This window comes from Triplophysa rosa, linkage group LG18 (genome assembly GCF_024868665.1).
Source record: "Triplophysa rosa linkage group LG18, Trosa_1v2, whole genome shotgun sequence".
Taxonomy (NCBI): domain Eukaryota; kingdom Metazoa; phylum Chordata; class Actinopteri; order Cypriniformes; family Nemacheilidae; genus Triplophysa; species Triplophysa rosa.
In genome coordinates, this window is record NC_079907.1 from 2,555,335 (window position 1) to 2,699,513 (window position 144,179).

The 144,179-nt window shown below is 37.1% G+C and overlaps 1 protein-coding gene across 2 annotated transcripts; it reads right to left on the minus strand.

Annotated features, from left to right (window-relative positions):
• Window positions 1-26,131: 26,131 nt before the first annotated feature.
• tcerg1l (transcription elongation regulator 1 like) lies at window positions 26,132-98,572 on the minus strand. Of its 2 annotated transcripts, none has more exons than XM_057359433.1 (15): window positions 98,298-98,572; window positions 98,112-98,166; window positions 97,109-97,384; window positions 94,669-94,815; window positions 93,558-93,738; window positions 78,959-79,132; window positions 41,530-41,655; window positions 38,540-38,622; window positions 37,054-37,142; window positions 34,312-34,463; window positions 33,208-33,277; window positions 30,275-30,413; window positions 29,651-29,740; window positions 29,002-29,120; window positions 26,132-27,131 (listed from the first exon to the last, which is right to left on the minus strand). In XM_057359433.1, exons 3-15 carry the CDS (start codon window positions 97,370-97,372, stop codon window positions 26,975-26,977), a joined length of 1,791 nt encoding a protein of 596 aa, XP_057215416.1. In that variant the 5' UTR covers window positions 97,373-97,384; window positions 98,112-98,166; window positions 98,298-98,572; the 3' UTR covers window positions 26,132-26,974. The 2 variants fall into 2 exon arrangements, with proteins under 2 accessions (XP_057215416.1, XP_057215417.1); XM_057359434.1 differs by having other exon boundaries at window positions 97,109-97,431.
• Window positions 98,573-144,179: the final 45,607 nt, after the last annotated feature.

The following is a 144,179-nucleotide window of genomic DNA, read 5'->3' on the forward strand; positions in this document are numbered from 1 at the left end:
ATTTCAATTAAAGTTTTGATTCAAACCGCTGCCACACACAAAACGTAAACGTAATCCGTCGACCAATCAACTTTCACGAAAGGTGTCTTTCATATCCACTAGACGTTTAGACCTCTTGGGATCTACTTTAAGATCTAGCCTTGTGCAATGCAAGTCCACTTAAGATGTGATGATAAACACAATGTACAATGATGAAAAAAGATCTGTGTGTGTTCAAGGACAATGGAAGACATTTTTACGACTGCTGAGCTGAATTTAGACAGGTCAGTGCGCAGATGGGTAAGAGTTCAATCAGAAATGTACCTCCAATCCATACAAAACAAAGCAAATGTATATATGTGTATATAAATGTATATATTACATGGAGCACAAAACTACTGTGCTGTTTCAAAGCGTTTTGGCTGGCTTGACCTTTTGAAAGTGGACACAGGAGGCTGGTGCACATGGTGTTTATGTGCTGAAGGTTTGTAATGAGCGCACACATTTCCAGCTGATGCTTCTCAAAGCCTCGCTAAAATTGAATGACTCTTAGAAGCACATCTGTTCAGTTTGAAAGTTAAATCATTTTCATTTCTAATTGGATGAGACGCGTTTGTTCAGGTCATAAGTAATAAATGAAACAGATTATTAAACGTTCATGTCTTTTATCGTAGTCTGATTTGCACCATGCACCTTATATGTGGTAAAATCATTGTAGAGGCTCTAATGGATTGTGTTTTTTGTTTTGACTATATGGTTGACTTTGAATATGTATTTATGATGAGGGAAAGAACCTAAAGGCATTTGCATCTAAGATGCAACACATTTAACAAACTATCTCTGCAACAAAGCTGAGGAGATCGAGCAGGGAATCACAGCTTTCACAGCTCATGGGACTTTATGTTTAAGATTTGTTAAAGCAGTTCAGGTCCAGTGTGAGTGTTTACACCAAACATCAGGTCCAGATGATAAAGTTAACATCTAAAAAACAGTGTTTGTAAAAAAAATATGATTACATCATGGGTACATAAATGACTAAGAAACATATTTAATCACTTTTGTCGAGTTTCTCTCTCTCTCTCTTTACGGTGACAAAATGCATCTGAGCGACTCAGCATATTTCTGGAGAAGTTTCTGGGTAGTCTTTACTAATGTAACTGCATGCCTGTAGCAATCAAATACTAAATTATTATTTTTTTTAGTATTGAAGGTTTATGCTACAGGCAATTTTCAATTAAAGCTAAAATTTTAAATGACTCTTCCTGATTCAAAAGCTAAGACTGAGAATTAACATAAAGCATGCAATGTTCCATCTTATCAGTATGTTTAACATATGTTGCGCACCAAATCTCTTACTTACACTATGCTCTAAAAGTATTTACTCCTTTTGTCATGGGAAAGTTAAAGGTAAAGTAAGGGATTACTCTTGTTTTTACTGTAATTTAATTACAGTTACTTCTGATGTAATTAAACTAAATACTATTATTTATTAAATATATTCAATAGTGGAAATGACATCAAAATTATAAATTTAACTTTAAAATGTATGCTGTAATGTATCCTTCTCACATTTGAATACTTTGGTTGGTTAATAAGAATAATATATGTCGTTATTTATTATTTAATTGAATGAATTAAATAAGCCGTTTCACATCTATCCTTGAATCAATTCTAATCAAGGTTGATGTAGGATATAGAAAGTAATTAGTAATAAGTAACTAAATACTTTTTAGAGAGAGTAATTTGTACAGTAATCTAATTACACTATTGAATATGTAATTAGTAACTAGTAATTAATTCCTTTTTCAGAGTAACTTACCCAACACTGCGCATAACAGAAGTGTCAATATTTGCCTAGATAAATTCAAGTCCTTTTTGCATTTCTGCTCTTCCTTATACATACTTTTAATATAATGTTTACTAGCTAGTATACTGTAGACTCTTAAAAATAAAGGTTGTTTGCTTTTTTTCTAAATGGTCCCATAAAGAACCTTTTTCTGTTTTACGAAAGGTTCTTTGTGGCGAGAAAAGGTTCTTTAGATTACAAAAAGGAAAGAAATAGAGGGTTCTTTAAAGAATCTTTGACTGAATGGTTCTTTGTGGAACCAAAAATGGTTCTTCTGTGACATCGCTGTGAAGAACCTTTTAAGCACCTTTATTTTTAAGAGTGTAAAATCACTAAACTCCTCCCTCTTGTAATGAATCGTAAGAGGATACTCATTTCAACTTTTCAAAATTATGGGACGTAGTAATTCTAATTTCAAATACTATTCATGACAGATATGCAAATGGTGATGCAAGGATGGTATGAGGCCATGTGTGTATTATCATATTGGCTTTTGTGTGCGCAGTAATTATGTTCCGCTGGACAGAATGGAGCTTTTCGCTGCAGATGCTGTAGATTTGGCAGCTGTTTTTTGAAAGCCTGCTGTCAGACACAACTGTGTTTCTGTGTTGTTTTTTCTTGGTGTAAGGAGTCAACAATGTTTCCCTCACAGTGTTGTTTAACACGGAACACATTAAGCCACTTAAATGTTCAAACATCCGATTTTAAAAGCACTCAATGTGAGACAAATCTAAATTCACAGAACATTGTGACAATGAAGCTAACAGCTTCATCTTTGATTCCATTTCAAGTTGAGGTCAACTCCTGAAAAACAAGCTTTTCTGTTTTTCTATTTTGGTCTTCTCTGTTTGAATGATTTCCAGATTAAAGTGTCCCATGCACAGCCGAAAACATTGCTAAGTATTGTGAGTACTTGAGTAAGAATCTGTATTGAACATTTCACACTAAGTACCACATAAAAACAACCAAAATGTTGGTCAGACAGACCAGATTATTACTTACTCACTATACCGAGTAGGACTTAATATAACTTTAGTATTTAAAATGAAATACATTAAGATCAGACCTAACATCAGCATCCTCGAAACGTATTCAATGAGTCTGTCCCTGCAGGTCACGCCATGTTTGTAATCTGTCATCCCGTCCTGTTCAAAACGCAGAGAGCGATGCGGGAGAGCCGCTTTGACACCCATGCCAGCGGTCTGCCATTTCTGCTGCAGGTAATTACCAGATAGTATTTAGTTCTCTTCTCCTAGTAATCAGTCTGGCCGGGACGACTGCCATTGATCCTGCTTTAGAGTTAAAGATGAGAGGACAGCAGCATTTATCATCTAGACTCAAGCATCGTATACGGGACATGACTGAGGAGCGCAGCTGAAAAATGATCTCAGTTTCACGGTTAGAGCTTTTCGCTGTAAACCCTTAGTAGGATTTTCAGTATTCAGCATTAAGGGTTAAAAATAAATGCAAATTGTGTCATCATTTATTCCTTATATCTTTCCAAACAAATGTCTTTCTGTGAAACACTCTAATGATGACGATCTTTGATTTAATTATTCCTTTAAAATCATTTCCTTGTATGCTTAACACCTTTAAATCACGAGTGTTTTAAAATCATTTGCCCGTGGTCTTTGATTTTTTCTTCATAACACACTTCACACCCCTTTGAACTTTTCAGCTTCGTCCTAATAACCACACGTCCCCGAAGTACCTGCTCCATTCTCACCGTGACCTTTTGCTCTGAGACAGAGATCAAGCGCTGGAACATTTCCCATAATGCCTCCATATCTGCTGGACTAAACTTGGCAAGATCTGTTGCAAATGAAAGTGTTCGGTGGACCCAGCAGCTCAGAGCACATCAAGGTCATCGTCACTGAGGAAACAAAAAGGACAAACGGTCAGAGTTTATTATGTGTTGTCAACCTCAAAAGGTGGTATTTTATGATACGAACTGTCCCAAACCTGAAAAATGCTGCCTTTGTAGGAAGCATTAGGAGTGGGAGGGCATCAAAGCACTTTCATATTCAATATGGGTAATGTCATCTTGGTGGTTTTTAATGGCAAAATGCTGATATATGCCTATAAAATCTGTGCATTTATGTCTATTGTTACTTTTTCAACTTACGATTCCAATTTAAGCAAAAAGCAAAAGTGTTGCAGTCATGTCATTCACACTGTTATCTCAGATTTGTTCTGGATCATTAGAAAACACTTTAAACTGAAAGTGCCTTTTTACAGAAACACCTTGATTCGTTAAATGATAAGTGTGATTTGATAAGAAGTGTCTCTCCCTACCTCGATATTGAATTGATCTTTAAGTAAAATAGAGTCACATAGACAAACGGAGTCAATACTATTATTGATTCTATACAATAACATTTAAAGATACAGATGTCTCATGATGTTAACAAAACTTTCACCAAAGTTTTCATAGAGCTTCACTCTGAATTTGTGTTTGTATATTAATGACTTACAGAGGGAAATTGCTTGGATGTTGCTCTTTCATAGCTGCGGAGATTTAAGATAGTTCTCCATTGTGTTTCATTTAAATATAAGCTGAGTCTCAAATGTTTCTCCCAAAATTACTTAGAAGGACAAATAATAGAAACAGATGTGACAGTTGTTAAGAAACATGAAGAGTATCGAGGTCAAATGAATTGTAGAAATATAACCTGGATTTGTAAAATTTAATGAGAAATATTTGAGTTCATATTGAGATCTTCAATAATGTTGACTTTAAATTTGCAGACTTGACAAATCGGATCTCATTTTGTGAAACTGTTGAGATCTATTCTGAAACTCTAATGATAGAGACATTGATGAGATTTCTGACTCTGAGATGTTTCCATTTTCTCTCCATTTAATCTCTACGATATCTAGGAGAAAGCATTGCGATAATAAAGAGAGTGATTTTGCTTTATTTTCCTTTACATTGCTAGATCTGGTGTAGGAGAGTGGAAGATTTTCTCTTTTTTTTTCAAGTGACAGAATATTAAGTAGAGAGGACAGATCGCCCTCCAGGCATCATGCTGATATCTCAATCTACTCGGCGTCTAATAAGCGCTTCTGTCAAGTTTCTTCTCTTTTTTCTCAAGAGGAGTGAACCGAAATTCAGATTAATGCTACTACAGAAGCACATCACTGTACATTCAAGTGTCACCTGACCTAACAGTATACTGTGCTTAAAAGAGGTAGAAATCAACATCTTATACTTAAAAGAACAGAGCTCAGATAAAGATCTGTATTCTGTATACTTTTTGTCTAATTTTGCCACTTTGCAAACTACTTTTATTTCTGCATGCATGACCTTCTGGTGCCTTACATCAGCAAACAAAGGAACGTTTTATCTTCCAGACTGTCTAGCCTTTGCACTACAGATCTTTTATGAATCAATACTAATGATGAAATCCCATCGTGTTGCCAATAATTTTCTACAATTGTGAATAATCACTTGTCGCCTAGTCTGTGCTTTGAAAAAAAAGGGAGCATAATGATCCAGAGGATAACAGGTTATAAGGTTGCATTTATTTCATGCATGTAAAGCAAGTATTAGATGTTAGGCATTGATTTCATTTGTTATACATGCAAAACATCTATAAAACATCTATTTATACTGATAGAACATGCTGCAAGAACACAAGACATGCAACTGAAGAGCAATAAGGAGAAATGCATATATGCATAATTTGTGGAAATTCTATCCGTTGGTCATGAATATGTAAACATGCTGTAAGCTATTAGTCATCCTTTCTGAATATTCTTAAAGGAAACAGTTCACCCGAACACGCAAATTCTTTCTATTTACTCATCCTAAATATTTTGAAGAACGCTGGTAGCCAAACAACACTAGTTCCCAGTGACTTCTATTGTATGGACACAAAACCACTTAGACATTTCTAAAAATATCTTCTTTTGTGTTCCACTGAAGAAAAAAAACAGCTTTTGAAAAACATGAGGGTGAATGATGCCAGAATTTTTTATTTTGGGGTGCCTGTCCCTTTAAAACCAGTGGCTGTCATGAAAAACGAGATTGGTCTATTGAAACAGAATTTTTTACTAATAAAAAGGTAAAATATGACCCATTTAAAGTTTTTCTGATGATGTTACTATTCAGTTTTGTCTAAATATTTATCAATCCTATCATTCTCTTCGATCAGCTCTCTCTTTAGTCTCCACGCAGCTTTCGGCTCAGCTGCCTGTGAGTCCGATGGAAGGAAAGCGTGTCTGTCTGTCAGAAGTGCCTCAGTGTGGAGAAATGACACAAACTCATTGAAGAATGAAATGAGGAGATCTGTCAAGTGTCAAACCCCTTTGATATTGTACATTTCCCAACCAGAGGAGGAGAAGCACAACACGGGGTGCAAGAAACATCAAGGGCAGAAGAGGAGAAAAGGAGAAGGGTCGAGGAAACGTGGAGGAGCAGAAGTGGTGGTGAGGTCAGATGTCATGAAGTGCAATATCCTGTCATCTATAAAAACACTTGTGATTATCAGTTCACTGAGGTTTGACAAGCGGTATTATAGGCCCTGTCTTGATGCTAACATGTTTTTTTCCCGCAGTGATGTATGTATCCTGGATCATTGCAGCCTTATTTAAATTCCCTGCTTCCTCCGACACGATTTCTCTTTGGATTCATTTCCATATTTCTCCTGAAGGGCCCATATTGAAATCTGCCAAGCATTCTCCGAAGCAGTCTAGCTGAAAAAGACTTAATTATTTTCTGCACCATTCTGTCCAAAGCCTTGCAGCCGGCAGTCACATTTTCAACCATCTTCTGCTTTGTCATAAGCCGCATGTGTTCAAAAACAGACGGGTATGAATTTGAAGCTGATTAGAAATGGATCCGCAGAAAGTGAAACATATTCTTGTTCATTCTTGGTAGCACAGTTTGCTTTTATAATTTGGTTGTATTGATGCATGATTATGGTTTGTGGTTATGCTGATAAAAGGTACATGTAAACATGGCTTTGTGAACTGGACTTATTGCTAACTCATCGACAAAATGTAGAATGCTCTGTTATTTCTAAGTCGCTTTGGATAAAAGCGAAAATGCTAAATGAATAAATGTAAATGTACGGGAAGATAACTGGTTTTATTTTAATATTGCTTTTTATGTTCCTTTATTGAGTCATCTGTTCTGCCTTCAAAGTACGAAAAGCACAATTTTCTCTAATAAAGAGAAACACTTTGAAAAGCACTACTAGAGTTCTCTGCTGTGATAATGAAAGCAAACATTTACATTAATCGACACTCAATTTATTCATTTACAAAAGCAAGCACTGTTTTAATGTTGCCCTGTTGTGATTTAAAAGGTTACATTACATTAAATTTACATTTATGCACTTGGCAGACGCTTTTATCTAAAGTGACAAACAGTGCATTTACCCTTTTTACTTTTTTCATTATTATGTGCTGGGAGTAGAAACTTACTATGTATTTACATACATCATACATACATATTCCTGCATCGTTTATTCCCCTTAGATCATTCCAAACCTGTATGACTTTCTTTTTTTCTATGGAGCACAAATATGTTGCGAAATGCCCAATGAAACTCATCAGGGCCAGTGTTTTTGGTTACCAACATTCTTCAAAATATATTTTGTGATATGCAGAAGAAAGTCAAAGTCATGCAGGTTTGTATGACAACTGAACCGGGAATTTACATTTTGGGGTGAGATATAGTGTGTAGTGGCAACCGCATTTACTAAATTATTTGCAGTGATCAGAGCCAATTTATTAATGACAGAAGACTGGGGATGAACTAACACATTTTGTTTATATATAAAGGTTTGCCAGCAGTAAGTAAATCAACAATGTATTCTAGGACACAATGATATCTTTTAATGTAAATATACTAATTTAATCTACCAAAGTGAAAATAAATTCAGCCAATTCCAACCAAAATCTTTGGAGAATCTTACAATAAAAAGGGGTCAACATCTCTCTCTCACTTTTACAAAAAGAGCAAAGATCTCCAATAGTTAACGGAGCCGAATTAAAAGCAACTATAGTTGTTGGCGATGACGTCACGGCAAGCGCTTCAATGGCCGTGTGTTGTCAGGCGGCTAGTTTTTACCTCAGAGTTGACAGGAATGTTAAAATGAACAATGGTCTGGTATATCACTTGAGTACTACAACGCAAAAAACACTTCTGGACCCTGACAGTTCTTCTTAGATGGGTGTCTCACTTCTTCAGGTGCGAAGCGAGTAAATGACAGATGGAGGTAAGTGTGTTTTTGCTCATTCACGGGTTTTGAGTCGCTCTGTCTGCGTTTACCAGACCTCTGATGTAGTCCAACAAAACAAACGTCACGGTCGCGAGTGAGTGCAGTTTGTTTAGTACAACCGTTTAAAAAGCAAAAAATAATTATTTTCAGACATAAGTGTTACGTTTTTCGGACGTTAACACGTCTCTGCTGCATAATGTTTGTTTTATCATTAGCGGTAACGTTATATAAAGAACTGGCCTCGGTTGGATTTTTCTAACAAGCGCGAGACAACATAAACGTTACCACTGTGTCAATCATCACAAATGCAGGAGTGATTCCTGAAACTTTGTACGTGGCCTGCAGTTCAAGGATAAATACAGGAGTAATTCAGTTTCAAAACTACAATTTTATAGTAAAGATAAACTCTATTAAATATTTTATTCTTTCAGCAGATGATACCTCAGACCCCCTGTGTCGATTGTGTCTCTGCTAAACCCACTCCTGATATACATCCCAGACAGAACATTTCATGGAAATTACGATTTTTTTCTAGGTTTTGGTGACAAGTGTTTGTTGTTTGATATAATTTCCCTGTCCTCTGTCATTTCTCATTGACTTATTATAGTCTGAGTGTATTTACAAAGCATAAAAACATTTACACACAGTTCAATCATTTCAAGGTCAGTTGGATGGCTTTTTATGTAACACTGCGCTTTTATGAAAGACGTTTTTTCATCTGGTGTGTGTAGTGATGACTGCTATGTGAAAGCATTTGACTGAGAGCTTCTAAAGTTTTTCTTATTGACCAGGCTTTCCTTACAATGAGGAATTCCCTTTATACCATTTTATTTCTGACTCAGTAATTGCCATTGAACAATCTCTGTGCCGTGGAGGAAAAGCATTTTGTTTTATGACTTGGACATGAATTGCTACAACATGGCAATTTTTACTGAAATGAAAAACATTCAGTTGGTTCCTCCAACTATCAACTTTAAGAATTTTAAATCAAACAGAAACTAATGCGGCTTCAAACTCAGAGTTTCTTTGTTGTACAATTCTCTTAATATTAACTTTATAAATTCATAATTTTTCCTAAATCTGAGGTTTTTCACATTTCGTTCTACTTTTCTAATTCGTACTTTTATTATGTGTATAATGTTTTGCATTTCATACCGTGGGAAGACTATATATGAAGAGTTCATTTACAAAAACAGAAACATTTAAAAAAGAATAAAAATCATGTTTTTTTTATTTGTGCATTTAAAATTATATCAATCAAACTGCAGTTCAGATGTTTTGATTAAAGGCGCAGTTTTTGATTTACAGCGGCCACTAGCGTTGTATTATAGATTTGCAACAAATCGCTCAGTCCAAACACGACGGTGGCCACCACAGTACAAAAAGATGTCGTTCTCATGTTGACGCAGGGAAGAGATAATGCGGGCATTAGAAAGACTGTAGAAAGAGAGATGTCTTATTTATTACATAAAATGAAAGGTCTGTGGATTTTAAGTATAAAAAGAAGGACAAAAGTCAGGCAGGAGCTAGGACCTGAGTTAATATTATAAAGTCTTTCCAGCAGAGATGCATTAGGACCCGCGGTAATAAGGCTTTTAGCAGAGATACTCACAGATATCTATGGAGATACTTTCCAGAGAGAGACGTTGGAGAGAAAGATCGTCTAAAAATCACCCCAGAGGAGGTTGCTTTGATTCGGATAAGTATGTGGTTTTTCTGTTTGTTAGAACCAAGATATGTTGTTGTTTTTGTTCTAATATTAGCTGTGTGACAGAGCAGTTTTGAGCGTCATTGTTTATTATCTGGAACCGCTACGATACTGGAGAGAGAGAGAGAGGGAGAGCGCGTTGGCACTAAAACTGTAGAGAGAGCGAGTTTTACTCTCTTACTCAATGATGAATAAACTTACATTTAATCCGCGGGTCACGTGCGTTCTGAACCGTAGAGTACTATCCGTAAGGATCACGGATCATCCGCGATCCGTTTCACCACGATACCGCAGCGGAGAGGAAGAGAAAAAGCACGTTGTAGAGTTGTTTGTCCGTTTAGGGCTGTTGTACAAGACATGGCTGCGAATTCAATGTATGTAGGGCTGCTCTGTAAATAGATATAAATAGCTTATTCTAAGGTATTACAAACTTAATGGTTCATTACATAAGGTCTTTATACACCTCTGAAGAAATAGTTTTGTATATTATATTGCATTTCTGTCCTAAAAACCCAGTATTGTTCCTTTAAGTCATCAAAATAAAAAAATACAGCTAACTAACAATTAAAACATGATTTTTGAAAAAAAATGAAAACTCTTGATACACCCACTTTTTAGGCCAATCAGAGTGATCCAGGAATCATTGTGCACACCTCATCTGCGGAGATTTAAAGCATGTGTTGTGAGTTAAAGCAGAGTGCCAGCTTGTTGCACATTTTGCTCTCATTATTTGCTCCTTGCTCTTTTTCTTTAATGTAACCCTTTTGTTTATCATTTTATGGGTTGTAACAATGAGGGAAGGAGGGATTAAAAGATTCATGGTTGAAGGAAGGAAATGGGAGATTAAAGAAGGAAGGCAGAAAGAAAAAGAATATATCAAAATGTATGACAACCATGTAAAACATTTACACGGGCTGAGAACTAAAATAAGAAATGGCTTCCAGCTGGATGTATTTTAAAGTAAAAAAACGCATGCATATTTTTACATACCTATCTACTTCTTTATGATTGCTGGCTTCAGATTGACTTGTTGTTTAAGAGTGGTGACCAGATTTAAAATGCACGGAAGTACCTGTATTTAGATGCAATGATGATACGAGTACAGATGTCCCAGCTGCCTCGTTGAATATTCACAATCCCACAACCCTGTGCTCTGATCAAAGAGCTGTTTAAATAAGGAAAACCTGAAGCAATGAGAGATGTTTTACCAATTTGTGCAATTTATAAGCTAGGTTGAACTCGCACAAGTGAATGTAGGACGTGTCACGGTTGAGGAGGTGAATATTGGAGGAGACTCGTGAGATGAGCTTCACAGAGGGAGGCTTCCATGCAAATCCAGACTGCTTGTGAAGTTGTGAACTTGTGAACTAAACCTGTTCGCATGAGGAACACTAAAAATACCTCTGCAGGCACTGTAGAAATACGAGAGCTCTACATAGTGACATGTGTTACACATTTGGTATCAGTGACTTCATTTTATGGTGGAGTCTCTGGAACCTGGACTTGGAAAGTTGAAAGATGTTGAGGTTGTTTTTTGTATATGTACAGTATATAGCTTTAACATTTATGCAATTGGCAGTCACTTATCCAAAGCAAAGTGCATTAATGCCCTCTAGGGATCGAACCATGACCTTGGTGTTGCTAGAACCATGCTTTACCAATTGAAATTTACCAACCTATTTCCCTCAAGCAATGATTGCTGATGTAAGCAAGGAACTGTCCAACATTCTGACACAACATAAGTCTGTAAATCGGATTGTCATACATGTGGGGGAAAATGATATTCGAAAAGAGCAGTCAGAGCTCCTTAAAAGGGATTTTGATGAACTCTTTGAAACGCTTGGAAAGCTGAAAGTTCAGTCATTCATCAGTGGACCTCTCCCAGCTCGGGGAACAAATGTGTTCTCTCGGCTACTCAGTCTGAATACTTGGCTGCAAAAAACCTGCAGCATGGGAGGACTGAACTTCATTGACAACTTTAATCTCTTTTGGAGTCAAAGACAACTTTTTACAACAGATGGCCTCCACCCAAACAAACTTGGTTCAAGAGTGCTGAAGGACAATATCATCTTCTCCCTCCATCATCCATTAGCAGAGTGTGCCAGTCCACTCCTGAATGGCACACATACACCTGGCCTCAGTGACCCACCTCAGCAGTCGGATGCACATTTGGGTAACACCACTCAGGCTGCACCCTGCCCAGTGACATCACATCACATCACATTGGACGATGAAGAAGACTCAACACCCAAGGACGTTTCTGTGGATAACAACCGGGAGAGCCAAAACAACATACTTCAGCCTCCAGAAACACCAGACTCATAGTCCCTCTCACAGTCCCTCTCACAGTCCCTCTCACTACACACTCTCTCCCTCTCTCCAACATCATGTCTTCTGAGCTTCTCAGAGAAAATGGAGGAAATAGTGTTTGCTGGAACAAAACTCTCCCACTCTATTGTCGCGATTCCACAAGTTTCAACTAAAAATTGACAGACCCCACAACCACCAAAGCCTCTGGGTCAACCTCGCCAACCCGTTCCCTCTGAAAGAGCTCTCTGGCCTCTGCCGCAATTCCAGGGATCACACCAACCCCCATCTGCTGGAGGTGGAATAAACAAGACTGCAAAGAGCACTGGTAACTGATATGAATTGGGTCCCCGCTATGATAACAGCAACAATCTCAAATATTTACAGAAGAAGTGGGAACCCAGTGTTCCTTTAGTTTTCCCTAAATCTGTACTGATAAGTAAGCAAAAAACTAAGGCCCTTTCCAGTTGTATGGCAAACCTATCTAATCTACTACCTATTAGACGTCACTCTGAGAATGACAGGGATAAAAAACTAAAAACAGTTACTATGAAATTAGCACTTTTGAACATATGTTCACTAAAAAACGATGAGCTCATCACCAGTTACAACCTGGACTTCATGTTTCTAAATGAAACTTTGTTAGATGATAGTTGTAGTGCTACAATCCTCAATGAATCTGCCCCCCCAAACTTTACTTTTATAAATGTTTGCAGAGCTATTAGGAGAGGTGGAGGAATAGCTGCTCTATTTAAAGATCTCTTTCAATGCAAGCAAGTGTTACTTGGTGACAACCTGTCCTTTGAATACTTGCGTATTGCTTTAAAAGGTGCACCACGCATTCTGTTTACAATTATTTACAGATCTCCCAAATACTCCCCAGTCTTTGTTGATGACTTTTCAGAACTGCTATCAGCTATTTCCTCAGAATTTGACTGCTTTGTTATTGCTGGAGATTTTAATATTCATGTAGAGAAGACAGAAAACAACACTGCAAATGAACTCTTAAATGTTTTAAACACTTTTGATCTGATCCAGCATGTGCACGGTCCCACACACAATCGTGGACACACTCTGGATCTGCTCATTAGCAAAGGTCTAAACATTTTATCCACTATTATTAGAGATGTGGCGCTGTCTGATCATTTCTGTATTTTCTTTGATATATCAATCAGTCCTGACACTGAAGATAGACCCGTCTCTGTAAAAAAGAGATTCATAAATGAGAACACCAGTGAGCTATTTATGAATGCTATGTTTCTGTCACCAAATATATCTGCGGACTCTATTGATGTTCTCCTTGATAGCTTTAATGCAAAAGTTAAAAATGCTATCGATGCCATTGCTCCAGTAAAGGTCAAGACGATAACTGGCAGGAGTAAAGCACCCTGGAGAAACACACCAGCAGTACAATGCATGAAAAGAACATGCAGAAAAGCTGAGCGTATGTGTCGAAAAACAAAACTTGAAGTTCACTATGACATCTATGAAGACAGTCTGCATGCCTTCAATGTTGACTTAGGCAAAGCTAGACAGAACTTTTTCTCTAACATTATAAACTGCAACATAAATAACACTCGCACTCTTTTTGCAACTGTAGAGAGACTAACAAATCCTTGAGAAGATCAATAATATCAGAATGGAAATCAGCAAAGCTCCATGCGGCAGTCAGGTCAGTCTGACTTCAGTACAACAACATCAGAAATTAGTAACTCTGTCTGAATTTCAGACAATTGATCACAAAACCTTAGAGGAAACGGTACAGCATCTTAAAGCGTCAACTTGCAGCCTTGACACACTTCCCACATCCTTTCTCAAAAGAGTGTTTAACTGTTTGGAAGCAGATCTCCTACAAATAGTAAACACCTCACTGCTTTCAGGAACTTTCCCAGAGTCCCTAAAAACTGCAGTTGTCAAACCTCTACTAAAAAAGAGCAATCTAGACAAAACCTTACTGTCTAACTACAGACCAATATAAAATCTTCCTTTTATAGGCAAGATCATTGAAAAGGTTGTCTTCAATCAGCTGAACAAATTCTTGAACTCAAATGGGTACCTGGACAATTATCAGTCTGGTTTCCGTCAGCATCACAGCACAGAGACAGTGCTCATAAAGATAATAAATGATATTCGATTGAATTCTGATTCAGGCAAAATATCAGTTCTGATATTACTAGATCTCAGTGCTGCCTTTGACACGGTAGATCACACCATACTCCTACATAGGCTGGAAAACTGGGTAGGGCTTTCTGGGTTGGTACTTAAATGGTTCGGGTCATACCTTAAAGGGAGAGGTTGAATGTGAACATAGGCAACCATAAATCTGACTGGACACCAATGATTTGTGGTGTTCCACAGGGCTCGATTCTCGCTCCGCTCCTCGTCAATTTGTATATGCTGCCACTTGGCCAAATAATGAAAACGTACCAAATTGCGTACCACAGCTATGCAGATGACACTCAGATCTACCTAGCCCTCTCACCCAATGACTACAGGCCTATTGGCTCTCTTTGCCAGTGCATTGATGAAATTAACAGCTGGATGTGTCAAAACTTCCTTCAGTTAAATAAAGACAAAACTGAAGTCATTGTATTTGGTAAAAATTATGAAACTAACAAGGTAAACACATACCTTGACTTAAGAGGTCTAAAGACACAAAGTAAGGTAAACAATCTTGGTGTCATTTTAGAGTCTGACCTTAGTTTCAGCAGCCATGTCAAAGCAATAAGCAAATCAGCGTACTACCATCTCAGAAACATAGCCAGAATCAGATGTTTTGTCTCAAAGCAAGATTTAGAGAAACTAGTGGATTACTGTAATGGGTGGCATTTTAAAGATACGTCTTATTTCTCTTTGTCAATCATTTTATGTAAAGCACTTTGAATTGCCCTTGTGTATGAAATGTGCTATATAAATAAACTTGCCTTGCCTTGCCTTGCCTAAATGGAAAGATTTTTTGTTATATTCTCTTGTGTCTCAGATGTTTCTCTTGAAAACAACTTTGAAATCTCACATACTGTATGTCTCCATTGGAGTTTCAGATCATCTCAATGTTATTGATATCTCAAATGTCTTAAACTGAGCTCATATTTGTCAAGTCTGCAATCAAAAGTTAATATTGTTGAAGATCTCAAATTGAACTCAAACATTTCTAATCAAATTTACCCAAATTCAGATTAAATTACCTCTACAATTTACATTCATTTTACACCTCCATACTATTTATTTTAACAATTGCTCTTTTGTTTTTATTTCTCCTGTGCAATTCTTTGAGAAACATTTGAGACTAAGTTGATACTTTGAAAAAAGGCAACTGAGAACTCCATCAAATCTCCTGAGCTATGAAAAACCACAAACATTTTACCTAGTAAGGACAGAATGTACTGTACTGATAAAGATAACCATTTTCAAAACTCATGGACACACTTCAGTTTTACTGTGTTGTGTGTATTAAAATGATTGAGAGAATAGAATAAAAATATTCAGCGTGCACTCTTTAATATTGCTAATGAATATTTAAATAAATAAAGCGAGATCTTTGTTTTGATCTGTAATGAGCCCCTTGAGAGAGCGGCGTATGGTCGTGCCCCTACCTTGTGTGAATCACCTGTAAATGATAGATTAAACCAGCGCATGGAATAAGCATTTCGTACACATTCCCTATAGACTGAAGATTACTTTTCCTCTCTGCCTGTAAAAAAGCCAAGATTTGATTAATTAGTCATGGAAAGTGGCACATCTCGAGCTGGAGAGAGAGAGAAACTCAGGCCAAATGAGGCACTGACAAATGGGAGAAGTGCACCAAGCTCTAATTGGGGAATTGGTGAATATTTCAGAAGTCGGGAAGCCATTTGCCACCCTGGCAGATTGGCGGTTACACACCCCGGCTAAACTATCCGGAGAAGCCGGAGACCTTGTAACCTCACACGAGTATGTAGATAAGGACAGTGAGGATTATTAATTTACCGTGAAAGCAAGCAGATTTTTGTTTTTAAATCAAAACTCGTATTTCTTCGAGCGAGACTGGAGCGCAGGTGTTCGGACAGCTTATCGGAGGGGAACCTTCCTTTACTAGTCGTTCCTCAAAACCAATATGTGATTTGCTGCCGTATCAACACAAATGGCTCCAGGCACAAACGTTTTAGTGAGCGGGGGCCTCGTGGGAAAATAATAGCACTGTTTTTTGTGCAAAATTTCTAAAGAGAAATGAATTCGGTAAAGCAATTTCAGTGAAAATCCATAAAGCAGCCACGCAAAGCGATCTTCAGTCTTTAACGAAAGAGCTGTTGCCTGCATGTCTAAAATGCTCAAAATCCCTCAAGCTTTTACTTGTAGCAATTAAAATATGTTTTCAATGAATCTCATGAATGAATCTTTCAGCGACTTATGAGAATTGAGACTTCTCTTTATTAGTTTTAAAGCAAAATAGGCCTTTTAATATTAAAATAGTAGCTTCGAGTTATCCAGCATGGGTACTAAATGTAATTCTGCGTTGCTGTGTTTCATGTTTTATAATGTTCATAATTAACCCTGGGTTAAAAATTAATTCTCGGTATTCAGGCTTTGTGTTTTCACCCTGGCTTAACCTTACATGTATCTACATTTTAATGGGATCAAGAATATATTCAAAATGCCATTGTCCCAATTATTTTACTTATTTGTGAATAACATTTCTGATAATTAGTATGCACCACATATACTTTTTGTAAATGTTGAGAAATATTTAAATGCATTAGTCATACATTTTAACACTTTCTGAAAGAATGAAGTCCATTTCCAAGCATGAGTAAATTTACTTGAAAATTAATCTCAAATGCTGCATATTAAATGTATTTTTATATTATATACAGTATGTTCATTAATAATAAATATATTTTTAGAAAATCTACCAAGTAATGTTTATTTAGGAAGAATGTTATAAGTTTAATTGTGAAAATAAGTTATAATATATAATATAATATGTTGATCATATATTTTAATATATTTAAAGATTGTAATGTTTGACTTGAACTGTTTAAAAATTAAATATATTTAATGGTCTATCTATAGAAGACCATCTATACAGTTTCTTGTACTAAAATCTCATGAAAAATTTATATGCTTTCAATGTAAAAAAAACTGTAATTTTACAGAATTTTTCTTGTTATTATTTTTCAGATTTTCCACGTAAAATGTTAGCATTTCATTTTACAGGGAAAACCCGTTATTTTACAGTTTATTTCTGGCGCACCAGCCTTTTTTTTTAAACAAGATTTCTTTCTTTTTACAGTTTATTTTTGAAACACGGTCAAAATCGATAAAATTACAGAACAAGACACCACATTTACAAGAAAAACGGGGAAAACAATTTAATATATATCCTTATATCCTATAATTTTACAGAAAAAAATGGATTTTATTTACAGTGCTCATTTATTATTGGCTGCCTGTTGTTAAACGTTTGACATCAGTTACATTCTAACGCTGCATTTTTTTATAAGCTGTGGGTTATAAAAATATATATACAGTATATTGCTTTACCCAGGGTTTAAAGTGAGGCTCAAAAAAAGAGTCAGTGTGAAAACCCTTAAAAGAACCACAGACTTTTGCACATCTAAGTTGTTTTCCTCTGCCATGTACTGTTTGTAACGGCACTTATGAAACACCATTAAATGACAGATGGTTTGAGAGGACTATTTCCAGTTATTTGCAGCTCTCTAACAGCCTCCTGAACATCCATTGTTCAGCTGAGAGGGTCTGTGGTCCAATGATCCATTCCTGCATCTTCTCCTCCATGGTGTGTCATTTATGTACATATCAAGGGTGATTTTTTTTCTTGGAAGTGTTTTCCGGTGAATTGGGAAGCTATACGTAGACCATTTATAGACTTGTAGACGAACGCCACACACGGTAGACTGCAAAGGTGACGGTTGATTCATACAGATTTAATAGGGATAATGATAGGGAGTTGCTCTGATCTGCTAACAGCTTTCACTTTCTTCTGAAGGTTTCCGTAAGATTTTGAATCATGGATGTGGAATTTTCCTCCACAAAAGTATTACTGCCGTCAGGCACCAATGGTGGGTGGTGAAGTTCTTTTGTGTTATTTATGCAAGTTTTACTGTTACATGTATGCATTTGGCTAATGCGTTTATCCAAAGCAACTTGCAGTGTATTCAAGCATGCATTTTCATGATGATTGAGCTTTACCAATTGAGCTACACATCTTTAGTTTCCTGCTTCTTCCCTTTAGCTCTTTTGCTCATTCTTTTATCTTAAGCACAGTCTCATCTGCACCTTCATCTCTAACTGTGAAAATGAGATCAAATGGAGGTTTCATTAATGGCTTTTTTTCACTATTAAAGTTACAGCTATATAACTGTCTGGGACAGATTGCTTTGCTTGCTCGGCATATGCAAATAGTAGCTGATTAATTGGCGAAGAGCCGCACGGAGACGAGAAACGCAAAAGCACAGTCTGTTAAATGACCAATGCATTGTCAGCTAGAATTATAGCAGCAGTCAGCCACGTGAAGTGCTTTCATTTTAAGGGACATTAAGTTGCGAGTCTTTAATTTATCTCTGTGTAACAAGGCTCGTGAGGGCTGTTGCGTTCTCTCATTTTCTAGAAAATTTGAAATATATAGAGAGATATGAACATGACATAATAATCATTGATAAATGATATAAAATGTTGTTTTGGATTAGCGTGAGGATGTTTATACTGGGTGAAATAAATTTTTTTCCTCCTCACTTGCTTCTGTGAATCTGTGATATGAATTCATAAATGGATCGAACGCCCATACGAACATTGTAGAAGGTGATGTCTGTCTGTGTCCGGCTGGATTCAGAGAACATGTACTGCCTCAGTTATTTCTACTTTACTCATGTATTCATGGTATACTGGAAACCTGTGAAGCATGGAAAAAAACATGCTGCGACTGTCACTGATTTATTAAATCTATATGAAGGAAAAAGCCTTTAAAGCCAACATAGTAGATTTTTTTTGGTAACTTTGTTATGGTTTATTTTGTCTGAGTTTGTTTGGTGTTACAAAAGCTATTGGTTCTCTTGTGTCGTGATTGAATGTTGTGTAGCATTTGCTTTCAATATTTTATTATTTTTTAGTATTTGCTTTTAATGTTCCCACAACTTAAATCAACAAAGTTTGAGTATATATACAATACAACAAATAGAACTTGGTTAAAGCATTTACTGGAAAAATGGGAAAAAACTGTTTTCATATCAGGGAATGTTTTTTTAATAATATATAGAATATATAGCTTGTATAACTTTTTTATCGCTTTATTTAAAAGGCTAAGTAATTGCATGGGAGATGCCACCTACTTTGATTTCAAATCTATTGAAGTCTATTGGCATTGCAGTCACTGGTGTTCATCTTAAAGCTTCAGTGTTCAATCTAATATTGATTAAAGTGCTGAATGTCTTCTAATGAGCATTGAACAAAGTGAAATTAGTCTATAACAGAGTCTGTTCTCACAAACAGTGGCTATAGTAAAAGATTTATTGGGATGGTGAGTAACAGAATGAACACTGAAGCATTTGATAGGGTTCTGAAATATTTATAGGACATAATAAAAGCGTGTAATTGTCTTGTGTGAGGTCCAGTTATTCATCCGTAAGGCGTCTCGGAGCAGCTGAGGAGAGCAGAGATGTGTTTCAGGAGGGATTCTTGGTGTGGCTGCGGCATCAGTGTAAATTTAGCACTCACAAACCTTTCCTAAAAATGTTCACAGGTGGTGATATTTGCCTACCGTCAAGCTGATACTTCTAGGTGTCAGAACAAATGTTTGGGTTGGGAGAGCTTCTTTTTTGCCAAGAGCTTTCAATATACAGTACAATATATATTTGTGTGATTTCATTAAATGTTTTTGTCTGTTTCTGTATAATTTAAAATGAAATACACAAAGTCCATTCATTGGGTGAATGGCAGAATGAACATTGAAGCTAAAATATAAATGATTTCATAATAAAAGATTATATATAATGTGTATGTAATGTGTGTGTGATATACATATACGTAATTAATAATATAATTTATATATCGACACTGTCCTTCTGAAACCTCAGATGTCCAAATTCGCTGTTGTTCTTAAATGATTAAAGGGGTCCTATTTTGCCTTTATTTTTCAAAGTCTTTATTATATTTATGTGCTAAACAATAGGTGTTCATTTTTTTGCGACTTGGCAGATGTTGTGCTCAAACAGCTACTCACTAACTAAATTTAAAGAAGTGAATTTCCTCAGACCTCCCCTTTAAAAAGTGTGTTGTCAACGTTGACAAACACTTTTAATTATTTTATTTTTTTGGTTAGATATTCGATAAACCCAGCGACAAACATAAAAGGTGATTATTAATTAATAATCATTTATTGAACAAAAATATGGAGATATGAGGTTTCAGTTGGAAAGCAGCGATATGTGTTTGTTAAAATGTTACCCTTCATGAGGCCATTATAGAAATCATCTTATCTTAAACCCAAAGCTATGATCTGACAAGTTCAGATGAGATTATACTGTACCTAAAATCACTATGCTTACAGATTCTGAGTTGGGATGATTATTGTAATATGGCTCCTGGTGAAAAAAGATAAGCCGAATGACTTACTGTTTGCATGAATTGGACGTTTTAACATGCACATTCTGTTAAACATTCTGTCTGGCTGTGTTTTAAAACCTAGTGACCCAATGCCAACAGGCAGATGATGGCAAGTATATGCACACAGATGCTATAAAATGCTGTTTTGGCTCTAAGCATATATTTATTTTTCTGATAACTAACGTTAAAGGGATGACAGGGTTAAAAAGCGTTAACCATTGAGCAGAAATGGGACTCGTAGCTCTTGACATGAATTACAAGATTAGACAACATTACGCAAGACAGCACATTGTGTTGAAATAGAAACCCCCTCAGCAACATCAGTCAGCCCGAGAGTATTCTCATTATGTTGTGTGGATTTTTATAACAAACAGAACTTGTATCTCATAAGTGCTGGAACAAACTGTGCTTGTAGGAAATGACTGCAGTGTTTGTGTAGTAGATCCGGGGTTGGGGTGGTACCTGGGGGCTCAGAGCTTAAACGCGCCTCCTGGCGAACCGAGATGACTCTCCAGCAGTTGCTAACAACCCTGTCTCATGAATATTACATGAGTAATGCTTTTCTCAAATGCCACATGTAAACACAAGCAATTTGATTTAATTTTTCAGAATGTGCGGTTTTTGGAGTATACAGTGGAACGATTTTTACTAATGAGTGCTTTTTATTATGAAGTTTGTATCTTGGGTTTGAAAACTGGGTTAGCTTTAGAGTTTTAGTTTTTCGTTTATTTACAGTTTTACCAACAACGATGCACGAATGACGTTTATTTTTAGTGGAGCTTACTATAGGAAGCATAACATTGATTTGACTGTATTTATGCATTTTACATTTTTCCAAAGCAATTTTTAGTGCATATATGCATTATCAGTATTTGTGTTCCCATGGGAAATTGAACCCACAACCTTTGTTGTGACACAAACTTGTTGTGATCATGTGGCTTGTGAAATTTGATGTCTCAAGTAATCGAATGTATGCGTTTTTCTAACCTGGTGGACAAGACCATGTATGAAAAAGTTGTTATTTAGATGTATGGAAGAACAGAAAAAACATGTAATATTTCCCATCATATCCTTTTTTCCAATGAGGCTGTTATTGAGTGTTCTTCGATTTTCTGCTTGTGTCATTTCCATTGTTACATCAATGGAAAATGTGGCAATTAAAGAACGCTGTTTACATTTCACGAATTCCCATCCTTCATTAGTTCTGCCGTCTTACGTCTGCATCTGGATCAATATTGATTCTGATGCCTTATCACAACAGCTGTGATCTCTCTCTCTCTCTCTCTCTCTCTCTCTCTCTCTCTCTCTCTCTCTCTCTCTCTCTCTCCCTTTCTCTCATCCTGAAGCTCAGTTTGATCCTGAAGCCTTTATTCTGTGTGTTTGGAGGTGTGATATACCTCAGCGCTCCAGACCTCTCTGTCACAGACACAAACACTTCTAATTTCCCTTCAGGACTTCAGAATCTCACCACAAAACCTCACGTGTCAGTTATTCTCAGCTGTGAGTTGCACCATTTACTGTATATATATATATATATATATATATATATATATATACATACCACAGATGACAAGCAAAACTGAGTTTAGTTATTTTTAATATAATACAAATATATATTTCTATTATGTGCCATAACAGATTATTACTATTAGTTGTCATAAAGAAACATGCAAAGTTTGTAAAGCTGCTTTAAAAAATATGTAGTGTAAGTGCTATAAACATAAACGAGAACTGTAAATTAAATATCATTTTATTTGTTTTTTTTGGAGTTTTTGACCATATCCAACCTCTCTCTAAACCTTGCATTTAAATGGACTTGTGCAGATATAGCTGTCACTGAAACACGTCTCCTTTGAGGTCACTACGGATACATTTTGTTACTGAATATTCACCCATGATAATGACATTTGGAATGCGAGCTTCCTTATATGAATTAATTAAAGGTGCTGAATTATTTTAGCATTCATAAACGTTCCCGCCACCTGCCAGACGTGACCGAAAAAAGTGTCCTGAGAAATCACACCTTACCCTAGGGCTGCATGATAATTTATCGCGATACCACTAAATGCTATTGAAATCAAGCTGGCTGCGATATGCAATGTGTCGATATTTTTGTAATGCGTAGCTTGTCCGTGAAGCACGTCTCTGGGATCAGTAGAAATGCTGCTCGATCTAAAAGCAGTGCGAGTTTATAACTTAGTACTAATGCAGAGGTATACTCCCACAGTGACTTAAAACTGGTCGTATTGCAAATACGGACACCCATCATCTGCATTAGAGTCGCTTATAACGTGCATTTGAAAAAGCAACACCCGTCAAACATGATCATTATAAATATACTTTATTATCATGAAAATGAGGCTTGAGTAACAGTGATAAAAAGATCCATAGGCATTTCCTAGATTCTCGAACGTGTTATGGTCTTCTTCTGCAGTGCGTATTTGGAGTTTCCGCACGAGAGCGCCCTCTGGCTTTCGGATGCAGCAGCATTTTCCCGTACTTCACTCAAAAGTTGTGCATAAATCACAAGATATTTATCGTCGGTTTATCGCGACAGCCCTACCCTGTCACAGCCATAGTCCTTCAGCAGTCCGTACCTTTGAAGATCGTCAAAAAACAGCCAATCAGAAATGCTGTATATATCCGATGGACTTTATGCAAACATTGTAATGAACTTAACATCTGAACTTTGCCAGGAGAGTTACTGCACATGTTGGAAGAGTATGAATGCTAACTTCATTGCTAAGGGCAAGCGGAAAGACTTCAGCTTTCGCAATACACATGATGAAATGTAGTCTTGAGAAGAAACTGTAAACAATGTTTTTGTGTGCTTCTTTACTGTGATGCCATTATTTATAAAACAAGAAAATGACAAATAATGGAGGACTGACATCATTTTGGGTTTGCTGACATTCGGTTGGTTGATGTGTCTTTGGAGGGCATGTTAAAAAGCTCTTACAATAGATGGGATTTGAAAAGCCTTTTTATTACCTGTGATTATGACAGATGCTGTCAGATTGTTTCTGCACATCCCAACAATGATGCTCTTACAGTCAATGTAGGGTTAGTGATCTCCTCTCTCCCCATCAGCCGGCGTTGGCCTTTTCTCTCCCTGTAGTGCGAGTCACCTGCAGTTTCAATAATGGATGGGAGTAGACACATGCTTGGAATGACGCCAGAGAGTGTGGATGTCCCGTAGAGCCATAATGGAGTTTACTCCTCCATAAAACAGTTTGCCAGAACACTGTCTGCTGTCCCGTGTTTATTTATAGCTGTGTTTCTCAGAAGTGACACTGATGGAGAAGGGCTGTTGACTTTTCCTCATGAGTGAGTCGGTTCAATCACTCTGTGTGACGCTGAAAGAACGCTGTACCACCGACAGCATGAACCCGCTCCGGTAAACCAGCTCCGGGTCTCAGTACCCACAGTACCCACAACCTCCAACGTTCACAGTGGACGTGTGGCTAAAAACGCTAAAAACAATCATATATCTGCTTGCATATCTGCTTATTACAGTTGTACGTTTACACATGGGTTTTATGGAGCAAAACCTTCGATTACAAAAATTGTTATCAATAATCAATACACGACATCTCTCTCTCAGTAAGGTTTGAATAAGGAATATGTGATAAAGTCTCAAGCTCTCACAGCAGTAGTGGGTGTTATCTGTTTAAGTGTAGTCTTCAAAGTTCTTTAATGGAAAGATAATTGAATCTATTTATTTTAATCTACACCAGTGATGTCAATGGAAATGTGATCGTCTCCTAAACTCTAAAAAGTCTCATTTGCTCATTTTTCATCACAATCAGTCATGTGACGTGAAAACCAATCGGGTTCATTGTATATGTCAAGTCAGAGATGGGAACTTGAGTCTAAAATGTTGACTTAAAGAATCGACTTAAGAATCACAAGCAACTGATTTGACTTGTTTACAGTTTAAGACATTGATCTTTATCCAAAATTAAGAGACCATTTCAAAGTTATTTCAGTTTTTCTGAATTTACTATTTACATGTATGTGTGTAAAATCATTTTGTTTCATTCTGTGAACTACTAACAATATTTATTCCAAATTTCGTATAAAATATTGTTTATTATATTTGCATGTATTTGCAGAAAATGAAAACTGGAGGAACAGGTGAAAATGACAGAGAAGATACTCTGTATTTTTTCAGACCTCAAATACTGCAAAGAAAACAAGTTCATATTTACTTTTAAGCAGTATAACAGGAATATTTGAACATGTATTTTGGACAATAAAAATAAATTAATAAAAAAATATTTTTTATGTGATAACCTGGATTTTTATTACAGTTTGTATGTGTCTTGTCATGCTGTCAGTCTTTCCCATTGCTGTTGGATGACTTTGTCACTCCTGAGGTTTGATTTTGTTGAAATTCAACAGACACTGGACTGGAATGGCCACAAATACATCTAGAAATGCTGAATAAATGTGGAATTCCACGGCTGTGTGTTTTAACACATGATAATATAAGTACAACGAGCTCTACTGTTTTTTAGATAATTGTGGCTTAACAAACCGTTCCTAATAAATATTGCATTCATAAAGATTTGGAATTAATTCCTAAAACCTGTTTTTTTTCATAAATTCCTGAAAGTGATTATAAATTCATCTGGATCTTAGAGAGAATTATTATCAAAAGGTATTTAAGACTTAAAACCTGCGACAAAAGACTAAGAGTTAAGATTTGAGACCTGACAAACTTGTGACAAGAACACTGCATTTATTTTATTTAACAACCGGTTTTACAGTATGTGACGTATGGAGAGTTTGGGAGCTCCAGTGGAGGATTATCAGTAAACAAGAGTCTCTTCTGGCCTTAGTGTCACCTTCATGAAATATTCAATCTGTATTCAGTAGAGAGATGTTTTATTTTCTCTTGAAATAATGAGGTTACTTCACACTGGTGACCAAAGATGGCACCTCTGCTTGGTTATTTGCAGGCAATGCAGCACCAGTGAACAACTTTATTAACCAGTAAAGATTCAGTGATGCCCTGGGAAGATGACCTCACCCCTCCATACTCATCCATAGCTGAGAAGTTTATGCAGAAAATAAAGATTTCATTGGATGACTAATGTTGATGCGTGAGAAACGTTTGGCATTGACAAAATGCAAAACTTCGCATCAACATATGGAATCACATTGAATTGTGTCAAACATCTAGAAGACAAATTAAAGTGATTATGTGTATGAACACTTGCCCTGTGGCATGTCACAGATAATGAGAAAACCTGATAAGAATAGCTTGGTTATTCTCAGCCTGGAAGAGAGTTTGTACCCATCAATATCTTGGCATTTCATGAGCGGTCATGTTTCCTTCAGCATTGTTAGGCTGTTGTTGATCGGTCCAGTGATGGAAAGTTTCATAATCATCCAGAGCTTCCATAATGTATGACTTTTATTATGAATAAAAATCAACGCTGACATTTTAGAGTTGACTGGTATGGTAAAAATAGATTTATTGTAAATGAACAAGACAAATCAAAAGGTGAAATGACCAAATATTCGTAATTGTTACATGGTAACAATATGACACATTGTGTATTGAATGAATAGACTGACAACTTAATGGCCTCGTGAATAAAGAATTTGATTATTAAATTAAGATCATCATTTTAAATCATCCAAATCCTCCTGTTTCACATTTATCTCATTACGACGAACGGCATTCACAAGCTCTTATTTTTCTTACAGAAAATTCACTTTTTTCAGCATTGTCAAACTTTAATTTTACAATATCATGACAAATTGAATTACAACAAACCGTTAGACAAGAGACCCATCAATGCACAACATCACTAATTGATTCACTGGAGAATCGTATCCATTAAACGAAATCTTTCACTTTTACAGTCACTTTTATAGCACAGCGCCAGTTAATCGACATCTATTTACAATTATTAAAAATCATTCTCTCCCTGTGTGCACAGGTCAATGGCTTTATGTAGTGTTGTGTACATCTGTCGAGTCAAACGGCGTATTCGTGTTCAGACGCCTTGTTAAACTCACACTGGAGATTAAGAGCTTCAATATGAAACACATTCAGATGTATGGAGTTCATTCGCAAGCCGCGACTCCTAAAGCCGCTTCCATCCAACTAGGTTGTGCTGGTTCAGCATTTGTTTTGTTTTGTTTGAAAATCAGTCATTGGAATGCAAATAACAACGCCACCGTAGGTTTCTCCCCATCATCTGGTCAGACATACGGAGGAATATTGTCCCCAAAACACTGCTCCCGACCGTGCGATGAATCTGAAGAGTTCATTTCAATGCCCACGAATCCTCATCTCATCTTTCTCAGCCGCAGTCGGTTTTCTTTATCCCGCTTCTTCAACGTGCTGATGAACTGGGTAAAAAACAGTTCCTGGTCTTTCCTCTTCACAACTTGTTTGAAGCGCGGATCTTTCCCGTACTTTTCCAAAAACTCTTTGAATGTTGATCTACGAGAGAAAACAGAAATGAGATTTCTGATACGGTTTTATTTCAGCAGCGTGATGGTTTGAAATCGTCGCTCATGATGGTTCTGCGTTTTTCTCGTGAAAATGTGCGGTCTAATAGAGGTTTGACTGAGGATGTGTTCCGTGGTTTGACAGTAAAACCTTTTCGGTAAGAGAAATCGGGGGATGCAGGACAATTTCGCGTCGTCTGAGCAGCGGGGCGAAATGTTTGCTGCAAGCATCGGGCGAAACTCGTGTACCTGCTTCAGGAGCAATACATTATCTGCTGTCTTGTACTGCCTCACAGCATTATAGGCGGCTAAACACAAACCTGGCTACCCAAGGTGCTGAAACACCAGGTTTACCTCCCACAGATCAGTCTAGCAAGAAAACATCGACCCTTTCAAAGGATTCTGTAAAATCCTCAGATGTCTTGTTGCGGTTTTGCATTGGTGCAAATGAGAAATCTTGCTTGTGCAAAAGTCATTATAGTACTGCGTGTTTGCCTGGATTTTGCTATATGGTTGCTAAAGTGTCTTGAGAGGCTTTTAAAGTGTTGCTATGTGGTTGCTACATAAGATATTCTGATCTCTAGATATGTCTTGCGCCTGTACGCCAATGTCGATTTAAGTGTAAATTAATGTAAATTTATATATGACTTTAGGGTTGTTGTGTGTATTGTGTGCCGTGCGTGTATACAACAAACACACGGGTACCATAAATACTGTAGGACAGAGATGTGTCGTTGTTTGTCTTTTCATTGGGAGCTTTGAAAATATATACCCACATGAAAAATACTTTAGTATACTATAATATTTACCACAGTAAACTTCAGTTAAAGTAGATACTGTAGTGTTTTAAAACTTACTATAAAGAACAGAAAAGTATACTACAGTATATACTGTTTATCAACATACTATGGATAATACTACAGTATTCTATAGAAATTACAATTTACTATAGTAAACACTACAGTATACTACAACTACAGATTATAGTTGTAATATTTGATATAGTTATAATTTAACAGTTAATACAGCACAATACTAAAGTAGCATATTTACTGTAGCTTACTACAGTATACAACAACGTATTGTAATTCATTAAAGTAAATACTACAGTATACTACAATATTAACTACATGTTAAAGTTATAATATTTGATATAGTTATCATTTAATATAGTTAGTACTACACACTACTATAGTAGTTTACTTACTATAATTAACTTCAGAATACAACATGTTAAAGTTTATTATAGTAAATACTACAGTATGCTACTACAGTAAGTTTAATATTTATTGTTTAATAGCCATAATTTCATATAGTTAATACTACACAATACTACAGTAGCGCATTTACTATAGTAAGCTACAGTAAATATACTATAGTTTACTATATAATTTTCGTATTACAACTTTCTAGTAAATACTATAGTATGCTACTGTAGTTTTATTGGAAAACATATATAAAAAATTAAATATAGCAATCAATATAATATTAAATGACTTTATCTACCCAATAATGATTTATTTAAGATGATCTCTTCCTTAAAATATGCATTGTTTGGCAAGAATTGTGCATGTGATAATATTTGTGCCTGGATTTACATTTCTTCTGCTATGTTCACTATAAATCAATCAGGAAAAAGAACACAGTAAGAGCACACAAAAGACAGACTTCAATCTGAATCTCATCCTCGCTGTGACTCTTTCATGTTCTGTGTATGAGACCTCAGGGAGTAAACAAGGTTAATATAAACACACAAACCCCAACACAAACTTTATTAAGTTCAGTTATGAAGAGCTCTGCTTCATTCTAGAGATGCTTTTATTAATGCATCAGCAGAAGACATCAGGCTGTTTTAAACTCACCTGGACGTGACTTTCGACTCCTCCAGCAGTTTTCTGTATTCCTCCTTGGCTTGCTGAAGTTTGCACTTTTTCTCTTTGTACTCCTCGTTCATTCTTGCTTTGACGAACTGATCGAAAATCTGAGGACGAAGAGACGGAACGCTCTGATTTACATTTTCGGTTATACCTGTACGTTCAGTATATATAGCAGATTCATATGCAGTCAGAATCTACATTTACATTTTTTTACATTTAGTAATTTAGAATCTAGATTTAGGAAGTATAAAGTATACAAAATATAAGGTACAGAGGCACATTCGTTTTACAGCTTTGGGTCTTTTGTTTCGTGATGCTGTTTTTGTATTGATGCCAAACTCATTTGTTTGTTATGAATAAATTATGTTCTGGTTTGTCTACGTGAGGTTTTAAATAAAAAGAAACTCAACAAATGAGAAAATTTGACTAGATGATCTACAAAAAAATACACATTACCACATGAATGTTTCCTATATAAGCTATTTTAGTTACATTTCCAGTAAAACAACAAAACTTCTAAGAACAGAATAGTGGTAAACTCGTGGAGGTGTGGAGTGAATTGAGTTTGAAGTTTGGTTAATGTTTGACGTTTATCGAGGCTGATGTGAGCAGAAGCGAGACCGTCGTGAGATACCTGTTTACGTTCCTCTGGACTCAGCAGCAGGTAACGCGGATCAAAGACAATTTTGTGTAATTCCTTCTCCCAGGTGGAGAACGCAGACACCTGTTCAAGACAAGCGGGATGAAATACTGCTCAGGCACAACAAACTCACGTCAATTACTGCCTGCTGCGTTACTTCATTTCAGCAGACACACTGTGTGCACACACACTGCCAGTAAAGCGTTCCCTCAGTGAGATTTTGAGGATCATTGTTGGGTTTGTGGAGCAGTGTTCAGTGATGGAGCGGAGATACACTAAAGAAAAACTCTGGTTCACCTCATCAGATGAACTGAAGATAAACTGAGCAGATTTCTTAAAGGAACAGAGCGTCTCACCGTGATGTTGTTCTAAACCTGTGTGCATTATTTTTCAGTTAAACATGAAAAGGGAAAAGTGGGAATTAATGAAAGGGAGATTATCTACTCTGATATTCTAGAGCACTTTTTCATTGTCAAAATAAACTATCATCATATAAAAATGTGCATGAACATTCTCCCAAAATTCCTCATCAATGCAGATGAGTAAATAAGGAATGACATAACTTTCTTTAAACCCTGAAAATATGACAGATACATGTGCTGTAAATGAGGTACTTACCCATCGTTCCAGAAGCATGTCTCTAAAGTGGGCGATTCGGAGCTCCAGCGGTAGACTCATCTGATCAGATGATGAGGAAAAACCCTTCTGTTCGCTTTTGTCTCCACTCAGTTCATCACATTCAACAGTGTGCTCCAGTCTTTAAAAAAATATACAAATATTAATAATTTATTCATTCATATATAGCTGTGGAAAAAAACAAGAAACCATTTCAAATGTCCATTTAATTGACATTTCTAGGTATATTGTGTCCATTCCAGTCCAGTGTCTGTTCAATTTTAACAAAATCAAACCTCATTCAACAGCAATGACTGACAGCATGACAAGACACATGAAAGCTTTGATAAAAATCCAGGTTATTACACACATTTTTTTTTAACCTTTCCTGAATAGAAAAGTAGAAATATTAGGCCCGATTCACATGTCGCGTCTAAATCTGCGAGCCGCTTTCTCTCTTCAAAAGTTGAACTATTTCCATCTCGATGCGGCACCGACGCGGCTAGAAAAATGTCCGTCTTTTCTGTTATTTTCACCTGTTTCTGCAAATAAATGCAAATAGAAAATTTTATTTGAAATTTGGTAGAAATATCATTAGGATATGGTATCCTGGATGGGCATATACCCCAACCAGAAAAAATTAAGAAACCATTAAAAAAAAAACATTTTTTCTGATAAGATAAGAATGTGTTTTGGTGAAATGATCGTTTTTGTTTATTTCTGTGAACGTCTGACAACATTTCCCTCAAATTTCATATAAAAATGTTTTTATTTGCATTTATTTGCTGAAAAAGAACTGGAGAAAACGGGTCAAAGCAACAGAAAAGATGATCTGCGTTTTTAAAACTGAAACATCGCAAAAAACAAAAGTTCATGTTTAGTTTTAAACAACACAAAACTAATGTTTGTACATGTCTTAGAATGAGTAAAAAAATATGTTTTATGAAATAACCCTGCTTTTTTAAATGAGTTTATTATCATGCTCTCAGTCTTTCATATTGCTGTTGGGTGACATTAATAAAGAGGTTGTGTAAACTGGACATAAATAGAAGCCTATAAAGAAAGCAGGCTAAGAACATTCCTCATGCTGTTTATAATAAACTCAAAGCAAGCGTGCAGTGTGCCCAGAGGTGGACAGTAATGAAGTAAATTTACATGAGTACTGTACTTAAGTACACTTTTTGAGTATCTGTACTTTACTTGAGTATTATTTTTTCTGAGTACTTGTACTTTAACTTGACTACATTTGAAAGACAAATATCATACTTTTTACTCCACTACATTTATAAAAATGTCCAAAAGTAGAAAGTGGTTTCTATGCAGCGGGGTTTCCTGTGTGCGCAATTTATCTGGCTTGCGATCTGCCAGGACCTTTTACTGTTGCCAAGTATTTCAGTTTTTCTAAGCTCGCGGTTTTCCGGCAAGCTTTGAATGGCCATTTGGCAGATTTTTTTAACGCAAATCTGGCAACTCTGGGATCTTCCCCGCTAAACTAATGTAAATGTAGGCGCTGCTACATCGTTGATAGCGCTCTAAAAAGGCAAATAGAACATTAAAAGAGGAAAAAGGCACATGTTAAAGTGTGGTGTAATCATCTGTGGGTTACGATCAGTCAAAGATCGTAGAAACATTGTCATGAAAATGATCGACACAACGGCTAAACGGTAAATAAGCATCACATACACCTTGAGCTACACGTGCGTGTTAAATTCTGATCTGCTGCTGTATCATTTAAAGCGATTTGGAAAATGAATGATGTTTTTACTGAAGTAACTATAGTTGAAGTATTCATGTATATCTGTATAAAAACAATAGAACCCTGCCCAAAATACAACATAAAATGTAATGGATTTAATGGTTATAATGGGAATTGTACTATGGTTACATGTTGTCTACTTGCATGTGATGGATTCTATTGGTGGGATGGTAAATTAGAGTAAAACCCAAAACACACTACAAAGAGGAATTTAGTTTAAAAATCTCATTCTAATTAAAAAATGCATTGTTTTTTTCAGCAGGGATGGTATTTGCAGTAAAACCACAGTATCCACAAATTTACCATTTTCTATATATAGGAACCATACTCCAATTAATAATCTTTAGTAAAACCAAAGCAACTAAACATATGATAGTTTCATTATACTAGCTATAGTTTATGTTTGTAGTTAAATTATGGTAATACAAATCGTAATAAATCCAACAAACACTTACTATTTACAAGAACCTTACTACTTACTGGTAAATTGCTGCTAAAACTGGTAAAGGGAATATACAAAATAAAAGAACACTGCTCATAAATACATATAGGCCTAGGGGGCTAATGAGGATAATTAGGCTAAATGATCATACAGGATTATATCTAAACTAAACATATATGTGCTAAACATATAAAGCTCTTAAAGGAGTTGCTCACTGGTAAATTTACCCCCACCGACTTTCCAAGAAGTTGTGTACTTCGTCCACCTCTGAGTGTGCCTAAAATTCCTTTGCACATTATTTTGCTTCCACCAGCATCTCTGTTACAAACTAAAGCCGCTCTGTGAGTGAAGACGTTGCTTTCAACCAATAGAAAATACTGCAGTTTTTGGTGTTGTTTTTATATTCTCATTGGGTGGGCAAGACAGACGTTTAGGTGGGCTCAGCCCACCCCTGCCCATGCCTGGAGCCGGCCCTGGGTTGTAGGATCTTGTCTCCAAGCAGACGTTTGGTAGCACTTCAAAAACCCAATTGTTACATTTAAGTAATCTCCACGAGAGACCATTTGAGAAAATGAACGGCAAGCTGTGAGTGCAGATGTTGTCATCCCAAACCCAGAGCTTTCCCGTGGAGTCGTGATTATCAGGATGAGTGACACGCGACGCGTCTGTCAAAATCTCCTGTGTGAATTAAAGCATCAGAATAGATCTGTTACTGTAGCATGTTTTCACATCACTCACTTGTTGCGTTTGCTCTTTGATCCACAGTCTTCATCTGTATCATCATCATCAGCAAAAGGAGAGTCATCATCTGTTGAACAAACGTGCAAGTTTTTCATTTACTACACTTACGTTTAATTAGGGACGCTAATAAAAATAATTAAATAGCAACAGCACAGACTTTAAGTTCATTAAAGAAATGTTCAATGTCAAGTCAAATATAAGTTAATGTTGTTAATAAAAGAAATACTGGATTGCAAAAATCACCTTTGAAGATTGTCATGTTGTCTTATAGTATTTTTATCTTACCTTGTGCCTCTCTTAAAATGTAAAAAAAAAATGTTTTCAGTAAAATTAATTTAATGCAGAAAAAACTAGCTAGTATTGTAAAGAACTATGCAATTGACCAATATTGGTATCGGAATCAGAAAATCCGTATCGTATCGTATCGGCCCAAAAAATCTAATTGTGCATCCCTACTTTTAATAGCATTGCGTTCAGAAGAATAAACGTCTCAATCTGTCTACAATAAAATCATTTTAATTATGAAAATGTGTGTGAATTACTTGTTTAAAAAGTTGATTCATTATTTATACCACTTGTAGGTATTCAACAAAGGCTGTAACTCATATTATTCATGTCAGGTTGTTCATGAGGAAAGTAAACCCGAGAACGAATTCACTCGAACGGTCATATTTAAATTGCAGAAGTCAAATAGATTAAGGTCATCGATAGATAATATCTGTGAAACGGAAATAAAACTAAATCAATACAGATGAGAAGCCAACTGGGAAATCAAGCCAAGCGTATAATAACTTCCAGACAAGATCCAGACTAATTCAATATTTGTTGAGCTATTTCATTGGATTAGTGCTTTTACGTAATCCACGAGTACAGCCGGCGGTTTGTGGGTGTATTAATGTCACTCGAGCGTCATTATCTCACAGTGAGGATTAAACTTTTGTGCGGAGTTCATCCCCTTCGCTCTGAATGTGACCCTGAATTTCAAAGCAGGATTCATGAGTCATGATCACCAAATTCCAGCCGTGAAAGTGTCAGCTAGGGGCTGGAAAACGACATTCGACTGAGACGAAGAGTTTAGAAAATCATACCATCAGCTCTCACCTAAAGAGTCTTTTTTGCGTTTATGTGGCGGATCCTCTATGATGCGGTTGAGGTCTCCACGGTCTTTCAGATCCACTGGTTTTTCCCATACTGACAGGTGCATTGTGGGATTGAAGAAAAAGACCCTGTCGTCTCCCGTCCACACCACACACCTAGACAGAGGGGAACAGATGTCACGCACAGCAACAATCTGACGGTGTTTTGCTCACAGATGGCTTTGAAATCCCAACGGAGGCTCGAATGACAAAAATCAGCCAGAGAGAGACAGAAGCGACCCAGACGGGACTGTGGGTCACACAGAAGAGCTGAGGACGACTGAGATCGGTTTGTTTGGTTGGGACTATGACGTGTTTTCACCTCACCAGACATTTCTCTTTTTCAGACTCATCTCGCATGATGACAGATCAGGAGATTTTAAACAGATTAAATTCACCATAACTCCAACCTCAAGTATCAACTATTACGCATTTTAGGTACTTGTCATAAATCAAAAAGTGACACAAAATGTCCGTCCTGGATATTTTGCCATCGCGATTATAATTTCGGACCCATTTCGTGTCGGATGAAGTATTCATAGATTCTGCGGTAGTCTGTGAGGTAATTTGATACAACCTCATGCCAACCGTGACAAACCAATTCTGACATTTCATTTTGCTTCCCCATCACATCAGTGCTGTAGAACTGACCCCATGATATTAAAAAATCTCTGAAACGGCACATCCGTTCGGCTCATATGCAGTTATTCATAGTGCAGACAGATGGCTGGCCCTGCTCACATGCTTTATTTATATTTCCTATAATATCGCAGGGATTCTGTGTTTGTGGATCACATCCGTAAAACCTCTGTATATTTATAAAACAATAAGCATAAAATCAGCTTTAAAGGCCAGGAACTCTTACCGAAGACAAATTTATCGCTTAGAATTTGTTTTTTTTATAGACTTACAGACTCAAAGGTTATGATTTCTTTTCAATGTTACAATACTCTACTAAAGCAACCAGTCCACTGTGTGACACTTAGCGGCATCTAGTGATGAGGTTGCGAACTGCAACCAACGGCTCACTCCACCCTCCCTTTCGAAGCACTATGATGGCTGACACGGGACTATGATGTCATCATGTTTTCGCTTCTTTGCTGAAGGAGATAAGGTATGTACGAAATGCGCTTGGCCTGCGGTGTATGTAGATGGAAAAGCGAATTTTAAGGTAATAAAAACACAACGCTTCATTATGTAAGCTCTTTATACACCTCTGAAGACATAGTTATGTATATTATTTTGCATTTCTGTCAATAGATCCTCCTAAAATTGCACACTGAACCTTTAATATGCAGAGACTATATAATATATAATAACTATAAAAAACAAATGGAAGAAAAGTTATCAGTTGTTTCATTTACTCTATGTATAAAAATATAAATAACGATAAGTAAAAATTGACAAATTGTTTGCATAAAGTAAAAATACAGAGCAATAAAAGGAATTGTACACCTCTGAGAATTTGATAACATTTCAAAAGAAATGTTTATGTTAATAAAGACGTTTTGAGACATTGAGATCTCAGACCCGGAGGAAAATGTTATTGCTCAGATGTTGCTCTTTCATAGCTCAGCAGATTTTATTTTATTTTGTTTCATTTAAATATAAAAAAATCAAACACTGCTTAGAAGAATAAAAATTTGATACAGAAATGAGAAATTGTTCAAATCCATGAAGAGTTTGGAGGTGTAAAATGAATGTAGATTGTAGAGGTGAATAATCTGTATTTAGGTAAATTTGATGAGAAATGTTTGAGATCTTCAATAATCTGAGCTCAGTTTGCGACATTGAGATCACTTCTGAAACACTATTGGAGACATTTCTGAGATGTCTGCCTCTTTCACAGGAGAAATATGTGAGACGCAGACGACTCAAGGAAAAGTTTTCCTTTTCCATTTAATCTAAGTGAGAAAAACTGAGATATTGAAGAGATCTCATCTGTGATTTTTTTTTTCAGGCACGTGTGAGATATACTGGGGTCTTTTTCTTCAGGGTGCGCTCTGTTTCCTTTCCAATTAATTATCTTAATCTCTACATTGTAGACATTTAAAGATTATAGATTTATTTTATGAGGTCTCCGCTCTTTACTTTTTTATATCCAATAAGAATCTCATCTGAACTGGATAATTATGCAACAGCTCGTGTTTCTGTGAGTCCCCTGAAGCCCGAGGGTCTCGAGTACGAGTTAAATGCAAAGATTTACCAGTGAATTTGGCTCTGTGAGTCAACAAAAGCTGAAAGCGTTAAGCCGCGATGCCTGCTGAGCGGCAAGAAATTGTGTATGTGTGTGTGTGTGTGTGAGAGAGAGTGTGTGTGTGTGTGTGTGTGTGTGTGTGTGTGTGTGTGTGTGTGTGTGTGTATGTATGCAGGGAGGAAAAGCCCACACTGCTCTGGCAGAGAGAAACATCTTGCATAACACATGTCCTAATGCAGGTTTGTGTATCATTGCATGTGTTTCCACTATATCACACTTCCATCATCAAACACTCAGAAAGTGACATGTGTCATTTAAATGGCTGTATAGCCAACGACATTTATGACGAAAATCAGATGCAACAACCATATTTAATAATCTGTTGGATTTTATAACCTATAGACAGCATGCACTTGCAATACTGCCATTTTAAACGTATTGCTGATCATCTTGCAGAGTTATTTATTAGTTATGAAGATGCATCAGATTGAGGATGAGCATTGCAGTTACCATGGTGATCCAGGTATTGGTGTAGACGCAACAGGCCCCTTGTCTTTGGGCGAACTGTCCTCATCCATGTTGACTGTAAAAGCCTCATCCTAGACACAAATACACAGTATATCAGCATGACATCCAAGAGCAAATGATAATGATTATATGTGATGATATCGTAACGGTCAAATACAAAGTGAGCACTTTCAGTTAGAATATGGTCGTTTCATTTCGCTCACATGAAAAAGATTCTGTAGTATGCTTTAGCATTTATTATAGTAAACTGTAGGGAAACTATTTGAACCTTACCAGAGTAAATAATCACGTATACTACAGTATTTACTAGGCTACAGTTGATCAAGTCACTATTGTTCATACTACTAAATACTGAAGTATACAGTATACTAACAAAGTCTTCTAATTACTATAAAGTAAAACAGCATACTAGAAATTACTGTAGTAAATACCAATGTGCACTACAGTATTGACGACAATTCATCATTGCACCTCAGTTCATTCTACAGAATATACAGAATACCAATTTCAGTATACTACAATTTACAAAAATGTACTATAGTAGATACCAAAGTGCACTATTGTGTTTACTGCAGTTTTATAATTTCACAACCGTTAATACTACAGAATATTGTTGTATACTGTACATGAACAAAGTATATTCATTTCTAATATGACTACAGTATACAAACTTTTACTACAGTTTACTATAGTAAATACTAAAGTGCACCACAGTATTTACTGCAGTTTATCATTTCATTACAGTTAATACTATAGTATATTGTAATATACAGACATGAACAAAGTGTACTTCAGTGTTTAGTACTGTATTTATCCCTATAGTTAACACTACAGAATACTATGGTATACATTAACAAGGCACAGTAATGCCTACAGTACTGTATATACTGCAGTTGACCACAGTTTACTATAAATACCAAACAGTATTTTATCATGTGGGTATACTGCCTAAACTTCAATAATCTAACACAGGTTACAGGTCACATAATAAAACATAGTAGATTATCAACTGATCTAGATGTGTTCAGCACTAAACACACACTCAGAATAAGACCAATTACCCAGTTCCTACATGACCAACTGATGGAGATTACTAACTCTCCACATTCTGTTGGCCTGGAGCCTCGCTCAGTCTTCACGGTCAAATGAATTATCATTCTGGGTAAATTTCTCTAATTAATCCGGCTGAAAAGTTTTTAAAAGCCATTACCTGTGTGGGCACAGCGGTACACCGCACTCTAACAAAAGCCATTATAAACTCCATCTTAATTGGACTCCAAATTTGATTTTGCCGCAGTTTGACCTTTTCCACAAATCAGTTTAATTTCACCCTCTAAGAAAACTTGAGATGAATTTCGTTCGGACCAAAGGTCTGGAAACAAATGAACTGACAAGTGATGCCCATTATGTTGATGTTGCCTATAACATGGGTTTAAGTATCAAAAATAAAAAAGAATGAATGACAAACCTCAGGTTTAGTCCGTGGGTTTGGATCTGGGTGGAGCACTAGGGCGTCTGTGCAGGGCGTCTTCTTCAGTTCCACTATCTTATCTGACAATGAGTAGGACAGATGCTCAATATTCCGCAGATGTCGTCTTCTTAAATCCACATTGTCTTTAGTAGCTCATCATTAGTAAATATTGTAAAAGACAATCCCTTTAATGTGTGTCAGGAATTATAATTAAACCTTTAAACATTTACTCCTTCTGCTAATGAAATGGTTATGCTATTCAATTTCATTAATGGATTCCTGAAGTGAAAACACAGCACATCAGTTTATAATGAAACCATTTTAAGCAGATCAATGATCCGGCAAAGATGGGTGACTTCATTTACATACAGTGAATGAATATATATATATACATTATATGTGCAATTAAAGATTATTCATGTGAGTTAATGAATCGATTTACTTGTTTAGATGTTTTATCTAAAACGTTCAAATGTGGAGCACTGTATGTACACAGTATAATATTGTATTGATGCTAGAGATCCAATATAATATAATATACATTTACAGTATCAAGTAATAAAACTGAGTACGTAGTATGCCGCGTTTAACTGAGTGTTCAGTAAGTCAATAAGGCATACAAATAATATTTCATTTTCCAAGCAACATTTTGAAAGTTCTGAAAAGAGATTTCAGAAGATTTTGAACAGAAATTGATCAGAATAAATCACGACTCCAAAAGCCACCAAACGCCTGGCAGACAAAATCAATAGGAAGAAACCCACTGTGACTGTCAGTGATGGTTCAAAGCATTATAAACAACATTGTCATTCACTTAGTTTTGGACGCACTCGAGCAGAGTCTGGCCTAAAATCATTTTTACTTTATCTCGCTGGAAAGCTGTGAAATGAGCAAGAATAAAGTGGAAATCAAAATGTGCTGCTTGATCTTTGGTCCTGAATCAAATTAAACTCGAATAAAAGTCACATATTGAAGCAAGTTTGACTTTACACAAACTCAACAAGGATTATATAGTACATATTCGAAATCAGTACAAAACTACAAAACAAACATTTACTCTAAAAATGTCCATCAATTTTCCATTGGCGTTATTTGCGTGTGGGTCATGTCCCCACCACTTTTTGGAGGAAATGAAGAAATGCTTGTGGGAAGTATTGTTTTTGTCATCTCTGTCCCCACCACTTTTCAAAACAAAGTCACGCCACTGATCCATGACTCCGTTGGCTTGGAAATCACACTTAAAAAATTCCAGGTTTTTGGTGATCACGGTGGCCAAATACAAGAGGGCCAGCGTGAATCTGAAACGGCTTGTTTTATAAAGCATTCAAAGCTGACATATCCCGATTAAATTTGCATGAAACTCTTCTGGCCCCATAGCAACTCTTTACAACAAGCAACTGCTTTGCAATAAAGGCCGAATGAAGATTCTGTTTGATTTATATCAGTTATCATCTCGACGCTGGAAGCGATGACGGGGAACCTCTCATGCACGCCGACGCCGCTCATTTATCTGTTTCTGTCAGAAGAGAAGCTCGCGTGGCGTGCGGCCACTCTAGGTCTTACATTCACACCAAACAATGGAGAAGAATGTTTGTGTGGCTACTGACTGCTTGTGTCAAGCTGTTTAAGTCACGATAAACGTGCTCCGTGACAAAAAATGCAGAACTGCGGTGAAAGAAAAATACTAAATGAATTCAAGTCAGCTTTGAAGTTGTTAGCTTGCGAGTCAAAAGAAGCTGTGCTTTGTGACCACAACAGAAGTGAACCGTTTACCAAGGTTAAATGAGGCCCAAAATAAAGTAAAAACAGTGGCAACACCAAAGTGACATAAGGTTACATGTGATATTAATTCAAACAATCATTGTACCACAGTTCACAAGGGCTGTCACGATTAATCGATTTATATAATGTGTGTGTGTGTCCGTGTGTATTTATATGTACTGTATACTGTATGTAAACACAAAAACAAACATAATAGTGTGTAACAAATATTTGCTTAAATACATTTTTAATAATAATAATTAAATAAATAATAAATAATTAAATATGTACAGTACATGTATATGTATATATGACCATTTCAAAAACGTTTTTCTGAATTTACTATTTATAGGTATTACTGTTCATCTTTGTTTCATCCTGTGAACTACTAACAATATTTCTCCCAAATTTCTAATAAAAATGTTGTTTATATTTGCACTTATTTGCAGAAAATGAAAACTGAAGAAACAGGTCAAAACAACAGAAAAGATGCTCTGTTCATATTCACTTCTAAGCAATACAACAGTAATATTTATGTATTTAGGAAAAGTCCAAAGATTATTTTTTAATGTTATAACCTGGATTTTTATCACAGTTTCATGTGTCTTGTCATGCTGTCAGTCTTTCATGTTGCTGTTGGATGACTGTATGTCACTCCTGAGGTTTGATTTTGTTGAAATTCAACAGACACTGGACTGGAATGACCACAATACATCTAGAAGTGATGATTAAACTTAAATTTGGAATGGTGTAATGAATCACACGATGATAGGAAAAGCAATACCAATTATCATCCTTTTCTGTGCGTACCAAAAAAATAATAAAAGTGAAAGGGCGACAGTGTAAAAAAAGAAAGAAAGAAAAGTAGCCTTAAGAATTGCCTGCAGGGTAGAAACTTTGCAATAAAGTTGTCAAAAAAAAATCCACAAATCGATGCAGTTAGAGACTTAGAAAACCATTTTAGAGAGAGAGCAGACAAATAATAACGATAACAAAACTAGTCAGAACATTTTAAGGCAGAGGTTATCTTCTTTCCAACCAAATCTAAATAAAAAATCATTTATATAAGGAAAGATGACACTCAAAGTGATATATAACGGATGCTTTGTGACTGTGCTTGGAAAAGAAATCTCAAACTACCATATTACAACCTCTCACTGTTTGTCATGCTAAATGCGTTGTGACATTGCGGTTTAAGTGTGGTTTTATATTGTGTATAAACACACCTGCTCGTCTTTGCTCTTTCCAGTTTCCAGTAAGCAGTGTTACTCCAGGAGCAGTGAGCGATGTTACCGCGGTAATGTGTGAGGGCAGGACGGGTCCCAGCAAACCCTCCCAGCTGCTGCGTGTACCTGCATGACACAAAGAGAACACGCAAATCTGTTTTACTAAACATGAACTGGGTCATTCCTACCTTGCAGAACAAGACCATCAATGTGCCGTGACCCAAAAACATACTTAAACACTTAAAGGGACAGTTCACACAAAAATAAAAATCATGTCACATGATGTTGGTTGTGGTTTGGGGGTTTCATTTGATGGGGCTGTGTGGGTCTGGTTTGGTCTTGTTTTGTGGTCGATGCCGGACAACAGAGGAATAAAGTTACATTAGGCCATTACTATTTTTCCCTGGTTGTTCCTCTGTTGTCTTCCTCCTGTAAAGCTGCTTTGGAACAATGCACATTGTGAAAAGCGCTATATAAATAAATTGAATTGAATTGAATGTCATTGTTTATTCACCCTCGTGACTCTATTTTTCCTTGCAACACAAAAGAAGATATTTTAAGAAATGTTTCAGTGGTTTTGTGTCCATACAATGGAAGTCAATGGGCGTTCGTGTTGTTTGGTTATCAACTTTCTTCAAAATACCTTTTTTTTGCGTTCTGCAGAAAAAGAAAAAACACAGCACTGACATGAGGACGAATAACTGATGAGAATCTTTATTTTGGGGTGAACTATCCCTTTAAACCACAAACCAAAGCAAACATGTATAAAACTGTATCAGTCCTAAGATGCATATCAGCTTCAAAAGTGAAAAGCATCACAGCATGGCTTCACAAACTTAGCTTTTATCACCGCGAGGCAAAAAGCGTTTCATTTCACACGCTCAACTTATCAAAGCTTCATTCAAAAGTTCTTCTGACAAGTCAAACGTTGAAAGAAGCTGGAAGCTCATTCTCATCAACACGAGCCATATTTAACCTTTAATTTAGTAGCGTCTGTCCGAATTGTGCTCGACAGACTCGGCTTGTTCATAAAGGTTAATTACATTTGGCTTTAGCCGTGGGCCGGGCATAGCTGAAATCCAGACGGGTTGACGGATTGTCAGGTTGAATATGTATGTGCCATTTCCACTGGCACGGGAAGCAGATGCTACGCTTTATTTCAGCTTTTGCTTTCTGTAATCTGCTGCCTTTAATGAATATCTCGGAAAATAAATGAACCATTCAAACGGTAAACTGTTATTCATAGCGCATTCATAAACTGTTATATCATTTAAATGTCTTTCTACAGTGTATATACAGACTTTTTTTCTATACAGACAAATATAGCATATAAAGTGATCGGCTTGTCCTCATCACCAGAAAGCTGCGATCTGTCATTTTTTGGTTCAAAATAAATGAAATTTGTTATTGAGCAAGTGCATAAGAAATCTGTCCAAACTCTTACAATAATGATTTATGGGTTGAGCATTATTTCACAAATGTAAGTTTGACTTCGTTTGACGTCGACCCATGTCAAGATTACGAAGTATAGTAACCTGCAATTTTACGTTTCAAGCAGAGATGGCGATAGCGAGGCAAAAGTGGGCAAACTTAACTTCCGGTAGGCCTCCGCAAAGAATCAACGACTGTTGAGTATTGTTTTAGTGTAATTTAATACAATTAATATACAATAAAATATCAAATAAATTGTTATATTGTAACCAAACACAGACCGGAAGGGCCAGGCGCGTGCGTCCGATGAAACCGTCTATTCTAGAACCACAAAAACTACAAGAAGCTCCACCCACAAGGCAAATTGATCAACATCGTGGAGGATAAACATCAGTCATCGTCATTTGCTATCTGTTTATTTTTGAGATGAATTATGCATTATGGGAGTTAAATGAAGAGGGAGATTATGAGATCTGCTCATTAAAACATTTAATGGCGCGTGAACTGAAGATTTGCATCTGTTCGCTAAAACAAAACAGTATGGCTGTTCCTATTGCTTTCAGATCTGAAAGACACACACACACAGACACACAAATATGGTGTATTGATAACCCTGGGCCGCTATAGATCATTAACACACTTTACCATGTCTGCTTTGTACATTAGCTTTCATTTATTACACACAAAGTTGCGTCTGGCCTGTGGTTTTTCATCAGCCTTCAAAAAGAGTCTCTCATGTGTCTCTCATCCATATTGAATTAGCTGCTTGTGTTGTGTATAAAAGATGTTTTAATGACTACAGGCATGCATGCCTCCATTAAAGGGTCCGTCTTTCAGCTCAGTCATTTAATAATTAAAAGCGTAAGATCATAAAGCAGATAAGAGGATTCAAGCTCCCTAAATCAACAGTGGAAGTGTCGTCTACATGTCGCTGTTAGCAGGCATGAAATTAGTTGCCCTAAAACATGTTGGAGTTAATATCGCATGTGTTTTCATTAGCCGGTGATAACATCTTTTTTATTTTAACTACGAAATTACTTGATAAGAATGCGTTTGTGACATATTTAAAGTTTGCAGGCTCAAAAATAAAACAATTCCCAGTTCAGAGTACAAAAAACAAACCAAATTTGCTTTGTGGCACATCCTGCGTAAACTGTCTTCTCCCTGAGCCGGGTAAAACGGGGTCAATGCACAGAAATGACTCAAGGGAAGGTTAAGAGTTTGATGCGCTTTGATGTCAGGACTGGCAGGCTGGAGACAAGAGGACATTATCTATAATCTGTTGTTATAAAGGCATCAAACAGAGACAGTGAAAGCTTTTGGAATGACCTACACATGACGAACGGCTGCTGTGGATGACAGACTGAGACCTTTATAGCCAACATGATGTGCACTGAACGTTTCAGGTTCAACTGAGAGGTCGAAAAACGAGCATCCTGGTGTTCGCCATCTATTATTCGAAGGCAGACAGTTTGTTATACAAAAAAACCCAGAACAAGTTTATTCAAGCGTGCTACCAGTGTACTTATTTTGAGCTAAATAAGTATGCTTTCAGTCTAGTTCACAAAGTTCTCAGAAGTACAGAAATAAAAATTCTGTTTCAGCGCCATCAACATATACAAACGTTATGTGGCCCAAACTTAACTCCTCCGCAATAAATAAATAACCGTTGAGTAGTTTTAATTTCATGTAATACAATTAATATACACTAAAATGTAATATAAATGAAATGTAAAATACAATTGTTATATTATAATCAAACACAGGACGGAAGTTAACTTCTGGCCAGGTGCGTGTGTCCGATGAAACCGTCGATACTTAAGTTGTTAAGTGTAGTGGTCTTTACTATAATGGCGTATTCTAAGTATACTTAAATGGCCTATTAAATACTTTTTACATAGTTTTACTTTCTTATAAACGTACATGTTCAAGCTACCTGTAGTAGAACTGAACCTGATCTTCTTTGTCCAGAGTGATCATAGAAATTGACTTCAAATCTACTTATAAATCTAGTAAAATAAATAGTAATAAATATGTTACTGTAAGTTTACATAAAGAAAACTTACAAGTATACTTCACAAACAAGTATATATAGATTTTTGTCAATTATTTTTTCTTTGCTATTTATGTAACTATAATTTACCTGCAGTATAAACAAAAACGGTTGAAAGTAATAATGTTGAAATATTAGAATACTATTAGTACACGTAATATGCTTATCAGTCCACGGTTCCATTATAAAGTTTAATCCTAAAGCTGCACAACTTTAGCTCTATACTGAGTGTTTTTTTAAATCAATTTCTTTAATTCTTTTGGCTGAAACTTAATTTCAGCTCTGCCTTTATTCCCCTCAAAAACATTGGTCTATTCAGATGGTTTAATTTAATAATCTATAGCCAAGGCAAAGAAGCAAAATAAAAGTACATTTTGCGGGTTTCTTTAACAAGAGGAAATTGCCCCCTTTATATCAACTATCTGGGCTCAAAAACATAGAAATTACATTTTTAGTAAAGTTTCCTTCGAGTACAGGCAGCCGCAAACATGCTGTGAATGCCAAAATAGCAGCTTTCATGTGAAACGCATTTTGAATATGGCAAATGCTTTCCAAGTGAACGCTGTTATTTGGGGAATCGTTCACAGCACCTATCAGAATACCTGTACTTACCGCCGCTACACGCTGAGGTCTGTGGTGACAACAGCTTCCAGACGTGTGAACTAATCACATTCCATCCCATTTAAAAGCTCTAGAAGAGTCGAGCTGAAAACAGCCTCTGCATGCATTTGTCATAAAGCTCAATGTCATTTGCGACACACCCGCTTGTGCATCCTACTAATTTGTATCAATTTCAGTTCCTGTCATGCCCATGTGACCAAGAAAATAATCACTGTTTATTTATGTGAGGAAACAGAACAGCGTCTTCATTATGAATGAGACTGTATAGTCATCGGAGACATGGGGTTATGACTGCAGACCGATGAGCCGATCCGCTGGCCTCCTCCATCAGACATGCTTCACTAGCTTTAGATTATATTCAGGGAGAGCTAGAAAGTGTGTCAATTTTTACAGACCTTTTATCACATCAACAGCCCTTTAAAAAAAGGAATATAGATTCTGAACAGCATGCAGCTCTGAAAAGACAATGAAGAATGAGCAAACTGTATTGAGGAATCACTTCAGATGTTTCTTCTAAAATGACAAAAGTTTTTTTTCCAAAGAGACAGAGATAGCAGCATAGGTATTTCATTTAGTACTTCATTTGATCATTTGACATGATTGCAAATCTGAGCACCGTGTGCGCATGAGAACATTTAGAAAAACAATCGGAGAGGCAGCTGATGTAGACAAAAGTTGCTTTCGAGTTCATCTAGAACTAACACTTTTCCTGGAGAAATACATTTCACAATTTGCGAATTTAAATGAGTTAAAGAAGAGACACGCTATATGTAAAACACCTTAGGCAAAACCGGCTAAGGGTTTAATGCATGGGGAAATGAACTCCCTGCTGAGAATCCAATTTTAATTTCATTTCAATTTAAGTGTGTTTTATTGGCATAATGAAAATTGTAGATTTGCTTTGCAAATGTATTTGCAACTGGGCTGCGTACAACTAGTGCGAATGTGTATAACAAGTAGAAAAAAAAGTCAAATGTATGTCATGTCAAAAGCAAATCCCTTACTGGTTTTAATGTTTCATACTTTACTCAAAAAGATCTCAGTTACTCTTTAGGGCTGCACGATTATGACAAGAAATATTGGTTGAAATCACAATTATTTAACACAATTAGTCATTGACTTTGAAAACAAAGTCAATAAATAGATATTTTTTAATAAACAACATGTCAATTTAACACTGGAATCAACTTTAAGGAACATTTCACCCCAAAAATGGTCCACGTTGACTTTCCATAGTAGGAATAAAAATGACTATTTTCAAGTGGGGACCATTTTTGGGTGAACTATTCCTATTATAACAAATTCAAAATAAAAAAAAAATAGATCAAATAAAATATGAATGCTTCTATTCCAATAAATAATATAAAACAATAAAAATGATATAATCCTTGAATGACAGAATGCAATAATTGTTTAATCATGGTTGTTGGAGACCAAAATTGAAAATCCATGACACAACCTTATTACTCTCATTTGAACTCAACATCAAGACAATAATAAAGCATACCGCACCCAAAAGCCCTTCTTCATCCTTTAATGGTGCATTTCGAGTTTTAATATTGATGTCGCACATCCATAAACTCTATTTACATCATAGCACAGATCGCCTTTCTGCCTGTAGCCTTGTAAAACCCAACGCTAGGAAAGAACAAGCTTGCTTTTATTTACAAACAAAGCACAACAATATCACACGCTGCGAGATAATTACATTTACGGCTTCAAAACTCTGCGGCATCTTTCCGTAATTGCTTGATAATCCAGACTCGTTTTATTTATGACAAACTCACCGAGTCTCTGCATGGGATGCTTCACCCTTCCATTTCAAACCTCATCCTGCCAAAACTGGAATCAAAGAAACAAAGGAATAAAAAGTGACCCAGTTCAGTCCCACGGCACATCAGAATCAATGAGCGGAGACGTACGATGCATCTGCCAAGAAACACAAGTGTTTTAACTCCAGAGACGCCTGCTGGCCTTGTGAAGCAGTCTGTTGCCTTTCACTCCAACGCTTCTTTTTGTTGTGGAACTCCCTCTTGTGAGCGGAATGAAGTGGCGAGTTTCGGGAGAGATGAACTGAACGTTAAAAGCTGTACTTAAAACTCTTTCTTAATTAATTTTGGGAATAATTATGAAACGCCCAATGTGTGTTTGAGTTTAAAGAGTTATCTGGGTTTGAACCCACTTATCAAAACGGGAGGCTTTGATTGGATAATGGAGCTCGCCGTGAAGTATTATTGCATTCATTATTGGTGCCTAAACTAATCTCGGTTATAATAAGCGTGAAATTGATACACGATATCTGAAGGATGCTTTGCTTTAGATGTGTGCTCTTCTTCAGCTATCTGAGACTCAAATGCGGTGTGAAAAAGCAACCTACAGTATGTTTTCAACCTGTGTTTTTAAAGATGCCATGTTTGTAATAGCAACCCGGAGCGAGTGTTTAGGCTGTCATACGACGATGGTCCTCTTCTAAAGTTTGAAGATGAATTTCGGTTTGTAATTTTGCCGTCATATCGACATGAGAACGTAATTTTACAAGTTCTCTGCATGGCAGCACTTACAGTACTGTAAAAAGCATCTCTCTGTTCCCCTACAAGTGGCACTTTAATCAGACTTATTCCTATATTTGGGAAAATTGATTGAAACGCTGTTTCATACAACTACAGAATGGCAAGCCCTCAAAGTTTCGCACATAAATGCTCTAGATGCTTTGTGAAACGTGTTTGCCGTTCTTTGCTTTGGAAGGATGTCACGCCTCAGCAGTGCATTGTGGGATGCCAATCAGGCTTGCCGTGCCAGGGCTGCCACCCCAGGATTTACTAATCCCCCTCAACAGATCCATCTAAAGAGCAGGTAAACAAAAGACCTCCAATGCGTGAGATTCATTTGGGAATTACACAGAGCGGCTGACTCGTACAGGCACAGAGAAAGTGAGGGACGGGATTTAGTCCGATTGGACATCAAGTTTGAAGGCCGAAACGTTTGCATTTTAGCTCACAGGTTACTTCATTCACACATCTCACATATGTCTCCATGATAGTTTCAGAAGAGATCTCAACCATGTCTCAGAGGCCGCATTTACACTGCAGTTCTTGATGCTCAATTCCGTTTTTGTGACTATATCCGATTTTTTTAAATTGAATAGCCTTTTCATACAGAGATCTCGGAAAATGAACGCATAATGTGTCCCAGGATTTGTCCCCCAGTGTGCCTTCACACATAAAGACACTTGATAATGTCATGTCATGTCATGTGCAGATTTTGTAATCGTGAATGTAGGGCTGTCAAGGTGACGGAATTTCCCTTGCAGTGTTTTTAGGTGGCTCAATAGCGCGGTTTGCTTTTATTGCTGCTTTCCTTTTATATTTAGCCAAATAGGGCTAAATAAGATCTATTGTGATCTATTGTATGATCATGCGTCATATCCGATCTGTGCCACATTGGAGGAAAAAATCGGAATTGGGTCACTTGATACATGCGGTGTAAATGCGGCCAGATTTGTCAAGTTTGCAATTAAAAGTCAATATTCACAATATGAACTCAATCATTTCTCATCAAATTTACCCACATCCAGATTGTTTTACATCTCAATACTCTATGGATTTTAACAATTGTCTCATTTGTTTCTATTTTTTTCTCCTAAACAATTTTAGTCGAAACATCTGCGATCAAGATAATACTTGAAACACAACTGAGAAATCTGGGCAGATCTCCAATATCTCCATGCTCAGATACATTAACTGGGTTACTGTCAAACAAGAGTGCTGACCTCTAACAACTCCATGCTCAGATACATTAAGCTTATGTGTGAAAAAGTACAAGAGAAAAATCGACTTTTTAGGACTGTGCAGTAAAAATAAGGGCAGCGTATCGGACATCAAAGTCTACAGAAAAACAAATCAATAACTGCTGTTTGATTCTTAAGTTGGGAGAGTGACCAGAACACTTCACCTATGGACCAATAATGGGCGATAAACTTTACAGACAAATCTTCAAAACCTCTTCTGTCTTGGTGAAAACAGTCAATGTATCCAGCAGGAACATCAAACCGCCGGTCAGAGAGGTGGCAAGTCAATACATATTACACCCTAAAATCCCAAACACTGTATATACAGTCAAACCGAATGCATGTTTTCATTATGCAAAAATGACAGAATGTATGAACGTCTGGACATTTTCACTTACATTTATGCATTTGGCAGATGCTTTTATCCAAAGCGACTTACATTGCATTATACTATACATTGTATCTGAGTATGTGCAATCCCCTGGGATCGGACCCACAACCTTGGCATTGCTAGTACAATGCTCTAACCACTGAGCCACAGGAAAGCACTTGAATTTAATTCCAGGTTTGTTTGTCACCCATTATAGAACAAACACAACTAAAGTCATCCATGATCAACACATCACAGACCTTCATGTAGATGCTTCTTATACTGCACGCTGCACACATGGTCCTTTCTTTCATTCTGGCCGTGTGCTTTGACTTCAGTCTGTGTGCCTTGTTCTGTTTGTCTTTCAAATGAATATGAACCTAATTAGAGATGTAGATAACGTGGAATGTACTCCGGCCCCCTGAAAATACTGTGTCAATAGAGATTACAAGAGCAAAGCAAGTCAATTATACTACATGCCAGCCATTTTCCATCTGTGGAGAACACCTTGTGCTTTTAAAGGTCACCTAAGATCTTTAGACAGATCTGCTCAATCTTTCTCCTCAGAGATCTACATTCCAGATAAATCAAACTATTACAAATATGTATGGCCGGAAATTACACAAGTACACCAACACACAGCTGTTTGTAACTTTTAAATGATCTCAAAGACTTTATAGCCCTGCACGGGCCTCAAATTTAGGCTCTAGCCCGGCCCTGGCCCGAGACACTCAGGCTCTAGCCCTGCCCTTGTCCGACAGCTTGTCAGAATTCTCACCCCGAGTCCGACTGAAGCCTGTTTTCTTTTTGTACCTCCGCATGACACAGGCTGTTGCAGCCATTAAAATAGTTCAGTTTTGTTTTAATAGCAAATTATTCATAATTCGTTTCATTTCTTTATTAAATTAATGTATAAAAAAATTTGGATTATTTTTTGTTTGTGCTGAACGCATAGTTTGATGGCCCACTGCGCTGGAGCGTGGATTTGAACTCATGATGTGAATGAGACTATTGAAACTGTTGCAGCCATTAAAATAGTTTAGTTTGGTTTTTAATGGTAAATTATATTTTGTTTCTTTATTACGCTAGTTTAGAAAAATGTTATTAAATGAGTATTTTTGTTTGTTTGTTGCTCAGACACAGAACGCAGTTTGATTGCCAACCATGCCAGAGTTCGGATTAGAATGCATGAGTCTGCTTAAATTCCTCCTATAGCTTCGGCCGTCACCCTTAGAAACAAACTTTATAGCGTACGAATATTCGCGACACGATTATATGCTGCCTTATGTCACCACGTCCCAAACTGGTCAAAATATTTGGTTTGTTGGACATCAAGCAGTGCTGCACAGACCCATCGCCATGTACTGCAGGAGAAAGCGTCTTTCGTTAATTGCTCTCATGTTACTTTGAAATCATAAGGACATGGGTCTGCGCAACGCGCGGATAAAATTGAAAACATAAATCACAAACTGACAACATTACTCTGTCGTCTACATTATTATGTCTCATCATAATAATGTATATGTGCTCTGGTCCGGGTAGTAAAGAGATACTGCCATGTGGGGGAGTGGGAACAATGGCCATTGGGCATGGCACCATGAAAAAATGCCCAATGCCTACCCACGTTTGAACTATGATTTGAAAACTGTCTCGAAGCCCGGCCCTAGTAGCATAAATTTGGCGGGGTCCGTCTGGCTCGGCGCATGTGCTGTTTTTCCTCCATATTTTCTTTATTGTCTGCTCTAGCTAACTCTTGGAAAGTAGCAGGACTTTATATGAGATTCACATAAAAATATTGTTTCACAAAGGGTAAATTGTTGGAGATATCTCTTCCCTTACTAAATTAATTGTATTCAAGTGGGCTTCAAGTATACTTCTTTTAGGTTAAAAATGGGAAAGTATACTTCAAGTTTGCATTTTATGCACTTAAAGTTACATTTAGATATACTAGACTTATGCTGATGGTAAAATCAAAGTATATATACAGTATATATGTCTACTTAAAGTACAGATTGGAAGTATAGAAATTAACACCAAAATAGGAACACTAGTAGTATACTTAAAGTGCAAACCAAATACAAATAGTAAACTGTGCATAGTGTTTAAGTCCACTCAAAGAAAACATATAAGTACTGTATACTTTAAGTATAAAACCTACTCAACTATTAAAGTATACATAAAGGTATATTTTTAACTACAAACTGTGCTACAAAAATTGAACACAAGTATTGAACTAGTAAACTACACTTGCCGTACAAATGAAAATTATAGTTGTAATCTAGTTGTGTACTTAAAGTTAATTACTCTTATACTTAAAATATACTTAGAAGTGTACTTTTATCAAAGAAAAAAGGTAATACTGAAATAGTGCACTCACGTGTATACTACTAGTACATGACACTAGTATGCATTCATATACTACATAAAATATACTTAAAAATATACTTGAACCATTCACTTAAACACAAGGGTTATTTGAAAGATGACTTTTGAAAGGCAGCCAGGTACATCAAAATCCAATGTTATATACCAGAGATGTTTCCTTCCCTTTCTCACATGAGTACGCTCCCTATTAAGTCACTGACTGTTTTCAGCATGTTCAGATTGGTCAGTTCACACTCGAACTGATGGTAGATCTTTACAGAAGGTGAAATATGAACACTAAGAGAAGAATTCGATGTAAACTCTACGGGAGAGACAGAACATCGGAGTAGTTCATCTTCAAACACAACGTGAGCATGACATCTCGACACAAAAATCGGTGAGTGCCACTTTTGAACACAATGTGTCTTTGTTGCATTACCCAGCAGCTGATGCCTTGAGACACCTCGGATTAGTTTTGAATTTAAAAAGACTTGGCCATGATGAAAACTCAAACTACTGAGTCAGCGCTGACGGTAATGCCTGGAACGCTGGCCTTGTCCTAAAACACTTTTCCTACTCAAATTAAGTGGAATCAAAGTCAGAGACAGACCCTCACTTCTCAGATGAGTGGAAATTAAATCAAAGAGACTGAGATCGCACTTTCATGATGTAACGCTTTGTAAGACTGACATGTTGGGAAAACAAACATCTTCCTTTCATGTGTACAAGTGTCGTACTGCCAGTGTGAGAGATATTTGCAACACCAGCGCACTCTTCATCTAATCCAGCTATAGTGTTTCTCAGATCTGAAGGAAACGTGCTTACCTGATGCTTTTCAAGCAGAAACAGAATACCATCAAATATTTAAAAGCACCTTGAAGACGTTTGATGCGACTTTTCCTTTCAAAACTAAATTTATTGAAAGACTGTCCTGTTTTAAAATAATAAAGAATAGGATTCAACGTGAACTATGATTTGTTGTATTCTAAAGATGCTGAGATGTTTTAACACATGGTTGAGCGAAATATGGACAAACCCAATCGCTGGGTTAATATTAAACTATGGTTGGTTATTTTAACCCATAGTTGGGTCAAATATGGACATTTTTAGATTAAACTTTTGAGCGGTTTGTTCATATTTTACCGGTGAGTGCCATCAAATAGTTCATATTTCTAGTTCATAAGACAAAAAAAGATAAAAAAAGACAAAAATCAAATAAATACATACATTTTAGTTTGAATAAATGTCTTTAAAAATGTGGTAAGTCAAGAACACGAAACACAACGCTGATTTCAAATACATATCTTTCACATGCCTGCTGAAAAAAAACAATAGAAACCCAATAGAAACCAAGATAGAAATAATTTTCATTAAAATACCATTATACACCATTAGTTTTTTTCCTTTAAAACCCTTACAAAATTATTTTTTCTGTATGTTTTGGGCATTATTTCAATAGGATTACTCTGCCAGATAACACCCCACAAATAGAATCCATCACATACCAGTAGACACCATTATAGTGTTTATTAAAACCAATACAATTCCCATAATAACCATTAAATCTATAGATTTAATATATTACATTTTCAATAGAATTTTGGACAGGGATGCGTAAAGCTCAACAATATTCCATCTAAAAATCAAAATAATTACTTAAGCAATTATTCTGGTCTGTATTATTGGTATTCAGATCTGGTAACTTTTATAACTAATACTTTGTATACTTGGATACCTCCCTCCCGTGCTTAAATGCAGTGCAGAATACTTCAAAATACTTAAAATACCACTTTTAATACTGCCAAAAAAAACCTGCCCAAAACGTAATAGAAAATGTAATGGATTTACTGGTTATAAAGGGAATTGCATTGGTTTTAAAGCAACAACGAGACGTTTTTCGACCTTAAAATAATCTCTCTAAAATTATTTTAGTGGTAGGACAACTCTTAACTGGATGAAGTTTACTGCCGCTTCTACCTAAGCAGCCCTCTATCGGCTGAAATCACACTTGTAACTTTGGTTTGCGGGTAGGATCCCAAGCCCCACCCATCACCTGCTTTGCGGTTTTACTCATAGCCTGGGTGAAGTTAGCCAACATCTAACAATAATACGAGACCATCTAGTTCAGCGCAAGTCTCCAAACCATCACCATGGCAGAGCCCGCAAAAAAAACAAAGAGGGTTTTGTCGGAGGAAGCGAAGAAAAGAAAGAGAGAGAGTGACCGGACACTAGCCCGATCATGAATCAATATCGGACGGGCTCAGTGGCGCGAGCTGAAAGAGGCAACGGGTTGTAAAACTGATGGAAACCTAGCGGTCCTGCTACTGGATTTGTAAGTGTTATATGTACATTTTTCTTACACTCCTGTACTTTTGAGCTTATTTGTTATTAGGGTGTGTTCAGGTTGTTCATTGGCGCACCACCGGTTCACAATTTATAACTGTAAGGTAACTGACAGATAATATTTTGTTGAGTAGAGTAGGCTAATGTTATCGTTATGTATAATTATATGCTATGCGCTGTTTTCACAGTGAGTTGAGTGTAGTTATTACACAATCTGGGTACGCCGGTTACATCAGCTTTGTAAACAAATTCACGTGTATTGAGCTGACAGCGGGGAAACTTTGCGACAGTATTTATGACACACGTATCAGACAATTGCGCTTATGAACCACATGGGGTAACCATACACCAAAACGGCTCGTTGTTGCTTTAATGGAAAGTATAATGGTGTTTACTGGTATTATTAGATTCTATCGGTGGGGTGTAATCCTATTGAAATAATGCCCCAAAAAACCACCACAAAAGGAATTTTTGATGTTTTTAATGGAAAAGGTAATCAAACCTTTTAGAATTTCTGTGTTGGTTTCTATTGGGTTTCTTTTGTGTGTTTTTTTCAGCAGGAAGTTTGACATGTTTATTGTATTAAAAGATACCAGCCACACACCTTTCATCAATACTTTCTGGTGGGTATGAAGCAGCATGTACGTTAGAAGTAAATGTGAATCGATCTAGGTTAGGGTAAATGCAGAATCAGAAATTGGTTTTATTAGAACCGAGATATGTAGAAAGCAACTGTGCAAGCCACAAAAATAGCACCTTGCATTGAGTCATAACTGATTTCGGCGGTATGACAAAAGCATGCTCTTCAGCTAATAATAAGATCAGGTCATCGCAATGCATTATGGGATTGCCCATGACGGATACATGACATTCTGCCTTTGGCAAATACATGTTATCTATCTCTTGAAACATCCTTCATGTCAGCACCTCAAAATGCTGTCTACGTAGGCAGCTCAATAGGTTTGGAAACAGAACAACAGCATGAGATAAAACCGGACTGAGAACTCAAAAGATGTCAAGTTTGGCAGATATTTCTATTCCCCTGCCCTAAATAGTTGTCTATTTCACATAACAACGGTATACAGTATGTGATCCATCCAGATTCTGTTTTCTTACACCTTTCACTGTTTTGCGGGGCAGATAAAGCCCAATCCATCCAATATTAACCTCCCTGAACGTTTTTTTTACACTCGGTCTGTCAAGATTGTCGTATTCATAAACATGCCAGTGCTTTTTCTAATATGTCCATTAATTGCCTCCTGTAGGCAGCTGGATGCAGGAACGCTGACACGGCCTCTAAAAGTTTCACTTTAATTTGAAAGAAAACAACGATTTAAAGGGAACTCCTGTAGAGAAGACATTGAAAGATTGAAAGATTTTAGTAATTATGCTGCAAAATGGCCCCAGGAGACAAACAACAATTATTCAATGTTGTGATGGAGACTGTGGTGATATAGTTAAAAACAACAAAACTTCCTTTTAAAGGGAAAACTTGTCACAAACGCAGAAGTTTCGCTTGCTAGTTTCATTTCTACGTTAGCGGTCAAAAGTTTGACTGAAATGTTTCTCGTGATCTTAAAAACCTTTTGATCAAATCCATTTAGCCTGACACATTAATGCCCCTTTGAGAATACCACACGTGCACTCTGAAAAAGATTTTTTAAAGCAGCTTTACACCCGGCTTCTGTCATCCAACGGTCAGGTGAAAGACTCCGACTGAAGTCTTAAATTCTCTGAAGGTCGTCTCATTTCTTTGCACCGGTCGTATGGTACAGCCTGCCGGCAGGGGTCCATTAACATGCTTGACACTTCTTCATGAGCTCACGCAGACAGTGAGAACAAGAAGGTTTAGTGGTTCAAAGGGAGCTTACGGGCAAAACAGACAGAAATACGCTTAAAGTACACTTGGGCGACACTTAGCATTAAGACCCGGAGTGAAAGTGAAATTTTATCCATATCACAAGGCAATAAATTAACCACCACTTTCGCTGTCTTCTCTCAAACACCTCTGGGCTTTTTTTAACTATACAGACACAGTTCTAAAGTGCATCAAACATTTCTATCTGGTTTGTTATAGGATGTATTTAAAGCATTGGAGGAACAGTTCACACAAAAATAAAAAATCTCTTATTATTTATTCAACCTCATGGCATTGAAAACCTGTATGTACAGTAACTCTTTCTTCTGTGGAACACAACAGAAGGTATTTTGGAAATTTTGTGTTGTTTGGTTCCCAACATTCTTCAAAATATCTTCTTTTGTGTTCTGCAGAAGAAATAGTCATACCGACATTTTCATTTTTGTACCAAGTCGAAATAGCCACCTGGTACAATAATCAATATCTTCACGTTTTAGTTGATTTTCTTGCTGAATGAGTCGACCGTTTGCTTTTCAAAATAAAGACGAGTGAAGGCTTTAAACACAGCTTGTATTGAAAATAAAACAAATGTGGGCGTATAATGTGTGCGGTGACAGGTGCTAATTAGACACTAGCTATAATATAGATTCATTCACATAAATGTCAAGCAAATTGTACACATTACTATTTTCTCTCAAATAGGGTGTAGTGTTGTGGGTGTATTTTGACTTTCTGACTTTGAAACAAATACATGCCTGTTCAAAAATACACTCTGAATAAAAGTGTGATTTCACAAAATTGATTTTCTTTAGGAATACACACAGAAAACTTTCAAAATATGTTACATTTTAACATTTGTACTTTCCAGAGAAACATACAGGTAAAGAAGGTCTGTGCATTCGTCACGAAATGCACTCTCTTCTTTATTATTTTGAAGTGGTGGTTGCTATAACAGACTATACAATATTAACACAAAAACCTCTGAAAGTCCAGTGTATGAAATTTAGCGGCGTCTAGTGGTGAGGTTATGAATTGCAACCAACGGCTCACTCCGCTCACTCTCCAGCCTGACGCTTCTGCTCACTATTACACTCCTTCTTTCTCAAGCTCATCTGTCCTTTTCTGTCCTCCTCCGCACGTCCTCATGTCACAGTTTTCTCTGATTGATGTTTGTAAAGATCTGTCCTCATATATGGCTTTAAAATGTCTTCTGAAACTAATCTATTCAACTCACCTTCGAGTTGTTCCAAATCTGTATAAATGTCTTTGTTCTGATGAACACAGAGAAAGATATTTGGAAGAATGCTCATAACCAAACAGATATTGTTTAGTAGGAAAAATTACTTTATCATTTATTTTGTTCTGTTGAACACAAAAGAAGACATTTTGAAAAATGTAGGACAGCAAACAGTTCTGGGGCACCTTTGACTACCATTGTATTTTTTCCTACTATGGGAGTCAATGGGGGCAAAATCTGTCTGGTTATAAGCATTCTTCCAAATATCTTTCTCTGTGTTCATCAGAACAAAGACATTTATACAGATTTGCAACAACTCGAAGGTGAGTTGAATAGATTAGTTTCAGAAGACATTTTAAAGCCATATATGAGGACAGATCTTTACAAACATCAATCAGAGAAAACTGTGACATGAGGACGTGCGGAGGAGGACAGAAAAGGACAGATGAGCTTGAGAAAGAAGGAGTGTAATAGTGTGCAGTATAGCGAGAGGTCTCGTAATATGGATGAAGAGTCAGTCTGGAGAGTGAGGATGAGAGAGAGGGAATATCTGTGGAATGAAGCTGGGAGTACTCGAGAGTCCAGGAGTTCATCTATGAGGCAGGATTCATTAAAAATGAAGCAAGAACCTCTTTCTGTCTCCGTTCCCTGAGGAACAGGTGCAGGGCTGGAGTCTGGAGGAGAGGCACCAGTGGAATGAGAGCAATACACGATTCTGACAACAAGGGCTCTGTTCTCAAAACCTGCTGTGCCGCCTACCTAGACAGCATGTGTAGGCATTATATGCTGCTTTAAAATGTAAGCCAAGTTAATTCTGCCTCTTAAATACATTGTAGCATCATAAGGAGGGCAATCCCATGATGCCTTGCGGCATATGCTTAGTAAAAAAACAAGATCCAAAGGTGGTGAAGAAAGCAGGAATATAAATATTCGTGAATTATTCAAAGATTTAAATTGAATTAAAAATTGATCATTGTACCCAATGTGTGCGTGTGCTGTCTTTTAGAGTGTTGCATGACAATCTTAAGATTCAGAACAGAGCTCGGAGCTTCAGAAGCAAACAAACCGTGCTGAAGTCAAAGCTTGCCAAGCGTGTCGCTGCTTAGAATACACAATACCCCACAAACTCTGTTAGCCGCTGAACGAGATGTCACTTACGCCTTGTTTACCTGCTATTAACATCTATCTCAGGTGATCAGATCACAGATGGACAGCGCTCAATACAAGTGTGTGAACAGACTCGAAAAAGTTTAGAGATTCAATCGCTCAAACCACATTCAGAAGTGAATAATGCATGGGACCACATCACTTTTGTAGTGTACATGTTAGCGCTAATGTGTCCTAAAATTTCAAGGAGGGCTGTCCAACGATTAATCACGACTAATCGCATCCAGAATAAAAGTTTGTGTTTACATAATATACTGTATGTCTGTGTGCTGCGCATATTCATGTTGTATGTATAAAAACATACATACATATTTAGGAAATATTTAGGTATATATTTGCATACATGTATATATTTATATATACCAATCATTTAAATGATCTATAAATGTTTATAAATTTTAATATTTGACTTAAATATATGCATGTACTGTATGTGTACAAAATTAATATGCACAGTTCAGAGACATGTATTATGTTAACACAAACTTTGTTTTCTGGATGCGATTAATCGTTTGACAGCTCTAATTTCAAGATGTAAGCTTGAAGCCCAAAACAGGAAACGGGTGCGTGGAATCACATATGCTTAGAGGTGAAATATAGATGCAAAACTAATCATTTAATATGAATATTATAGGGCTCTCACAATATCAGATTTTCGCTTATTGGTTATTGAAAGAATTCAAAATATCCCAATATATTAATATTGTTATTAATCAAATTCTTTTCTCTTTTCTTCTTCTCTCTTTTCTAAAGAAACTAAATAATAAATATATATTATACGATTTTTTCCTAAATCATACGCTTAAGAATGCTATGCTATGAAGGCAGTCAAAAAATGATCTCAATATATTAACAATCTTGCTCGCTCTATCACTCTCTCATCGTGCAAAATCCTAACAAAAAATGGCAGAGAGACGAAAAAGCAATAATTCTTCATGAGAGGCAAAGAAAAGTAAAGACAGATCAATCTAAATTATCGATAACTTTATCATACATTATATATAAGAAACAGATCTTGTACATCTTATTCCATCATTCAAACTTCATTAAAATTTTGGGTGGAAACGAAAATGTTTCGTCAGACAGGTCTCTCTAATCCTAGCCAGGGGTCTTGAAGATGACTTAAACTTGGACAAAAACAAGAATTAAAATCAGCTTAAACAAGAAAAAAACCTAAATTGTTTGGTTATTTGGATAACAAATACACATCTTTCTATTTATGCCAACCTCTAAAATTTGTATTTCTACTTGGGTGGAAAATGTGTGTGAGGAGCCTTCAAATATTGTTCTGGACAGTAGGGAGGCCTTGAAGTCAAAAAGGTTGAGATCCACTGTTTAGAAGAGCATCATGGGTGAAGTTTTGTTACGGCTGAAATAGAAGATTTATTTCCTGTCGCTCTCGTGCGATATATTTCCATTGTTATGTGTGACGGAGAGCAGGCAGCACAGAGGAATATGCATTTCCATTTGAAAGGAGCCCTGAGAGGGTCTGAATAATAGCACGACACTGGTGTCAAACAGCTGCATCAATTCAGGACATTATGCAGCGACATTTCATTAATCTTCTCTCATTTGTCTTCTTAAGAGAGCCGCCTTATCCATGAGATTGGAACGCACAGCTCGGCTCTTGCATGGGTCTATTCTGTGAACAGTCAGCATCAAGTCAAGGCGTCTTAAAAATGTACCTCTTAAAAATGGGAAAAGGTTTTGGCGGTCTTTGTGATTCGATGTCACGCTGCCTTCGCTCGAGAGCTAATTTTAGAATCTGCCTCACAATAACGAATTATTCAAATCTGTCCTCTTTTAACCTCTCTCTCTCCATCTCTATATTTTTATAGGGTGTCATGTGTTCCTGGCAAGCGTCCCGAGCAGAAAACAGATCCGATCGAGCGAGTGTCAGTCTGTCAGCTGGTTTTAACTGTTTGGATCCTTATCCATTCCAGTAATGTAATATGCAGACTTCTGTGAGTCTGGGCGTGTCTGGATAAGAGATCGCTCTGATCTGAGAGAAGAAAAGGAAGTCGATATGGACATGTTAATCACCGTTGGTTTATGAGTGGGCTGATACCTGACAGGCAGATTATGATCTAGTTCTCCAGCGGTTCGCTGTAATTGTAACATGAAGCTAATTCATTTCAATGCGAAACCTTATTTACTTTCCTGACGCAGAATTAGTGCATGTTGTCCCGAATCGTATTCATTTACATCTACGCATTGAACAGATGCTTTTATCCAAAGTGACATCTTTTCGGTATGTATTACGTACAGTAATCTTTCATCAGTGTAACTTGCTCTGAACGACGTCTGATACGTTGTAACCTTACAATAATATTCGATTCGTTAACATTAGTTAATGCATTAGCTAACACAAACTAAAAAGCACATCTACAGCATTCATGAATATCAGTTTGTGTTCATTTTAGCATTACTAATACGTTTCTTAAATCAAATGTTGTAACTGTTAACGTAAGTTAATGCACAATGAACAAACATGAACTGTATTTACATTACCATTTACAAAGATTAATAAAAGATAAAAACGATATTGTTCATTGCTACTTCATGTTAGCTAATGCATCGGCTGATGTTACTTTATTGTAAAGCGCTGTAATACACCTGTGTTTAGGATTCTCGTTCATTCATTGCAGATGCGCTCAGCTCGCGTGTGCCGTTACAGAGCTTCATAATCTTCACTTCTTTGCGACCTTCTCTGGACATTCGCCTTAAACAAACATGTAATTTAGGATTAATTACTCGTTCATTATCGACATATTTCCCATACTTTAGAATAATACTTAACTCGTCACAACTGTAAAATAACGCAAATGTTACGGTGGGAATTATCTACATTATCAAAATTATTTTTACTAAAATGAGCTTAAATGTTTTCTTGTGCTTTTATCAAGCAGATTCTTGAAGTAGGAGTTCCTATCTATTCTAGACCCTTATTAGCTGATTTTTCTTCATTTTTCAGTCCAAGTCATTCATTTAGTCACAAGCAACACATTTCAAAACATAAATAAGTGAATAACTTTTTTGTTTGTAATGAAGGAAATGAATATGATGGCACTATTATATTTCTCTCTACGTAACTCTTTTAAAACATTTAGATCATTTCATGCTGGTAAAAGCCGTCTAGAATACATAAATAATCAGGTGGTTAAGCTTTGACTTTAAAATAATAATTTGTGACTGTAAGTTGCTTGCAAAAAGATTCTTTTGAATTACTTTTTAATTGACCCTTCGCGAAACCCCGCCCCCCTTCATTCCTGTTGCCATGTCCGACAAGCTTTTGGTATCAGCCTTGCTCCCAGTGTAAATTTGTGCACTATCTGGGGAAATAGTGAAGAATTTCTGGAAAAATGACACACTGATTTCAGACAGAAATGTCTGCAATATGCACTCGCGGGATACGTTCAGGATTTGAGATAACTGTAACAATAATTATACCCATATTTGCGTCCACACCAGCAGACGATAACGTTACATAATTCTAAACTCGCACGATGCAGTAGGCTACACAAATGGATGTATAGCTAACCGAAATGTGGTGTATTAAGTGTTTATATTTACTCCGAAATGTGTAGTAATGACAGTTTTAAAGAGAGAATAACTTCCGGCAGAGTTTGGGTCGGCCGTGATCCTTCTTCGTGAAAACGAAAGGAAACTTTTAAATATTATAGTTCAGTACAGAAAGAATAACAGTCCATCAGTGTCTTAATCTTTATTTGTGTTAAACACAACAAACACTGTACAGCTGTTGCTTTACGACTTCATCGCTGAAATCGTCTTTCCTTTAAAATGTCACTGCAAATGCGGCTCTCTGAAGGTGCGCTCATCACTTCACAGGGACGCAAAGCATATCTTGCCAGCTTGCTCATATGTATATGCAAGTAATATATCAATAAGTAGCCTATTATATTCCGCCTTAAAACACCACTTCCTGGTCTGTAATTCGTACATTAATGATTCCAACAATATCGTATCTCGTATCGGTATAGTTGTAATGTGAACTCCGCTATTCTCCTTCATTTAGAATGATTTTTAAAAGTTATTAGTTATCGTTTATCGTTACAGTGTGAGCGTCCATTAAAGCTGGGTATATATCTCTCTGTTTACTATTACAATAATTAAAAAGCTATCTTTTCATATTAATCACCAAAGCTCTACTCCGCCAGGTCTGTCGGACTGGTTTGTTTGTCGGACAAAATGGCGGTCAGTCACGGGGGCACGTAAAATCGGCGTTATGATTGGTCAGATCGCCTGTCAATCAAACTGTTTACGGAGGGTCAATTGAGATTGTCCACATCTAACAGCAGGGGCTAACCAACCATTGTTTACTCTTGAATAGACGTTTAAGAAAGTAAAATCGGTTGCAAACAGTGTTTGGTGTTAACTTTTGAAAATCTTCTGAAATGAAAAATATTGAAGGGATGGATTTACATTGATTAGTCCTCTACACAGCTCTCTCGCTTCCAAAAACAAAGTCCTGTGTCCTTCATTGACCCTTCTACAGTAGCTCTAGAGATGCATTATTTACTCGCCGTCGTCTACGGAATGAAACGACACAGAATAGGTTGCGTCTAGGAAGTGACACTGTATTGTGTGAACGTAATGGCATGAAAAATGACCGAGATCCTGAGATTTCTCTTTAATCTATAGAGTGCAATCTGTGCACGGAGCTCTGGTGACTGTTAATGTCCCCAAACTCAGACCTCTGATGCTAATCACTCTCCAATCTAAACAAACAATGGCCTGATCAAGATGTTTGCTTCAGTGCAATTAAAATTTTATAACCAATCAGATTGAAGGGCTGCCGCAACGCACAGGAGGTTCGTTCCCACACGCGGGCGACGGATTTGCCATTAAAGCCCAGCACTTCTGTTGACCGCATCAAAAAACATTTTACAAGATGTTTAATCATTTACAAAGGTCTACAAAAGAGGGCAATAAAGTTTGAGGAACTGGGTCATTTTGGTGAGAAACTCACTGGATGGAAAAACACAGTTCTGATGAACAGGACTAAGCGTACGGAATAGGAATATATCATAATAAAATACACAATGCTCTTATATAATGCAGAGACTGCTTGTGATAAAAAGTGAAATATTCAATGAAAAAAATAATTGTGTCTATCCATGACTACCCATTAGAAAGGAATACAGAAAGAAAAACAAATGAGGTCTTTTTGGAAATTAACACTAGTATACCTGCATTGCACAGTATATTAAAATATTGGATGCAGTATGCAACCAACTGTTTCAAACATTGATGCGTATCTTTATTATTTACGTATATAAGTTTGTACTTAAAAACATTAACGTTAAAACATGCATAAATGCGTAAACATTGAAACTAGTTTAAACTAACTTTGTATTAGCACCTCCTGTATGACATATCGCTTATTGCTTTGGATAAAAGCGTCTGCTAAATAACTAAATGTAAATGTAAACATTATATTGCACGAGTCTCATCCAGCAACCTTCGGAACTTTGGTTTGATTCTGTTACTGCACATATCCTCTTTGTTCAATAAGCCCCATAAGCCTTTATTTCATGGCATAGCTCCACAAAGTAATGCTAACACAAACCCTCTCTAAAATCCTGAAACTTTGGTCTGAATTATAGCTTTAGCGTACTAAACCACACCAACACCGGCACTGGTTCAAACTGAACACTTTGCAATAGTCATGATTATTACGCGAATGCTTGATTCTGATTGGCCAGTCGCGACATTTGCAGGTTCGTTATTCCCAGATAACAACCGCTCAAAACTAATGACACACATTAACCCGGATGCTGCAAATCATCTTGACAGGTACAGTTTAATACTACACAAAAAAAGAAAAAAATAAATATATATTTTAATAACATATATGACATTATATTTACAAATGATTAAACCAAATTGCCTGTTCGTGATATTTGAACGTCGTTTCTTACCTTCAAACCGAAAGTAAACAACTTTTCCACGTGGCATGTCTGTATTCATAAAAATACAAGATCACACTGTCTGGGCTTATTTCTGCGATAACAACCAGCTGCCTGTACATTATCCCTTACGTATAATGCGACAGTGTCCCTACAGTGATATATGGAACAGTGGACCCGTATGCCCAGATCAACCTGACATTAAACCAGCAATTTAATTATTCACACTATCACCTCACACTGACTCTTGTGACAGCTAAACATAGTCATCCATCTGGATGAGATTAACAGAGAGCCAACCAAATGTGAAATTCAGGACTGACCCCGGGTGGTCAAGGGTGTGATGTTGATAGAAAAACTTCCGGACCTGATTGTTGTCGTTTGGTTTTGCAAAAGGCCACACAGAGGTTTGCGGCATTCAAAAGTGCATCGTAGCGGTGATTTCAAGGCCGCTATATGCAAATCATCCGCCATATTGGAACAGTCAAAGTTGGCCTGTAAACACTCGAGAGCAAGTTGATTGTGCCCCTACATCCGCATGAACAAATAGTGCGTGCTGTTGTGAAAAGCCAAACATTATAATTGTTAAACTAACACAATACAACAAGATGAAGCTGTTAACTACTGAAACAATAAAAAGTTACCATGCTTGAAAAACCAGCAATATTGAGTTATACACATATAAAAACACAATGCAACACATTCTCACCTCTGAAAGGTTTTCCCTTTCTTCAGGAATTTAAATCTCGTGTTTTAATGTACAACCAATGGCTGTTCTGGCATCGTGGAAAACATAAAAAAATTCTTACCTCATAGAACATTATGTCTACTCTATAGAAAGTGTATATACTGCATTCTATAGATGTGCCACCTTCCTTTGAAATGTTAACCTCTAAGCCTCTTAAAGAATTCATGAAATTGGTTGACAGGCGCAATGTTCTTGCCTTTGTTGTTGTCTATTGAAACGGGAAGTTGGTGCATACTGTATCAAAAGGCTCATAGCTTTTTTATATAGTATATGGCCACATCACATTTCAAGAGCCATAAACCTTGACTTGTTGCATACGACCATGAAAAACAAAAAATATATTTTTTATAAAAAATACATTAAACTAAAAATAAATAAATAATGACAAAAGCACATAAAATGGTAAAAAATTAATTAAAATATAAATTAAAAATGGGTATTTGACAAAAAACGTAAATGTGTCCTATGGTGTGACAGCAAAAATAAAAAAACTAACAATGAAGATAAATCTCTCCTAACCTATTTTATATTATAAATATTACAAGCTATTTATAATGTTACACTGAAAAACAACAACTAGAATTTACTTATTTTTTTGCAAACACAGTTTGCAAAAACTTGACAATTTTTTATGTAAAATTTAATACAAACAAATACAAAAAAATCCTACTAGTTGTTTATATAAAAGAATATATTATTAATAATGGTCTGTTTTCTTAATTTTTGCTAGACACATATATGTCACATCATAGGACACAGCGGTATATTTGTCAACTACCCAAATCTAAAAATAAAAGCCAATTTGAAATGCTAAAAAAGCTCAAATAAAAAAAGGTTTCCTGGTGTTTATGTCACAATAGGCTTTAAATATGCACTATTATTTTAGACTTGGGATGAACATAAACAACAGGTTTTTTGTCAAATGTTCTCCAAAGCTTCTTGTTATGTGTGCATATTTATCCTCTTCAAAACGTGCACTGACCAAAATAAAACAAAATTATTCGAAAATACGGCATTCAAGGCATCACAGTGACGAGTCGCACGCAAACCTCGTCTCTTCTCAAAGTAAAAGGTCATGCGAGATGTTTCCTCTTCACGAACACAGATCTGCAGGTGACCTTTTGCTAATGCACCTGGGAGAGCGTTGTTACGCGGTGACCTAACATGATCTTTTCATACACTCAAACACATGTCATCCAAGAGTTATCGGGAGAAAGGCTCTTTGGTTTGCTTTGTTTCCTCTCCTGTTCCACATTTTTCTTCACATCACTTTCAGCTGAGGGAAAAAGGGCTCTTTCCAGCAGAGGTCTAAAAAACAGCCTGCAAATCTGTCAATCACTTGGCTGACTAAAGAGGCACTCACAGACAGAAGATACGAATCAGGACATCCCGGGTGATACCCGAACGCTGAGGTTAGCTCAGGTTCACGACCAGATACACACAGCGATGTTTGTCAAAGAATACAAAGCCTACAGTATCTCTTCAGCACGACGCAAAAACAGCTCTGGGTTTCTTTGTGCTGGCTCGGGTCGGACAGGTATATTTGATACATAACATGCAGGGTAATGCAATGCAACGGTTTCTGTGCTGAATATCCATTCAGAAAGGCCGTACGTCTTCACGAGCACATCAGAGAGCTACAACAGACCTGGCAGAAATACAAACTTGGCAGCTACACTAAATTCACAGGGAGTCCTACCACTGCACTTTATATCAGAATCAGAATCAGAATCAGAAGAGCTTTATTGCCAAGTGTGCTTGCACACACAAGGAATTTTCTTTGGTGTTGGAAGCTTCTAGTACAGACATTCAACACAATGACAATACAATATTTATATTGTATTGTCGGTCGGATATTATTATATCCGACCGTCCCGTGAATTAAACATGAGAGAGACACTGGTGTGGCGTAACAGGCTTTACCATTCAGAAAAATGAGATTAAATAGCTCCTAAAAAAGTCAAAAACACTCTTGGGATGAAGTGAGTTGCTATTAATGGAAAACCCTAAAACTATACCCAAGACGGAAGGATTTAATGGACTGGGCCTTTTTTGGATTCTACACGACTGTTGAGTGCAAGTCCAAAATAATAACACTGCCTAAGTTCTACAGCTTGAAAATGTTTGAGTTTATATTGAGATCTTCAATAATATTGATGTGTGATTGTGGACAAATCTGAGCTCAGTCTGAGACGTTGAGATCTCTTCTCAAACTCTAGACATTTGTGAGATTTCTGACTCTTTTTCGCCGAAGACTTAAGCAAGAGTTTCTATTTGCTGTCCATCACTGATGTCTTGGAGGGATTATTGAGATGATTTTTCTTTCTAGGACGGCATACTAAAAAAGGTCATATCTCCACAAAGGACCAAAACGCATCTAAAAAACCCTGAAAAACAGTCCATGCAATACTATATTACTATATTTCGAGTCTCCTGAAGCCAAGCGATAGCTTTGTGTGAGGAACGGGCTGAAATTTAATCCATTTATAAGTGTCCGCACAAGCTCTTTAGGGAGTTACTAAAGACCTGGTAGAAATCCAGACTCTGTAATTAAAAAAAATTCAAACCAGTGTCCATTTGACATTGAGTTCAATCCATCATGTGCTTATTACGCTTTCACTAACTTAACCAGATCTACCCTGGTCATTAGGGATGTTGTGGTGATGACCGGTTAATCGACGTGTAAAAACACCGGTGACAAAAAGAAAATGAAACCTTAACCGGCTCTTGATAACAGTGCTTACATGTTCGACTACATGTTCTTTGCCAGAAAAGCCTCCGCCATCGTCTTGTCAGTCAGCACTTCACTCTCCTCAGATGATGAATAAAATCTAACTCCTGCTGCTGATCTTTGCCGCGACACTTGTTCCCATACGCTGAATGCACCAACTGTAGTTTGGTCTTTAACTAAACTAAGTGATTTACTACAATAAAAATAAAAAATTACGGTGGGGGTTGGTGCCGCGGTGGACAAGTGATGTAACCGGTAGGCGGGTGGACACGGTGTATCACCGGTGACAGCGACTATCGCAACAAGCCTACTGGTCATCCATCTTCATCACATGACTGCTTTGGGCAGTATCCCATAAAAAAGAAAAATCTTTAACACTTTAATATCTCAATTATTTCTTCAAGATATTAATGACATTAAATGGAAATTAAATGCAACCTTTTGTTTCTACATTTCAGATTTTTCTCCTGAGAAAGAGTCAGAAATCTCACAAATGTGTCTGTCATTAGTGTTTCAGAAGAGATCTCAACAACGTCTCAAACTGAGCTCAGATTTGTCAAGTCTGCAAACAAAAGTGAAGATCTCAACATGAACTCAAACATTTCTCTTCGAATTGACCCAAATCCAGATTGTTTTACCTCGACAATCTGCATTCATTTAACACCTCCTGACTCTTCATGGTTTTCAACAATCGTCTCATTTATTTCTCTTCTTACATCTGAGACACAACTAAGAACGCCATCAAATCTCTCGAGCTATGAAAGAGCAACAGTAACATTTGTCTTTTCGTCACCACACTAACTGTCCCGTCCAGCAGAGTCTGTGTACTCGAGCTACTTCTTTAACAAACCGAAACAGATATTATATTACAATAACGATGACATATTACATAATTACAATTAATATAATTAGTCTGCCTTCAGCTCCTTGCTTAATTGCACAGAACTGGGGGGTCAAAGCTAATGATGTGAGGCAAAACCAGGCGGATTTCAATTACAATAATCTTATTACACAGGATTCTAATGGCACTTTTTTGTAGGGAATTCATGTTTACCATCAGCAAAAAAAACACAAGCCTATGAAGCCCAGATATCAGATTATTCCAAAGCACTGCCATCATTCAATACATTATTCAACATCTGCTTTATCACAGTAAAGTTTTATAGAGCCACATATGAATATAATGATATACTGCACACATTATGCAAAGCTAAAGATCCATTCCTCCACATAACACCTGCTATTAAAGCAATCCCTTTTGCCAGACTGTTTTTATTCCTTTAGAATGTAAAACATCTTAGACAAAAGACTACAATAAAGATACACACAGCAAAAAATATAAAGTAGACTTATTTCAAAGAAATCCGTTACATACATTTTAAGTTGCTTTATTGAGTTTCAAGTACCAACTTTGTCTCAGACGTCTCTTTTATAATTCCTTATAAGAAATGAAGGCAAAAATAATACACTTGAGGACATGGGTCAAACCATACGTCGACTGGAATATATTCCACGGAGGACAAAAGACTAGGACATCACACACAGAAAACAGATCCTCATCGATCGCGACAACCAATCAGAAGCACAGCTTGAAGATTTCGCACTTCTTTTTTTCAAACTTTCCATACCAAAAATTTCAAAAGGAATTTTAATGTGGAGACTTACAAAGGGACAGATTTGAAGAGTGACCCTCTTCAAACGTTCTCGAGCAGAATTCAGAACTCCGGTAATAGTTTTCTTTTCTCCGAGCGAACGACAAGATGGTACTTGAGTTCACTTATTTTAGACTCTGTGGCAGCACCTATCCAGATAAGATATGACCTCGCGTTTAAAAGAGAGACGGTTGAAATGATGAGAGTTTTATTCGTCGGCTCGGAGAGACGGGAAACCTGACGGTCTAAATTGATTTGGGGGATTTGATGAGTAATTCTCACTGCTATGAGAAACTGGTCTGCAGACACTAAGATTCAGTATTATAATGCGAAAATCAATGTCATAGAAATAAACAGGTTGGGTTTGTCATATTGTCAAGTAGGCCGTAAAATATTCCTAGTGAGAAAATGATCATTATTGGTCCTCCTGGAAGACTCCAATGCTGTGTTTAGACAACAATATATCATGCCCAGCCCCGTTGAAAAGATACAAGCTTCTAACAGTACGGTGTGAAAGCACTAAAGCTGCAATTATTAACTTTTTTGGTTAAAAATAAATAAAGTCAGTTATATAAAAAATCAGAACTCACTTCTTATCCTCACATCAGTAAGCTTGTAGTAATAATGAAGTTGAGCTGTTGCGCTCTAAAAAGTGCTGGGTTGTTTTGGACCCATGCTGGGTAAATACTGGACACAACACGCTGCTGGGTTAAAATGACCCAATGCTGGGTTAGTTTTAACCCAACTTCTGGGTTGTCATTACCCAACCATGAGTGGAAACAACCCAGCATTGCGTAAATTGTAGATGCGTTTACAATAAAATAAAGAGCATTCATCCTGTTAGTTTAGAAAAAAAACATGACATTAAACGTATAAAAAGTAAAATTAAGAGTAGAGACAGAATTATGAAGGAAGGATACAATTATGAAGAAATTTCATTTCACATATTTTCTTGAGGTATGTTATGATTTTCTGTGTAACATTACAAAATTACACGGTGAGTAAACAGTATAGTATACAAATTCTAAAAGTATGCAAGTATAAACAAAGGTAAAAGATTAAAATGAAATAAATGACTAGCTAAAAGTCACCAAGTGATAATACTGCATATTGGCCTATTGAAAAAACAAAATGCAGTTAAAAAGTTAAAAATCAAAGACAGCAATACTGAATAACATCATTCTGAATTCTAATTGACCTTTCGCAAAGCCCGCCCCCTTTTGCTATGTCCGACATCATTTACATTTATGCATTTAGCAGATGCTTTTATTCAAAGCGTATATACTATACATTAGTTTCTAAGTATGTGCAATGACCTTGCCGTTGCTAGCGCCATGCGCTAACCACTAAGCCACAGGAAAGCTGAAACATCAGCCAAAGCGCTCCCACTGCGCTAAAGAATATTTATTGTGAAATAACCTTTTCTGGAAAAAAATGACGTGTAATTTCAGCCAAAAGCACTAAGAAAGTCTGCAATATGCATTTGAAGTATATATTCAGAATGTTAAAGTGACTCGGAATAATGCAAACAAAATAAAGATCGAAGCTCTATCTTAATGCACTGTGCTTGCTGTAACGACATAACGTGTGGATAGCGCCATTGGTTTCTGACACGTTTAGGCAACTGTGAAACTGTGATTATGACCATAAAGATCAAATCTGACCTCCAATATTGTTGATGAGATCCAGTCCTTCAGCGCGGAGCAGTCAGTCTATGAGGTAAAAACATTATGACAACTAAGATTCCACAGTGACATGACTTTTAGCTGGAATCATGTTCGCACAGTGTAACGGCCAGCAACAATCGCGAAGGACAAACGCATAATGCACAGCCGGTTCAACTCTATGGTTTGATTGTCGGACAAAATGGCGAACAGCAACAGGGGCGCATAATATCGGCGTTATGATTGGTCCGGTCGCCTGTCAATCAAACTCCACACGAAGGGTCAAATGGATGAGCCAATCAAAATCTACCACACTCACTTTCGTTCATCACCTTTTCCACTGTCACATCAAGGGTGGATACTAAACATATCAAGCAGTCTCGTCACAGTACAGAGGTCAGCATGTCGAACAAAGCTAATGATGGAGATTTCAAATAGCAAAGGCATAATTTCACTCGCACTTCCATAAGTACCGTCTATAATTGATGTACCATTTTCTAACCAATCATCCTGTAAGTGCCTGTGCTGTTGAACTCCATCAAATATCGGTGAAATTAGCAATGCCATTCGCTCTTCAATTATGAATTACACACGAAAGGCTCGGAAACGAGATGGGCGTCGTGGTTAGCGCCACCACCGCAGATTCCTTCCCGCGCTTGCTGGAAGAAAAATTACAGGTAGTGCAGCCGTACGTGTGTGATGCCCGGCACAGACATTAGGACTAGGGATGTAACGATTCACCGTGAGCCGGTTGAAAATCGATTATAATGTGTGACGATTCAAATCGGTTGAAGTGTGAACTGAATCGCAATACATTTTTTGAACAGCAGGGGCCGCCATGTTCACTGCAAACCTAAACGTGGACATGCTGATATTTCTTAAATGCAAAAAAATCCAAGAAAAGCACAGACAGTATTAGTTTGTTTATATTAAAGAGACTTTTTCTATTATTAATTTGTTATAAAATTGCAGTTTAGTTTTGTTATTTGAAATAAAACACTTTTATTATACAAAGAAACGTGAAGCATTTAAGAAATAATGCAAGGGAAGTTATTCATTTCTAATTTGTTTCAACTCATTTTGTAAAAATAAATCGTTGAGTAAATCGTGAATAAATCACATCGTGAGATAAGAATCGTGCATCGCATCGCATCGTGAGCTGAGTGAATCGTTACATCCCTAATTAGGACAGATCTGTTACTCACAGACGGTGCAACACTGACTGACACAAAATCTAATTTGCCATTTACAACTCGACTCATTTTAGTCTAGTAATGGTTTATCCTGTCAATAATGAAATAAATAAATAACTCTACCAGCAATCGCAGCGTTCTGATTCTTATTCAGAGACGGTCCTGGTCAGGCCAGTGGTTTCAAAACCAATATTAAATGTCTCGGGTTTTTAATCAACCTCGTATTAAACCTCGCCTTTTTCGCCACTTATATTGAGATGGGACAGGAAATTATTGGACAGGGAGAGAGGGGGAAATAAGCCAGACTCAACCCCGTCTCTCCCACATGAGCAATTATAGTTGATATTTAGGGAGCGTGTGGTGTAACCAAGGGATTAAGGTTTGGCAGATTAGCACGGGTTGCTCTCCATTACTGGACCGTGCTGCCAAAAACCACATTTCTCTATTGACAGCCATTTACTGTAATAGCAGCCGTGTATTTTGGCAAGACAACATTGTCATGATGTCATTTCCTGCGAACAGATAGCTTTATGCGGGCGTCCACCACTGACATAAAAATGAATTTTCTGGTAACGCTTTCTGATCTTATCCCATGCGCAGATGGCAAACCGCTCTCTTACGGATCGCTCTGGACTCGAGTCACACATTCATCATCATTCTTTTTCTTCAATTTTAATAGTGCTAGAAATGCATTTTAAAAAGTCAGCGGGTTGAAACGCTGTTCAGTGTATCAAATCCCACACTTTTGAATCTGAATGAAAAGCGATGAATCGAAACAATTCATGTCAATCGAAACATTTACACTGGCAGGCAAGCTATATATGATTAGATAGCAAAAAACAGGCCATTCACAAATCTGCGATTTTAGAAACCCAACATCCAATCGCGCCGAGGTTTCATGAAGGGTCTCACATCACCTGTCTTCAGAATCATGAGTAGGTGTCTGTCGGTCCGGCCTGGCTGGGTAATGTTAATGATCACTGTGTCAGAGACCTCTACCCTTTAATCGGCTTTACTTCACTCTCTCTCTTCATAGCTCTCTTGCTGAGCTTTCAATCAATTACAGCTTTAAATCTGAACGAGTCCGCGGACACTCACAGGACATCCACATGGATCTAATACGCTTAACCACAAAAAAGAAAAACAATCACAGCTGAGATCTCTTAAATATCTCGATTATTTCTCCTAGACGTCAGTGAGATTCAACGAGATGGGAAAAGAGTCAGAAGTCTTAGAAATGTCTCCATTAGAGTTTGAGAAGAGATCTCAATGTCTCAAAATGAGCTCAGATTTGTCAAGACTGCAATTAAAAGTCAATATTGTTGAAGATCTCAATATGAACTCATTTCTCATCAAATTTACCCAAATTCAGATTTCCTCAGGACACAAACCATTGCCTGCTGTATTAGCTACTTGATATAATGTACAGTATAAAGATTTAGATTTTTATTATGTCTAAAAAGAAGTAAAAAATGACATAAATGACATGTGATTAAGAAACATGCAAGAAGCATGAGTCCGCTTCTTAATATTAAACAGACTATAATGTAATATTTGATAAATATGTGGCTTGATTATGTTATTTTCTGATAGATTGCATGGGTGTTTTATGGCGTTCAGTAATAAAAACAGTTGTATGTAGTTAACGTGACCATACTAACAAGACAAACCTTGACAACTGGATTAACTCTAACATTGTGAAAATGATCAGGGTTTCTCAGGAGAACAATACAGACACTGTCCGATATTTCTGCCTTTGCGATTTATCAGTAAAGGTGTTTATCAGTGTTTTGCTAAAAGTCCAAATTAATACCTAAAGCCTTATATTTATTTCCAGGCGGTGAAGAAAATTCCACTGCAAATCGTGACCTGCTAACACTGCTCTTATCTAACATCATGTCATTTGCATAACCATCCTCTCATTTTGTAGGCCGGATTGTTTAAATGTGAACTTTTGGCCTTTTGGGATCTTGTATAAGCAAAGCACACTACATGCATTTCCATAATCACAAACTATCATTCATAATAATGTGATTCCTAATAAAACCATTTCTACTTTATATAATCTAACAGCAGTCAGGACTGATATTTCATAAGTTTTTGTCAATTCTACACACACATTTAGACCACTGTAAAACAACAGAGAACCCCACGGAGAATGGTGTTCTCACTTACGCACGTCAACTTTTTTAATAGCAAGTTAACGGAAACGTCTTTAAGTGCGAGCCAGAAAATGTCTTCTCCCACATCAATGAGACATCAAGACACCATGAGCTCTGGAAATCTGGCAGTGAAATGTACGGAAATCACACTAGTTTGTCTTCACGCACAACATGTCGACATAAATAGACACCTCTCTCTGACACAAACACGTATAAACACTTTAATGTGCAGCATGAGTGCGTCCGCATTTTTTACATGATGTCAGTCATCGGGGTTCAGGAGAGAACATAGGAAAAAGAATTACTGCGATATATTATTTTCTGAATTTGTGTTTTAGTATAGTTTAATAGAAGTTTTCCAATAACACTCAAACATTCTTAAAACAAAGATGTATCCACTGAGTGAGATAATAGGACTTGTTTATATTATAAATAACTTACAAAATTATTTTTAGAAACTATAGTTTAGAAAATTTTGCAGGAAGAAGATAATGATTTGTATAATTTAATTTAACACACTTTTCAATTTTCAATTACTTTGTAATAGTAACTTTATTTAAATATAATTTTCAGAAAAAAAATGTTTTTTTATAGTCACATAAGGTTACCAAGTTAAAACTTACTCCATTTTACAAATAGTCATAATACAAAATTCTGAATTTCCTACTTTTTAAAAACACCTGCCTATATTCCTATATACTGTATATAACTTCCCCAGTAAGAAAAACGTTGGAAGTCAAGCAACATCTTTTTTTTCCAAATGTTTCGTTCCCTATTTCACGGATGAAACCAACAATGCATTATAAGTCAAACCATTCCTGTTGGATTTCTTTGACTCTGTTGATGTTGTTTTGTATTTCCTTGCAATAATAGTATTAACATCAGCATTACAAACACATGTTGTTTGGAAATGTCACTACACACGCAAACACACACAAATACTCAACCACACCAAAGTGCGCTGCTTGCTAAGTACAATACTCGTTCTTTATCATTTATTTCCAGGAAGAAACCTGTTTTACAACAATAAAGTCTTCCAGTCACATTCAGGGCATTAGTTGAAAGTCTAATCTTACAGCACAGATGTGTAGGACGCCTGTAATTCAGGCATTTGAAGAGAACTCAGGGCATATATAGACATTATAGAGCTTCCCACAGTGTTGGCACCTCACAGAGAGCATGAAAAACCCAAAGCCAGAGTGAACTCATGCACCATGACACCAATATAATGTAAACATCTGCTTTTAAAAAGAGAAATTCATCCTGACTGCCAGACTTACACATTCATGAGAATCTTAATGGGCTCGGTTTTAAAATCTAGAGAGCTGACTACGTAGACAGCATTTTAATGCTTGCTAGGGATTCACATAAATCAAAGCCTGTTTCGCTGAGCAGATAAAAAAGTAGAATAGGTAATGTATTATTGGCAAAATATACTCAATATTTGTAAAAATTATTTCCAATTAATCCCACAATGCTTTGTACAAGATCAGAGTAAAACTCTTTATTGTAAAAGTTACGTTATAAATTATGTTTTATAAATTATAAAAAATAATATTTTATAAAATAATTTATATTTAATACCTCAAAATGTTTAAAGATAAAAAGATTTAAAGTGTATAGCAACATCGTATATATAGTAAGTCATTGCATTTTTCTTTAATATAGTGCAGCAGAAGTGCTTTACAATGAGGTTCCATTCACTAACATTAGTTTAACGTCCAGTGTATGAATTTTAGCGGCATCTAGTGGTGAGGTTTCGAATCGCAACCAACAGCTCACTCCACGCCTACCCCCTCACTTTTGAAGCAGTACGGCGGCTGACACAGGACTAAAAAATGTCGGCATGTTTTCGCTTCTTTGCCAAAGTAGATAACGCATTTACGAAATGCAAATTCCATGCAAAGGACCTGCACTGTATGTAGATAGAAATATAATAAAAACATAACGCTTCATTATGTAAGGTCTTTACACACCTCTGAAGACATAGTTATATTGCATTTCTGTCAATAGATCCTCGAAAAAATTACACATTAAACCTTTAATGCATTCGCTAACATGAAGTAAAAATTTGCGATTTTTACATCATTTAATAATCTGTGTTAATGTTAGTTAATACAGTTGTTCAGTGTTCATTAACTATTGTAAATTGATATAAAATGTAATTTTAAACATGTATTAGTAAATGTTGAAATGAACATAAACCAAGATTAATGAATGCTGTAGAGATATTGTTTATCATTAGCTAATGTAGTTTACAAATGGAACCTTATTGTAAAGTGTCACCAAAATACTTGTACAATGTTTTGTACCAATGCATGTACAATGATGCTCATGTATAGCGTTCTGAATCAGTCAAAAGAATCAAGATGTTGTCTTGGATAGCTGCCGATGTAGATTTTGGACCAGAGCCACTGTGTGTATGATGTATTCTCCAGCACAAACTGCATGACAATCACTCCCCACTTTTACATTACCATTGCAATCCAAACTGCATGACAGGCATCAAACGTGAGCCCATTCTTTGTGGTCTCGATATGATGAGCGATCCAGTTCAAACAGTTGTTAGAGCAAAATGAAAAGCCCTTTAGGGTTTACAGGCCCGCTTGCTTTAATGTTGCTTTTGAAGCCTGAATGAAAGGAAATAATTCCTGGGTTTCAATCATCTATACGTCTGTCAGCCACAACAACATCTCTATAGATTCACAGGAGAGAATTCATCCCTCACACCCACATACAGGACTCGGCAGTGAAAAATGTCTTATAAAACATATAGATCCGCACACAGACGCTCATGCACACTCCGGCTGACACGTACGCGCACTCTGTTCTTTACCTCGGGCGATCAGCCTGGCTGACTCCAAATGTTCACAGGGTGGGCACCAAAGGAAGGAAACAGTCAATCAATATGCATGAGGCAGAGGAAGACAGAGAGACGGAGGATCGAGGAAGACGGGAAAACAAACGGATACGCTTAGTCTGTTTCCCCAAATGAAGGACCGTAGTTCTCTCTCTTTAAACTCAGCCATTACGCCATGACCCTTGATTTGGCAAAGTGAAAGAACGAGAGCGTCATGCCGAGGGAGGTGCTCAGTTCGCAGCACTGCTTGGAATTGCTTGGGGAAGTCCAAACCAACAACCATAACAAGCTCACATTTTCTCTGAAACCAAACATGTATGCATGTAAAAAGTAACTGTTTTTGGATTATTAGAAATGAGCAGCAGACAAATACATATGACAGAGAAAGTTCTGGCATGAAACTCTAATCTAAACCAATCTGACATAAATACTACACGGCGCAGCTGATTGGTTCCTTCCGTCTCAGCACCCAATGAGCTTGCTGCTCTACGTTTAAATCTTGGCTAATGATTGTTGTAGCAGTGCGTTTCAGAAACCCTCCTCCTTCCCCAGCTCCACCTGTATAGATCTGTGATCACGGCGTTTATTCATATATGTATATGTGCAGCAGCATTCCTTATTTTACACTACCATGCTAAACCCTCCGAGAGTTGTCATGACAGAACTAGATTTATCAAATTTTCTTGGATGAAAGGAAAGAGTGGTAGTCTTACTTCAAATATGGACACTATCCAAAACAAAAGTTTTTGTCCTATAGATCAAATGTTGCTATATCTTTGTCAACCACTGATCTCAGACATCTTTCGTACTGTTTACAGTTCACCTGTTTACAACAAAACTGCGCTAGTTGGGTTATTTTTACAGTAGCACATTTCTTGCACGACCTCTCTTTTCAAACACGCGGAGTTGAAAGTGATAGAAAACATTGTACTGACTGTCAAGTAAAACAATCTGTGGCGTTTGCATAACCAAAGGAATCTGCAATTACAATTCCCCAATTATACCATCAGAAGCTTTGAGAGAAAGCAGGTCCCTCATTACGAAGTGGGTCAGACAAAAACACACAAAAGCAGGTTGAGTCTAACCGAGGCCAAAGTTTTCTACTTGTTTCTCATCAAAACCGGAGTGTGAAGTTGGGTTTGCGAGGCAAACAGGGAAGAGTGGGGACATGGGCAGCTTTAGATGGCTGGGGATGTGGATCCATGTTTTTCTATGAACACAGGCACAGTAATGAAGGCAATCCGTGAAGTGTTCTTACCTGCGCGAGGTGCCAAAAACAAAGGAAATTTGATTGGTGAGAGCGAGAGCAGGTGGAGTGGGTGAGCGGACGACACACACGGCCCTCGGGTCACATCAGACTCCATCGCCCTCATGGCCGCGGCTGCCAGCGCTATTCCTTTAGACCTTCCTCGCTTGATGGCCACAGGACAACCTGGATTACAGACAGAAAGATACAAAGACAGAACATTACTGTCAGAGACTTCGTGTTATACATTCAACATAATACTCTAACTGCTGCCCATTCCTCAGCAAAATGTGCTCATAAATGTTTATTTTGAAGGTTGAGCTTAAACTTGGCCACAGAAATGGTCCCGATAAATTTAGTAACGTCACTCCGTGCGGAATTCTCTCCAGGGCAGGCAAGTTACTGAAGTGGAGGGGGAAGAATCTATTTAAAGGCATGATGTATAAACATTGGGTAAGCACAAAATGGGCGTTGAAATATGTGTATGCAATCTGTGCACATATTGGGATTTATAAAAATAAAATAAATCATGTAAATATGTGCATAGCCAATGGACACTCTTGACTGTGCGTCCATGCTTTAAAGGGATACATACTGCAGCCAAAAATAAAAATTCTGTCATGAATTACTGACAATTCTGGGATGTCATTGACTGCCATGGTAGTAAAAGGTGCCCCAGAACTGTTTGTTTTCCTAAATTCCTTAAAATATTTTCTTTTGTGTTCGACAGAACAATAAAATATATACAATAACTTTTTCCTACTATGGTAGCCAATGATGTCAAAGAAATGTCAGTTGCTAACATTCTTCCAAATATCTTTCTTTGTGTTCATCAGAACTGAGAAACGCCTACAGGTTTGGAACAACTCGAGGGTGAATTAACAATGACAGAATTTTCATTTTTGGGTGAACTGTTCCTTTAAGGATGAAATCCAGTTTTATGGACATGCTACAGTATTCCATATTTCTGCATATTATTCCATATTAACATACTGAAATTATCACAATTAAAATCCATGAATGTAAATCAACAGTAGAGCTATTCAGACATGATTTGCATATGCATGAAATATTTTTTAATGGTTCTTTTGTGGTAAAACACATGCATTCAGATGGCAATTACAGGAAATTGTCATTTACAAAATTTGGTTGCATGAATATGGCCATAGTTCATTTTAGTGCTTAGTTATTTAAAAAATGAGCATCCTTGTGCCAAATACAGAAATGCCCATTACCTGCAAACCGTCCAATAGCATCCTTACAGCACAAAACAAATCTTCAAAACAACATTTGTTCCTCCACGTAAACCCAGTGATAATGATCTGGACAGGTATTACGTTACCACACATGGTAATCTGGGAGAAAACAGCCAACATTCATATGATAGATATGACATTACATGCTCCTTGAAAACAATTAGCTTCTGAATAAGGCCAAGAAGTGATTCAAAACAGATTCCTATGATTCCATCTCATGCATCCGGAGATTTGAACATATGTGCGTTCTTCCCAGCGGATTCCATGCGTAGGCATTTCTTTCTTCTTGGCTTTAATTGGCTGCCAAACAGGTTTCATGCGCTTTTGCTTTCGCTATGTTGCTTTCATTACAGTTTTAGATACTACACACAGACCCTCTAGACATTATACAATATCCACTATATGTTTCAATACTTTAATGCTAAAGAAACATTAGAGCGTAGAGCAAAACTGTATCCACGCTGCGTTTACGTTAAGAGATGCTTAAATCAGCTTATATTTCCTTCAAGCTATTTCTTTGATCCATATCAATACATGAGATCTCTTTAATATCTTAAATATTTCTCCAAGACACTAAAGAGATTTTTGTTTAAATCAGCTGCGTCTCAGTCTCTTGAGAAAAAGAGCAATCTCACAAATGTCTCTATAGGAGTTTCAGAAGAGATCTCAACATTGTCTCAATCTGAGCTCAGATTTGTCACGTCTGCACTTAGAAGTCAATATTGTATGCATGTTCGGAACCCAAGATCACATCCCTTTTCTTCCTAAACAAAACTCATCCGCTATCAACTTCAACTGGCAGAGCATGGCACTATCAACACAGTTTATGGGTTTGATTCCTAGAGGAAATCATATCTTTTTCAAAAGCGTAGGACCTTGCAAGTCCCGTAATGCATGTTTTGCCCAATTAAATGTTAAAGGGATAGTTCATTCAAAAGCTAAAATTCTGTCATCATTTACTCACCGTCAAACCTGTGTAGCTTTCTTTCTTTTGCGGAAAACAAAAGAAGATATTTTGAAGAATGTTGATTTTGTGTCCATACAACAGAAGTCGGTGGAAACAGTTTTTGGTTACCAACATTCTTCAAAATATCTTCGTTTGTGTTCTGCAAAAGAAAGAAAGTCATACAGGTTTGAAATGACAAGACATTTTGACATTTTTGGTTGAGCTATCCAACATCCCCGTGTCAACAAAAGCATAACGTCACGGATGGTAATCACTCGTTAGTCACCTTTGTCCAGGTCCGGGTGAGCAAACACGCATATGCTCATCTCATCTCCAGCGTTTCGAGACCCTGCCGCCTCTGAGCGATGGACACGCCATTTAACGGAATCTTAAAGGAATGTTTGGACACGCTGAGCAGCTCAAATACTTATCTAATGCTACTGAGTGGGCGAATCAGAGAGAAGCAGAGCAGTTAGCGTGCACACGTACCGCACTGAAAATCAGGCCACCGGGGAATATATCTTATGGAACCGATCCAGTACAGTGTCTCACCAACACTGAATAAAAAACAGAAAATCAGGGGACGCACTTTATCATCTGACAGCGAAAGCAAAGGGTAGAGGGGATTAAACTTTACTAACCTTTTAGTTTAATAGTGATGATAAACAGAGGTCTAAGAGATCCACTTAAACACATAGCCACCGGAGATGAAGTGACGGGTCGCAGAACGCGCAAACAATGCATCTTTCATCAGGAAACGCTCTCCGCGGACATGACATGAAATAGAAACCTTGAATTATACATCCAGCGAGGGCTTCTTCTGAGAGCCAGCACATCACATGACTGCGACAGGGGTAATTCCTTGAAACACGCTGTTTAAAAAACACATTTTTCTCATCGCTGGGTGTTGTGTCTTGACAGGTTTGACAAACAGAGAGAAACACTATAAATACAACAATAGCCGATGGCTGTAACAATGAGGCCGTTGCCCAACTCTCTAGGGAGGCAATTATTGCTGTGCTCCTAAGAGTGTCCTCCAAACCTGTCCAAAACAAGTCCTCACCATTCATGCCTTCACAAGTTACTAGAGCCACTGTTTGTTTTTAAATGAGACATCTCAGCAATATACCCTCATCTAGCGTATCTATATAGTAGTCTTTTCTAGGCCCTCAGAGTTCAACTGTGTCAGGACAAATTCATCTTGATAATGTCAGATAACTTTGATAGAATGGTATGAAATGGATTAGGTTGAATGACAGCTGTTAAATTTACATTTAGATAATACCAATTTAGGGCAACCAATTACCACGCAATGCCTAATTTTGTTCAGTCTGTGATGTAAAAAGGTGGCATTAGCAATTAAAGAAAAAAACATGGTCAGCTCAGAGTGTCTGAATCATTTGGTCCCAATTTTTTATCAGTTTTACTCTCAATCTCAATGTATTTATAAAGCACAATTTAAAACAACCATAGTTGACCAATGTGTTGTACAAAGTTCTAAAAAATAAGAAAAATGCAAATAGATTTTTTTTAAAGTACAGCAACATACCACAGAGGACATTACAAATCATAGGCTGTAGTAAACAGATATGTTTTTGACTTTGTTTTAAAAATATGTTAAGTTGGTACAGTTCTAATATGGATAGGTAAACTGTTCCAAAGTGTAGGTGTGGCTATGGTAAAAGCTCGATCCCCCTGGATTTTAATTATGACTTTGATACTGTTAACAAGCTCTGATTGGCAGAACTAAGACTTCTCACCATACAACAGATCAATTTGATTAATTTTACAGGTAGACCACTTTATGAGGAATTTTGGCTAGAATATGTCACAGTTTACTTTATTTTGCTATCCTCACTTACATAAATGAGCTACAGTGTCCTGCACCCACTAGTAAAAAAATATCAAAATATTATATATATATTTTGGTTTGACTGTATATAGATTTTAATGTGTTACCTTTGGTACCCCAAGCCAGACTACTCATCTATAAATATGAAAATCTAATATTAACATTACAAGACGGTATAACGATACAGTCAGTTTACAATTCAGCACAATACACAAAATTGGATATATTTTAAACTAATTTAAAAATGGAAACGGAAACATTTATTTTAAATAACCATTTTTGTTGTACATACGACTTCAGCTGAAAACAATGAGAGACCTTTAGTAAAAGTACAAAGAAAAACCACGCTAATAATGCTGGGTTATTTTCAACCCAGCATTGGATCAAAAAGGGACAAACCCAACTGCTGAGATTAATTAACCCAGGCTACAATGTTGACCATGTTGAGGCAAGTCAGGTGTTGTTCCAGGATTAAACAGATTTAATTTCGTAAAAAAAACACATACATCAGTTATGCTAACTAAACAAACTATTGTAAAAATATCCAGTTTAAAAATGTTCTTCTAACAAAATCAATTCATGAGCAAATTCTTGAGCAAAGATTTTTTAGTAGAATGAGTCAATTGATTATTTTGTGTATACTAAACAAAATTAGACTTAAATTGTTGCTGACAAAGATTTTTTTACTTGACTTAGATATTTAAGTTTTGGTCAAAATGTGGCAAAAAAGTTTGAACAATTTAACAAACTGTGTAATCTGAACAATCGGAAAGTTCCCAGCATGCATTGTGACATGTTCAATTCGTTTTTAAATCAAATTCGTTTTAGTTTTGTCAGACATTTTTTATGCTTTTGTTGTTGAAATTGTATATAGTGTAAATATTGTATATAAATAGTTGCCTGATGTATATAGGTTTGTTTTTTAATGAATGATGGGTTTTTTAATGGTCACCATGATCGAGGTTTGTGTGTTCAGTGTTGAGGGATATGTGAATGACGCAATCCTGCTACCGTTAAAAGTGGCTTCAACACAACTGTTTGAACAGTTACTTGACCAATGTTCTGGTCTGTTTTGATTTGTATTATGTAATAAAATAATAAAACAAAGTTAAATGAAAACTTGGGTTTCTTAGAGTTGGGTGGATTTAAAGTCGTAGTTGAGAGAACTTAGAAAACAGCTTGTTGCCTACTTAAGTTTTTCTTTTCTTTTTGTAGTTACTCAGTAAATTTAGTTCACATAAACTGCTTGCCCAAAAGTTGATTAGGAAATTAGTACTAAGATTTTTTGTTGTTGTGTAGGCTTACATTTTTTACAGTGTACTAAGAATGTGAAATTGTGTTTTGAGGAAGTTTAATCAGGGCCAAAGCAATCCCCGCTCTATATGTCTGTCTCCTTCATTAAGTGTGTGTGGGTCTATCCGTCCTTCTCTTCTCTCAAGGGCTCTTGTTTGAGAGAAATTGAGTAGAAAGTTTTCAGGGTGAGACGAGGGTAAATGTAGAAGCCTTCAGCACTTTGGAGCTGTCCGGTCTGCTGTGGTGCTGAAACTGCAAGTGAGAGCACTTAAAAACTTTCGGCCACTTATATGTGCTTGAAACTACACTGCTATTATCTTCATTCACAGAGAGCCTCTGTGTCTCTGTCCTCCTCTCTCTGTCTCTCTGCTGTCCGCCCATTGTCCTCCCCTTCCTCCTCCCACATTTACTTGGGTAATAAACTTTCTACCTCATTCTCTCTCCTTGGAAAGTTGTTGTTGTGCTAATTTACGGTATCGCTCTCCAGGGCTCCTCCTCTAACACAAAGGCTGGATAATAATACTAAACGCTTTTGTTTTTTGTGAAAGTGGTTTGGCACAAGCAGCTTTAAGAAGTGGCTTTCAAAAGGAATAAGTGTTTGAGCTGAAAACTAGCCCGGTGGGGACATACGGTGCACTGACAAAACATAAGCACTGTTATTATGTATCACTTTAATATAGATTTACATAAAACACAAAATGCCCCTTAGTGATATCTGAGTGATAAAAATCATTTAAATAGTTGGTGTTCTCAAAAGAAAAACAACTAGTGAATAAGATCTCTTTGATATCTCAATTGGTTCTCCGAGATAGCAATGAGGTTAAATGGAGAGCAAATGGAGACGCCTTAACTTCTCACCTCAAACCAGCAAGAGTTCACCGCTGTGGATTTTACCACATTCTCATGTAATTCCTCCAAGATCAATTGAGTTTTATAGTCTTAACTGATTTTTGCTTGTATTTATCGTATTTTAATTTTACAAAAAAAATGTTTTTTGGTGCCACATAGTAACTGAAACATCGTCTGATAAACTATAAAAAGATAAACAATAAGCAATACATTTTCCCCACAGATTTATTTATATGGTGACATGGATGAAGAAAAGTCTTAAGAGTGTTGACGTCTAGACATTCCTTTAAAAATCTGAATCCCTACATTTCTAAAAGTTAATAATACCAAAAAATAAATAAATAAAAGATCTGGAGTTGCCCAGTTTTTAATTAATATTCACACAAAGTCTGCCCTAAAAGTGTGTCAAACAAATCAATGTTTCTTATTTCAAATGTGGGAAAGAATTCTGTTTGAACTAACTCAAGCCATATGTGAGAAAGCGTGTAACCGAGCGCATTAGTGAGGCGGTTGCACTGCGCTAGATTCTTCAGGCATAGCAATATATATATATATATATATATACATTTTAGGACGCTGGAAAACCATGCCGTTGTACTGCAGTATAAACAGATGCACCGCGTCAAGTATTTAGCTTCTTACAAACTGTGCTATTATGTATAGTCTATTATTGAGTTCAGTTTTTACTATAATAAAATTTGTTTATTTTTCATATTTTCAGTCTTGGTCATGGCTCTGTCTGTGGCTAAAGGAAAAGCATAAAAATGTGGAGGTGTTTAAGGTCCCATTAAAGTTCCCACAAGAGCTTTGGAGAAATCCAGTCGAGGCAGACCACGTTCCCACCGAACGCTTCTAAATCGCCTGCTCAACTTTTAAACTCTATTTTCCAGAAGCTGCGTATATCTTGACTAGGCAACCAGAGTGACTTTTCACCTTCCATTAGGTCCTGTCAATAATAAAGGGCAAAAAAAATCGGATCTCGGAGCAGGTCTGTGAAACAGACGAAAGTAAAAATGCCTTTTTTGCCCAGAAACCAGAACCTTAAAACGCACTCAACTAGAAACAGTCTCCAGAAAGCCCTCAGGTAGCATCTAAAAGTGTTTCCACCTATTAGATGATGAATGAACGGCCCCAAGTGGGCTAAAATAAAACTTGCACTAGTTTGGTTGCCAAGAAATCAATTTCTCTCCTTCCAAACACTTGTCCGGCGTTTAAACTTTCTGATATAGGGCTGTGAATCGGTTCTAGTGTTTCCATTCATAATAATTGTTCTGTTGGCATCATTATAAGAAAAACTAGTCATTGATATGATCTCTAATATCTCAACTGGTTCTCCTACAGAGCGACTATAGACCCTCCTTACAAGAAATATTTTCATGACATTTGGTTCTCCTAATGGCTCATAAATGGTTCTTGCATTTGGCCACCGATGCAGCGAGAACACAATATTAAAATACACTTACAATGCTTCCTGCTATTCAGCTGTTTTGCCATGCCATAATGAACCTACAAAACCACAACAAAAGAAATGATGAATACAGTAAACAGTACCATTCAATGCACTGAAAGAGAAAAACTAGGTAAAATAGACAACTGTCCTGTACTCCAAAGAAAAGACAAAAGCACGCACATCAACCTCAAGTGGGTGCTCCACCAAAAACGAATAAAGAATTGTATATAAAGTCGGCACACCAAAGCTCCAAAAATATCAAAAGTGTATTAATTAAGAGACTTTCGCATGGTGCGTGACGTTTCGCTACTTAAAATATGCATGTTGCTCAAGCTGTGCTAATTTCTCGGTCACTTACAGATCTAATAACAGTAAGTTACTACAGCTCCATAGTTTTCTTCCAGCACTGACAGTTTTATCAATTTTCTCTGTGTGCTATAACCTCTCCTCGACACGGAGGCTAGAACGTCCCGCAGAGACGGCACACAATTGAACTCGGTCCAACCTTATAAAGATACTGATTCCCGCGCTGATGTGAATCAAAAAGGACGAACGCATGACAAAATAAAACAGAAGAGTATTGGTTTATCAGTACATGACAAGGCAAACGTAGTGTTTTGGATCGATACAGTATTTGAAGCTGAGCCGCTCACACAACACGGATGGGTCCCTTGTAATGACAGAGTTTAATGATCACAAAATTGCATAGAAATTGGAAACATATGTCTGGGCTATTATAACTCCCGTTTTGTACTGAACATATTTCCTTTGTCCTTCTTTTAGATGTAGAGCACAAACTATTAATGTTGAACATGGAAACGTACAGCATGGCCAGAGGCGGATTCAGTGCCGGGTAGATGAGGAATGCCTGAATCTCAGAAAATTGTTGGCTTCAGTTATCGATTTGCTCCGTTTTCATCATGTCACAAATGTATGTTCTAGTTTTCTAATCATACTCTCAACATGTTTTTAATGGATTTTTTCTTTACAATTTTTTTATGGTAGATACAAAAAGTAACAGTTTGCAAAAAGGGTCCATATGTTCTCAGTAGTTAATGCAACAAAATAGAAAGACAAGCAAACGTTTACACCTTGAATGTCATTTCTTATTTCTATACTATTTTTCCTGACAAAACGTATTTTCCATAAAGCTGCTTAGCAAAAATGCAAAATTGTGAAAAGCGTATAGAAATAAATGTGAATGGAACCGAATATATGAAGAGTTCATTTGCCAAAACAGATCATTCCGTTTTTATTCATTTTCATATATATTTTTTTATCGTGTTAGTTAGCTGTATTTGTTGTTGTTGTTATTATTACTTAATCAAAACAACCCAACTGCAGTTTAATTAACATAACGTGGAATGCACAATATGAAAACAGAGTTGCAAATGAACACTTCACATATATTTAGTAATTTAGAACAATAAAAAATGACTAATTGTATTTATACATTAAATTACTTAATAAAGTAAAAATAAGTGATATTTATTGAATGTTCATAATGTATGTAATGCACTAACAAACCGCATTTTACTTGTAAGGTGTAAGGTTGGCTTTGTACGTGACAATGAACCTGAAATAAATACAGCTTTCAGTGATTGAACAAAAATAATACAATTCTGAATGCAGAAGAGGGAGCGATTCAGTTTAATTCCTAATCTCTCTGTCCTCTCTGAGAGCAATTTACTCAGAAAGAGCAAAACCAAAATACACAACACAGTGTTAAATGTGAAAATCTATCTCAATAACACTAACTAACAATTAAAATGCTAATGGGAGCAGTAAGTTAGAAGCTAGCCATACTTATGACTCGCGGTGTAATGTCTGGTTTACAAAAGACAGCAAATTCTGTTAAATATAGTTAAACCATAGTAAGCACAAATTAAATATGGTATTTGTATTAAAACTATGGTTATACAAATAGCAATCAATTCTGCAAAAAAAAGTTTACTTATACAATAATAAATGCATGGTTAGTCTTTATAAGGAACTTGATACTAAGTGCCTTAAAACATGTAAGGGGTGATGCCTTGTTAAACTCAAACAACGTTAAGGACACACAACATTTTCACAAACAAGAAAAAGCACCCATGTAACTTTTACAACACTCTACACTTGTTTTCTCAGAGGCAATTGCCGTGAGTGCCGCACCAAATTATCCGGAGAACATAGCGATCCTAATAAAGTAAGCTGTTACTTGGGAGAAAAGCTCTTAAACTGCGCTGACCTGTGCCGGTGTGTTTGCAGACGCCGAGAAATTTCCTGCGGGAAGGAAGCGAGGACGCAAATTGGACTTCCTTACAGTCTTCGATTCTGAGAATACAGCACACCCCCTGGCACCAATTACTGCCTCGGCTAACGCTCATCAACAGCTCGAGCCGAGAGAATGACTTTGTTAGAACAACTTTTGAGTCTTTCAATACCGCTCAAGCGCACAAGTCCGCTTCTCGAGTTCAGTCGCTCCCGAAGGCTTTGCTGTGCTGAGGTTATTCAACTATCACTTTGTATCCAACACTGAGGTGTTGCAAAATATCCGGTCCACTTCACCCCTATGTTAAAGGGATAGTTCACCCAAAAATGAAATACTGCATTAATTGTTCCAAACCTGTATACATTTCTTTGTTTGGTTCAACACAGAGAAAGATATTTGGACAAATTCTTGTGACCAGACAGTTCTTGGACCCCATTGACTCCCACAGTGGGAAAAATGACATTGAACTTCAAAATATCTTCTTTTGTGTTCAACAGAACAAAAAAATGATAAAGTATTTTATCCGACTATTGTCAATGGGGTCCAAGAACTGTTTGGTTACAAGAATTTGTCTAAATATCTCTCTCTGTGTTCATCAGAACAAAGAAATTTATACTGATTTGGAACAATTCGAAGGTAAAGTAAATGATGACAGAATTTTTTATTTTTGGGTGAACTGTTCCTTTAAGCTTAGCTCATCAAAGGTGAAAAAGATCAGATCAAGATCTCATAATTGTCATGAACAAAGATCATCTTTTCTTGGGCATATTGAGTATGAACTAAAGAAAACAGATGAGAAAGGGAAGAATTGTTTTTCTTCTTGTATGAAGGACAAATTTCTAATCATTTTAATAGAAGATTCTTTCTCAAAGCAAACTGCATAACAAAGCATTCTAGGAAATTTCTGTTTTCTAAAATATTTAGTTTTTTCCTCAATGTTTGATAGTGCTCTCGGCCATCATGGCACGCAAGAACATAATATTAATAATATACTTCACTTCAAATCTATACATTGATTCTCTTTCGCTGTTCATTTCACTCACACATCACTCATTTCATTTCCATGAGAAATAAATCGTTTTTCTTCAACATATGCAGCCACAGACAGAATATTCTTGTGATTTGCAGGTTATGGGGCCGCAAAGATATAATTTTGAGGTTATGGAGCATAGAGAGGCAACCGTAGACAGCGTTTGAGAGATTATTTCTGAGACAAAATGTTTGTCATCTCAATATTACAAATAGCAAAAGCAGCTGAATATAAAATATAGTACAGTATATAGGTTTAATCTACAGATGTAGGGAAAATAAAAAAGAAATCTGTGATTCTATTTCGGGACAAATCCTCTCACAAAGGGGTTCGTAATGACATTTGGAAGAGTAAAAAATAAGACACAAAGATGAAAATTCAGTCATTTCTTACCTGTATATGACTCTTTCTTCTGTGCGAAACAAAAGAAGAAATTTTTAAAAATGTCAAAAGTTATTTTGCGTCAATGGGGTTCAGTATTGTTTGGTTATCGACATTCTTCAAAATATCTTCTTTTGTGTTATTCAGAAGAAAGAGAGTCATACAGGTTTGAAAGACACGAGGGTGAGAAAATAATGAAAGAACTATTCAAACAGTGAACTATCCCTTTAAATGTGAATCTGATTCCTATACAGCACTTTATCACAGCTCTGTGTCCACATCTATGACACACATATGCATGATATTTCAGGATGGAGATCCTTAAACTGGGTTACTGCTTTGTCTTGGGAGTGTATGAACTTCACAGAGAGACTATCCAGGATGGTATATCTGTAACAACTGTCATGAACGAAGGAAAGAAGCCATTTTTCAAACCCGTTGGTCAATTACCAGTCAAAACCAACCAGTGTGTCCTCTACGGTGAAAAATGTGTAGCAACCATGACTTTCCGCACACACACCCAAACTCTCTTTCTGTCAATGTTGCCTTTCTTTGGCTGTTTGAACTCACTATGAGAAAGAACTGCCTAAAAGGGTTATTGGACATAGCTGGGTGGACTGAACACACACACACAGGCACGCGCACACACGTACACACACACACACACACACACACACACACACACATTCTCTCTCTCTCTCTCTCTCTCTCTCTCACCCTGTTCCAAAACCTAGAGAGCTGCCTACTGTTGCAAAGGCTGTTCCACACAATCATGCTGCCTCCTAAGACACCCTCTAAATTCTAATCACATCACATGTATCGTTTACAGAACAGTCGGATATCCATCCCAGAATGCATTGCAACACAGCGAAATGTTGATCATAAATATTCTTATGTTTAATTCAATATATAAAAAGTAGTGATGAAACACGCCACGACAGCTAGTCACAATGAGATTTGATGTTATCGATATGCTGTCATATTTGAGCTTTTCTGTGCTGTATGTTTCCATTAATATGTGACACATCGATCGCTAAAGAAGCTCAAAACATAGTTTTCTCTCACAATCGTATCGTTTCAGTTTAGAAGAGATTTAATATTCCACTGGAGTGGAATTTGGATTCATTTAATAAAGGATGTATGTGCATTTTGCAGCTGCGCCATGTTTAGCTCACAAATATGATAAAATGACAGAATTTTAAGATAAAAAGCCTAAAGACTGACAAATAAGTTGCTGTTTGTGTTCCAGATTAGTTATAATGAACATTTCATGTAGGCAGTGGACAGGCTTTTACTGGAACAAATGCCAGTGCTTCACTACATTCAAGGTTGGCCACATCATCAACAGCTAAATCACACTTTAAATGAATCAGACATACAGTATAATCCACCTGACCTATGAAACATCATCACACCTATACTCTGATTCACAATCTACAATCCTGTATTCCAACCAAGACAGTCTATAATAATAGATAGTGTAGTTATGGAATCAACTAGAAGGTTGCTGACATGTGGGTCTGCCAGAGCATCTTGTTTATCTCTCAGAGACATCAAACTACAAGACATACAGAGGCAGATGAAGAGAAAGAGAGAATAATTGGTGGCAGCATTTAGACAGTTCATGGACAGTACCTAAAAACAACTGCAGGGAAATGTGCTTACAACCTTAAGCGTCTGACTTTCTAACAGTGTTAAACGTTTATGAAATCTGTGTTTAAGGTTAAAATGAACTCAGAATAGATGCAGACATACACAACAGGGGATCACAAGTAACCCCTAAAGCACTTTAAGCAAGAGCTATTATACAGCCGCGGAAATAATTACAGACCATTTCAAAATGATTTTCAGTTTTTCTGAATTTGCATTTATAGGTATGTGTTTAGGTTAATGATCATTTTTGTTTCATTCTGTGAACTACTAACAATATTTCTACCAAATTACAAATGAAAATAATGTTTATTATTTGCATTCACTTGCAGAAAATGAAAACTGGAGAAACAGGTCAAGATAACAAAAGATGCTCTATATTTTTCAGACCTCAAATACTGCAAAGAAAACAAGTTCATGTTCACTTTTAAGCAACACAGCAGTCATATGTCTACATGTATTTACGAAAAAGTAATTTTTTTGTGATAACCTGGATTTTGATCACAGTTTTCGTGTGTCTTGTCATGCTGTCAGTCTTTCACATTGCTGTTGGATGACTTCATGTCACTCCTGAGGTTTGATTTTGTTGAAATTCTGGATTCGAATGGCCACTACACATCTAGAAATGCTGATTAAATTCAAATTTGGAATGATGTCTCAATATTTTCCACGGCTGTATTTCAGTCTTTATTATTTAATGGCAAACGTCCACAAGAAAAATCCCAGATGTTGTCTCTTAAAAATCATTTATCATACGCAGCAATTGAAAAATAAAATGAATAGGAAATTGAAACTTTTGCTAAAGTCTCTTCTGTGTCTCAGATATAAAAAGAGGCAGAAATCTCACAAATGTCTCTGTCGTTAGAGTTTCAGAAGAGATCTTATTACTGAAGATCTCAATATGAACTCAAACATTTCTCATCAAATCGACCCAAAATCCAGATTATTTTACCTCTAAAACCTACATTCATTTTACACATCCATACTCTTCATGGTTTCGACAATTGCCTCATAAGCAATTTTAGGAGAAAACACAACTGGTACACAACCTCCATCACCCCCCCCCCCCCCAATTCTCAGGTATGAAAAAGCAACCTCTAAGGAATAACATTTCTCTCTGGGTGTTTCAGCTATAATGAATCATTTAACATTCAGAAGTGTCTGAGCACTTGAAGAGATCCCACACAGCAGGACTGACCCTCTAAAGGCCAGTACAGTGTGTGGTATTTGTCAGATTGTCAGGTTGCCAGAATCAAATGGCATAATTAGTTTGTACAGCATCCTCATTACGCTTCTTCGTTACACGCTGTTAAGCTGTCTACACTGCTCACTTCAGCTGATTAAAGCTGAAATTTAAAATCATTTCATAAGCAACGCAAATCAAACCGCCTCTCGCTCCCACGCACGGAAAGATCCGCAACGTTGTTTTGCTCTTGACGAGAAACGCAACATGTCCGCTGACAATCCTCCTATGCCGTTACATCGACTTCAATAAGAAGATTAAAGTTACAAAGAAAATAAAAAACAAAACACAGAGTCTTGGGAGAAAATAAGACAAAAATATATCCTCTGATGGATGGTAGCCAAACAGCAGGGCAGAAATCACAGGGGTAGGAAATGGATGCTGGGATCATAAATTGTCCCACCTACCTGAAATGCGTCTGGGTGTCAAAAGCAGCGTGTGGATATTCCTGGAGGCAGCAGCTGGCCTACATATGCTCAACGCTGTTTGATTTGTCCGCAGCACTGGCTTCTCCAGACGCTGGAAAATTCCCATTTCATCTGGACTAATCCAACTGGTCTCCAGGGCTAAAGTGTTGTTAAGATAAAACTGCAAATGAGAGAAACAAAACAATTCTTGTGTAGAAGGAGAACAGTTGAAAAAAATTCAGGCTATTAAATGCCCATGAGCGAAAGTTTTTTTGTGCTGCAAATCACATTTAAAATACGCTGGAACGGCATTTGCGATGTATATGAGGCTAATAAGTGCCAATAAAGCTTTTACAAGCATTAGCTCCGTTAACAATTTCCACCATTATTGCGCAGGAATGAAGATGCATTCATTGAACACACTTTGACCTTTTGTAAAAACCTCCTCCAATATCATTTGAATACCAAAACATTATACACAAAACAAGCCCAAAAACTGCAGAAATTGTTATTATTAAATTAAAGCGTTTAGCTGTTTGAAACCTATAAAACCACAGCTGAACATTTTTAAACTGGACTTTTGATGCCTATAGTTACTAAGATAAAGTTATTATTTACCCATCAGAAATTTAGGATCAATCTTTATATTTTTCCACAATTTAGAATAATAGTAAACCTTTTAAAACCACAATGACACAATTGTAACTGTGGGAGTCATGTTGGGACTAAAAACAGGAAAAAAATAAATAAATAACTGTTATATTTTAACATCTCTTTGCCTAAAATGTGCAAAATCGTACACTTTATCATTTTAGCCTTTAGCATTTTATCATCCAGCTTCTTGAGTTCTCACCCTGAGACGCTTTCTAAAGAGTATTAAAGGAACTTCGGTCTATGCTGGACTGGCTGGCTGCTTTTTATTCATTTTTTGGTCCATTTAAAATGAAAATGTAATCTAATGAAAGCTCAAACATCTGTGTGACAACTAGCCCCGGTCTCCCCATAATGAAATCATGCCCATTCATGTAACATTCCCAAAAGGGTTACATTCATTCTTAAAGCTTCATTTTGAGAAGAACAATGTATATTTTAACATTGAACGTTTTTTTACCTTGTAGTCAGGCACACGTTTTTCCACCCATCTCTTGCCGTAGTGTGGAGGCAGGACTGTCCGGTATACTTGAGGGAACACGGGGAGCAAGTCAACACCCGCAGAAGGCTGGAAACCCAACAGATGAGGTCTGGATGGCAAATTCCACTGGTAAAGGCAAACACAAGAGGTATGAATTAAGAACAACTCTTATTGGTGTGAAAAAAGGTATGAATGCTGTGCTGCATGTCTTTCCTACAGACAAGAGTAATGGAAGTCTGTGAAAATCCTACTTTTTTTTCTGGCAATAGATTTCTCAGTAAAAGTTTAATTATTGCAATGCCCCGTTTGTGTTTACAATCAATAACTAGAGAAACCTCTACACCTCTTGTTAGCGAGTCATCAGCTGCAGAAAGATTTGGAAATTGACTTCTGTTTGTTACTCTACGCTCCACGACTGGTCAAGACTGTGAAATGAACTAAAACGCTGCATCGATTATTCAATGATGGACAAAAAAGCAGTGCCAAACATACACACTGAACCCGCCTTGGATACTTTCGAAGCTAAAGGTTCTCCGATGGCTCTTTGCAGAACATCCAGCAAAAAAAGCTTTTGTTATGAAGAACATTATTTGTCTGGTCTTGAGTTGACTTTATGGTTATTGGAGATTCAAGTTGTTTTTTTAATCAGCGTATTGGTTTCTGGGCACCTTGAAACATAGTAGAGTTTTGTAAATGACTAAGAAATGAAAGGATATCTGTGCTTTTCATGTCATATCTGAACCCTGTTTTAGCTTCTGCAGACGCCTTTATATTTAAGAATGTAAAGTGGTTGTTTTAAATGAGCTCAACCTCAATGATCTCATTTACATTTCTGTGTTTGTTATAAATAAAACATCGGTTAACATTATTCCGTGGAAAAAAGTTACATTTTTTTTACTTTTAAAAACAGCTCAGCCTCTAAAACAACCATCAAGCCCTCTTATTTTTCAAAGCTCTTCTCTTAAACTCCCTGTCACACAGAGACCACATTTTCTGATCAAATCATTTCATAATAGCTCAAATACATATTCCATTTTTTCTCATTAAACATCGCCGAATTTCTGTAAAACAGGTTTTCGAAAAAGATCTGACCCCTCTAAATAATACTTGACCCTGACCTACTAAGAAGGATGAACATTCACCGTCAGAAATGTCTTTAAAAAGACAATTCCCCTGAAGGTCACTAAATCATTCATACACTGGTTGGGAACCGCATCTTGTTGACTTTCAAGCTGGAAAAAGTTTTTTTGCAGACTGTATAAAGGCGTTTGTTCAATGTAATATCCCATTCTTCCTCGCACGGCTCCGCGTCAATGCCTCTCTGCAGTGGCAGTCTATCAAAGGCTGTTCTGAAGGCTGTCTGCAACTCTCTGTTGGAATAATATATTCTACTCTTCTCAGTACCTCTCTCTCACTGTTTCCAGCCAAGTTCATTTTTGCAGCTTGCTCTAAACATCACTATAATGATGTGAAAAACACAAGGTCCACATTGCCGTTTTGAAGCTGCCTCCGCTCGGCACACAGATTAAATGTCACGCTGAGTTCCAGCGTGTGAGGGGGATGCGACTGCGGATGTGAGGGTCGTCCTGACTGCAGCGCCTCTAGCTGTGGTACAGTGGCACTGATGGGGATGACAGCAGGTGGCTCAAAATTTCATTCTCAGTTTTACAGTTTGAAAGGCCCAGGATCCCAAAACATGAACTTTGGGCATGTTTTATAAGATTACTAGAAATCACAATGAATGTTTTGTCACTTATAGTCCTAGCTCTGAGACCGTGCTGGCATATGCCTAAAACTTGACAGAATTTGGAAGCTGTAAATACAGTATGTACAGCTATGTCCATACATAAACAAAAACTGTGACTCATCTTGTTCAGAGGACCATATACATATGTTTGTCCATTTTTAGAATGAGTAAGTCCCATACTAGTACCACCTGCCTTCAGCTGGCAGACTTGCAGATCTAATAGCTATTTAATGGATATTTACAACAGGGATGGGCCCTTCAAAATAAATGTTATTAATGATAACGGCAATATTATTTGACAATATTCTTAGAGTAACGTTTTATCAAAAACTAACTTTGTGAATGCGAATGATTTGAAAATTCTGAAAACTCATTACTTTTGTGAATCATAAGAATCATGTAGAAACTGATTTTTTCATACAAAGTTACTGAGGCTGTCAGTCTCCAACATTCTGCATCCCTTTGTGTTCCGCAGCAGAATATATGTCATTTATTTCTGTATATAAAAGCATCCAAAATGCCTCCCAAATAGTTCAACATAATTTCTAACATATTGAACAACATAGGACTGGTCCTACAGATGTACATCAATTCTATGATATGGCTACTGGAGTATAGAACGAGCAAAGACTTTGTTTTTCAACTGAGAAAGTATAAATGATGCCCCGTTACCTGAACACCGGGCAGCGTGAACTGCCTCATGCTCGCGGGTTCCGCAGCGGCAGCGCGCATCACCGGCAGAAACGGGTCGCGGGACATCTGCCATCCCGACACCGCCTGAATCACCGGAGGAGGGCGAGAGGAAATGAGAACCGGAGGGGACGCGGCCACTCTACACAGTCCGGAGTTGTTCGGGATCACCCAGAGCCACGGAGGAGCATCCACGCTCATGTGCCACAGCTGAGGCTGAGCTTTGACGCGCTGGACCGGGATCATCCCTGCCGCATCCTACACGAATCGGACGGAGAATGTGGTAGATGTCCGTGAAGTGGACACTGGCAAAACAGATATTGCGCATGTATCCGTATACCAGCCTCGAAAAACATCGCAACAATTCAAATAAACTGTAAAATATAGTCGACTTGTCGGAATATGTTTGGTCACACTAGACCGCGCCACTGCCCGAAAGTCCCTGAAAGTTTACCGTACCGTAAAAAATGAAGGTTCTCTGTCAGGCTGTTTGGTTCCATACAGAACCTTTAACATCCACAAAACGTTTCTAAGCTTCTCTGCAGTGGAAAGGGGTTCCACGGACTATGAAGAGAGAAACGGTTCTTTGACTGAAAGGTTGTAAAACGGTTATTCTAAATGGCAAAGTGTTACAAAGAACACTTGTAATCATTTTTATTTTTTTAAGTGTATATTTCAGTATGTATTTTCAAAGCGCGTAATCATACGTAGCTACGTGCGTTTTTTTTTCAACTGCCAAAACACGTAACTTCAAATAGTCTTACAACAGCATATTTAGCATAACAGCATTTGCGCTAAACACATACAGTACATCTCATTCAATTGAGGCCATATTGATAAAGGGTCCCCTCTTTAAAGCATTCCAAGCTCCACTCCCAAATTCTGCAGCACACGCAATATCTGCATGAAATTAAACGGGTGCATGCAAAAAGTTGTCGTTACTCTTTGTCAAACAAGACTCACCAAACATTGTATTTAAACTCACCGATTGGGGTGCTTCAAAAATCCCGTTAGTTTAACATCACTGCGGATGTGTTGTGCTAAAAATAACAGAATTTAGGAAAAAAACAGATTAAAAATGAAAGTATAGTTGCAGATTCTTGAGAATACCCCCCAAAATTTAAAGTTTTTTGTGTCCAAAATGCGTATGTCCGCGCGCGGGTTCACGCACCGTGAATCGCTCTCCCCATGCGCACGATCACACCAGTGGATTCTTCACGTGCCCTCCGTGGGAATCACGTTCAAATCTGTTCGCTGTCAAGACGATGATCCTTCGATATCCCCGAAGTGCTGTAACGCCCCTCCTAAAACATGTCAAATTCATCACTCGTCACATTATAATCCTTTCCGTTCTCGTGCGGCTTGGAGAACTTGTGCGTAAAACCCCTCGTAGATGAATATACACTGTCTTTTTGCAGCTTCAATGTGCGCGTCCTGCCAGTCCGCTTTCTGTGTGGATCTGACGGCGCTGTGGGCAGCCCACTCCAGTGCGTCAGGGCGCGCAAAGACGCACGACTCTCACTCATATGATCTAATGAGATAATTACAATATGGCCCTGTTGTGTGTTGTCTGTTTTCATTTATTAACAGCCACATGACTAACCCAGAAAAATGAGTTTGAAATCTACATGGATCATAAATTTAACCCTCACGTCCTGTTCGTGGTCTAACAGACTCCGAGTCCAAGGGCATTTAGGTCGACATTTTTAGGCTGCTTAACATTGAAGAATAGTTTAATACTTAATGACATTTTAATCTTAAAACAAACAAAATATCTGTTTGGTAACATACCTCGACTTTTGGTAAGGGTCTCAGAGACCATAGAAAAAAACGGTCCCCTTTATTCACCTTTCCCCCATTTGTAGTCCACAGATGATACTCTGATAAGAAACTGGCTAAAGATGATTCAACGTACTCTGCTCAAAGCATATTGTAAATATATAAACAAATCTCAGCAATCAATATTTATTAATTCAATAGCCACATCACATTTAATGAGCACATGCATTCCCTCCGAATCAAATTCATAGTTCCTTTCACTGGTTTCATAAATCCTTCAACACTATCTGTGTCCTCTGCCGACTGACTGGCTCCTCATTGGGTTTTCTAAATGATTTATCATTTATGATATTGTTGGACAGCTCAAATAAATAAAGAACTAACTACAGCAGGAAAGGTCTGCGCTCTGATTCCCTTATAAAAGAAAGAACTCAACATTTGGGCCAGACACTGCAATAAACTGTAAGAAATTACTTCCTAATTTTCTCCAACAAAATTTTGGTTTTGAAAAGCTATTTGGTCTCACACCCCAGGCACTTCCTCTGTTCTGTCTTGTGTCCTTTTAAAATGGATCTATGGCTGTAATTAGGAAGCATTTCCCTATTCACCCATCGGCCTGGATTGCCTGGATAGGGAGGCTGAATACCCCGGGCTGTCCGTGGAACAAAATGGCTTTGCCAGTCCTGTGGCGACAGAGATTATTAAACTGGGGCTGTTATGTTGTGATATTCCAGTTTGGGGTCGTCTGCCTTAAGAGCACACATTTATAAACTTTCAAAGCATTTTTAATTGATTCTAAGTCTGTAGATTCTGTGTGCATGAGAAAACCAAGTGTTACAGAGCATTACTAAAATATAAGAACATATTTGCCACAATTACCACCTTGGTTAACTGAGCGACAGCAAAAGCCCTTTTAGGACAGAATTACTTTTCTAAATGATGTTTCGGTGACCTTGATTAACATTTCAGAGGATGATCCGACCATCGCAAAAACATTCAAACAAACTAGACTTATACTGTATATGCGTAATGCGTTTAATTGCACAATTTTGTATATAAATATGATGGAATGGAATTAATGAGATGAGGATCATACCTGACGCTAATGCTAAAGTGGCCATTCTGCGCAGTTCCAGTAAAAGGACTCCTTGTGAATAAACTATACTGTAACTAGTCTCATCTGAATAGAGCAAAAGATAAAAATGGTGCAAGAGAAATGATCCATTGAAACATCTTACTCACACAGAGCAAACAACAGCTTTGAAAACACATTGATTGACATTAAAATGCTTTGGGCTGGTTTCAAAGACAACGTCAATGTTAAATGGTCCCAACAGCTGGACGCGTGATGCTCACAGAGGGCACATGGTGAGGTTAATTGCAGGGTCAAGCTGATGTTTTTATGGACCAGAACTCTTTTAAATACTCTTATAATCGTATACGATTCAAGTTTCTGTAATACAGCACAACTGATTCATGAGAATGGATGTTTTAATTACATACTTTACAAGACGAACACTAAACTAAACTAATAAAGTTAAAAAGGTCTAATGGCTGTTTTCGATCAGTTTTCCTCAAAACTCTGCCTGTCGCCATTGTCAAAACTGGCAAATGGCAACATTCAGAAACATTTGCTAGGGCTCACTAGGAACATAATGAGAAGCCAAGTTTGTTGTTGTACCCGATTCTGGGACCAGAATATTCCCACAACCGGTGCTGTACCTCGAAAGGGTTTGTTCGTACACATCTGCCTCAGGCACTAGAAAATTGATATACCTGTTCTCTCTTGTTCAGAATGCTGTTGATGTTGCAGTGGGGATCCTGCGATTCTAGAATGGAAACGGAAGAGGTGAAGTGTGAACATTGCGGTTAAAGCTACGGTTGACCAAAAATGACACATATCATTAATTATGTCCCTTTTTTCTGAAGTGTAACCCAAAGAAACTTTTTAGAAATATGAGTGCTTTGTGCTTCATGAAGCTGGAAGAGTCTGGTCAGTTTTGCTGGAACTGCGATGTGAACATTCTGCTAAATGTTTTGTTTTGCATCATGCGAAGGAAAGAAAGATCATGAGGCTGAGTAAATGATGACCATTAGGTGCTTTCAATCAAATCAACCTAAACTTTGCTGTAGTTTTTCAGCAGGTTTGCCAGTACCTTACTGTATATTTAATTACTTTTGAATGCTTTCGTGTTAGTACTGTTTTCAGTTTGAGTTCAACTTTACGTCAATCAAAATTGAAACACTTTGACTTTTGAGATTCAAAATGAGCAAGAAGACACCGGTCTCATTACTGGCATTACACTGCAACACTGCGAAAAATTACATTCTTCCTAAGCATTTTTGTTTTGTTTTCGAGTAAAAATATTGAAAACGTCTTAAATTACGATACATTTACGTAACAAGAAAAGTAACCTAAAACATTTAGTCTTGTTTTACGAAAGAAAATATAAGAACTAGGTAAGTTTATGTTTAAACCAAAATTGTAAATTAAATCTATAGTAAGTTACTGGCAAACCTGCTGCAAAACTACAGCAAAGTTTATTAACAGTGTACGAATCAAATGGCTTCTCATTCTCATGTTTGTATAATAAACTGCAAAATTACAGTATATAACATCGAAAAATGTGATACAAAGATGATCGGCTACAAACCAAGAGTCACAAGCCTTGAGCAAGATCCCTAAACCGAGGTTATTCCAGACGCATTAACTCTAAACATAACAGTTTTGCATTGCCTCTTTGGAAATCATTCAAATTTTTGTTAAATATATAGTGTCTGACCGCAGCTACATCAAACCACAAGCAGCAGATGATGGGACTGTCTTTAGTCTTTTTTAAATGTATTTAGTGTGAAGTACAGGTGGGTGAACAGCAGTGTGGTGTGACATGCATCTGGAAGTGTTCTCTTTAGGGAACGCTTATGACAGCTCATGTGACTCCTTAAAGCACCACACCAAAATAGAATGACGGCCGAATTGTTTGTGTGTGTGTTTCACATCAAATATCAATCACAGTTCATTTATATAAATTTCCACCAAAGCCTTGTTTAAGGACATTCTCATTCTCGGTCTCATTAAACCTATACGTGTTTAACGGTTTTCCATTTCCTCTGCCACTTTAAACAAATTACAGCGCAGTTCAGTTTGGTGAAGGCAGGTGTCTGTACTGTATGGTCACACATGAACTGACGGTATGTAGCTAGTTCATGTTTTAAGTGCTTCTTGACTCCGAAAGGAAAGGTGAGACCACTATCATGTGGAAAACTGATTTTAGTTAAATGCATTCATTAGGAGATAGGAAAAGCAGAATTTTCAACCATGCAATAATAAAAGAGAGAAAATTATGATTAAGTGTAATATTTGAAGTCAAAAGGTGACAAGATAACACATGGACAATCATCTGCTTAAGGAAGTTTTAACGTAGACCAGGAAAGCTTCCCTGTAGCTCAGTGGTTAGAGCGTGGCGCTAGCAACGCCATTTAGAAAAATCAGGTTAGTCTTCAAAAAGTTTATTCTTGCAAGAAGGAGCAATACAGAAGAGAAAAAGCTCATCCTGGTTGCTCAGAGAGTGCTCCTCTGAGCAGATCTTTTATACACAAGACTTTCATTTCATGTTTCATACGTAAGAGATATTTCTATGATTGGTTAGAGACTCTTATCACTAAGCAGAATAATACTGAAACTCTTTTTCAGAAATACTGAAAGATCTTTTATACACAAGACTTTCATTTCATGTTTCATACGTAAGAGATATTTCTATGATTGGTTAGAGACTCTTATCACTAAGCAGAATAATACTGAAACGTACTTAAAAAGGTCAGTATACAGTTCCTCAAAGAAGCTTCATCAATCTTTTTGTATCCTGTTATGATGATGGTTTTACTCATACAGATGTCTGTTGACCTTTTGAATTGCATATTCTGTTCCCATTGCAAATCCCCTAAAACAAGGTTAAAACAAGCAACAAGTCAGACACATTTTCCCAACAGTTCGATCCCAGGAATTGCACATACTCTGATACAAATGTATAGCATAATGCAATGCAGGTCGCTTTGGATAAAGCATCTGCCAAATGCATCAATGTAAATGTGAATGCCTATGATTATCGAGGCTGATTTATGTATGTTATTCTAGCAAACTGACGAGAACTACTAATAGCCACTAGAAAATGCACTAATGCAGGATTGTCTATTTTGTAGAGTTAACCAAGGTCCTGCTTGCCAAGGAAATTAAGAAGTATTGTGGGCACATTAGCAACTCCAGCATCCTAAAAAACAGCATTATAAACTCCAGCATCCTAAACACCAACATCATCAACTTATGCATTCTAAAAACCAGCAAGCTCAACTCCAACATCCGAAACGCCAGCATCATAAACACCAGCATCATCACTTTAAGCATCCTAAACGCCAGCATCACCAGCATCGTAAACACCAGCATCATCAACTCAAGCATCCTAAACACCAGCATCCAACATCCTACACAGCAGCATCCTCAACTTAGTCTCTAAACACCAGCATTGGACAATAATTTCTGTGGCATGCCCTATAATCATTACTGTCATAACATTTCTGCTGATGAAATGCAGCTAGGGTTGCATTAAAAATAAATTGGCATGTAATATAATGTGTTAATGGTAACTAAATGTATTACTCTGCAGAAAACAATACGTTCCCAAATCACAAATTACCACCTGTTCTACATGAGTTGTGATTGTGTTAAATTAAATGTGTGCACGCCTTCATTATTTAAATAGTTATTTAAGGGGTCTTAATTTTCTCATTTGTCTAATTAGAATGTTTTAAACAAAAACACATTTCCATATATTTCAAACAACCGACTTGTCCAGTTATCACTTCTGAAATAACTTGAAGCATAAACCTGACCAGAGCATATTTCTGAAAGTCTGCTATCCTTAAATAAAAATAGACCTTCTTTGCATTACAATGCAATCAGGACAGGCCATAAATTAGCACCCAATTTTTGCATCAGAGTCTAATGTCCCTCATGCCTGTTAGTAATGATAAGTTAAGCAAGAGAGCTGGCGCTTTTTATGGCCTGTGGCATTTCATCTCTTCACTCTGCATCACACAGAGCCGTCAGTGGCTACTCTATCATAAAGCCAACGTGGTCTATTTCACTCACAATTACCCACGATACCCTGTGGACACGGCTGCATCTGTGATAGTGGTCATACGGGAGATCTGTTTCTGGAATTGGCAGAGTGGATTCAGACCCCATGAGTCTCATAAAGGCTCGGATCAAATCTTCCTCCTCAATCCAGGTTCTGTCACATTTCATCTGAAGAATCAGGCTTCTGCTCAACCTGCAATGTGGGAACCAAAGAACTTTTACTAACGCTACACTTAGGCATAACTAAAACAAGACTGAAGAACAGAAATTTGGATTTGCATGACCTAGGTTTTCTTACTGATCTTTATCATAATTGAAAGTTACTTGGTGCTTGAATACCATGCTCTTGTTGTGTGTATTTCCACATTTTAAAACATTAATAACTGAAATTTATGGAATAACACAAACGTAGTTATGGATATTATGTTGTGATTTATGTATAATGTAATCTGTAGGTCTCACCCTGAGATCCCGTCTATTCCGGGCACTTATGGTCTGCTCTTTTTTCCACATTTAATAGTTAATTAAACTGAATTTTAGGTTAGTTTAGTTTTGGTTACAAAACTAGTTTTAGACATATATCATCATCAGATCAAAAGGTAGGCACGAGTTGAGAAAAAAGATAAGGTATGAAAATGTAAATATAAAAGTATAACTAATATTAATATCAAGTTATTTTCAGACAATATCACCAATATCAAGTATAGAGAGAGAGAGAGAGAGAGAGAGAGAGAGAGAGAGAGAGAGAGAGAGAGAGAGAGTTTCCCTGTGTCTGTTTCGGTGTTGGGCAACGGTGTCACTCAGGTAAGAAATGCAAAACTGTTTTTAAAAAACAAAGTATGTTTTCAGGAGCTAAATGTTTTTGATGTAACGTTTGTCTCCCAAAAACAATTCCCGGATGGTCCGATGAAAAATATGCATTTTATGGTTAAGACAAAGGAATATTAGATTAGATACTGTGAAACAAATTAAAGAAGCATTTTAAACAGGCATTCTCCACAATTTCCATCTAACCTGATTTGAATGTGCCAAAACGTCTACAGCTCAGTGTCCATAAGATCAGACACACACTTGCTCATTTCATGTAGCAGACCAGGGTTTTGTGTATTCGATTGATTGAATTCAAGGCTTGTTATACATGAGAAAATCCACCTGGAACAAGATGTCCCGTCTCACCCATTTGCACGAACAAACAAGAAGCTTTTGGAGAGAATCCCAGCTTGAAATAAACCCAGAAAGCACACAGGTGATCAGATGTAGTGCAGGCGGCACATGGTTTAACTGTACGCTGCTTTAATAAGCAGGCTAATTCAATGAGATAATTGGCCATGTGCAGTTTTCTGCTCTTCCTTCGGCAGCGTGGGAGCAACTAGCATCCCATTAGCCATCTCGGTTCTAAATGCATAATATTGGCAATATATTCAGCAGATGACTGCCTCCGTCTCATGTCTCATGAGCTCTTGGGCAAGGCAAATTCAATTTCTGTGCCATAAAAATGCTTCTGAAATAATCCAATCCCATTCCAGATCATCTCTTCGCCGCCTGCTTTCAGTCAAACGCTGCTGACGCTGAATACCAAAATGTAGGCTTTTTATTGCTCCTCTATTCTTGTGCACTCGGCTTTGACACGACGGAAGGCCCGGTAAGATCGCATCTGTGATGAGTCTCTACTGCTGAAACGAGGTTTCTCTGGAGCTTAGCTATGAAGATCAATAATATTCTCTTGGAAAGCCCATAGCCCACTTTCTGAAGACACACTTCTTTAATCTTCTAGGAAAACGATAATGCGTCTGTCCTGCCTCTTGAAATTAGTATTCAGTACCTGAATGATGAATCCTTGCATCGCTGAATGGCTTTCCAACACACATCACTTTCAACGTATCTGGCATTCTTCATAGCACCGTAATGGGCATGATGTTCAAACTTACAAGAGCAAAGATAAGCAGATAAACAAATTACAAAAGAAAACCTTAAAGCTGTCACTCATACAAAGCCAAGACTGCTTTCTATGTTTACCCTGTATTTTGACACGCCTGTCACCATGACAACACCCACTGTCATGTTTCGGCCACAACTTTGTTGTTACGTCTACACCTCGAAGTGGTAATAAATTATATTAAAAAAGGAAAAATGAGGAGACTGCAAACAGGATAAATGGACAATGGACAGTCAAAAGCCGGAGCCTTTATTATTGTAAAGCTTGTGGGAGGAGCAAGACGTTATGAGCCTGTGAACAAAACAATATATTTACGTTTCTTTTCTCACCTCGAACACAGTAAGATCTCATTCTTCTGTATCTGTCTTGTGACGGAAAACACATTTTTATGAAAGTCTGTAATTGGGAATATAAAGGAATTATTGCTCAGTTCCACACTCAGGTTTGCTGGCTACCTAGGAAACATTTAAAGCTTCATAGACTCCAGATGCAAAAACAGTAGGGAGGAAATTCATGCTGGCTTATAACATACTTTACTATCAGAGCCCTTTTTTAGCCTACACATGAAAACACACTGTTGGAACTAAAATGGCTGTAACTCGTGAATTCTTTGGACTACAGATTTACGGTTGCTCTCATTTAAAAGAAGAAAATTAGCAGATTATTGCAAAGAAAAAAATCAAACACGCAAAAACATTTTTTAAGGGTATTTTGTTATGTTTATTGTACAAAAAAAGGTTTATGTTTTTCTTTGATTCAAAAATACATTAAAAAAAAACGGATCAGCTCCAAAATGTCATAAGTCAAAGTCCCAAGGGTCACCAAGTGTTGTATCAAGTTTGGTCCTGATACACCAAATGTTGAGGTGTCTGTGACTTCTTTAGCCGCTATATCACCAAAATCCACTAGGGGGCCCATAGGCTTCCATTGGTTTTAACACTTGCTCTGAAATTTGACATTGAGATGCTTTTTTTACTTTTCCAATTAACAGACACATTAAAAATAATAAAAAAGCACAGAAACAATATAAAAACAATAAATTTGTATGAAACTATACTTTTGATGCACACTAATTTATGAATAAATTATCATTTATGTATCAATGTCTCTTCCTACATAAATTATTCTTCTAAACACTGGTGAAATATGTATTTTAGAGTCTAAGACCTTTCCAACAATATATAGTTTGTCATGATTAGATCAGAATTTTCAACAAAACTAACTTGGACCCATCGGCGGTCTGTGGCATGTAAAAGGTCATAAAAAAATCTAAGCACACTCTTTATAAAAAAGGAACAATTACTCTTCCTACATAAATTATTTTAAAAAAACACCAAAGAAATCTGTATTCTAGAGCCTTAGACCTTTCCAATGATATATAGTTTGTCATGATTTGATTAGAAATTACATGCACAATATTGAAGCAAACACAGGCGTCCCGTATAAGGTGACAAAACCCTGTGTACTGTTTCTAAGTTAGAAGAAAACATATGCTAAACATGCACCTTAAATCGTATCATGATATAGCCTACAACATAAAGCAATAATGTACGAGACGCTGTGCTACATTTGGGAATAAACTGTCTGTAGACAATACTGAAGGACATTATTAGTGCCTGATAATACAGAACGCGTCTTTTGCTGTTACACTGGGTTCACACCAAACGCGAATAAAGCGTTTTGCGTGAGTAAATTAAATACAAAGTCAAAGACGCGAAGAAGAAGCGAACTCGCAGCAGGCAGTACGAATGACGAGAATCGGGCGGCGCGATTGCCGCGAATGCGCGTCAATATCGTCTTCCGCGGAGGTTGAAAATAACAAACTTTTCACGCGAAAATAACAAACTTTTCCTGCGAGTAATAAAGAGTGTGGAACGCGATTGTTTGCGTTTGGTGTGAACCTAGCATTAGACGCGCCTCTTTTTAATTGTTTTCAGTTGGCAGGGAGCGTCTTGCGCAAAGTCTAAAAGACTTTGTGACTAAATCTTGTTAGGTACGCTCTGTCAGTAAAGCATCGTGGCTCCACACCCAAAAGCCTCAGCTCATGCCCCTCAAAAGTTGTGTGCACGGCCCTGGTCCAGAGAGTGCAATGATGAAGGAGAAACTTGTGTTGGCTGACGCGGGATAACCGAGCAAGGTCAGAGCAAGCCCCCTCTGCTTGTACCTTTTTAAAGTTTCTGATAACATGACGCGCTATAATCCTTGACTGACAGGACAGCTGTTTCGGTGGTTACTTAGCAACATAAAAAAACTGCTGCGCGCTGCTCTTTTCAAAGAGTCAATCAAAAGAGCAGCAGCCTCGCGTTTCCAAACATGAAAAGCGCGACCCCTTAGACCGTTTAAGACATATTAGACATTATTATACAGTATAAGCTGGCCAAAATGTAAACTTGGGGTATGAAAATGCTCCTTAAAAGACAAACGGAATATGAAAACAGTTTGTCTTAACCCAAAAACAATTCCCGGATTGTCAGATGAAAGATGCCCAAAATATGCATTTTATGGTTTAGACAAAGTAATAATAGATTAGATATTAAAGATTAAATTTTACCTTTTTATTACTTCACTCAAAGTTCACCCAAAAATGTAAATTCTTCCATCGTTTACTCAGCCTCATGTCATTTCGAACCTGTATGACTTTCTGTCTTCTGCAGAACAAAAAATAAGATATTTTGAAGAACGTTGGTCATCAATCAACATTGGACCTCATTGACTTCCATTGTATGAACACAAAACAACTGAGACATTTCTCAAAATATCTTCTTTTCTGTTTTACAGAAGAGTTATATACAGGTTTGACAACATGAGGGTGAATAAATGATGACAGAATTTTCACATTTTGGTTGAACTATGCCTTTAAGCTCAGCGAAAACAAGACATTTATCCCGTACATTTGAATTGTAGAATACTTTAAAACGTCTCTGATTTCATGCAGCAAGACTTACAGTACAGTATCAGCATACAGAGAGTGCATCTGTCTCATCTCAAGAGAGAGATCCCTGGGTCACAGCGGGTCACAGAGGGTTTCTCAAAGCAGCGGCAGGAACCGACATTTCTAACACAAGCCATCCGGCCCACACTCGCATACTGAAATATACTGCAGATACAAAAAAAGCCATTTATGTTGCTGTAGTGTATACATTCTGAATGAAATGCAAGATTCTAGAGGGTATAATATTCTGCTTTTATTTTATAGGGATGTTCACAGGAAACAGATATGGGGATATTTTTAGGGCCCACGTAATCATGTCAATGCTGATGTATTATACTGCACTGCAACTAGATATTCCACAGGAGACCTATAAACCTATACACAAAAGTAATCATTTTGGTAGCAAAATACCCTTGTAAGCTTATGTGCACCATTCAATAGGTACAGCACGGAAGAAGCCAGTCTTATTTCTAAAAGTGTCATTCATAGCTGCAAGAATATAGAAAGAACACAACTTAACCATGTTAAAATAACAGCATATGTGTAGGTTCATATTCAATATCAGAAAGGCTCATTTCTGCTTACTCCAGATGTTCCAACTGCACATCAGCAATGCTTCTTTATAAAATATATATTCTTCTAAAATCCGCGGACGGCGTGTGAGATTTGTAACAAATGTTTACACTGAGCTTTAAGCTGAACCCGTGTGGGATTCAAGTTAACAGGTCCTGGGAAAAAAGTCCTTGCTGTTTTAGATTAGACTGGATGTTTGGCTCAGTGAATCTCCAAGCGGATAAAAATAACTTTATTTACTGTTGCGGCGGCAAACCCCCCGAGTGCTATTGAAAGAAACACAATGTCACACAGATTCTTCAACATCCCTATGTTCAACAGCCGAGACCCTTTATACTTCACTCACATCAAATAAAGCTCAACAGCCAGAACAGGCATGTGTTGCCGCCGTTGTTTCTCTTGAAGTTGTCTATGCAGTCTTTTTGTTCTCAAAGTATGTAATTGCACACCTTATTTTGTTTTCGTCGGCACAGCTCCCTCGATAGCCTTTAAAGCACAACTTTCTAAATGTTTACTTTAGCTGGATCTTTCAACATGTTCCAGACAGAAAATAACGGCGTATTTACTTTCAAGGCTGATTTTATAAAGCAGTTGAGTGTCCCATTTTAACTTTAATCCGTCACAATGTTTATCTACTTAAACATTACCTGGAGAGGATGAAATGTGGGTGTGGGTCTCACTTACAGTATATGGTAAAATATTGGATTTTTTAAAACAGTGTTATCCGCAACCTCTCTTTTTGGCAGCATGTGCTTGTTGTTTGTGGTTGATGTCTAGCCGTCTCCTCGCAGGCAATTAACTCAAAGATGCTTCACAAGTAACATGAGTTTGAGATGTCACATACAGTACCTGCCCCTGTACTTTCACTTCACTGTGCCAACGTGTTTCCAAATATTAAGAAAAGTGTCCAGTCTTGTTAGACAGCCCAGATACAGTTGGGGACAAAAATATTAGCCCCCTTGGTAAATATGAGCAAAGAATGCTGTGAAAACAAATCTGCACTGTTTCTCCTTTTGATCTTTTATTTTAAAAAATCCAATGTTTTATTGAAGTAAAACAATTTAAAGTAGGGGGAAATCACAATATGAAATAAAAGTTTTTCTCTAATACACACTGGCCACAATTATTAGCCCCCTTCATTTAATTAGTTTTGCTACCTTCAGTTGCAAGAAAAACAGATCTGAGTCTTCTCTTATAATGTCCGATGAGGTTGAAGAATACATGACAAGTGATCTTAGACTATTCCTCCATACAGAATTTCTCCAGATCCTTCAAATGTTGGTGCTGCCTCTTCTTCAGTTCATCCCACTCATTTTCTATAGTGTTCGGGTCAGGGAACTGGGATGGCTATGGCAGGATCTTGATTTTGTGTTCAGTGAGTAATTTTTTTGTTGATTTGGATGTTTGTTTTGAACCAATGTGCTGATGGAAGATCTAACCACGACCCATTATAAGATTTCTAGCAGAGCAAGTCAGGTTTTGATTTTTTTATCTGTTGGTATTTAATATAATCCATGATGCCATGTATCTGAAAAAGATGTAGAACCTCTGGTATAAAATCAGGTCCAGAACAATGAAGTTCCGGCAGTATATTTAAATGTGGACATGGGGCACTTTTTTATCCCTGTGTGCACCAAACTTATCTTGTGTTCTTGCTGCCAAAAAAACTCTGTTTCATTTCATATGGCCACAGAACCCAGTCCTGGTTGAAGTTCCAGTATGGCAGATTAATATAGTGGAGTTTATTTTTGCATGAGAGCAGAAGATTTGTTTCTTGAACAGTGTCCCAAACAACTTGTGGTGATGGAGGTGCAGTTTTCCTTTATTTTTATTAAATGCTTTCTGACCCCAAAATTAAACTCGTTTCTGCAATTCTTCATCTGTGATCTTTGGAGAGTCTTTGGCCGCTCAAATGCTTCTCCTCGCTGTGCATTAAGACAATATAGACACACATTCACTTTCAAGCAGATTTGCAACATCTCCAGTCGATTAAAACTTCTTGTTCATTGCCCTGATGTTCGAAATTAGAATTTTTATTGTTTTAACTATTTCTTTAAAGCCTTTTTGTGTAGCTCAAAAATCTTTTGTTGCCCATCAGAACTTAATTCTTTGGTTTTACCCATTGTGATGAACGATTAAGGGGGATTGGGCTTTGTGTTACTTAATATTTATTCTCCTGTGCAAAAGGAAGTCATGACTGGACAACATCATGTTTCTAGTCACCATGGTGTGCTAAGAAAATGTAAAAATCTATGAAAATATACTTGAGAGATGTTTCACTCGGAAGAATTTCTTGGGGGGCTAATAATTGTGGCCTGAGTGTATTACAGAAAAACGTTTATTTTATAGTGTCATTTCCCCCCTCCTTCAATTGTTTTATTTCAACGAAACATTGGATTTTTGTGAAATTTTTTAATGAAAGATCAAAAGGAGAAACAATGCAGATTTATTTTCACAGCATTCTTTGCTCATATTTACCAAGGGGGCTAATACAGGTATTTTTGTCCCCAACTGTATGACATCTTAAACTCGAATTAGTAAAAATCTGAAACATCTTTAATGTCTGTAGCTCAGCTGGTAGAGACGATGCTAATACACCAAAGCCACAAGTTCAAGTCATACAAATGTGTAAAACATACTGCTAATTGATATACAGTATTTTATCATTTGTGCGAACACAGAGAAAAGCAGAAAATAACCAATCATAGCTTCACTTGGTCATTTAGGGAGCATTTATGCGACAACAATGTACTAAAAATGGTAAGTTTTATTTGTTTTTAAGTTTCTGGTTCATACAACTTTGTCAAAATGGTTTTACGTGCCAAAAAAAAATGCTGTATTCACACCAGGCCAATAGTAGGCAATATAAAGAATTGATACATCTTTACCAGGAGTCTGATGATGAAAATAATGTCAAAAACTTGCACTTTCAAACTACTTTTTTCAAAGTTTGCTTTATCATTCCCCCATAGCACCACTGTCGTGTATATAAATGTAATTTCCCTTTTTTAGTTGAAAGTTGTTTAGTTGTAAGATCCCCTCTAGTTCAGACATTCTAAGTTCCCCGTTTCAAGTCAAAGCCCTGACTCTTGAAGACACATCATCATTTTGACTTGAATTTCTAAGCAACTTCCCAAAGTTCCCCGGAGGACACGAATGAGAGGTTTTTAGTTTTTAAATAGCCCCTCAGGTTGTGGCAAGTCTTGACAGATTGAGTGGTCTCACATATAACAGTAATATCAGCACCCTTCCACGCCAGCTCAAGTCAAAGTGACACGTCTGACTGACCTCAGAGGAAGTGAAACTCAAGGCTCTGCCCCGTCCACTGACCACACATCCATACCGACAGCACGAGCTCAGTGTGACTGCGATAACATGGACTTTGATCTAAATCCCTGCCGTGTGTATAAAAGACACGGTTGCTGTTGTAAAAAGTCGAAGGAAGTCGATTCGTTAGAGCTAAAAGGATGCAAAACCTTGACCACTGAACCCTGTATAAACTGCTAGTGCTTGTAGAGTTGACGCATATAAATTGTCAGGTTCACCCTCTGAATCACCCCCTGTGATAGAAAAGTATACAAAAAGTGTGCTGTATGTCAGGAAATTTATTAAAAAGATACAAATTAACCACGAAGTACCATTCAGTTTTTTTCTTAGTCATTTCCTACAGCTGAAAATATCAAGCTAAATCAGTTTGTACGCATGACAAAATTAAAATTCTGCAATTTTCCCTTCTTATGTCTGAATAGTGAGCTCTGCCCTGCTTTTCAGGTACTGGGTTACGGTTTAGCACATAATGGACTCTCAATGGAAAGATGAGCGGGTGAAATAATATTATGCTAAATCAGTCCTTATCAAAAGCTCAGATTTCAGAGAAGCTGGACATATTAGCTTTGAAGATTATTACAGGCAGAACCAAATATGAGAAGCCCATATCACTCTATGAATTTAAGTACATTTGCATTTGATTTGAGGCAGAAACCAGTCAACCCAAATTAGTATATCAACTTCTATATTTCAACCTAAAATGAATATTCTGTCCTCATTTATTCACTCTCATGCTGTTCTACACCTGTGCAACTTTCCTTAGAATGCAGATTTAAAAAAAACATATTTTTTATATTTAATATAATTATAATGACAGGTAGGCCTATGTAATGCTGCCAAGCTCCAACAATAACAAAAAAGCACCATAAGTATAAAAGTCCTTCATATGTTCTATATATTCACTCTCAGCTGTCAACTTATATTAAACAGATGTGCATCGCTCTTAGCTGAACTAGTCCTTAAAGAAAGCCTATCCATATAATATAAAAAGCCAAATTCTCATAACAGACACATTTCACAGGTGAGAGATATGTAATGAGATTGGAGTTAGGAAGACTCTAGGACCGTGTTGCTCAGTTTTGTGCCGAAGGGCCCTGAGCACTGCACACTTTAGCTGTCTAACTCATCTGACAAACAGAGTTCAGGGTATGGAGCTTGAAAAGTTGAAGGTTTGTTAAATATGGATGTTGGACACATCCAAAATGTGTAGCGCTGAGAAGAACCCCGGGAGCAGAATTTGGAAACTCTGGTCCAGGAGTGTCAGACACCAAGTTATGTGAATTCTTGAAGTGTGAGGTCTGACTGCTTAAGGGGCGATTCACATTACGTGTCTTTTGCGCACGCAAGTTCGTTATTTTAAATGCATACATGCAGCAGGCACGCGCAAATAGGGAGCGATGCGGTCGCGATGAGCATAGGGTGCGGCACGCACATTTTTCTAGGCGCGTCTGAAATATTTAGAGATGGAAATATTTCAACTTTTCAGAGTGCCGCGATCGCACCACTAGTCACTGGGTTCGTTTTTAAGGATCATTTTAATTTCAGTTCTTTTCAACATGTGACTGGGGATGGAAATGCTTTAATGACATTTTATGTAGTGGCTTCGGCACGTTCCATATCCTTTCATTGAAGAGAAGACCACAGGCAGATATGAAGAGAAGAACTCACATTTTGTACTCGTTTCATTTCGTTTTACAATGATAGTGAGAATCTCTCTGTCCCCATCACAGCTCTCCGCAGTAGGCACTTCCAAAAGTTCTTTATGTTCAACATGTCAAGCCAGAAAACATCAAAATAACCTGCCACATCAAACTACAGAGCCACCCACCGGGCCATCATTGGCTAAACTCACTCCTGTCAGAAAGCTATCGAAGATGGCAGAGCTTGCCTTCTCTACTTTAACCAAAATCTTTGCCTTACTCAACTAGTAAAACTTCAGCTAACACAACTTTTGGCAGAGGCATATTATTAATAGGAAATCGAAAGTGAAAATAATGAAACAAATGTGAAGAAATGAAATATCTTCACAAATATTTGATGTCAAAATTCTAATATAGCTAATTACCTGCGATTAATAAGTCATTAGTGGTGTTTGTTTAATCAGAATCAGAATCAGAAAGAGCTTTATTGCCAAGTGTGTTTGCACATACAAGGAATTTGTTTTGGTGGACAGGAGCATCCAGAACACAGAAACAGCAACAAAATTGTCAAAACTATAAGCGATCGATTTTTACCTTGCAGATGGTAAAACAAGTGATAAATGTGCCTAACCTGCATTAAAGAGAGCTTTAAGCCTTATCTACAAACCACAACATCAGATGTTGGACTTTTCACCTTTCAGCTACCTAGCAACGACCTACAACACCCTGGCAACCACCACCTAATCCCCCTAATTATACTGTCAAAGATTTCCAGTGCTGAGCTGTTCGACTGCTGACACCGTATTTGTGACAGGCATTGAAGTGTAGGAGAGTCAACATGTTATTGACATGTTTTCATTTTTGCTGCTCAAGGAAAGCCTTCCCTTGCATTTCCTGTTTCATTTTCTTCTCTTTGAACTACACGCCCCTTTCTAACACTGGAATTAACTGCAAGAGCTGACGTTTCACATGAAACCCACATCAAAAGAATGTGTAACGTGATTCACGGCCGTGTTGCTGTCGGGCAAACCCATGTGGTCAATTTTGAGGAGAAAGCATCATATAATAGTAGCAGAAAATGCTTTGACTTTGGTTCTGAGAGACAAATGATGTAACTAAGCAACATGGACACTGACACGGCAAGACTTATGAGCCGGTTTAGAGACAAAAATATAAACTGTGTGCCGCGGTATTATTCACCCAAAATGACAAATCTTTCATCATTCTCTCTTGTTTCATTCCAAACCTGCATGACTTTCTTATACAGAACAAAAGAAGATATATTGAAGAATGTCATTGATCTGGGTGTACACAAAACCACTGAAACATTTCTCAAAATATCTTCTTTTGTGTTCCACAGAAGAAAGAGTATTTTAAATGTTGTCAACAACATGAGGGTGAATAAATTATGACAATTTTTATTTTTTGTTGAACTATCCTATACCCTAACGAGAATGTATGGAGAATATTATCAATAAAGCAATACTATGCAATACTGTGATTACACCTTCCTGTTGCCATTCCTGAACAAAATACATACTAAAAGTACGTTTCAGTGGTTATAATATCTCAAAGAGAAGATGCCTGAAGAATAACAAGTTATAAATCCTGGTTTTGTTCTATACGCAATCCTAAATGTGCTATGAAATCACATTTACAATCCGGTCTGTTCGGTGCCCTTCTCTGCTCAATGCAAACGTGTCAAGTCCTGTTATCATCTAGTGTGGTGTCTCCAGAGGGAACAGACCTTTCCTTCATCTTCTGGAACGTCAGTAGGTCATGTACAGTTCAAGAAGAACAGGTCTTGTCTCACTAAATTCCTTATTTATTCTAGGCCAGGATTAAATAAAGAAAAATGAAATGAACAAATGGTTTTGAATGCATTTGAGAATTCAAGGTCATTTAAACAGTGTTAATACATTAAATGTGCTTTATGCCAAAAAATTTTTTTGTTAATAAATTAATAACCTGATGCTCCACAGAGTAACATCAAAGCACTTGATAAAAGCCAATGTGTCAATGCAATGTTTTTTAAGAGATTATAATAATGTATTTCCACAGGCTTTCAGAATGCTCAGTGCTGATGGAATGGTACACTTGATTTCAGCTGTGTTGCTCCGAGACTTGCTGGAGGCCAGCAGCAATATGGTAGTTTAAATTAGTGACTTAGAGAAAGATAGAGAGAAATTTAGCGTGAAAATGCATGCGTTTCCTACCCTTTGAAAGGAAAAACGAATGTGTTAGCACCCATTGTTATTCTAAAGAGGGTTCTCCAAGTTCAACACAGTTCTTTTTTACAAGTACCAGTCTTTCATTAGCTCGGATATATGAAATTAAGAAACAATAATACAAACAAGCTCATACATTCTGTTGATGTGACAAAACAATACTTCAATCCCTCAGAGAAACTGAGACGCAGATTGTGGGCAGCTCTCATTCGTTCCCATAAGCTGAAAATCTGCGTCAAGCACCTGTCCAGATGGATATGCATATAATTATTACTTTTCACAATGTTTCAGACACCTTGTAATTAACTTTGCGGGTTTTTTTTCTTTTCACATTATTGTGTCAGTGCATGTAGGAAATAGAGTGTTGCACGGAGGGATACAGTATTGCAACATTGTCTTCGTGCATAACACATGGGAAATGTTTGTGTTTTGTGACTAGATAATAATTATCCAAATGATATCACACTGGTCGGGCCACATCTGCTTTTCCTCTTGGTGCTACATTCACACCAGTTGTTACCACATGCTTCAACCAAAATCTGACAGCACGTTATGCAGCTCAAACTGACCATGAAATGCACATTTAAACAGGGAAAGCCAGCGACTGACATGTCAAGTCAAGTGATCAACCACAGTTTTTGTTTTTACATGTTGGAGGCGGGGTTATCAACTGGCCAGCAAAGATGGCCAGAATATTTTTTCAAGTTTTGTGTGTAACATGCATGAGATGTAACTCATCTCATTTCACAGTATATTGTAGGCTACACTATGAAGGTCTCGGTCCATACACACACTTCATGAAGATTAAACCACAAAAACACCTAACGTCATTTGTAAAGCTCACTGCTATTGCAATGCTAGCAATAACAAGGTCATGGGTTCAATTTCCAAAGTAAACCTAATATAGCTTGTACAATACAGTATATTAATAACAAAACCAGCAACATATTAAACCTTGTACAAAATAACGTCCGTTTACTTTCCAAAATAATAGAAATTTCAGTTAAACATTCAATAAGCGACAAATTACCTTTACGATGATACTCTGCATGCAAGTCAGTCAGAGCGCCTTTTGCAGACATTTTCACAGCCATCGGCTTTTTGGATTCGCGCTGAGGGTGAACGAGCGTTTTCAACGCATTTCTATACAAAATGCGCGTGGCGCTCTGTGACCAAAGAAACATTGACTAACATTTTAAGTGTACATAAGCGAAACTAAATACTAAAAGTGTAGATATACTCTCATTTAATACTGCTTAGATGTTGAGCTGAAAGTGTGTCTTTAATACGCTGTCCTGAGTGAATAATGTGTTTGTTGTTAGTTCTAACTCTTTAGTATGGCTTATTAAAGAAGACATCATCATTATTAATCTGTTTATCTGCGCTTGCTCATTTCTAAAACACAGTTTGAATGGGCTTGCCTTTAGAATTTGTTATCAGCCCTTGTACAACAGTTACTTTGCGACCATCTTGGAAACGCAGGTACAGCTCCATTCTGCTTGAGTAAAGACTCCAGTCCCCAAACTACCTGGTGAGATCATATATCAGGTATGTTAATATTCGTTTCACTGGTAGTGGTAATAGCAATGCCAAGATTATGGATTTAAAGGGAACACATAAAGTGATATTTACATTAAATTTCTACATTGAATGTTTGCTATGCACCAAATGTTTGTTTGCCATTCGCCATAAAACTCTAGAAGAAGAAGAAGAATGTTTGTTATTTAGGATGAAAGCTTTTGTCAAATGCATGAAATGTTCCATAAGGAAAAATAACTGGGATTTTAGAGATCCGATCAGATATCCAGACGTGGAAGCCACTTGATGTTGACTAGTGTAAACGCGCTGTGTCCTGATTGTCTGAAGATCCGATCTGCTTGTTCGGATCACAGAGATCGCATGTTAATGACAAATATATACGCAGCCTACGTTTGTCAAGTAATAGTGTTTTGGAACAACATGCCTTTCTGTAAGAAAAGTGATTTTTTCTTGAGCAGTAACTTTAACTTCGCACATAGGAAAGGTAAAACTAAATTAAAAACACATTTGTTTCAGCAAAGAAGTCTTTAAGCAATCAGCCGAAGGCATTTCTGTCTCTCTCACACATACCTTAACACTGTCAGAGTTGCAAAATGATGGGCTGTCGGTGTCCCAACATTTCCAGACTAACTGTCTGTCACCCCTTCATATAGTGGTGTATATCACAAGACTTTATTGAAAACCCATGCAATAATTAAATGATAAAGGAAGGTCAGCTGAGGTGTACAGATGTTGTGCAGGAGAAGCCCAAAAATGAGAATTCTATCATTTTTTACCCACCCTCTTTTTTGTGTTCGTCCCGTTACCATAGTTCCTAAAGACAAATGGTATAGACTTCATTGTGGTTTTGTGGTATTTTTCTTGGGCCGTTTTGGTGATTGACAGCAGAAGTGTAGCACCTCCCTCCCTCCCACCACACACACAACCACATTATCGTCGACACGCTTTATCAGCAGCACTTTCCGAAATAATTATTTTTAAGAGTTTAATTTTGCTTGGCCATATCGCAAATGTTGTCATTGTCGTTGCCCAGCTGAAGCCTGTAGACTAAAGGAACACACAATCCTTACAATTACCTTCCTATCAGCAAATCATGTGGGATTAGGGCGAACACTATTTATATATATGTCATTTAACTAAAACTGATAAGCAAAGCTGATAAGATCTGATGTTTGTGTCCACTGTATCTGTATGTGCAGTTGTTGTTGTTATAAGTGACCTGACTTGAACCCAACTCTTATTGGTTACTTAAAACGTTAATTCAGAAATTAAATCTATTTTGATTTTAATAAATCCATTACATTTAGGTGTTAACATTTGAAACATATTTCATTCATGTTGTTTGGCAAAACATTTTTACAGCGTAAATAATGTCAGAATTAAATATTTGCGTGATCAATTTCTCTATTTATTCTTAGAAATGTGGTAATAGGAAAGGGAATAGATTTAGGCACCAGGCTGTGTTTGCAGCTGTGAATGCTGGGAAATCATAAATAGAAACGCGACAGTTGCCTTCTGCTTCACATATCTGTTTGTTTCACCTCTCATATTTTCTCTCTTTGAGGTTTATTCTGCCTTTGACCCATCAACACACACAGAGGTTTTTTACTCTGTTCTCACCTCTAAACTGCCCAGCTTGGAAACCTGATGTACAGAGAATCTACAGATTTCCACAACGTGCATCAGAAATCAAAATCTGCTTTTAACGGCAAGAATCAGAATACTGAAGAATCCAAAATCAGCACTGGTTCGTACATGCATGTTGTTCTGAATCTATATGTCAGCATGATATTGCTTTCATGATGGAACACAAATATAGATTTTTGTAAGAATCATTATGCAGCTTTAACTGTACAAGAACGTTCATACGGAAGACCTTTTTGGTCAAAATTATTACATATGACTGTTCAGTTTAGCTCACCTATGCACCTAAACAGGTGTGTGCAGGTTGTATGTGTATATACGTTTGGCAAAGGAACTTGGAATTCATTTCTGTTAGTTTGGGACAGTCTTGTCCTCTCTAGTCTGTGTTTAAATGCAGAATTTAAAATGCCGCATATTTGGTTACTGGTTTTGATGTGCATGCAGCTGTAATTGGTGTAGGTTTTTGTGTGTGCGGGCGAGGACCAAACATAACAACAGCGGTTAATTGCTATAGCCGAATTTCAATCCGGCGGTTTGGAGTGACCCTCGGGGGACCTGTGGCCCTGATGTCACATCTGACATTATTTACCATGGCAAACAAATTCTTTCATTAATCCCTTTCTGTATAAATATGAGCCTCATTGTGTGAGACAGAGAGGTTTGTTTGTAGACTGAAAGAGATTGTATTGGACAGCAGACAGGATGTCGTTCCAAGCGCCTTATTCCACCATTGCTGTTGAAAAGGTTTGCTTTAGTGTGATTGAGTTTCGCCGGTCTAACACATCAAACGTTTGTTTAGATGCGGTTGACAAAGCAATACTAGACACCTCTCTTGTAGGGTAGAAATGGAGACGGCGGTATCAGGCCTGCACATCACACTCAGAGAATGCAATATGATTATAGAAAATGCTGTTCGCACCACGGCAGTTTTTTTTTTAATTCACCTATAAATGAATGCACGGGTAGGAGTTTAACCATTTGATATCTTGTTTGGACTGCTTCGGCACAATCCGTTGGTTATTTTGGATGTGGTTTATACTTCAGTTAAATACTGTGTGCTGCTTCACACCGGTGGTTTTGCTTCATGACCCAGATTTTACATTGAACACCACGACCCAAAACAATACCTACATTTGTATTGCGCAGAATTGAATTTCAATGGTTTTATGTTTTTAGCAGCTATGTAATAACAAAACATATTGTGGTCGCCACAGACCACATTTATCAATGCCGGTGAATTTGCTTTAAATGTAGTCTAGGCTAATAGCTTTTACTTTGTGTCATTTTTCATAGTTTTTAAGGATGGGGTATGTCATACCGCCCATCCATGTTGGTATCTGTGTATATCTCATATAGTGCTGTGTCGCCCAGATTGTGGAATGATCTGCCTCAAAACATCCGTCAAGCAGAATATTACACCTCATTTCTTGATCTGTGATTTTTTTTCTGATTGTTCTTATATTGATTTTGGAAAGCGACATTGGGTTTTGGAAAGGCGCTATATAAATACAAATTGTTATTATTATGTAGGATGTAGGAAGTGGTTCTACTTCCCTTTCAGTTGTTTATAGGCCTGTTTTATTGGTTGTTGATTTCTGATTTATTCAGCCATGTTAGTGTCTTGCACTGCTGTCCACAACCCTATTGGAACAGACCTATGACCTTCTTAGATATGATGTCGTAATGTCAAGAGAGAGTAAATTTAAATTCTTGCTCCAGCATAAGTTGATGTGACGTTTTGGAGTGTACAGATAAAAACTGGAGTGACGTTTCCTGATGAGAGTGTGTTGACTCTGTGGACTATGGATTTCATGCCCTGTAGCTGTTTATTTATTCCTCAGGCTGTTTATTTCTGCAGTGCTGCTTTGCGATGGCTAAAACCCTTATCTTCAGCAAAATGCTCATGTAAACAACTGACAAAATGATAGAGGTGAGCAGGTGGATGCAGGTCTGTGCCATAAGTGCAATAAGAAGTTTGAATTTGGAGGTCTTTTTATGTAAGTTTAAAACTTTGTTTTACTAACTACAACACGGTTCCTATAGAAGCAGTAAATATCGGATTCTCATATCCAAAGACATTAAAAATTGTCAGCTAAATTTCTGGATTGAATGACCTTTTTGTCATGTTTTGAGTGGGTTATTTGTTTACGTTACTAATGTTATTTATGCCATTATTAAAATTTCCCTCTTTCTTCGCCTCTTAGCCCTTGTGATTTATCAACATGCTATTTTTACGGCAGCCCCCATTAATTCTGATAAACATGAGAGGGTATGGAGTTTTTTTATGTGTCTAAGAGCAAAGCCGCATGATCCACGTTTTAAGAGTGATGTTAATTGCCTTACAAGCATTAAATTAAAAGCAGCAATCTGTAACTTTTTTTGGTTAAAAATTGAACTCAGATATCGAGTTCATGCATTTCTATGCAAATACATAAAAGATCAGTGTCCAAATATGTCTATTTACCTTACCCCTATTCACAATGGTAAGCTTATAATAATGATTGATATTAAGTTGAGCGGTCAGGTATGAGTTTGGGGGTCAGCCTTACTTTTGCCTAAAATGTCTTGTTTGTCATTTTTTGGAGGATCTAATATCTATTGACAGAAATGCAATATAATATGCACAACTATGTCTACATAATGAAGCGTTATCTTTTTATTACTTTAGAATGAGCTATTTCTATGTACATACACCGCGGGTCCCCTTACATGGAATTCACCATGCTGTTTCTACGGTAGCCCTAAACGGACAAACTACTCTACAGATCGCATTTTGTATATACGTTACCTCATTCGGCAAATAAGTGCGACGACATTGTTGTCCTGTGAGAGCCGCCGCAGTGCTTTGAAAGGGAGAGGTGGAGTGAGCCGTTGGTTGCAAATTTACAACCTCACCGCTAGATGCCGCTAAAATCTCCACATTGCTCTTTTAAAGATAAGTATGTGAAGTAACCTGCAATTTTATGTTTTAAACAGAGATGGCAAAAGAGAGGCAAAAGTTTTGATGCTTCAAACAGAAAATAAGAATTTCACATTTTCTTTGACAAACGTGTACATCATCACTTTACTTTAGAGCTTAGTGTTTTACTTCAGTAAATCAGACCGAACTTTTAGCAGAAAGTTGCTCAATAATCATGTCAACCTTGGTAAAGTTTCTAATGTGATTTCAGGAAGTAAAGTTTATACTCGTCCTCCTCAAAAAGGATGTTTCTGCCAACACTACTTTTGCATTTGCTTGTTATCCACATGTGCCAAGATTTAGTTGAGATTTTTTTCTTCCTTCTCCGTAGGACCACTCTTACATAAAGGTCCCCGATGACGTTTTTAAGAGAACGAAAAATATCTTCTCCCTAGTGCGTCATTTTTGAAGTAAAGTACAGTACAACCATGAATAAAGAATGAAATTTCAGCTATTATGTTTTGTTGTGGAGCAGGATAAATTTGGTATTTATGACTGCAAAATAAAACCAGATAACTATATGCTTTAGGGTTGGACTGTTCTTAAAGGTGCACTCAGTTATTAATTAAATATTTAAATATTCTACAGGTTTGAAAGGTTAATGTAGAAATCTCTGACATTGGTGCCGGGAGACATAGAAGAATGGTTTGAGACATTGTTGAATAGGAGAGACACTTGTGAAAATATTAGGGCTCTTTCTTGGGAGGAAAACTCAAAGAAGGAGTTAATCTACTGTTTTCTTAGTCCAGTTGATTAGTGTACAGATTTGATATTTATTTCCAGTACGTGGTTGAGGACATAAAGGTTGAATGGACTTTTTAAAGCAATAGTTTGTAAAGTGATTGTTAAGGAGCAGATTTTGCTGTTTATTTAAATCCGTCTTCCTTCATTGCAATGGTTCATGTATAAAGGTGTGTGTTTGCAAATAAAAGGTATCGTTTAAAATTCTAAAAGCTGTCTCTCCCTACCTCTCTATCTGTCTTTCCCTTTGTGTCTCCCAAGTAATAATTTTGCCTTTAAGAAAGCACAGAACTATTAGAATTGTGAAAGACATGAAAATCGATGCACTTGCCGACAGTGCTGTTTACAGAATACATATGAGTTTGTGCAAAAGGGCTGTGTCCTCTCATCCTGTAGGCGTTTGTTGGACGACCAGTGTGCATTATTACTCTTCACACGCATTTCCTAGAACCTTTGTAAAACCTGTCATGCGTCTTCTATTATTGTTCACAGAAATTATAGACATCACATGATGGAAAAGCTGTTGTGCTTCCAGAGGAAATTGTTAACATTATCCTATACCCCTTGCAGTGCTAACCAGGAATACACAGTCACATGCACGCCCAACCTTTAACTTCACTCCTGTTTCTTCAAATCCACCGTGCTTTAGAAGAAACGTTCGTGACGGTGATTGTACGTATAGAATTCATGGGGGAACTGGCCTTCTCTGATCCGTTTTAAGCCCCACACACAACATTAGTAAGTATTTCCCAGAATGAGTTAGTGCACAGTATAGGTCAACAGATCAATAAGGGCATGAGAGCGGAACAGTCCGGAGCAAAACAATGAAAGAGAAATAAAAGATCTCACGGTTGCTCTTCTGAGAGGCAGCTATGGCGCGTCTAAAAGCTCCAGACGGCACATCCTGCCAGGCAAAGTAGAAGTCAATAAAATATTGACTTTCTCAAAATCTGTGAACATAATATTGAGAGCGATGAATGGAAATCAGATAATTAGGGATATTTTTATAGAGTTCTTCTGTGTATATGTATGTCTCTTTGTGTATATGTGTAGGTTTAGAAACATTGACATATACATATCAGATCATCTAATAAGTACATTTTCATTTATGTGCTTGCAAAGAGGCTAAGAAATGTAATGTTGCTGTTATGTTACTTTTGATTAAGGTCCATATTTTAGTTTCATCGCAGCTTCAAAAAGCTCTACACGACACCAGCCGATGACGATGAATAAGGGTGTTGTCTAGCGAAACAATTAGTCATTTTCCAAGAAAACTAAAGAATTATACACTTTTTAAACATAAATATATGGCTTGCACTGCTTCGCAGTGCCTCCTTGTAACGCGTCCACAACTTCACGTACTACGTAATTACGTTGGAAAGGTCACATGTGACGTAAGCTGAAGTTCTGAAGACTGTTCAAAAGTTCTTGGATGTTAAAGGGGTCACATGGCGCGAGTACGTGTTTTTCTATGTCTTTGGTGTGTTATAAGTTGCCCATGCATGTATTAGACACGTAAAATTGCAAAAATGAAAGTATCGGAACAAAAGATGCATTCTATCTAAAAGCGAATGCTCACCCAGACCTGCCTGAAACGCCTCGTGTAACCACACCCCCACAAATCTACGTCATTTTGTGGTATGACTTGACTAAGACCGCCCAAATCGTGTACTCCACGTTGTATGTCTTTGTGCAAGATTATTGTTTAAAATGGTCAGTTCGTGTGCATAACAGGGATGTTTAAATCTTTTGAAATCTACATCACGCGTAACCTTTCCAATGTGGTTGCGTAATACGGAAGTCATAGACATGCTCGCGGAGGCAGTGCAAGCCATGTATTTATGTTTTAAAAGTATATAATTTTTTAGTGTTCTTGGAAAATGACTAATCGTTTTGCTAGACAACACCCGTATTCATCTTCATCGGCTAGTGTCGTGTAGAACTTTTTGAAGCTGCGATGAAACTAAAATTTGGACCTTAACCAACAGCCCCCCGTCTAAGTGCATTATATGAGGAAGCACCCTGTGGAAAGCTTTCCTCAAATTCCTCAATTGGTTTTCGACAGAAGAAATCAAATTTATTTAAGAAATAAATAGACATGGCTTGTATGACATGTGGGTGAGTGTATTAAGGTACGTACAGACCGAGACGTTACACGCTTATCGCCAGCGTTTTTTGAGACGTTTTTCGGCATTCATACCCAAATGATTTTCACTGGTGATAAGCCAAGGGAACGTGCAAATTCACTCCCTGACATAGATGGCGCTTAATGAAAAACAGAAACACCCCGGGTGGCGCTGCGCAACTTTAATGCGTTCTGACACTCGCTTGTCACACAGAAGCAGAATTCATCTTGGTTCCTCTTCGATATGTGTGCTTGGCAAGACCGTTTTGTGCTTGAGCGCCACCAAGTCGTGTTTTACTGTAACTTCAGCAGCTCCAGGCATGTGAACAAAAGCGCCAATCTCATTGGAAGGCCAGTTTTAACGCGGCGCGTCAAACAAAAAAAACGAGCCCGAGGCGTTTAAAAAGAAATGAGGCTTTTATGCCTGGCATTTTCCACGTCGGTGTGCACACTCACATTGGCGCCCATTGTTTAGTCACGACGCGTTAAACGTCGACGATAAACACGCACGATTATCGTCCCGGTGTGGACAGGCCCTTATCGTGAAATTTTCATTTTTTTTGTGAACTATTTCTTTAAGTAGGTTGGATCGTCTGATGCACATGCTTTTCTGTACTCATTGAACACCTTTAGGTCAATCTGACTGGTTACAAAGATAGGGCAGAAACTAATGTGGCACACATCAGCAGGGGTTAAAATGTCTTTCACCTTTTGATGTAGATTCTGATGGAGGACTCCGAGCATTGGAATGTGGATAGATTAACAGGAATATATGTGAGAAATGTAGAAGGAGACTGAAGGGGGTGAGAGAGAAAGACTGGTAGTGATGGAAAAATGCAGCCGCAGGTGTAGGAAAGCTGGTGTGCAGTAGAAGCGAAGGGAAAAGAAGCGCGAGCATGAGCAAGTATTTTATGGAGAGGCCTTGTACCCATACAGCATAAATTATTGGATGTAAATTAGCAGCAAACACTTAGGCAGACCATAATGAGCTGCCGCCTGTAGCGTGTGGCCTTCCTCTGAGCTCAAACCCTGTTCTCAGCCCGTCCCTCATCGGATCTTACACAAGGACACTTTCTTTTAATTGGCATGTAATGCTGAAAATCCCACTGAAGTGCTTGCTAGGCAGCGTGCTATTGAGAGCGGCCTTCTTTTTTCTCTCCACATATTTCTGCATTTAGTTGAACTCAAAATGGTGATGTGTGCAGTTTTTTTTCTTGGATGAAATATTTTCTTCTATTCTAACCTAATATGAGGAACAGCTATTTGATAAGCCATTTGAATGTTGATTTCCCTTCTACCGATTCTTCCCATAAGAAAACGATGCGATAAGATCACAGTGAGATTAAACGGATAGCAAATAGAAACTTTTGCTTAAGTCTCCTGCGTCTCAGATAGTTCTCCTGAGAAAAAGCCAGAAATCTCGCAAATGTCTCCGTTAGAGTTTCAGAAGAGATCTCAGCTTTGTCAAGATTTCAAGATTTCTCAATATGAACTCTCATCAAATTGACCCAAATCCCTCTACAATCTACATTCATTTTACACTTTCATACTCTTCATCTGTTTAACAATTGTCTCATTTGTTTCTGTTTTTATTTATCCTTTATTTTAAGTTGATATTTCAATTATTCCAGCGAATCTTCAGTGCTACGAAAGAGCAACATCTGAGCAAAAAATAAAGAGTTTGCATGCATTCAAGGTTTTGTTTTATGGTGTTTTTTTATTTTATTTTAAGATTAATTCTTGAAAATCTCCCTGACTTGTTTGTTAGAAAACGGTTTGCATACTTACGCTTGCTTGCATTTATTTGCATGCTAAACTGTGAACAGCTATAGTGTTTGGCTGTAATGTGGTGTTTCATTTACACAAAATAAGTGTCGAACCTCCTCTACGAATCGTACAACATTAGCACTGTTCTTTAGCTTAATTAATGCTGTGTTTCTATCAGCCGTACACGTGTCTTATTCCTGGCACTCAAAGGATAAAACACGACAGCAGTGCTTCTGTTAGCTTTGCAGGTGTTTCATTTGTCAGCAAAGATTTTTCTTGCAAACCGAAGACTCCGCAGTGCTAGAATTTTCCTGAACACCTGTTCTCCAGGTGCCTAGTTATCAACGAGAGAATCATGTACCTTGTTTTTCTCTGCAAACGTTTGCTAAACAGGTTTTATGTTCATGCAGTGTATGAGTTTACGTAACGCATTTTATTTGCTTATTAAATCTCAGTGGCGCTGTCATGTTGATGAACACACATCCGGTCTATAAGTCCGACTTCAAGTGGCATTCTTTGCACGCTTACAAATCAGAAGCGGGAAACATTCTGATTGGATATGAAGAGCAGAAAACATTCCATTTGCTGTTTGGTTTTCTTGTCTGCGTGACTTTTGCTTGGGACACATCTCCAGTGATGAGACAGCTCTCGCAGAGATGCACAGTAAGAGTTTGTCATGAGAGAGAGAAACTTCTGACATCTGAATAAAAAACAACAGAGCCTCTGCTTTTCTGCATGCCTAGAAGCTTCAGATGTAGCCATGTGCAATACTGAAGCTAGAAAATCTAAGTCTGCTGTTATTCTCTTTCCTTGACGCTAACAGCAGGGTTTAATTCCCAGAACCACTAACCCTGTTTAAACTCATTGATTACAATTGAGCAGGATTCATTGAGAAGTTTCTGGTGAAATCTTTTCAGGGAATGGCAGATGTTGACTGAACTGCTTCCTGGAGGAGAAATGCTGTTGGATAAGATATATAAAGACCCCCTCCTACATGTTTCAGTTTATAATGTGAGATTTGAAATCTAGTTGAAATGAATGTTTACACCGGCCGAGCTATTGCAGATACCGTAGTTATGCAAATGCCACCAGCCATGATTGATTTTCCACCAGGTCAGATCGATTAGATTTTTGTCGAGATAAATTGCAATGTCTTAAAGTCCCCGTGAACCGATCGTTTTTAGTTCCGTATTCTGACACATTTCCGAGTGAAAAGGAATAGTGGGCGTGAATTGTGTTTTTCACTGCAAATTGATTGGATGTGTAAAACAGCTGTTGAACTGATTTTGAAATGAAATTGGCAGCAGACTGACAGTTGAAGGGGAGGAGTTAACGGATGCTCCGGCCAAGCCGTCTAATTTACCTCATTTGAGATGGATAGTCATTTCAGGGCGGAAGTGCATTTTCAGTTTTTAATGAGGGTACATGAATTTAAAAAAGAAAATGACCCACATTGATAAGCTATTTACTATAAACGCTGCAATATTTCATGACAAAATAAGAATTGTCATTTTTTATTTCACTGGGACTATAAAATGCTCTAAATGGCATTCTTATGAAAAGACATATAATGTATATTAGAAGCATGCATATACCATTAGTATTACATTTATTAGTACACTGTAAAATTGGATAAATGTAGTTGTTATTGAGGCGTTACTATCCAAATAATACCCTTACATCATTGGTGTGATGCAATAAAGTTAAGTCAAATAAGTTTAAATTAGTCAAATAATTTGACTTAAATTTAACTTCTCATCCTGTCAAATCTGCATCTGAAAAATACAGTTTCGATTTTAGGCATAAATATAAAACCATGGTTTGCATTACGTAAGACTAGTTCCAATATATTCTTCCATACATTTCAAAGACTGTGGTTGGTGTTTGTGTCTAACTAGAGGCGGTAGACAATATTTTCAGGTTGATCTGAATTTTGGGGGGATTTTCTCGAAGACAAATGATGCAGCAGCTTTAGTGGAGGATATGATGCGTAAGGAAGCGCCATAAAAAACGTATGAGCTTGAAACCAGCGACTGTGTCCTGATATAGAGAGATAATCCGTTTTCTGGAGCACAAGTATCCAGGGAGATATCCCAATGAAATATGAAATGAAAGCAGTGGTTGTAGCTTTCAATGTAAACCCAATCAAATATTCATGACAGAAGAAACATCACAACTAAAAACTTCAAACATACTCTGTGTGAATTTATTTCTCTATTTAAACCAAAGGTGATAGTACATGTCCTGCTGCTGAAGTCTCTCTCAAGGGGGAAACAAAGACGGCACAAGCATTGTAAGGTTCAATTTGGCTTTTTTAAATACGTGTGTATGTCAGGAGTTTTATTTCTGTGGTGGTATTAGGAACAAAACTAGATGTTTACATTTCCCGAAAAAATGAAAATGAGTCATGCTCCTGTGGTGTTGGTGGTTGCTAAGGTGTTGCTAGGGGTGTTGCCAGGAGGTTGCTTCCTGTCTGACTGTCGTCTTGTGTGCCATAAGAGAGATATTAATCCACCTAATATAAGCATTTAGGTGGTTTGTTCCTTTATTAGCTTTAGGAGTTGGTTCAATGTACAAAACCAACATTGGCATATTTGTTTATCCCAACAGTAATGCCATGTAATTCCATCTAAAATAAATAAAATGACTATGTTTTGCGATATATTCGATGTTTTTCAGGTTAATCCTTGATGTCATGGAGCGGTGTTGAAGATAGACCTCATTGAAGTGCCACAAAGACCTTGACAGTCAATCTGGATGTGTGGTCACGGGTTATGTAATTTTTTATCTGCGTGTCTCTCTTGCTTTACAGCTCGTTTCTCTCTATTTCTCAAGCCTTTTATTACTGACAGACCTAAAGACATTCGAGTAATCACTCTAGCCAGTAAACAAAAACATCTTTTCGTGGCAGTCATGTTGTTTGGGTTTCAGGTAAAGTGCACTCAATGGAAGCTGTGTTGATATGTCATTGCAACATGTCGTATTCGATTATTTTAAAGGGTGACTGAAGAGGGTTTGGTCGCCTCCAAGATTAGGTAGGAGTAGGCGTGCTGAACGAGACGATTCTTCCAGGAGGTGGGTGCATATCTTAATTCAGTTTTGTCCCTTTTTCATAAGCTACTTCTCATGCACACACAGTTGCAAAACCCACACAGAATTAAACAGAGACCGTCTCCTAGAGTAGACTTCCCAAAATGTGGCTTCTTTGAAAGCAGCACTATTTTAATTCATGAAGAATATTTGAAGAGTTTGGTACCAAAATGAGATCTCCGTTTTTAACATTTTTCAAAAATCATGTTTTTTTATTGTGCAATTAATATCAATCAACCTGCAGTTGGTTTGTTTTGATTTAAGCCATAATAACCAGAAACCAATGTATAGTATAATGCAATGTAAGTCGCTTTGGATAAAAGTGTCTGCCAAATGCATAAATGTAAATGTAATAATACAGCTGACTAACACAATGAAAACATCATAACATCATAAAAAACATGATTTAAATTTTTTTTAAAACGGAGTTATCGCATATTGGAACCAAACTCTTCATATGTAATATATGAAATTCATAATGAATTTTTAAATATTTTTTTATTTTTATTTATTATTAATATTTATTTTGTATTTTTACTTAAATAAATTAATAAATGTAAACATTTTTATACAAAATTATTGTCTGTATATGTATTTTTCTTTGAAAAAAAACTATTATATGTTGTTTTAAGCATCTATCTCTTTTAATCTTGATTTCATTTATTAATTTATTAGCAGTTGGTTCGTGTCATGGAATCCGATTGGACGAGAGGAATTCCGAGATTGCTGATATTGGAACAGCACAAGTAAAGTTTGGTTCATGGAAAGACTTTTGGAGAAAGAAAATTCTAAAAAGAAACCAGTGTTTTTAGAAAGATGGATAGGAGGCCTTCACTTGTTTCAATGTAAGTCAAGCCTTTTGTAAAATTCATTTTTATTAATTATGCATCGAATTTTAGTTTTTGATTCTTGGTGTGCAGTTTTCGTAATTAAAAAGTTTCTGTGAATATGCAGTGAGGAAAGGAAAATGTCTCACTCTCTTCATAATGTTGTACCACAACAAAATGTGTAGCTAAGAGTGATTCCCTAACACACACATAAAAAACAAAACTGTCTTAGCACCTCTTTAGTATTTCAGGAATTTGTTGCCTAAAGATGACATAAAAGTCTTTAGTTCTGAGCAATAACACAAGCCAGGTGCATTTTTGTAAAAATCATGGATTGCACTGCACCTAATAATCCAATGACAGATGCTTCCATTAAGAGAAGTGCAGGTGTTTTGAAAATGGTGTAAACAAGATGATGTGTACGTCATGCTATAGATATTTCTTTCACAAAAACCCAGATAAGGTCATTGTGACAGGCATTAAAATGAATCAGATCAGAAGAGAAACAACACGTTACGTCAAAGGAAGCAATTTACTATAAAAAAATTCACATGCACAGCATCTGTGGCACGGAGACCTGCCTCTGTGTTCAGATACTAAATGTCTAATTAATAATAATTAGAGCAGTAATGATGTTCTCAGGAGGGGACCAATATGGCCCAGGCACAAATGTCAAGAGATAGAAAAACAAAAAAGCGCCAGTTTGTCATTGAAAAGGCAATCGATCCACTAGTCTATGAAAACAAAACATAAAGGTTAATTAATCCCCGTAAACTTGATTTTTCTCATTTTTGGAGCAGGAGAATTAATAGCTGTAATCACAGCAGTGTGTCTATTATGCTAATTTCCCATTAAAGGCTTTTTATGTAAATAACAACTATTAGTTGTGGCTGTTTGGGCTGCCATCACTGGTACCGCAGCTCATGTTAAGGGTTAGGGGTCTAAACAAACTTATATTTCAACATATAACAAATATTAAAAATGTCATCTTTTATTCGCCCTCATGTCAAGAAAGTCATACAGATTTGGAATGACGTGAGGGTGAGTAAAGGATGAAAGAATTGTCATTTTTTGGGTGAGCTCTCAGAAAAAAGGTACACAAGCTGTCACTGGTGCATTACCATTTCAAAAAGTACATTTTTGAACCCACACCATGATGGTAGTGTGTTATGGGTGGTTGCCAGGGCGTTGCTATAGTGTGGTGTTATAAATTGTGTTGCCAGGATGTTCTGGGTGGTTGCTTTCGGACTAAAAGTGGCAGAATGTTTAATACTTGAGGGCTTTCAAAATTCCGCAAGCACCACTTGTTGATTTAAGTGAATTTATTTTTCACTTGATAATGATTTAAAATAGGATTTTATTTTGTAATAAGAAAGATGTAAGGCTAAATAAGTCTCACACCATCGTGTGAGAGCCCACACAGACATCACAGAATGAAGCCATTATAATCACACCCGACAATATCTGGCTGAATAACAGTTCATTGAAGTAGAACACAAACCCACTGGCACAGATTTCAAACACTGCTCCTTATATAGGATGCATGCTTCAGATCATTCTGAAGGTGACTGTCTTACAGAAATGAAGGATTTAAGAATTATGGGTTTGCATATTTTAGGATCGCACCGTCGAGTTGAGCATCCCTTTGAATTGCCTGTATGTGGATCATCTTCTCCTCGCATTCGAAATTGATTCGGTAAAAGCACAATAATGGCAGATGGTTTCTTTCGTTTCTTTTATGTTCTGCCAGATCCAACAAAAAATATCCTATGTTGTCCATTACTGTATATATTTTCTATAATAATTGCTTGCATGGCATGTTATTGAGAGTCGGAGCTATCAGCGAGAGCACTGCTAATAAACAGTGTCCGACTGCGTCTTGAAAAAGATGTCAGGCCATAACTTACGGTCAATTATTTTCCTATACGGTACGGTTGTGATGCAGAAGTCACTTTGACACTCACAGGTTAATACATAGGGCTGATGTTCAGAGAACTTTACTTCACCTAATTGGCGCTTTTCTGAAAGCAGGTGCAATAGATGCATCTGCCTGCGAGTAAATTTGGGCCCTGATAGTGTCATCAATCACTTGACCAGCAGTCTTGGCCTGCAGGGTTCTCACACCGCCGGCGTGCAAGGATTTAAGGTGACACGCTGTTTTGGTAGGAAAGACCAGACTAAGTGGCTTTTGTACAATGTAATGCAGTTTGCAAAATGAAGGGAACATATTTGTTCAGGATTTTCATAGCCAGAATGTACAGCGAAGGCACAGAACTAAAATATTTAGCAATATATAAATGGGTTCTGTGATTATTCTGTCATGTTAATTCTCATTGAGGTAGAAGAAAATATGAGCAAAATAACAAGTTTTATTGTCAGTTTGGTCATATTCTTGTTCAGGGTTTTTTGAGAACTTGGGCACGTCACACAGCCTGTCTATGTTGGCATCTGCCCGATTTGGCTTCTACTGACGGATGAATTTGCATTTAGTGTCAACAGCAATGCATATGGGAAGTGTTTTCTACTCCTTTAAAAATCTGATAAACAGATTAATTTAGCTTTCCTAACTATGCGTAATTATATGCCTCGTTGCATTTTAATATTTGCATTTAGCATTGTTTTTCCCTGGTGCCCGTGACCCTATCAGAACAGAACATTTTTGAGTCACGACACGCGAGTCGAGAGCCATTGATTTAAAAAGTTAGGAATAATTTGTGATTTCAGTATGACAAACACCAGCAAACTATGCATACAGCTTTATGTGATTGCATGATTGAAAACATATGATTGATTTTTAGTAATATCATCAGAACAGATATTGGGGTGACAGGCACAGATATAGCCTGGAGGAGATTTTTCATTGCTTTATTTCTCATTCCGTTTGGGTTGCCACCCTTGTAGAAGGTTTAACAACCTGACATAGGGTTGAGGAATGTTATGCCTGGGAAATATCCGTAGGGTAACGTTTAACAGACAAAATAATATATTTCTATAAAAGTTTGTACATTAGGGGTGTCGACCTTTCGTTTCATACCAATCACAATGTTTTTTATTTATTTTAAAAATGATTCTGTTTGATTCAATACAGCAATTTATAAGAATAGTTCACCCAAAAATAAAAATGTTTTGGTTTAGTCATCCTCATGTCATTCAAAAAAATATACGAATCTTTCTTCTGTGCAACACAAAAGAAGATATTTCGAGAAATGTGTTAGTGGTTTTGTGTCCATACGGTGGTCAGCTTTGTTTGGTTGTCAATGTTCTTGATCTTCTTTAGTGAGTTGCAGAAGAAAGAAGCTCATACAGGTTTAGAGCAACATGAAGGTGAGTAAATTGTCATTTTTTGGGTAAACGTCCTTTTCATTTGGTAACTTTAAAATGCATATATGGGATTCTTACAAAACTTTCAAATGCAAGAAAAAAGAGTGTGTTCATTGCTGTATCTGTAAATGGAAAATATTGCAGCATTTCCTGGACGTGTAAGGTTCCTAGAATACCACAAACAAGTAAGACATGTTACTAAACGAATAATCACAGTTGTGCAAATAAAAAATCAACAAAAATGTCTTATGTATGCCGACCAAACAATGTGACCTTAAAAATAAAAACATACATTTGCCTGGAAACATATTTCATGAATAAATATTGCAGTATTGTGGATATCACATTCACACCATTGTTAGAAAAAGGCCTGTAGCTTTACTGTGAGCCAGAAGTCATGATTTCACTATTTATCATATTCTGTTTTTGAAAAAACCATCCATACAAATATCTTTGACTTGCATTTTTGTTCTGTGATTACTGACTTTGTTGTATCACCTGCAGAAGAACAAAGCAGCAATAATTCGATAAAAAATGTCTGAATAGCTTCAGTGTTTTAGCGTGATGTTCTATTGGGTGGTTGTTTGTTTGGTGAATAGAGGTTTGTGCTCAGTCTAGTGAATCAAATATGAATGTTATCTACGCCTGAGCAATGATGTGGAACAAGAAAAGCCCACACACTGCACAATGAAACATGTACATAAACATACTATAATACTCCAGTGTAACTTGCCAACCTATTGTAAGAAACTGTGTTTCATGAAAAGTTCACCATTTTTTTATGGGTTACGAAAGAAAAAAAGCAGCTGAGATGTTGGTTACACCCCCATCAGGCTTGCTGGTATTTTTAGACTGTAGTAATTACTACTGTCAGCTGATTATCTGTACTTGTTAATATGAATTAATATTCATTGGCAAAAACTGGGGTGAATAGATATTATAGAAAAGAGAAAAACATGTGTCATAAAGTTGCATTTTACTTGACATATTTTATTGACATGGTGTGAGTTTATTTGCTTGTTTAACATGTGCACAGAGAAAGTAACGAAAACACACAGCGCTGCTTCACATATTCTGTTCTGCTTCTGTTGACACTAACAGTACAAGTTTAGGCACACCTGGTAATTCTTTTATTACATTTAATTGCTTTGTAACTTTTTAAATAAACTTATTTAAACCTGGTATTGCAGAAGTAGCTGTATGGGAACGGGAAGGTTCTTTCAACCAACTGCGTGTTTCTTTTTTCAGAAGTATGGACCTAAAAAATAACTGGTATTCTCAAATATTCCTCCATGCTCCCTAGTTGAGCAAACAGATTTTCTTGTCCCAAACTCACACCCTTGTTTGAGAGGATTCTGTGTCAAGCTGATCAAGATTTCCAAACCAAACAATGTTTTTTGATAGCTAGTGTTTAAACAGTCAAAGCATCAATGACTACGTTTACATGCACCCTCATAATGCAATTATAGTGAGATTTTGGCAATATTCTGATTAAACGTACCCTTTTACAAAGACAGAGCGAACGCAATAACAGCGCACACAGCCGTTGCTGAAGCATTTTTATCATATTTCTATGTTTATCACGGCGCCAAACAACTATTAAATACTGTACGTCCATGCTGTGTTTTGCATTTGATGTGAATGTATTAAAACGATAGTCAGTATCACACCTGTATCTGAGATCATTGTTTGGGCCGTGTAGTGTATTACAGCAAATAATCAGACAAATAAAACTTTCATGTAAGCGGGGAGTAAAGAGGTTTGTTCTTACTCGGATTATTGGAAATAATCTCATTATTGGTGCGCATGTAAACGTAGTCATATGAAACACTGCCTTTATAAGCTTTATAAGCATCAAAGATGCTGACAAATATTCTCTACTGGTTAAAGTTTTCAAACACTTACTCACTCACTTATTCATATTTTTTCCACATTTTTTTGGCAACTATGAGAACTGTTTCAACTAAAAAATCTAACCAATAAAACAAAACTTGTTATATATTGGCATCGTCAATGCAGTCACCTTTTGCTTAGAATATGCAGAATGTTCTCTTGGCATTTTATCTTGCCACTTCTTGGGGTTCACCCTAAGATCTTTTTTTAACAGTATTAAAGGAGTTCCCATCAATTCTGAGCTTTTATTGGCTGCTCTTTTTTCCTTACTTAGTCAAAGTCATCCATTTCAAAGACATTTTGTATTTAAAATATGATGTTCGTTTATACTGAAAAAAGTTTATATTTGCACAATTTCATATATTTAAGCATACACCTTGCGATGAAAACGAATTTTGATGAAAACGATGAAACATTTTATTCAAGTGTTCGAAAACTTTTGACCGGTAGTGTAACTTCAGTGTATAAACTTTTGGCTGGTAGCAGGGGCGGGCATTTCCCGGTGGGCCGCTAACATTTTCGGCCGGAACGGAGGCGGTTGGCCGCTAATGTATAGGGGCCGTAACGGACGCGATTGCCGCTATTGTATGGGGCCGTAATGGAGGCGTTGGCCACTTAGACGGACGTATTATAAATGCGAATGCACGCAATGCAAATGCAAAAGACACGTATGCCTTGATTTATTCTGTGTGTTTATAGCACCCCATATATGAATTATGAGTTGCATGAGTTTATTATGAGTTGCAAGTGAACTTTATTCTTGAAAGTGCTCCTGTGGGGTTAACAGCACAGCTTCTGTACAGAACTTACTTCCATGTCTAAATGTCAGAAGTCTTTTTTGCAGGACCACAGGGAGCATTTCAACATCATCACTCAGTCTGCACTCGGATTTGTTTGGAACCTTTCTTTAGCAAACATCAAAAACATCATGTTATCCATGGTCATTGTAAGTAAGCTTTTTTTAGAGGTGCATTACAATTAAATGAAAATACATTAAAAAAATATATTAAAGAAGGATGCAAAGACAGAACAGTCTGTTTATTAATGTACATTTTTTTTATTCTACATGAAGCCCCAAAGGCACACAGGTAAAGACACTATAGTACATGAATTGCATCTCGACTCCTTTACAATAGTTATTGCTGCTGATCTTCAGGTTGATTTGCCGGTATAATGGGATGTTGCATTGAACGGGCGATGTCAGGGGCAGTGCTTTAATCACTCGGCTTACAATAAGCGTGACAGACCTGAAACAGAAGAGGACACGATTTCAGCCAAGACATCGTCTAACAAAATGTTGCTTCAGGTCACTAGCAAGACGCCGTCTGTACTGCGCTACACGCCTAAGGTGAAATAAATATATCATTGTATATTAGTCAGATAAATCAAACGTAAAACCTCTAGCTTTGCGATGTGTCCTCCAGCTGTCTTTCAAGCAGAATGTTTCTTGCGTACATTCAGAAAAATGCTGGGTTATTTTCAACCCAACGCTGGGTCAAAAAGGGACAAACCCAACTGCTGGGTTAAATTAGCCCGTGTTTTTATTTGACCCAACAGTGGGTTGAAACAACCCAGCATGCCACTGTAAAAAAAATCCCGTTGAATAATTACCAGTACAATTTCCTTTATTTTACGAACGTTTCCGTCAATGTTTAAATGCAATTTTATGCAGTGCAAAATGTAAAATACAGGTAAAACAACTGTAAAAATGAATACGGAAAATTCCTTCATATTAATACAGTTTATTGTGCCCTATTTTTACCTATTTTTTTAAGAGCGTGGGTTAATTTATGGTTGGGTTTGTCTCTTTTTGACCTAATGCTGGGTTAAAAAATAATCCAGGACTTTTTCGAGTGTTATGCAGTAGGTACCTGTACTGTAAATTTGTTTTTACAGGACCCGTGATTAGATTGTCTTGAGACAAAAGGCGTAGTTTTGTTTTTTCAGAATACATTGACCTGTCGTTTGCTTGTGATGTGTGCGTTAGGAAAAGAGATTAGTGATGAGAAGAGGGATACGAAAGAAAATAAAGATGCAGTACATTATACAGAGGAGGAAAGAGAGAGAGAGAGAATCAGGGGAGGAAAAAGGACAATATACAGAGAGAAGAATGGATTATTGTTTGTTTTGCAGGGATAGCTTTCAGTGCCCCAGTGCTGCTCTGCAACTGTAGTGAAAGCCAGACCCGACCAATTTACTACAACTTTCTATGTACAGTGTGTTGCCCAAGTGATAAACCGTCTCTTCAGAGGTTTATTAATTATTTATAGTGTGTTTCAAAAGGAGAGTAGATAACATCACTAGCTTCTGCTTTGTAGAAGAGAAAAACTGCCGCGGCCTGAGTGGATAATGCTGTGGTTGTGATCTTCCAGGTGTACTCTTGAAACGTTCAGAAGCTTTTGAGCTACACTTATCTGTCTGTTACTTTGGAAATCTTTATATATTTATGTATACTACATTGTACATGCATTTTATATTGAAAATGTGAATGGCCATAACTGGCGTTGTGGGTCATTTCCACTATTTGACTGCAAAATTGTTCTGGGTGGGTTTAAGCGCATTGCTTGTTGGTTGTTTATGGTGTTTTGTGCGTTTTTAAAGTAGTCAAAAACACTATGGTTTGTGTTTTGCTGTCTAAGTAAGTCTACAGTAAATATCATTAGCAAAATTATACGTTTAATAGCTTACGATCTAAAAAGGGAGAGCCATTGTGTTAAAGAGATAGTTCACCCCAAAATGAAAATGCTGTCATGAATTACTCAACCTCAAGTTGTCACATACCTGTATACATTACTTTTTTCTGTTTAACACAAAGATATTTCGAAAAATGTTAGCCAATGACATTTCTTAGGCACTATTGACTGCCATCGTTCAAAATATCTAATTTTGTTTTCAACAGAACAAAAAAATATACAAGAAGTTTTTATACTATTGTAGTCAGTGGTGGCCTAGAAATCTCAGTTGCTAACATTCTTCCAAATATGTTTCTCTGTGTTTAACCAAACAAAGAAATTTATACAGGTTTGGAACAACTTGAGGGTGAGTAAATGATGACAAAATTTTCATTTTTGGGTGAACTGTCCCTTCAAGTTAACCCAGAAAATTGTCTTTATTTGACCCAACAATGAGTTGAAACATCCCAGCATTTGATCATTTACAACATTTTTTGACCCAGTGCTGGGTTGAAAATAATCCAGCATTGGGTCAAATATAGACCATTTTGTGGGTTAACTTAACCCAATGGCTCAGTTTGCCCCTTTTGGACTCGATGCTGGGTTGAAGACGAGTGTAGATCAGTTATAGCACATCTCGGCTCTGAAAACGCACATTTTAAAAATGTGAGAAAGAAATATATTACTTGCAATGTTTTAATGCCAAACCTTAAATATGAGCAATATTTAAAGTGAAGCTAAGCCTAGCAAAAGAAAGATAAACGTATGTCATTCATCAATAAAAGAGAAGCCATTTGACGTGAAGAAAAATTTGACTGCTTTAATGACTTATTTGAACTTTGCAGAGTAGTCTGTTAGCCGCTAAATGGTTCAAACGTGAATAAACGCCTGAAATTGACACAGGTATTTGAGTTTTATACAGCGCCTGCCAATCATCTTTTAAATAGGCTTGACCACATGCCGAAGAGAGCGAAATTAAGACGCCAGGCACTAAAGGCAAATTGCACATTTGACATCTTACCTGCTGTCTCCTCATTTCCATCCGCTCCATCTCTCCACCTGACCCAGAAAGACGGATCATTGCTATTACATGCAGGTAGAGCGCAGCTGTTTCTTTCTTTAGAAAAATAAGAGGAATAACCTGGCCAATATCCCACTGGCTTCTGGCCCTTGAAATCTTTAGAGAAAGGTAAAGACTCTGTGCTGGCGGAGAGATTCGGGGTAGGCACGGAGGGCTTCATGGCTCAATGGTAAACGCATTCCAACAGTCCTCATGCTGAGATGGGTTGAGGGTTGTCGTCCTAAATGAGATGCTTTTTGAAATATTCATATGTGAACGGTTGTGAGGGAGAGAGACCTGACAGACAGACACGGCTGGGGGTGAATCGTCCAGTATTCTTCTCAATATCTCGGGGGCACACGCTCGCAGACTTACGATTTCTCTCGCGTCATTCATCCCAGTTTCACCCAAAATGGGGAGAATTCAAGTGAAGCTTCTTGACAACCAATGGTGAGGTCGTATTTAACGCCCTCCTGAGTGAATTTAATTGACAGATTTATTGACGCAAGCAAAACCTAATTATATTTTTGGTATAAGTGCAGTCTATGAGTACCAAGGATAAAAAATGCATAGAACTAGGGCATGAAATGGATAGATGGATAGATGGATGGATGGACGGACGGACGGATGGACAGACAGACAGACAGACAGACAGAGACAGATAATTACACCGTTTTTAAATGTAATTTCAACTGTATTTTACTGTAAAACAGTTGTACAGTATGTTACTGTATGTTACTGATGCATTGTGGAAAATATCCTCTTGGCGTCATTAAAATCATGTATTTTTCATTTACTGTAAATCATAATACAGTAATAAAAAGAGCGGGAAATCTGACCAATCACAGAAAGGCATTGATGTCCCGATGGGAGATAGAAGAAAACCAAGACAAGACACAGATGCAAGAACCTGACAGGTGCATAGGTGTGTACCAATATTCCTGTTTTTTCTTAACGTATTTGATATTTTTTGGTTTTGTTATTTAATTTTAAGAAAGGGGGTGTCACTTTACGCCGCGCAATATATAGATATCTGATATCGTGATTTTATGAAGAAATTATCTCGAGATCTTATCATATGTGATCTAGATTCTTCACTTTATTGCAGAGAAAACTCGTCAAGTTTTATATGAGCTCAATTTTAATGCTCGCACAGTGTCTAATGGCTCCGGACGCGTCTCTTATAAGCTCATCCGGTTGAGTGCACATACACTAGAGTCATATCCAAGATGCCATGAATCAAGGCTAAAACATGCTAATGACTCTAATTGAAACGCTCTCTGTACTCAAGTAGGGTGGAGTGTATTGGCTGGGCTTTAGGCTGTGTCTTAATTAGCAGAGTCGTTCCATGTATTGAGCCACAGGTGAGGGGCCACAGGGACACACTCTTTGAAATATCATCACGGTTGTTAGCTGCAGTGCCGGCGGACAGAATTAGGCCCAGTGAAAGAGTAAGAATAATTAATTCATGAAGAGTTTATGTCTTACATATTGGAACTGGCACCTCAGACTATCATATATGACGCAAAGAGCCTTCTTGAATGGATTTGCACGATTTTGCCAGATTGGTTAGAAAGTGCTCTGAATATTTAAAGCGGCCCTATCACACGCCGTTTCTGCCAATCTCATATTAATCTTGAGTACTTATAGAGTAGTGTTGCATACTTCGTATCTTCGAAGAGTATTTAGTTTGATCACATTTATAAAAGATAGATACAGCTGTACGATTATTTCCGAAAGCATACGGCGTGTGCGGGGGGGAGGGGCAGGCTGAACTAAAGCACGTGCGCACCCATTGCCAACAAAACACAGACATCAGTTTCACTCACTGCATGCGGTTCATGCCCGGCATCTTTTAGCGCTGGGACGGCTCCATATATCAGTTTCAAACGATCTCCAAATCCAGCGTCATATCCACCGTTTATATAACATTCATCACCCAAATGCAGTGAACAAACAAACACCTGAACTTCGCCAACGTATGCTCTCTCTCTCTCTCCTGCACACAAGTGAAAGTGACGTCTGCGCATGCTCCTTCTCCTGCTCTCCTTGCTGTCGCGTGGGCGTGCCGCATGCTTTTCCGGAAGAATTGTCCAATAAGGGACTAAGAAAAATTGTTACGAAACAGTTTTATATGTTCGAAAAAAAACTTTACGAAACCTGTACTATCGCTGGGGGAGTGTATCGAGCACAGAAATACTACGTAATACGCCCAACTCGTTTTTTGACAAGTTGACCATGTTAAGCATGAGAAGACAGCACGTTTAACATTGTAAATAAGTCAGAATGCATGAAACACTGTTGCAGCACCCCTTTAATAGTTTTCAGATGTTTAGTTTCAGAAGTTTCAAAACAGAAACAAATGAGAAACTATATAGTGGTGTTAAATAAATGAAGATTGTGGGGCTACAATAATCTATTAAATGCATTGAAATGTTTTTCAGGTTTTTTATTTGCTTATTTCTTTTTATGTACACATTTTGTGTCTATTTCTTATTATTTTTATTGTGTCTTTTTTTGTATTTTCTTTATTTATATAAAGAACATATGTACTTGCTCTGTTTGTTTAGTAATATTCATTTTATGTATTAATTTTAATCCATTTTTAAATACTTTTTCTTTTTATTCATGCATTTGGTATTTATATAATCATAATAATAGTTAGAAAATGTTTGAGTTTTGTTTGAGGTACTCGCATACCTATGAAGGATGATATACAGTGCCCTCCACTATTATTGGCACCCTTGGTAAATATGAGCAAAGAAGGCTGTAAAAATAAATCTGCATTGCTTCTCGTTTTGATCATTTATTTAAAAAATCTACAAAATTCCAATTTCCATTTCATTCAAGTAAATTGAAGTGGGGGGAATATCACATTGTGATTTTTTTTCTCTCGAATACACCCTGGCCACATTTCTTGGCACCCCTGGAAATTCTTATGAGTAAAATATTTCCCAAGTATATTTCCATTAATATTTAAATTTTCTGAGCACACCAAGGTGACTAGAAACATGATGTTGTCCAGTCATGACTTCTTGTTTCAAAGGAGAATGATATTAAGTAACACAAAGCCCAAACCCCCTTACTCATTCATCACAATGGGTAAAACCAAAGAATAAAGTTCTGATGTGCAGCAAAAGATTGTTGAGCTACACAAAATAGAAAATGGATTTAAAATGAAATGGTTGAAACAATAAACATTCTGCAGCATGCAAACTAAGAATAATCAACATTTTTATCCTTGGGTTTGGCGTACTATCGTTCACTGGGGCTATTGAGCTATTGTTTATTTATTTTTTAATTAGTTTATTGAAAAAAATGAGTCTGTCTGTAAGGGCTGCGCAATTTTAAACAAAAAAGCAATAACTTGCTAAATAATCTGACATGCAATATGACAACGCTTGCAGTTTGTAAAATCAATTTAAATGATGTTAAAATATATTTAAAAACTGAAAATTACATTACAAATCCAACAATGCTTCACATTCTTTCTTGGAAAAAAATGAGTATGCTCTCTGTCTCGCTGGTCTCACTGCAATCTGCATCAACCTAAAACTTTAACCGCAACAACCTTTTGAAGGATTAAAATGATTCATTGCAAACCATTGTGATGGCGATATTTAGATTGTTTTCAATATATCTTGCTGCGCTGCTGTCTATTATTGTAATGTATTTCACTATCCCGCACTCCACATGCCTCATAAACGCAACACAAACTGTGATTAGTGGTTTTACATGTCAATCATGCGGCTCTAGTAATGTGCGGACCTTTTGCTGTTTGTTTGAGTGAGAGTAGCCTACTTCTGTAACTTTTGTAGTTTCCCAAGGGCATCTGTTTTTTCTTCATGAACACAGTCGCATCCATC

Coding starts and splice junctions, on each gene's coding strand:
- tcerg1l (XM_057359433.1), bottom strand. CDS start 97,372: ATGATCCCGGTCCAGCGCGTCAAAGCTCAGCCTCAGCTGTGGCACATG. Junction 38,623..41,529: donor GAAAGAGCAAAGACGAGCAG/GTGTGTTTATAC, acceptor ACTCATTGTCAG/ATAAGATAGTGGAACTGAAG. Junction 33,278..34,311: donor ACGCAAAAAAGACTCTTTAG/GTGAGAGCTGAT, acceptor TTTGTTCAACAG/ATGATGACTCTCCTTTTGCT.